Source organism: Euphorbia lathyris, chromosome 5, assembly GCF_963576675.1.
Source record: "Euphorbia lathyris chromosome 5, ddEupLath1.1, whole genome shotgun sequence".
Classification (NCBI taxonomy): Eukaryota; Viridiplantae; Streptophyta; class Magnoliopsida; order Malpighiales; family Euphorbiaceae; genus Euphorbia; species Euphorbia lathyris.
Window position 1 is genome coordinate 89,839,161 of NC_088914.1, and position 144,179 is coordinate 89,983,339.

Genomic DNA, 144,179 nt, shown 5'->3' on the forward strand with positions numbered 1-144,179 from the left:
TTTAATAAAATTACTAACATTAATTGTAAAAATTTTCCCACATTATAATATAGCAATATGCTCATCATTAATAGTTGTTTTTGCTTTTACTGTCAATAATAAATTTGCTTCCCTCTAATAATTTTGGATTCCTCTAAAACCAGACAAAATATTAAGAACAAAAAACCATCATGCCAAGAAAATAATGAGTTAGGGATCGATTTTAGGGACCGGATTAAAATCCGTGGATACTTAGCAACTGATACTCAGTCACTGATAATGAAAATAATAATTGTGGACGTGGCCGTAGTATCAGGACTCGAACTCTCGACCATTTGGTTCAAAAGGTTCTGGTACCATATCATGGAACCAATTGAACTAAAAGCTCGAGCTGATAGTTAAGGCTCAATCATATATCTTATATTAATCTCCGACAACACCAGAAGTGGAACAATAATGAGTAAAGAAAAAACTAAAGTCGACTATGATCACTCGTCAAACACTATAGAAAATCCATGTTATCAACGTGGCATGAAAGGTCATTGGTCCCGCACTTATCTTACAGTCAATAATAGATGAAAAACATTTTAAAAGAAAATAAAAAAATATAGAAATTTTTCCGTGGATACTTAGCAACTGATACTCAGTCGCTGATAGTGACTCGAACCCTTGACCGTTTGGTCCAAAAGGTTATGGTACTATATCATGGAACCAATTGAACTAAAAGCTCGAGCTATAATTAAGGCCTAATCATACATCTTATATTAATCTCTGATAACACCAGAAGTGGAACAATAATGGGTAAAGAAAAAACTAAAGTCGATCATAATCACTCTTCAAACACTATAGAAAATCCATGTTATCAATGTGGCATGAAAGGTTACTGGTCCCGCACTTATCTTACAGTCAATAATAGAAATGAAAAACATTTTAAAAGAAAATAAAAAAAATATAGAAATTTTTTAAACCTAGATGATGATGAGGTAAACCTGCTACATGATGATTTTAGAGACCTCGTAGATATTACCCACTTTTGATGTTTCATATTTCTTCCAAGAGCCGAGAAAAGAAAACTAAAGGCAAAAAGCATCCAGAGACCCCTGATCATTCATTATTTGGTGCATTAAGCCATCGATCTTTCATTTAGACACATTGAGTCTATGATCTTTCATTGTTTGGTACATTAAGTCCTCGATCTTTCATTTAGACACATTGAGCCCTTGATTTTTGATATATGGATGTATTAGGTCCTTCCATAAATCAATTCATATATGGGTGTATTGAGGGTCTGTTTGGTTAATTTTATATAACTGCAACGTTTAGCATTTTTTCTCGACATTGCAGTATTTTGGAGCTTTTCACGAAAAGCTCTGTTTTAGAGATTTTCATAGTCACTTGTTATTTACAAAATTATCCTTCTTATTTGCACAAAATGTGTTTTCTTTTTAACATTATTTTTATTTTTAGAACATACTTATCGAAAAACAAGGTTTTGTTGCCTTCAATAAATTTTTTATTTTTTATTTAAATTATTTTTATTAATTTGTATAATACATTTTTTATTTTATAATTTATTTGTAGATTAATTTAAAACATGTCCATATTAGACATTTTACATACTATCAGCAACAATTTAATATAATTTTACCAAACACTAATAATTACACAGCTAATAAGAAACAGCCAACAACAAACAGCTTACTACTACAGCAAACAACTAACATCAACATCAACCTCTATTAGCTAACAGTTGAATCAAACAAGCCGTTAATACACCTATATATGAATTGATTTACGGAATGACCTAATACATCCATATATGAAAGATCAATGGCTCAATGTGCCTAAATGAAAGTTTGATGGCTTAATGTACCAAACAATGAAAGACTAGGGACTAAATGTGTCTAAATGAAATATCGATTACTTAATGCACCAAATAATGAAAGATCAGGGGCTCGGGATGCTTTTTGCCAAAACTAAAATAAGAACGATAATCTCTTCCTAATTATTATCTTATTTCCTTGTTTTTACATATTATTTATATTTATTTATTATTTTTATTAGGTGTGTTATTTTTCTCAAATAAGTTATATGTATTTGCTAATAGTCTTTAAGTTGTGCCTTCATTTTATGATCAGGTAAAGTCAACTTTCTAACAAAGCATCTTCAACAGCCTCTTAAGTTTGCTCTTAAGTTAAAATTTGAGGAGGGTGAATGAAGATTCATCTCCAACAGTCTCTTAGTGGCTCCTCAAATCAGTACGAGTCTCTTCATCCTCTCTATTAATAGAGAGCCTCTCTCCACCTCTTAGTGCCTCCTAACTTCATTTTTTATTAATAATTTATTATTGATGTGTCTCTCTCCCCACACTATTGGTAATGTAACAATAAAGAATAATCTTAATAATAAAATAATAAATAAGGAGTGAATATAAGGAGCATTGTTGGAGATGATATATCTTAGCCACTAAGAATCAATTATTTATATTATTTTTAGAGAGTTCACTAAGAGTCTCTTGGAGATGCTCTTATTATTATTATTATTAATTATGTACACTAGTCTAAGTTTTATTTCTTACGTATAATAATATTCAATTACCATTATTATAAACCTATTATTGACAGGTTGAAGATAGGTTGTAATGTAAAAAGGACATGTTAGTGTTATATAGAGATTATTAAATTTTTGTTCAACCCCCAAGCCTATATTGAATCTATCAAGTGAGTGTGTATATATGGTAGGAAAAGCAGCGGTTGCAGTTGTGGGCGCAACCTTTGTTTGATCAGTGAAAAATTCACTCAGTTTTCCTCTGTTGGCAGGAAGAAATGGCAAAATCAGAATCCTCCCTTTTTGTTCAGATTGATAATATCCTTGATCAGTCAATATCCTTATTATCAATTCATTGTGTGGAGGGCATTGATAAGCTTGAGGATCAATTGTCCTCGTTGATGGCCGTGGTTGGAGATTCAGAGATTCAGAAACTGATACTTTCCGAGCCGGAGATGGCGATGGCGGAGACCGTGGCAACACTTTCAGAGTTAGCGACCCAGCTGGAATTGGGATATGTTAGCTTGGATCATTTATTCAACGCAAAAGAGGTACGCAACAATATATTTTCTCCTCGGAGTCAATTGGCTTTGCGTCTCAAAAAGCATCACTCAATTAGAGTCCTAGGTTGGATACTAGATAGAATTAGGAACCTTAATGGTTGGAGAGAATTAGAGTATTGTGTGCTGAAAAGTATCAAAAGAGTAGTTAATAATAGTCCAGAGGAAATGAACTCTGCAACTGAAACTGCCGACTGGAGGGAGACCGATAAGAAATCTTTAATAGAAATTTTATTGGGTAGTTCCAACAATACAGATTATATTCCAGTTCTCTCAATCTATGGACCAGGAGGGTTAGGGAAGTCGAAACTAGCTCGAACCATATTCTATGACACTTCAGTTGTAGATGAGTTTGATTCAAGGGTATGGGTCTATGTTGGGGAGGAATTTAATGTGCAAACCATAGTTGAGAAAATGATAGAATGTATAGTGGGAAATAGAACAAAAGATCTTTCAATGGAAACACTGAAAGATCTCCTAGAAAAACTGATTTTCGAAAAGAAATTCTTGCTGGTATTGGATGACTCTATGAATATAGATGATGAAAAATGGAATGAGCTAATGGAATGTTTAAAGGTAGGTGGAGATGAAAGTCGCGCAAGGAATCCATAGCAGATAAGATTGGAACCTTGAAAAGTTATGAGCTACGAGGTTTAAGTCTCAACGAGTCTTTGTCTCTGTGGGATCTAGATGTGCCAGAGGGGGTGGAACCACTTATGGTTGAACAAATTAAAGACAAGATTTTAAGGAAGTGTGGCAAAAAACCTCTTGAAATAGAGCTTATAGGAAATGTATTAAGATATAGACCTTCAGAAACTGAGTTACTTCCTTTCATGCAACAAGTTCTTAGACAACTACATGATCCTATTTTTCAATTAGGAACTGGAGATATGAAAATCTCACCTGCTCTTCCATTGAGTTACAGTTACCTCCCTCCGCAATTGCAGAAATGCTTTTTGTATTGTGGTTTGTTCCCCAAAAGTGAAAACATTAATGTACAAAAATTGATCCATCATTGGATTGCTCTAGAGTATATCATTAGGCCAAAGGGTGTAGAAGAGAGTGTGGAGGAAATTGGGTTGGAGTATTTTTATTATTTGGTGAGAAGATCGTTTCTGAAAGAGGGTGAAAGGGATGAATTAGGGAACATAAGAAGTTGCAACTTGGAGAATTCAATGCATGATCTTGCAGTTTCAGTGGCTGGTTTGGGTCATAGAATGTTTAGATCTTCGAAGATCGTACCTTTTGATGATATTAAAACCCGACATGTATCATTTCTCTGCCATTTCAATTCTAAATCGACTGAGAAATGCTCCTTCTATGCACACCGTTTGCGCACATTTCTTTTGCTTAGGCAAGAAATTTTGAGAAGCAACGAAGGGAAATTCAGAGACTCCTTCTCTCAAGACATGTTTGCCAAGTTCAAGCATTTGTATGTATGTGATCTGCATAGTTCAGGAATTACGAAGGTGCCATCTTCCATCGAGAATCTGAAATGTTTGAGGTATCTTGACATTTCAGAAAATGATGAAATCAAGACCCTTCCAAATTCCATCACCAAGCTACACTATTTGCAAGTACTCAATGTCTCCGGCTGTGGGATGCTAATGGAACTACCGAAAAAGATTCGTAAGCTGGTTAATCTTCGGCATCTCTATTGCCATAGATGCTGGAATTTGAAGTACATGCCTCGTGGTATTGGAGAATTGAGTCAGCTGCGTACCTTGAGTTGGTTTGTTGTAGCTGAATATAGTTCTTTGTTTCCCCATATTGGGGGATTGGAAGAACTGGGTGGTCTACAAAACTTGAGAGAAATAGAAATAAGAAATCTCAAGTATTTGAAAAGGGGCAAGTCAGAATGTGAGAAAGCTAAGCTGAACGAGAAGCAGCATCTTCAATCGCTGGCTCTGAGTTGGAATCATGATGAAGATGATGAGGGTGATGCTATTGACGATGATAATGGTTTCGATCTTGTCCTACAGTCGATTCCAAATCTGAAAAAGCTCAAGGTGAGGGATTACAAAGGTGCAAACTTTCCGGTTGGATTTTCTTTGCTCAAAAACTTAGTCCATATCTCCATAAAAAATTGTGAAAGATGCAAGCGTCTCCCAGCATTAGATCACATTGAAACCCTCCAATGTTTGAGCATTGGAAACTTACCCAGCTTGGTGTTCATTGATTACAAGGAGGATAATGCAGGCAGCAATGTTGCTTTGTTCAAATCTCTTAAAAAACTCCATCTCTCTGGTTGTCCTAACCTCAAGGGATGGTTAAAGGCAGAGAATGATACAAAAGTAATTGGTGTCGAAAGATAATTAATATGACATAAAGTGTAGGTGGCGGCCTTAAGGAAATATCATGGTTCTTAATTCCATGGGTAAATAATTTATTAGTTCTTATATTTTTATCTCACATTTAGTCTTGGTATTTTAATAATAACAGTTTAGTCATTAATTTTTATTCTGTTCAACCGTTTAATCTTAACTATTGAATAGAACAAAAGTTAAAGACTAAATAGTGTATTATTAAAATACAAGGACTAAACAATGCGTTAGGTAAACTATAGGTTCTAATAAATTATTTACCCTAATTCTGTAAGTATATCCACGGGTTAGCATATCTTACAGTTACAGCCTTTTTGGATAGTTATATATTTGAACCTAGAATGTCACATATATACATCACATTAGTTTTGTTTTTATATTCATATGTGTCTTTATGATTTGTGTAAAGGAAAAAAATTTGTGTAAGGTAATGTTATAACTTGCCAGATTGAAGGCTATTTCTGCAAATCCAAAAGAATTTGCAACCGTCAAAAACTATTGATGAGTTTGTTCTTCTCTTACTGTATTATGAATACCTTGCTACTATGGAACAACCATTTTGATAATAAAAGTGTGAATGCTCCTCGAAACAGTCCGATACTTGTTCATCTGAAATGCTGTGTTTCAGGAAACTAGCGGCTCAACTAGTTTATCCATGCCGTCCATGGGATTTCAAGCAGTCTCTGATGGAACTTGGTGCAGCCGTTTGCACTCCCACCAATCCACTTTACTCCAGACAATCTGGTGCAAGCTCAATTTCCAAGCAAGATTGTTCTACTGACTTCAAATTCCTGGTGCTGTCTGTAACTTTCTTCACATTCTCACAGAAATCTAAATAAAGACAACTTTCTACAGGTTCAACAATTTCTGGAAAACTTTCGAGTTTTGTGCATCGAGATAGTGTGAGAATTTCAAGAAGACTTGAGCTTACTGATGCTGCTTGGTAGACTTACAAGCTTATTGCAACTTACCATCTCCAAGATCTCAAGGCTTGTGAGAGATTGTATGGAGGGAACCTCTTTTATGGCAGTTTCAATTGGATATAATTCTCTTATGTTCATAGGCACATGTACAACAAACTTTCTGATATTTGAGCATTCTGTATATCAGCCATATAATTTCAGGTCTTTTGCTTGTGAATACACTGGGGAAGTTTTTTAATTCCATTCCGGCATAGATGGAATTCTTCACATTTCCTGGAAATTCTTATACTATTTCACTACAAGAAAAATACGATTTAGGGACTAAATGTCTTTGGAGTCATTAAATAAGTCATTCGCTCGGTTTGATACGAGAAATCGGTTTTATAATGACCAAATTTAACGACCCTAGTTGTGATACTCTCATTAAAAATGCTTTTCTACGAGAATAAAATCCTACTCTCATTAAAAATTACATTATTTTTTGTTTGGTAGAAAAGGAAAAGAAAAACGAATAACAACAAACTACCCAGGAATTAGCTTAGGGAAGCTAACCCCAATCCTATCTTCTAAGAGAAGATGAGAGATGAAACTAGGGGAAACAGGAAGGGTAGTAACGCCTAACGTCCCTTCATGGCCCGCCGCCGCCAAGCGATCAGCAACACGATTCTGCTCTCTAAAAATGTGTCTGAACTCTACGAACTCAAAGGAGGAGCAAAGCCTTATAATAGCTTTGATGATTAAAAATTACATTATACTTGCAGTTGTTATTAGTAAATATTACTTTCACTATTTATATATTATTTATTAACCATAAAAAATCCGATCGTTATTATTAAACCACCATCCCAATATTTTTTAGGGTAAATAATTATAAAGTTTTTATGTTTTTACATAATAAACTAGTAAGTCTATCATATTATTATAAGGTACTTAAGTTTTGTTTTAATTAACTCTTTACTCATTTCATTTGTTTTTTAGATGAAATTACAAAATTGTCCCTAATTATATACATAAAAAAACTGTTTTAGTTTCAAATTTAATTTAAATAGTTTTAATGATGTTTTTGAAATATATACACCAAGATTGATATACATTTGTGTATACTAACCATAAAAAAATATATATTCTTTTAAATTTTTATTTTTTAATATAATATTTTAATACTAACATTAATATTATTATAAATTTTCGATAACAAAAAAAATCAGATTCTATTTGTTGATTCATAAAATTTATTAGAGACAAATAAATATTACTTTTTATAATTTTGTGTTGTTTTACTTCTATTTTAATAATTTTTGAACTATTTATTTATTTATTTGGAAAAATTACAAAATTGGATCAAATGTGAGATCCATTTACATATTAACCCATTTACTCAACCTACTACATATCTAGATTGTTTTTGTATGACTTTCCCATAATACCTCTAACCTTTCCTCTTCCCCCTTACGCGAACGATCATGCCCCCCCCCTTCTCCTTGGTTACACGAACGATCACGCCCCCCTTCTCCTTGGTTCCACGAAACGGTTGGCAGCTCTTCAATTAATTATTCCCAAACTTTTAAACTTCCTATCTTCCTTCAAATTACACGAAATCTACACAATTTCTCCAAATCACTATGTATTTCTCTTCTTCCTCTCTTCATCTCTTGATTCTTCATCTTCATAATCCTAGAAAACGAAGCCATGGTTCTTCATCTTCCTGCTCGTTACTTGGTTTCTTTCTTCTTGTTACCATCAAAGAAATGGTTATTCTACGTTATTTCCATCGTTTTTTCCAGTTTATCATATCGTTATTGTCGCTTTTAAGGGTGAAAGGCGCGAAAAATGTAAGTATCTACTATTTTCTCTGCGTTTTCCACAAAATCACTTCACGTAGTCAATGATTTCGCGAAGATCTGCGATGATAAAGAGTCTGAAACGTGACGATCTACGTCGCGAATCGATTATTTCGCGAATTCTGCGAGTAGAAAAGTTCATGATTTGACTCACGGACTTCGCGAAAGCATCGATATGCGACATAGATCGTCACGTTTCAAACCTCGCAGACTTCGCGAAAATATCGATTCGTTGAGTAAAATCATCCTCTTTCTTGCACATTTACATTCGTATGCTTCGCTAATCCTCATTTCGCGAAGCCAAATTGTCCTTTTTCCCCTGCCTAACACAATTAATTTTTTCTGAAGGTGGTTGAATACATAACATCCCTTTCTGGAAGGCGACGTATTGGGGTGTAGAGGAGATGACTTTCCTTCCTGTATAGGGATTAACCTCCCTCAAGATTGGCACATTCACTTTAAAGTGATTTATTAGGAGAGATTGTGTCAATCTTGGTGTGCACCGTGGGAAACGTCCATCCCAAAAAGTTTGGACTTCCAGTTCAGAGAGAAATTTCCGTCCAAATTAGTCAGGTTCACTTTGAAGTGATTTGTTAGGAGTTTATTGTGGCAATCTTGTTGTAAATTTTGATAATGTTATGGTTTTAATATTATTATTGTGGCAATCTTGTTGTAAAATTTGATAATGTTATGATTTTAATATTAGAATCCGTTGTTGTTTGACATTTTTTGTTATATACCAGTTAGTGAATTTTGTTAAAAACACAACCAAACTTCGCATATGCTAATTAAAATCGTCAACTAAACCAAACATTTGCTTCGCATATGCTAATCAAAATATCGTTACTTATCAATGAGATAACGATTCCGTTAAGTATTCATAAAATTTGGGTGAAATTTCACCAAATGGGATAGGTCAATGGCTAAATGTGTTCAAATAATAGGTTAGGGGCCAAATAACACAATTTTGGATAGGTCAGGGGCCAAATAATGTTTTGTAAAAGGCTTTAACTTATAAAACTTTTGCCCTTACTATGCCTTAAGTTCTTTTAGATGACCGTTCAAAACCGTCATCCCGATGAAATATAAACTATCATGGAGTTCGCTGTCGTCTGATTAATTAGTAGGAAAGAACCTCATAATAGCTTATTTATTATTACAGTCACCTCTATGGCAATTTAATGACATCCTACTAATCAAAAGTGTCAAGAAATTTTTGGAAAATTGACGTATTGGTAACTATGATGACAGTTTGAATAGTAATTTATGTGGCTTAATACATCATTTGCCTCCTGAACTTGTCCAAAAAGATTGATTGGCTCCTTGAACATTCAAAGTGTCCTGATAGCCCATCAACTTGCATAAAATATCCAGTTAGTCCTTTGAACTTGCATCAAATGTGGTACGGGTTAGTCTGATTAATTATTTATATTAGGAATATATATATATATATTAACCCATATTTTTTGTAAAGTTATTAAAAAAACTCCTAAATTTTACCTAAATAACCTGAAATCTATCTCCCAAATATCCTCACGTATCCCTATAATTAAAAAAAAAAAGAAAAAATGTATACTTGTTTTGCCGTATCCATGCGTATCCCCATCATTAAAAGAAATAAGAAAAAAAGGAGATATTTGTTTTACCATATCTGCATATCCCAAGTGTATCATCGCGTATCCCTAGCGTATCTCTATCCCTAACGTGTTCTATAGGCGTATGTCAACCTCTTAGAAGTATCGGTGTTTCATAGTGAAAAACCAATTGCAACACTCTCTCCAACTTTAGTGATGCGGACATCCTAACTGGGTTCACTGATCACACGCGCTCTGGCGGATCCCCAGACATCAGACCCACGGAGGTTGTACCTAGGAGGGCGGATCCCCAAGAGAAGCAAGCAGGGCGAATCTAGGAGTACGCAAGGAGGCGCATCAACATCTACCCTGGGCGGATCTCTATGCTTATTGGTGGATCTCTAGGTTTACTTCCTCCCGAAGTATTTCACCAACAACCCAGACAATCCGTACCTGTAACAGTGTACTGATTGTCGGAACGTATCACCTATTTTACCCTTTTATAGATAGCCTTATTGTAACCCTAGTAGGGATAATCTTTGTCTTTTGTCATTATTAAAGGGGAGTATTTAAACCCTCATTTTGTAAGAATGACGGCAACTTTTATCAATCAAACGTTATTCTCTTTGAGAACCTAAGGTTTATACCTTGTTTATCGGGATTAACTCCTTCTAGTTCAGCTAGAGAAGAACATCTTTGTTGGTTTACGATTAAAACCTTCATTTATCGCTTTCAATCTGTATCAGTTGGTATCAGAGCCAATCGTTTCCTGACCCGAAACTTCTTTTGGCAATGGTTCAACCCCGACAACCGTAAGATTCCATGGAAACCAGTGACCGGAGGTATGAGGAGCTGAGGGAGCACCTCGCGGAGCAGATCCAAGCCAGCCATGAGCGGCAGAGGCAAACCGACCAACGGTTCCTGGAGCTAACCACCTCCTTCGAAAACTTCAAGCTGGAGGTTCTGGCGATAACCCGACCAACCGCGGGAGGATCGACCCAGAGGAATGAAGGAGTCCGTGAACAACCACTTCCACAAATGGGTCCTAGGGATCCTGAGGTAAGAAGACCCAACTTTGTCATTGTGCATAACGCTGATAGTGATAGTGATGACTTTGAGGGTATCGGGAATGATGACACTGTTAGAACTATGAGGGATGTTGGGCCTGTTGACAACCGACGTATGGAGGTTGCTAGGGGATACCCAGGTCTAGGGAACTTTGATAGAGATGATGCCTTTAAACTAAAAATAGACTTACCGTCTTTTGGAGGCGAACTGGATATAGAGGGGTTCTTAGACTGGTTATCGGAAGTCGAACGTTTCTTTGAATATGCTGGGATTCCTGATGAGAGGAAAGTAAGGCTGGTGGCGTATCGCCTGAAGGGTGGCGCATCAGTTTGGTGGGATCAGATGAGGGAAGAACAAAGAAGAGGGGGCAGAGATCCGATTAGATCTTGGCTACGGATGAAAGCGATGTTGAGGGAGCGGTTCTTACCACCGGATTATGAGCAATATATTTACAGCTCCTACAGGGGATGCTCTCAAGGGACCCGAAGTGTCCATGAGTATACCTCAGAGTTCTTGAGGCTGTCAGCCAGAGCCAACTTATCGGAGACTAAAAGCCAAAAGACCTCTAGGTATCTAGAAGGGTTGAGATACAACATCCAGGATCATATTGGCATACAAATGGTGGTTCGGGTACAAGATGCTAGGAATTTAGCCCTCAAGGCTGAATCCCAACTGACTAGGAGATCCAGGAGATCCGCCACTACTGAGTATACGCCTGGAGGAAGAGATAGCGTGAAATCCTATGATAAAGGTAAGCAGGTGGCGAGTGCTAGTGGGGCCAAGGTCAACAGTGTGGGAAGGGGATCTGTCGGAGATACTAGGCCGTACAGGGAAGCACCTATACCACCTAAGAGCAACAATCCGTATGCGAGGCCAGTGCCTTTTAAATGTTTTCGGTGCAATGAACCAGGCCATAGATCCAATGAGTGTCCTAGAAGGAAGAGCGCCAACATGTTGGAGAGGTATGAAGATGACTACGACGAAGGGGATGAAGTGTTTTGTGAACCCTTGGGAGAAGATGATGATGAGGCGGATGAAGGGAGATACACCATTCATGTGATACGGCGTTTGTTAGTCTCCAACCGGATAGAGGGAGATCAGAGGCACCGACTATTCAGGACCCGATGTCTTGTAAAGTGTGGGCGATGCAATGTGATAATAGATAGTGGGAGCCAAGAGAACATTGTGAGCAGCAGCGCCGTTCAGAAATTCAGATTATTGGCGGAGGCACATCCTGACCCATATCGAGTGGGCTGGATCAAGAACGTGGGCGAACTTAGGGTGACCCCGAGATGCAGGGCACCTATTGTGATTGGTGATTATAGTGATGAAGTCTGTTGTGATGTGGTTGATATGGATGCCTGCCATCTATTGTTGGGCCGACCCTGGCAGTTTGACAACAACGCCATCCACGCAGGGAGAGAGAACACTTACAGGTTTGTGAAGAATGGGGTGAAGTTCGTACTTACGTTAATGACGAGAGAGCCAAAGGCCGATGAGAAGTCTACCTTGGTAGTCTGCCCCACACACAAATCTTTTGTCAGTGAATGTGAAGAGAGCCAGATGGTGTATGTGGTAATGGTTAAGGCGAATCACGAACCCGCCCAAAGGGGCGAAAGGGAGATTCCGACTGAAGTGACCCGCCTACTTGGCGAATATCAAGATTTGTTCCCTGAAGGGTTGCCAAGTGGGTTACCACCTTTGAGAGATATCCAACATCATATCGATCTTGTGCCTGGGGCTATTTTACCAAGCCTCCCACATTATCGAATGAGCCCAAAGGAGAATGACATCATGAGAGAGAAAGTGGAGGAACTCATCGAGATGGGATACGTTAGGGAGAGTATGAGTCTTTGCGCCGTTCCAGCTTTACTTACACCAAAGAAGGATGGGTCTTGGCGGATGTGTGTTGACAGCAGGGCCATTAACAAGATCACCATTAAGTACAAATTCCCGATTCCAAGGTTGGATGATATGCTGGACCAACTTGGCGGATCTCGAGTCTTCTGCAAGATTGATCTCAGAAGAGGTTATCATCAGATACGAATCCGATCTGGGGATGAGTGGAAGACCGCCTTCAAGACCAGAGATGGATTGTATGAATGGTTAGTTATGCCATTCGGGATGACTAACGCCCCCAGTACTTTTATGAGGCTGATGAATCAGGTGCTTCACCTGGTGATTGGAAAATTTGTAGTTGTGTATTTTGATGACATTCTGATTCATAGCCAGACATTGGCGGAACATGTGGAACACTTGCGGACAGTATTTGACCTATTAAGGAAACACCAGCTATACGCCAACACTAAGAAATGTGATTTTGTCATGGAGAGCCTGGTTTTCCTTGGGTTCGTAGTTAGTGGCGATGGAGTCCAAGTTGATGGGGAGAAGGTAAGAGCTATTCGAGAGTGGCCCACTCCGAGGAATGTGGGGGATATCAGGAGTTTTCATGGGCTAGCAACATTTTATCGACGATTCATCAAGAATTTCATTTCCATAGTGGCCCCGTTGACAGAATGTTTGAAGAAAGGAAAGGGATTCGAGTGGGCGGATGCCCAAGAGAAGAGCTTCGCCCTGATCAAGGAGAAGTTGAGTACAGCGCCCGTGTTGGCGTATCCCAATTTTGATAAACTGTTCGAAGTTGAGTGTGATGCCAGTGGAGTTGGGATTGGCGGTGTCTTGATGCAAGAGAAGAGGCCCATCGCATACTTCAGTGAGAAGCTCTGTGAGGCACGGCAAAAGTGGGCAATGTATGATCAAGAGTTTTATGCTGTAGTGAGGGCGTTGAAAGTGTGGGAGCATTACTTGGTGGGGAAAGAATTCATCCTCTACACCGACCACCAAGCTCTCAAGTACCTGGGAAGTCAGAAGCAACTTCAAAGCTCCATGCATGCTCGATGGTCCGCCTTTATAGATAAGTTTCCCTATCAGCTTGTCCACAAGGCTGGAAAACAGAACAAGGTGGCGGACGCATTAAGTCGAAGGGTATCACTAATAAAGACAGTTAACCTCGAGACCGGTTGTTTTGAACACATCCGAGGAGAATACGTGGCGGATCCTGATTTTGGCAGTATCTGGGAAAAGTGTAAAAACCAGCATGGAGATGAGGCGTATCACCTGATGGATGAGTATCTCATGAGGAGCAACCAGCTTTGCTTACCTTGCACCTCGATTCGCGAGAAGGTTGTTCGGGATCTACATGGCGGATCCCTTGGAGGGCATTTCGGGCGAGACAAGACTTATGAAGCAGTGAGTTCCCGTTATTTCTGGCCTAAGATGAGGAGAGATGTTGCCTACTTAGTAGAACGATGCTATATCTGCCAGTCCGCCAAGGGACGCACTACAAATGCTGGCTTGCTGCTACCTTTGCCTGTGCCAGAAACCATCTGGGAGGATCTGTCCATGGACTTTGTCCTAGGGTTACCTAGAACTCAGAGGGGCATGGATTCCATCTTTGTCGTGGTTGATCGGTTTTCAAAGATGGCCCACTTCATACCATGTCGCAAGACTAATGATGCTTCGGCAACTGCGAAGTTATTCTTCAAAGAGGTTGTAAGGCTACATGGCGTACCTAAGAGCATTGTCTCGGATCGTGATACGAAGTTCCTCAGTCATTTCTGGCGGACGTTGTGGGCTTTGTTTGACACATCTCTGAAATTTAGCACCATCGCCCATCCTCAAACAGACAGAAGTGGTCAATAGAACTTTGGGAAACTTACTACGCAGCAAATGTAAGGATAAGCCCAGGATGTGGGATGTGGTTTTAGCCCAAGCTGAGTTCTCCTACAACGGCTCTGTACATTCGGGAACCGGGAGATCTCCATTTGAAGTGGTATACACAAAGACCCCGAATCATGTCCTGGATATAGCCCATCTTCCCAAAGGAAATGTGACCGCCAACCAGCTGGCCAGGGATTATGTACAGATGCACCAAGAGGTGAAAGAGACTCTTGAGGAGAGGAATCAGAAGTTAAAGGCTAAGGCGGATGAGCACCGCAGAGACCTACAATTTGAAGTCGGGGATGAGGTTATGGTATATCTGGGCAAAGAGAGACTCGCCAACGCCGCAAGTAGCAAGCTTCGGCCTAGGAAGTACGGGCCATATAAGATCACCAAGAGGGTCAATGCCAATGCCTATCATATAGCATTGCCGAACTGGCTTGGTAAAATCTCACCAGCGTTCAACATCCGTGACCTTAGCCCATGGAAGCCGGATGGTCCTTTGGAGTTCAAATAGGGCGAATCAGTGCCGAATTCTTTTAAAGAAAGAGAGAATGATGCGGACATCCTAACTGGGATCACTGATCACACGCGCTCTGGCGGATCCCTAGACATCAGACCCACGGAGGTTGTACCTAGGAGGGCGGATCCCCAAGACAAGCAAGCAGGGCGAATCTAGGAGTACGCAAGGAGGCGCATCAACATCTACCCTGGGCGGATCTCTATGCTTATTGGCGGATCTCTAGGTTTACTTCCTCCCGAAGTATTTCACCAACAACCCAGACAATCCATATCTGTACCAGTGTACTGATTGTCGGGGCGTATCACCTATTTTACCCTTTTATAGATAGCCTTATTGTAACCCTAGTAGGGGTAATATTTGTTTTTTGTCATTATTAAAGGGGAGTATTTAAACCCTCATTTTGTAAGAATGACGACAACTTTTATCAATCAAACGTTATTCTCTTTCAGAACCTAAGGTTTATACCTTGTTTATCGGGATTAACTCCTTCTAGTTCAGCTAGAGAAGAACATCTTTGTTGGTTTACGATTAAAACCTTCATTTATCGTTTTCAATCTGTATCATTTAGTGACTCCTTAAAAATGCCCATATTTTTCCTGTAAATATGGCCAATAGCCTCAAGACATAAATAAGGTGAGAGAAGGTGAATTGAGAGATTTGATGATGTGTTAAAGAGTGAAAATGTGAGGTTTATGAAAGAGAAAAAATTAAATAAATGGAAGACAAAAATGTCCCGTTAAATTTATTATAATTGCCATCTCATTATTGTTTTCTATATTATTTTCTATAGGTGTTAGTAATTTTGATTATTAGTGACACCTTAAATGGCTAAAACCATTTTCATCCCCCTATTATTGAACAACCTACTAATTTATTATTATTAGTTTCTATTTTCTTACCATTATTCAATATAACAATACATACTAATTTGAATTAGGTTTAATATATCATTTGCTCCCTGAATTTGTCCAAAAAACTTGATTGGGCCCCTGAACTTTCAAAGTGTTTCGATAGCTCCCTCAACTTGTATAAAATATTCAGTTAGCCCCCTGAACTTGCAAAATATAATCAATTCATCACTCGATTGCAAAAAAAAAAAGTAAATTAATCACAGGAGATATATTGCACTAGGTCTTAAAAAAAGTAAAACGACTGAAATCGAGGTATACGGTTCTTAGATTAGAGAAGACAAGTTGTATAGTTAAGCAAACAATAACTTCATTTTTAATCTATTTTTTAATTATGTAATAATATTCTAAGATACGTTGAATACATCTTTCTCATTTAATTTACTTTTTAGCGACTTAGTGATCAATTCATTACATTTTACGCAAGTTCAAGGTGCTAACTGATCATTTTATACAAGTTCATGGGGCTATCGGGACACTTTGAAAAATTTAGGGGGCCAGTCAAGCTTTTTGGACAAATTCAAGTGGCAAATGATGTATAACGCATTTTAATTATAAGTATGAAGAATATTGTTGGAGATCACATGCCGTCTTAAACTTTTTGGGGCCCTGTGCTAATTTTTTTATCAAACTCTTAATATTCAATAGAATTTTGTATTAAGAAAATATAAAAAGAAATGAATGAAGGATAAGGTTGTGAATTTTGAATGGTTGAATATGTAAATCACATATGCATTCAATAGAGAGAAAGAGTGTAAATAAATCTTATTACATTATATTATTATTTTTTTCAATTTAAACTAATATCTATATTTAACTAACCACGTTTTAAATTTTGGAGCCCTTCTAATTTTGAGGCCCTGTGCGGAAGGGATCATCGCACACCCTCATCTACCCCTCAAGACTAAGAATTTTTTTTTTTTAAAAGTTAGAAGATTTCGAATTTTGAGAATTCCACATTTTTATGTGCAGAGAAATGTAAAAGATAATAATAAAAATTATGTTTAAACATATATCAACTTAAGTTTTTTTTGGTAAAAAACGTAACCAAAACTGACCAAAAACAATTAATTAAAACATAAAATTTTCTTACACCTTGTCATTTAAGTAAACTCCAGTAACCAGTTAAAAAGTACTTTATGTATATAATTTCCCAATTTAGTAATTTTTTATTTTTAACAGTCTATCACATTATATTTATTTATTTGATGCGTGATGCTAATCATCAAAGAAGATCCAATATTGAATTATGGTTATGAAAGGCAATGTTATCTGAGATTTGCTTATATCATAGACAGCCTGTTTGCTGGAAGTCCACATTGTAATAAATATCAAAGAATTCTACTCATAGATCTAATTAACTATATACACATGCTTCTCACATTTATACTAGTTTATTTAACCTTCTCAAATTAATAAGTTTTGGAACCTGACTTGATAAATAAATGGCTTAAAATATCATTTGGACCTGAATTGTTCCAAAAATCTTGATAGATCTCTCTTGAACTTTTAAAGTTTTTAAATAGCCTATTCAAATTTATTAAATGTCCTCATAACTCCCTCTAATAACGGATCCAGAATTCATTAAGAGAGTATACTTACCATGATTTATGAGTATTGAATTGATATTTTTTTAGTGTATTAAATAAAAAAAACTTAAAGCCCAGTTTACTGTTTCCATAGACTTTTCGACATTTTCTCGAGGCTCGGTTGGTGTTCAAACCCCCCAAACCACCAACTGGATTGGTCCCTAGCTCCCCCAACTTGATTACACTAAGCAAAAAAAAAAAAATAAATAAATAAAGTAAGGTGCATATGGAAAATGTATTTCAGCAGCTTAGAATGTCATCACATAATTCACATAATAGGTTAAAACATATTCAAAAAGGGGTTCTTAGTAGTTCAACTATAAAATTTATCCTCACTAATATTAGAACTTCATACCCCGACCTTGGTCATTTTGCTTTTCCAGCACTTTTGCAACACTCTTTCCACATACAACTTACTTTTTTGAAATCGAATTATTAATTGATTACGTTTTAAACAAGTGTTATCAGAACATTTTAATAAAAAAAAGTAATCAGAACATTTTAAACAAGTTGAGGAGGTAATTATAATACTTTGTAAATTTAGTGGACCAATCAAACTTTTTAATCAAATTGAGTAAAAAAAGGTAATAAGCTTAGGGCAGTCAGACAATTTAGGGGCTCTAGGCAAAATAAGCAGTAGATATCTCTTTAATGTAAAACTTACAATTTCGGACCTCTGTAGGAAATATAGAAAATAATTACACTTTCTCCTACAAACATATTCTGTAAGAATCTCCTACAGAACGTAAAATGTTATAGCACATTTTTGGAGGGAAGATTTCCTCCATAACTCACCTATAAATAATTGTTTTTCATACGCATTTAAGTCTAAATAGATACAAAGTTGACTTAATAATATTTATCGTTGATAGAAAATGAAGAGGTGTGCAATTGGAAGACAATATCTTCATGATGTCATTTGTTGTTCGAACACACATCTACACTTCAACAATCATGAGTGGGCAACATTTTATGAGAGACTCTTCAAGTTAAATAATATTTTTTTTAGAAAAAATGATAATTATTTCATTTATAAATAATATTTTTTTATATAACTAACTAAAAATTTATAATTCACAAGTATATTAGAGAAGTTTGAATCTGTATTTTTAATCTGTTTTTAACAACGACGAGAAACATACTTCACATATAATTGATTTATAGTTTCTTTTCTTCTAGAATAACTTCATTATCTTAAAAAATGACTCAGATTTATATGAGGATAAACAATTGGGTAAATAATTATAAGATACCTGTATTTTTACTTAATACATTAGTCAATCCCTCTGTTTTCATTTTCGTCAACTCCTTAGTCCTTTTGATTGAGTCAATGGTCAAACTATACTAAAAAAATTTAAAATACCAAAATTACCCTTTAATATATGTTTTAATAATAAACATATTATATTTTTCCTATTTTATGTTTTTTCTATTTTTTCTATATAATTATAATCTCTCATATATTAAGTAATTAATTTATTAAGCTTTATATAATTATAGAATTTTAATTTAGTAACGTAAAATGTATTGACTAAAAAAATAAATGAAAAATATTTTAAAAATTAATAAAATAGAAGAAAAACTATACAAAATTATAAAAAGTAATCTTTATTTATCTCTAATAAATTTTATGAATCTACAAATAGAATCTGATTTTTTTCAGGTCATCGAAAATTCATAATAGTATTAATGTTAGTATTAAAATATTATATTAAAAAATAAAATTTTAAGAGAATAAATAATATATATATATATATATATATATATATATATATATATATATATATATATATATTATGATTAGTATACACAAATATATATCAATTTTGGTGTATATATTTCAAAAACACCATTAAAACTATTTAGATTAAATTTGAAATTAAAAGATAAGTTTTTTTAATGTATATAACTCGGGGTAATTTTGTACTTTCATCGATAAATACTACCTCTAACTCCAAGATATAACTTAAGCATTCCTTCCATAAAGAATATTCCATGTCTTTTCTCCTTAAAGACAACATAAAACTTGCCTTATTATTGCCTTTTGTTCATCTTCTCCATGTGTTTTTTCCTTCTATTGTGCTCAAAAGAAATAAGGGAGAAGTACAAAAATAAACGTTGTGGTTACATCTGTTTTCGATCAACATCTTGTGGTTTAAAAATTTACAAACTGATACATTGAGCTTCATATTCCAATGCCAAATTGATTAACAGTGTTAAAAGTCAAAGCGAAAATAATTAATTTTGTCCTTATATTTATTTATTTTATAAATTAATCATTTTATTATCTAATTATCACGAACAAATCCGAAAATAAAAATAAAAATTAATTAGCTTATCTTCTCTATCTCTCTCTAATTTCTTATTTTTTTTCTTCTTTCTCTCTTCTCTCTACATTCTAACTTCCCTTTCCCATTTCATTCTCAGATTTTCGTTTCTCGATGGATAAACCCTTTTACAGCAATCGGATTCGCTACAATTTTTCTATCACAAAGTCAATTTTTTGGACCTGCATTTTCCTTGGTTTTGTCGTACTCTTCTACTTCCACTCCACTGATTATCCTCACTCCTCTGATCCCGGCTGCTGTCGCTTTCTAGGTGGTGCCGATTGGGAGAATCGGGTAGTAAAATCTGGTTAGCCGAGGTCTCGAGCTGGTGGTATGCATGTTCTAGTTACCAGAGCGGCTGGATTTTTCGGCACACATGTCAGCGCCCCATTGCGCTGTCTCCACGGCGTTGTAGGACTTGACAACTTCAATTCCTTCTGCTCTGTTGAAACAGCTTTTTCAACATCTTCAAGCTCTGTCTATGGACTTAACACTAATTAGGATTTCTTTTAGTTTGTGGACTAGGATTCAATTTCCTTTTCAGTTTAGGTTTAGGTTTTTTTTTATTATCAAATCTTCATTATTTTCAATCAATTGAATATTAATATTTTTATGAATAAACATTCTTCTTTTTCCTTGGGAGTTATTTTGAATCCGGGATTGAATTTTTTATTGTGATCTTGAAAGACCAAGTCATCATTCTTTCAATGTTATCTTGACCGTGAACAAGTATTTTGGTAAGATACTTGTGAATTGACAAACGCTCAGGTTCCAATTTAATAATTGGAATGTATAAGATTAGATCTCCTTTCATTGTCTTTAATTCTTTTGGATTGGTTTGTTATTACCAATTTTTGTTTGTTTTTTGATTGTGTTAATTCCTTAAAATAGATCGTGAAAACTTGTTGATTTAGTTATTAATTCTCTTTCATAACCAATATCAAATCAGATTAGTTGGTCGAACCTCGTAGTGTCCGGAAGGGGCTTTAACACGTTATCATTCATACCCACTAGACCTTTAATCCTTGATGCCTGAGATGACGTCGAGTGAATGTTAGAACATGGTGGGATCACGAAACTGTTCAACTGAGTCATGGTGTAAAATTGTGTGTCGTAAATGTGTGCAGGAGTCCATGTGACACTCAATCAATGTGGAAGGTCTGTTGTCAACTAGAAACAATTGTAACGTTAGCACTTGTAATTTTGTGAATCGCGATGTTGGTCATGTATAGAAATATCTGTGAGATTAAGGAGTTCTTATATTAAGTACTGTGCCTTCTATGTCATCCAGAGGGCCCTAATTCACATTTGGACACGTGTATTGTAATCCAATATAATAATTAAAATAGTGGAGCCTCTTATAAAATGTGTGGGTCCATATTACATATGTCAAAATATGTATAGAAGGTCCTCCATTTACCATTAAAACCAGATGCTTCTAATAATTTGCCGAAATTAAGACCTAATTTGATAAGCACATAATGCTCCGATGGTTACAATCGAGAAGGGAGATATCCTATTGGTGAATTGGTATTTATTGTAAATTGTATGACATCATTGAGTTTAGGGTTTAAATTTTAATATTATATAAAAATATGGAGTAACTTGTCTTCACCCACAAGATATAGAGATCTCTTAATTATATAATATTGCTATATCTTTAGCTAATGGTATACACATTTCGTTTAAAATGACTTTACTGTTATTGTATCTCTATCATGAACCACGAGGCAGGCATATTTTAATCGCATAAACTCAACCACGATTCAGTTTATTTTTTTTTTTTTTAAAGAAGCAGAACTCATATTTATAAAAATAAGGGTTTGAAGTGCAAAAATACTCTAAACATTTCGGGTTAAGAGTAATTTTATCTTTAAGGTCTGAAATGTTGCAATTTTATCCTAATGTTGGTACCCACCTTACATTGATAATTTGGATCAATTTCAGACAATATCATAAAACACAGATATTTTTGTTCTTTATCATGCACCAATTTTTTTTTTTTTTTATGGAAGTGAGGAGGGAGCGAATGCTCCGACCCGATTTATTAAAAGGAAAGTCAAAAAATTACACAGCTAAACGGAATAAAGAATGATGACAAAAAATTAGTTGAACCTATAAGAGGCTCGACCATAGCTGTTGTCTGCCAGTAGAAATTTACAAAAATCTGGAGGGGCATCCCACCAACACTCTCCTGTACTGTTGCGGGCGTAGTTCGCTAGACGGTCGGCAACTTCTTTATCCTGCACCAATTGCATATCAATTCGTTCTAAAAAAAGAATTTCATGTTTTTTATAATTTCATAATAGAATTGGAGATTAAAATTTATCAATTCGGTGAATTTTTTTTGTCCAATTCGTACAAAAAAAAAACGACAGTAAATATTTTTTTTATATAAAATGACGCACATGTAAAGTGTAGATGATAAGATTCATGACCGAGAAGAGAGTTTGATGAATTATTTCTCAAATTGACCCAATTTATCAATGTTAGGGGTAAAATTGTTCTCGGCTTCCAACATGATGGGTAAAATTGTACAATTTTAGACGTTAGGGTAAAATTGCTCATGATCCAAAACGTTTGAGGTATTTTTACATCTTAACCCTAAAATTAAACAACTAATTTTCAAAAGATAGTATATGTAGTTTAAAAGTCTGTAAATAGTGATCTGTGTTTTTTTTCAGTTTATAAACTTATTCATTCCTTCAAAAAATTGTTATCGGGACTATTTACTCCAAAAACGAACAATTTAGAACAATTAAAAAAACTGTTTTTACAAATCATCCAAAATACAAGATCTAATTTTGTAAATTAACTAAACCAGAAGTATTATTTAACCTATAAATTGACTCTCATATTCTTTAACTAAAAAAAACTACAAAATTCACAAAAATACAAATCTCCATTTGTAAACTATGAAACCAACGTGGACTATTTTTATAAATCGGCAAAGCAATGTTTATTTTTGTATTTTCTCTATTTTTAATTTAAAACAGAGGAATAAAGAACAAATTTAACCTTAATGTTTAAAGGGAAATACAAATTTAGGCTTAACGTATGAAATTCTGTAAATTTAACCATAATGTTTTCAAGCAAAATGAACTTTAGCCATACTTTATCGAAGTTTAGAAAAACTGGTTTAACTAATATTTAATGTCAGTTCAGACATTCGAAACATCAATTATGTCTATGATATTTAGTGTTTACTAATAAAATTATAAAAAAAATCTTTTAAAATGATAAAAATTAAATATACTATATAATTATAAGTTAATCGCAAATTTTTTATGTTTAAAATATTTAGTGTGTTATTAATATTTTTAAAAAAACAACAAATAATATACGAAACTGTTTCAATTTATCGATCAACTTATTTACAAGGTCCAATATGACAATTAAATAAGAGTCAAATCAGTTTTTAAAAATTTACATTTACATAAAAATATACGTACATAGGTATAATTCAAAGATGAGCAGGTCTATATAATGGGTTAATACAAATCTGGACGTATTTGAAAGTTTATTTACATATTAGGACATTTGCCTTACTTTTTACCAATCCAGACACTTTCACTTTATTTGGACTAAAATACCCCCAACCTTTTTCATTCATCTCTCTTTCAAAAACCATTGCGATGTCCACAGAGATTTCATCTTCATCGTTCATCGTTTTCATCGTTTATGGTTCATCATTTCAACTTCATGGGCGATTTCATCTTCATCGTTTCATGAGGCTTCATCGTTCATATAGTACATTGATGTATAATTATATGATTTTACTGTAAAATTAGAAAATATGTGATGAAAACCTGTTTTAAGATGATTATATATCGAAATGGATGAATTTGTTTGCTTTTGTTGCGACAACAATAGCGTCTATAGAGTATATGTTGAAATCAATGCGACAAACACGACAGCTTATATTCATCGCGTCAGTTGTCATTGCTACAAACGCGACAACATTGAAAACACGTCACCATTGTTCCATTAGGTTGCAGTTCTCGAATTTATTACGAGATTTTGTAGGAGTTTCAATAGGTTGTAGGGTTTCGAATTGAATTTTTGGATCAACAAAGTTTTAACTCTAGAATTGAGTTTTTCTCTTGATTGTTGTCTAAATTATTTTGTAGAAAATGTAAAGTTATAGTTATGAAGAAAAGGAGGGTATTTTAATCCAAATCAAGTAAAAATGTCTCTATCCATAAGAAATAAGGCAATTAGTCCTAATATATAAACCAGCTTTCAAATAGGCAGGTTTATAATTAAACCTCTATATAATCAGGTAACCGAAGTAGAAAACATGTAAATAATTTCATTTCATACAAGAAGAGAATTCAGATGGAAATAAAGATTATCTCGAAACAATTTGTCAAGCCATCTTCGCCAACACCATATCACCTCCGACATCTCCAATTTTCCTTTCTTGATCAAGCCCATCCCCACATTTTCGTGCCTTATATTTATTTCTACCCTAGATCATCCAGCATTAACAACTCAGAAAGATGTAAGCTATTGAAGAAATCATTATCACAGGTTTTAACTATATTCTACCCAGTTGCAGGGCGTGTTAACAACTCCTACATAGACTGCAACGATGAAGGTGTGCTATTCGTGGAAGCCAAAGTTAATTGTCAACTCTCTGATGTTCTTCGATACCGGAACATTAATAACAACTACTGTTTCGTTCCTCCTAGGCTCGATGATCTGGCAGGTTATTGCCAGATCACCTTCTTCAATTGTGGTGGAATAGCCGTTTCAGTTTCATTGTCGCATAAAGTTTGCGACTATTTGTCATTTGTTACCTTCCTAAACTATTGGACTGCCGTTGCTAGACGAGACACGGACACGGACACGAGCGCTGATATGATTAACAATATTCCTCCTTTTGGGGCAGCTATGCTCTTTCCGCCTATGGAAGCATTTGGAGTTGATCACAACGTATTGAACGCCCAGGAAAAACTCGTGGCCAAGGCGTTCTTGTTCGATAATGCTGCAATTGCAGACCTGAAAGCTCAATATACGGCGATTAATGGCAGAAGGTTGTCGCGTGTGGAGGCGTTAACTGACTTTATCTGCAGTCGATTCATGGAGGCAACTCAGGAAAAGAATAAGAAGTACAGGGTGACACAAGGGGTGAACTTGCGGGCAAGGATGGATCCGCCATTGCCCATGCTTTCGTTCGGTAACTATTCGATTCCCCATGATTCAACAACAAGTGTAAACGCCGAGTTTATAAAGAAGCTTCAAAACAAGGATGAACAGATAAATTTCTTGAAGAGAACGTACGAAAATTTCAGTAATGAAGAGGTTGTTTCATTCAGTTGCACTAGTCCTGTAAACTTACCTTTCCATGAAATTGATTTTGGATGGGGAAAACCTTTATGGACAACAACAACTGCTATGTCTATTAAGAATGTTATCATTTTACTTCCAACAAAAGATGGGTTGGGTATAGAGGCATTGTTTACTACAAAAGAGGAAGACATGGCTAAATTTGAGCTCGATAATCAGCTTCTTCAATATGTTTCAACCCTCCCATTGAAACTAGATGGTCATTCAAGGTTGTGAATATTCAAATTATAGGTTTTCCTTATAGTGTTTTTGGTTTTGGTTGTCAACTATGTTGCACGGACACTTCCTTTAGTAGCGTTTTTGTATTTCGTGTCCATGTTCGTATTTGTTTCGTATTCATTTTGTTGTTGTTTTAAGGCTATTTGATGAAGGGTATATTTTAAAAATAATGTTTTACATGTCCATTCGTGTATTCATATCTGTGTATGTTTCCATATGCGTGGAACATAGGTTGTTAACAAAGTAAATAAATAAAATTGGCTTTCATGTGTTGGTACTATTATCATTAATTACAAAATCAAGAGTTGAGATCTTTTTGTTCGATAATTTGTTAAAAAGAAGTTATGTATTCAACCTTTTCATGTAGTAGTTGTTATTGTTAGAGATAATGTATTATCACTTAATTAGATTCTTATCCGGTTGGTATTATCTCTAACAGTTATCTCATGCATTACGCGGATTAAGTTACAAGGAAATGAATAAAAATATATATCTTTTGAATAAACTTTGGAAACAGAGGAAAGAAAGTCTGAATATTCCAATTAGATTGTCACCGCCAAAACTGCAACTCTTCTCTGACCAATACTCTAACCGAAAATAACATTTACTTCTGTCTAGTTAACATATTGACCCGAAATTGCACTAGTATAAAAATGAACTTTAACTACGGTTGTTTTCCAACCTACACCAATACGTACTAACGTCAAAGCTTGACATCGGTCGTCAACCGACGCTAAAAACAATACCTTTAGCGTCGGTTATGGTGATAACCGACCCAATGATCTCTATGGGATGGTTATGTTTAAGAAACCTGATCCCAAATTTTAGTTATTAGGGTCGATTGTTGAAAGTAATTGAACCTAATATCTAGTTATTAGGGTTGGTTATGGGAGCAACCGAGCCAAGTGATATCTAAGGGTATGGGGTTTAGGCCCCAACAGTTACATTAACTAATTTGTCACAATAAGTATTAAATTTTTGTCAAACTATCAAACATTTCGTGACTAATAGAAATGATTAGTAATTAAATAAAGTAGATATAACATATAATGTGATGTTGACAAATAAAATTTTGTTATAACATAATCCAAACAATAATTTCGTCATAATAAATTTATGGAAACGAGTTTATTAACGCAATTTGTGATAAATATTTAATCACTATATGTATATTGTGACAAATTTAGTATATTTTGTGACGAATATTTTTGCCACAACAAAATTTTTTTTTAGTGCAAAGGAAAAGACAATAGTCACAACATATAATGTGATATATTTCCGAGGCACAATTGGCTGCATTTTATGGTTTTAGGACTGAATATTTCGTCTGTAACAACATATAATGTGATGTTGACTAATAAAATTTTGTTATAATTGTTAGGTGTTTTAGGGTTTCTGCAGAAAAACACAAACAGATGGAGGAAAACGCTGTTTTATTGAAGAATAACGTTGGGCTTTATAAAGCCATACAAGCAACAGAAATAAAAAGATATCCCACTAAAATAGCTAACAATCCTATCTAAACAAATCAGCTAAAATAACTCTAATAGATAAACTATCGTATCTTTACCCAAAATATCTCAACAATCCCTCCCTTGAACTTATTACATAAGTAATTAGTTCAAATCTGTAGCTGCACACATACCCAGTTCCTTACGAAGCTTCTCAAAAACATCTAACTTGAGGGGTTAGTCATCAAATCTGCAAGTTGGTCTTGAGAGCTACAGAAAACTAACTCAACATCACCATCTTTAGTAAGATCTCTGAGGAAATGAAATCTTACTCGTATATGTTTGCAACGGCCAGGTAGAACTGGATTCTTTGACGGCTTGATAGTTGAAGTATTATCACAATTAAAGTGATACAATCAGCCTGCATATGACCAATTTCCTTCAAAACTCTTCTCATCCAAATGGATTGACATGCACACGCAGTTGCTGCAACAAATTCTGCCTCCGTGGTTGATAGAGTGACTATGGGTTGCTTCTTTGATGACCAGGCTATTGCTCCTCCACTGATGCAGCGGAATAAACAGACTTTCGTCCTAAACAACTGTTCGCGCACGAACAATGCTTAAAACCGTCAACGATCGTTGAATCGCGCACGACTAACGAAAATTGGTAGAAAGAGAATAAACTCTGAAATTTTATATATCGAAAACTGATTACATAAGGGGGGCGTCGAGCCTTTATATAGGCTGACAAATAAAACCTAATCCTAAACCTAATAGGAAAAGCAACAAAAAAAGGAAAATAACTGAAAGTGCGATAAAAACACAAAACGGACGTTTTGAGGCCCTAAACGACCTCGGATGGCTAAAAAACACGTCCACCATCGGTCTTTAGACCGATGGGTTTGATTCAGTGGGCCGAATCCAATTAAATTAGGGTCCGAAATCACTAAATTCCAACGACCCCGTTTTAACTTCAAAATTTCAGTTTTGCCACCGGGTCCGCTTTCTCCAAATAGTTCAAGGCCCGTTCCACTTCATCATACACTCATCATGAATACGTAACCTGAAGTGCTCTTGATGTCCTTCTCATCTCCAGCATAATCGTTATCAGTATAACCCAGCATTTCACATGCTCCTCTTTTGTAAAAGACACCATAATCCATGGTTCCTTTTAAATACCTCAAAACTCTTTTTACTGCTGCAAGATGTATTTCTGTGGGGTTAGCCATAAAACGACTAATAAAACTCACAATAAACATGAGATCATGCCGAGTAGCTGTAAGGTACATCAAGCTTCCCACTATTTGCTTGAAATGAGTTTCATTTACTTTGACTCCTTTATCCGCATCCAGTTTTTGGCCAGGAACAATTGGATTCCGAACAAAATTGCATTCTTCCATGCCAAAACGACTTAAAACTTCAGCTGCATATTTTCTTTGGCATATGAAAACACCATCAACCCTTTGTAATACCTCAATTCCAAGGAAGAATCTCATTTCCCCTAAATCTGTCATGTCAAACTGTTTCTTCATAGAATTTTTAAATTCACACAACAACACTTCATCATCACTAGTAAACAACAAATCATCTACATAAACACTTACAATTAAAATTTTACCTCCCTTCCTCTTTATGAAAAGAGTGTGCTCACTAGGACTCCTTTCAAATCCTTCTTTGATGAAATAGGACTCAATCCGACTAAACCAAGCTCTAGGTGCTTGTTTAATCCGTAAAGAGCCTTTTGCAATTTATAAACCATTTGCTCACTTCCCTTCTTTTCATATCCTCTTGGCTGCTCCACAAACACATCTCCCTTTAATTCCCCATGCAAGAAATCAAATTTGACATCTAATTGATATATATTCCACCCTCTTTGTGCAGCTAAAGCAATGATCATTCTCACTGTATCTAACCTTGCCACATGTGCATACACCTCTGTATAATCTATTCCATACTGATGGGAGTAGCCTTTTACTACCAATCTCGCTTTGTATTTGTCTACTTCACCAAGTTCATTTAGCTTAGTTTTGTAAACCCACTTTACTCCTATCTTCTTGACTCCAATGGGTAATTCTACTAATTTCCAGGTCTGATTTTTTTCAATGCATCTGATTTCCTCATCCATGGCCAGCCTCCATTTTGAGCTTTTAACTGCATCTTCAAAGCTTGTAGGATCAGATGACACTAGAAGTGTTATGCTTGTTATGTTTGCTTCGTTGTCTTTTGAGAGTTGTTCACCAGATGTGTAATCTGTCATCCATATTGGTGGATTTCGAATTCTGCCCTCCCTTGCTATCAAATTCTCTTCGACGATTGATGCATCTTTTACTGCTTCATCTTCTACTGTCTCTCCTTCATCTAAAATTGGCGCATCATTTACTACACCTTCTACTATCTCTCCTTCATCTACAGTTGGTGCATCATTTTCTCCCCATTCTAAATTCATCTGTTGCTCTTTTCCACGATCTGCATCCCAATTCCACACACGATTTTCATCAAAAACCACATCACGACTCACAATGATTTTCTTTGCAACTGGATCATACATTCTGTACCCTTTAGATTCTTCACTGATCCCGAGTAATACATGTCCCACACAACCAAACACTCGAAAATTCTCCATTGAAGGTTTTTGTTTGCTCCACGCTTCCTCTGGAGTCACATTCTTCATAGATAAAGTAGGAGATCGATTTAATACATAAATCGCCCACCTAGCAGCTTCTGCCCAAAATTCCTTTGGTACTTTTTTCTCTGATAACATGGCTCTCACCAAGTTCATCACAATGCGATTTTTGCGTTCATCTACTCCGTTTTGTTGTGGAGTGTAGGCTGTTGTCAGTTGTCTCTTCACACCTTGTTGCTTATAAAAATCATTGAATTCTGTTGAATTGAACTCTCCACCTCTATCTGTTCTCAAACATTTAATAGACATTCCAATCTCTGTTTCTACAAGAATCTTGGAACGCTTAAAGTGATAAAAGGTTTCTGATTTTTCTAAAAGAAAATAAACAAAAGCCTTCCCAGAAAAATCATCAATGAAACACAATAAATACCTCTTGTGGCTGTTATAGGCTGGTGTAATTGGACCACAGAGATCAGCATGAACTAGTTGTAATCTCTCTGTTGCTCTCCAATTACTCTTTTTGGGAATGGGAATTCGATGTTGCTTGCCTTTCATACATGCATCACATATAGCATTTGTATCTAAAATTTCTGGCAACCCAACCACCATTTGTTTAATTTGTAATGTACGCAGACCTTTATAGCTAAGGTGACCATAGCGATGATGCCAAAGCTTTGATTGTTCCGAGGTACGGATTTGCAGACATTTTCCTTCCTTTATCTTGATGGGTAAATTAGCTATCAATTTAAACATCCTTTTTGAACTCATGATGCAATCTGCCATTTTTCCCTTTTTTGGATGATAGATGCTGCACATTCCATCTTTGAATAGAACTCCCCAACCCTTTTCTTGTAGCTGGTCGACACTTAAGAGATTATTTTTTAGTTCTGGCACGCAATAAACATCACCAACAACATAACTAATGCCTTGTAAGACCAGCTTCACAATTCCCTTCCCAATCACCTTTAGTTTAGTATTGTTTCCAAGTTTGACAGTATGAGAGAAGTTTGAATCCAAACTTGAAAACATACCTTGATTTCCACACATGTGGTTTGAACATCCTGAATCTATAAACCATGCATCACATCCTTTATCTTCGTAATCATCATATGCCATTAATAACAACTCATCTTCATATTCTTCTTCTTCCACCTCTGCATAATTTGCCTCCTTCCATCTTGGACATTCATATTGAAAATGTCCTAAACCGTGACATTTATAACATTCAACAGTTGCCTTGTTGAATGATGTTCTTCCTCTGCCCCGTCCCCTGCCACTAGGAGACCATCTTCCTCTTTTCCTTGCTCCAGGCCATGAATCAACCTTCAGAACTTGGCCATCATGCTAACCTCGCACCCTTCGAAACTTCTGCTCGTGTACCACCAAGGAACTCTGCAATTCATCAATGGACATGTTGTCTGTATCCTTTGATTCTTCGATGGACACCACAACATATGTGAATTTCTCAGTTAGCGTTCGTAGAATTTTCTCTATGATCTTTGAATCCGCCATCTCTTCTCCATTGCTCCGCATCTTGTTAGAAACAGTCATCACTCTTGCAAAATACTCAGTAATGGTTTCATCACTTCTCATTGATAGAACTTCGAATTCCCTTCTTAGGGAATTAAGAAGGGATTTCTTCACCCTATCATTTCCCCCAAATTTCCTTTTTATGGAATCCCATACACTCTTGGCTGTACTTCGGTCTAAAAATTGTTTGAAGATGGCGCGATCGAGTGCCTAGAACAAATATTGTTTAACCTGGTGATCCTTTGTTTTGGCATCATCGAGCAATGTTTGTTGTGCCTCTGTCAACCTTGTTCCTACTATTGGCTTTTCGAAGACATTTTCCACCAAACTCCATAGACCTTTTGCCCTAAGCAAATTTTCCATCAATTCACTCCAATGATCGTAGTGACCATCAAAATGAGGAATCTTCGTATATTCTCACTTAAAGATTGCTTCTTCTCCCTCTTTGATCTCTACAACCCCAGTGGGGGCTCTGATACCAAATGTTAGGTGTTTTAGGGTTTCTGCAGAAAAACACAAACAGATGGAGGAAAACGCTGTTTTATTGAAGAATAACGTTGGGCTTTATAAAGCCATACAAGCAACAGAAATAAAAAGATATCCAACTAAAATAGCTAACAATCCTATCTAAACAAATCAGCTAAAATAACTCTAACAGATAAACTCACGTATCTTTACCCAAAATATCTCAACAATAACATAATCCAAATAATAATTTCGTCACAATAAATTTATGGAAACGAGTTTATTGACGCAATTTGTGATAAATATTTAATCACTATATGTATATTGTGACAAATTTAGTATATATTTTTGCCACAACAAAAAATTTTTAGTGCAAAGGAAAAGACAAACCCTTGGCCTGTGTCTAGTCCCATAAATACGAAGAAGTTATAGTTGAAGGACAATGATTACTTTTCGGATCGTTCCTTATATTAAAGCATAGAAAGTAACAGGAATGTTCACATGCACCTTAATGAGCAAGTGAATTTGCTCATTCACCGTTAGATATAGGCTTATTAAATCTAAGCCTTAGGATGCTTTGAATTTCCACCTTAGAATTCTAATAAGCCTAGATCTAATGGTGAATGAGCAAATTCTACATGCTCATTAAGGTGCATGTGATCAAGACTGTAGAAAGTAATTTGCAATACTTGAGGTTTACATGCTGGGATATCTCTTTTGTTCATATATCTCTTTTGTAGTTAATCACGTGTCTTAATTCATGCATACACCGACTGATGTGCATTGGAATGCGGTTAAGAGGATACAAGTTATCAATAGTCAAATGCCTGATTGGCCAGTTACACTAATTTCTGGTGGTGACTGTGGTGGTTGTCAGGATGATAGAAAGTTGACCCATGGGTGGGTATGCATAGTTTTGGGAAATTCTCTGTTACCCTGGTTCTCACAGAAACAGCACATTGTTTCATGTTCGTCCATAGAGTTGGAGTATCGTTCTATTGTATCCGCAACCTCAGGCATTAGTTAGATTTAGATGTTGATGAGTGAGATTTGTTTTTTGCTGATCATCCTCCCAATCTATGATGTGACATCTTTGTTAAATTTATCTTACTCCTAATTTGGTTCTCCACACCAAAACAAACATTAGGAGATTGATTTTTATTTCGTCCGAGATAGAGTAAGGCACTCGTTGTGCGTGATATCTCTAATTTTGATCAAAATGCGGATGTGTTTACTAAGCCATTAGCATGGATATGATTTATGTTATTGCGAGACAAGCCTACAATTTGCCGGCATGTACAGCTTGAGAGGAAATGATAAGGAAATGTTTTGTGGTATTAAAAGATATGCATAGTATTGGAAGTTTGATCAATATAAGAATCTTGTAACACATAGTAATGGAAAGTAGAGTTGGACTAGGATCATGATCAAAATATTAGTCATTAACTAATGATCAAAATTCGTCTTTGATAACATCGGGATATTATCCATAGGATCGAAGAGGATATTTGCCAAAACGGCCGCGTATTGAGGAGGTCCGAGAAGCAATGGCGTGTCAAGCAAGTCATCCAAGTGGCGGATCACCTAGGCTCCGCCACATATGATCCATAGTCAAACCTATGTGAGATCCGCCATCAAGCCTCGATCCGCCCATCAGACGGTTGAGTTGATTCCCGATAAAGGCAATTAATGGACCATTAATGAGCTAACGGCCACACTTAAAGAGAGATCCATAACCGCTATTAATGAGGCATTAATGGAGACTTTCTAGCTGCCGGGAGTTACAATCATATGACTATAAATAGCTTGCATGCCAAGCTATTGAGGTACACACTCACATTCTAAGCCCTATTCTTGTCAATACAGTTTATCTTTATTCTCATACTGACTTTGGCATCGGAGCTTCCCCCGTCGAACCCAACGACGCCTCCCACAGGGAAGAAATCCGATCAGAAGTTCTTCACCGGTTATCAGTCCTTAACCATTCTTTCGGTAGTTAACTCACTAAAAAATGATTTGCTACTGCACCGTGAAATTTATTGACACGATTTTCAAATTTAAAGTTCTGTTTTTTGCAAATTAAAATTATAAAATCAGAAAAAAGTACAGTTTAGGATCGCAAATACATCAATTCCATCTCTAAATAAAGGATTGGATATATTTCCGAAGCACAATTGGCTGCATTTTATGGTTTTATGACTGAATATTTCGTCTGTAACTTACAACTACTTTCCTACCACATAAAGTTGGTCCCAGAGTTTGGCAACTAAACAGAAAAATCGTCAGTAACACTTTATAGGCCAGTTAGTTACTGTATTCTGTTGTTAACTCATGAAATTTGATCGACACGATATTAAAACTGAAATTTCAGTCCCTAACTATCAATTTTTTTGTGTATATTTATCTCTATCCCCGCTCTTCACTGGCAAATTCCTTTGATTTTAACTGCTTCATTCTCTGAATGCCTAATAAAATAGCTTACTTGAATTGGATTTTATTCCTTCACAGCTATTTTTTATAATGAAATTGTTATATAGAAAATGGAAAAGAATCATTCTCTGGTGCTCTTGAAGGAGGTAAATTCTTTATTTCTTTTATTCTGGTCTCACTTCATTGCTGATCGATTTATTATAATGAAATTGTTGAATTTTTCTGTATCAGCTCTAATTTGAAACGACACTCAGTGGAGAAGGTTCTTATTGCCAAGTATTTTTTTTTTCTTTTTTTTTTACGGTGTTGGAGCTGCATTTAAGAAGCTTGATAGCACACAACAACAAGATATCCATTTTGCTGCACAAGTTCATGATCATTACTTATTACTCTTAATTTATAATGAATCTATTGGTAATTTGGTGTGTAGAAAAGAAATAATAAACCGAGACAGATAAAAGAATCTATTTTGCTGAATTTGAAGTGAATCTACTGGTAATTTGGTGTGGGACAAGAAAATAAAGATAGAAATGAGGAAGAACAAAATTTATGATAACATCTGCTACAGAGTTATTTGTTGGGCTCTTGAATAAAATTGGAGAATTGAGAGTTAAAAACCAACTGCAACGCACTCTTTCTAATGTTAGTGACTCCTCAAGAATTCCCCTATTTTTTCTATAAATAGGACAATAGGCTCGAGATAAAAAGGGTTAAGGTTCAAAAATACCCCTAACGTTATGGGTCAGGAGCAATTTTACCCTTAACGTTTAAAATGGTACAATTTTACCCCTAACGTTGGAAGCCAAAAGCAATTTTAACCATAATGTTGTTAAATTGGGTCAATTTCAGACACTATTATAAAACACAGATATTTTTGTTCATTCTTCTGCACCAATTGCCTAATAATTCGTTCTAAAAAAAGATTTCATGTTTTTTATAATTTAATAATAGAATTTGAGATTAATATTTATAAATTCAGTGGATTTTTTGCATTTTTTTGTCTAACCCGTACAAAAAGACAGTATATTTTTTTATTTTTTTATTTTTTTTCACATCCCAACTGATGTTTGTGATTTGTTACTGATAAAATGTCACACGTATGAAGTGTAGATAACAAGATTCATGACCGGAAAGACAGATTGATGAATTATTTTTCAAATTGATCCAATTTATTAACGTTAGGGGTAAAATTGCTCTTGGCTTCCAACGTCAGGGGTAAAATTACACCATTTTAGACGTTAGGAGTAAAATTACTCCTGATCCAAAACGTTATGGGTATTTTTGCACATTATCCCAGATAAAAATGAGGTGGGAGAAATAGATGAGCTGAGTGAAAGGGTGAGGGGTAGGAAATTTGACAAAAATTAAATAAATGAAAGAAAAAGTTGTTAAATACCCCCCCCCCCCCCCCCCCTCATCCCTTAAAAAAAAAAATTTAGTCCAAATAGAATGGTTAAAGTGACAAAAATACCTCTAACGTTTTGGATCAGAAGCAACTTTACTCCTAACGTCTAAAATGGTGCAATTTGATCTCTAATGTTGGAAGCCAAAAACAGTTTTACCCCTAACGTTGATAAATTGGGTCAATTTGAGAAATAATTCATCAAACTGTCTTCTCGGTCATGAATCTTGTCATCTACACTTCACACATGCGTTATTTTATCAATAACAAATCACAAACATATATTGGAATGTGAAAAAAATAAGAAAAAAATATTAAAAATATACTGTCTTTTGTACGAATTAGACAAAAAAAAAATCAAAAAATTCACCGAATTTGTAAATATTAATCTCCAATTTTATTATAAAATTACAAAAAACATTATATCATTTTTTTAGAACAAATTGATATACAATTGGTGCAAAATAAAGAAAAAAAATGACCGTATGTTATAATAGTGTCTGAAATTGCATCATTTTAGACGTTAGGGGTAAAATTGCTCCTGATCCAAAACGTTAGGGGTATTTTTGCTCTTGGCTACAAACATTAGTCTAAAAAAAATTTACATAGAGTTTTGACCCCCTCCCTGAAATTCTGGATCCGCCACTGGTTGTCATGTTATCGTTGTCATCATTTTCTAACGGTGTTAGTATTTTTGACTACTTTTACTAATGGAGTGGATGTCAAGAGAAATGTTTGCAAACTTTTAAACTAAGAAAATTGTTTTTACAAATAAGATCATGTTCTTTTTGACTTAAATTAAATTAAATTAACTAAACTGAAATTGAACTAAATGCTACTGAAATGAACTGAAATTAAATTAAATTAAATTAACTTAACTTAACTTAACTTAACAATAATGATATCATTAGACTTTAAAAATAATAATAACAATAATAATATTAAATAAAGAATATTGAATAAATATTATTATTATTAATAATAATATTGAATAAATAATGCTAAATTATATATATTTTTTATAGAAATTGGGACGAGACAGAACTTGGGCTGGGCACGGATCCTGGAGATACTGGACCGGACCGGATCGAATATCCGAGGAAAAAACTCCGGAAATGGACCAAATCGTTGACTTTTTTGGAGAACCGAACTGGATTGGACCATTGACTTTTCGTCAAAGAACTGGACCGAACTGGACCGAAATTTATCCAGCACCGGACCGATAACCAAATTGGATTCGATTGGACCGAACTGTACTGAAAGAACCGAAAAGTTTAGCAATAATAAATTTATATTTTAATAATGGATCCCTAAATAAAATTATTAATTTTTTTTTGTAAGTATTATTTTTATATAAAAGTATCAAAATAAATTAGTAGATGTAGAGGGGCTTTTATGAAAAATAAAAGAATATATATATAGGAGGGGTAATATTGAATGTTGTTTTAGCCTTGTTATCTAGTGTAACTTTTAATCAATGTTGTTTATTTCTTAAAAAATATATTATTTATTTCAAGTTAGGTAAGATAATAAAATTCTATATTTTATTATCTTGTAAATTAAATTTTTAATTCATTTTTTAGGACTTAAAATATTAGATATTTATCTGAATCACTGAAAAGTTATATTGGATTGGACGGGAACTGAATCTCCGAATCCCCGAACTGAACTGGACTGAAATTTTGGGACAATTCAATTCTGGAGAGTTATTCTTTCAATCCAATCCTGGAGATTTCATTTTATTAATCTCCGAATTTCAATCTAATACTGGAGATTCATGAATCAACGACTTGGACCGAACTATGCTCAACCCTAGTGAGCACCCATGCCCCAAGAACTGTCAAACCGCAATATATTAATTATAATAAAGAATGATAAATTTTATATAAATAATATTCAACTATAAAATTTATATAATTACACTAAATAACAATAAATTATATATTAATAATTATAATTATAATAAATAATGATAAATTACTGAACTGAATGTTATTGAATTAAACTGGACTTAATTATACTGAAATTAAGTAAAAAGGAACAAGGCCAAGTCAAACCAAAAGATTTATTTTGTACTTTTCTCCAATATTCTTGGATTTTATCTATGAGTTTAACCTTGTTGCTCAATAAATTTTATGACATTGTTAGTGATTATAATAAAAGTTATTATTGGTCCTTAACTATCATCTAACTTTTTCTTGTATAATAGAGAAACAAAAAATGAAGAAATTCAGAATTATCTCTTATTGAAAACGATTACAGATAAATGTATTTATAGTTTGTTGTTAAGTACTAACATAAGCACAATTACTAAAAAGCCATTAATCTTACAATATTAGAAACTTAATATTCTAAATTATACATATATTTATATAAGTCTTCGTATAATTCTTCGATATCTCTCTAGATATGCACAAAGTTTAGATTGATCATCAAGTTTAACACTATTGGGATTGGACTGTTAACAACATGTGCATCAATAAGATCGGCATCAACTATCATCTCATAAATGTATTTTTGTTGGGATATATCTTGCAAATTCTACACATAGGAAGTACCTTATTTGACCAAGATCTTTAATTGTGAAAGCCTTATCTAATGCAGTTTTGACTTCATAGATTAGTATTTCTGAAGAACCAGTAATTAAAACATCATCATGAATAACAATCACAAGAAAATCCTCATTTGTTGTCTTAGTGAAAAGGAAATAATCATAATAGGATTCGACAAAACCCAAATCAAGAAATTTGTTGGTAAATTCTTTGTACCATTGCCCATCTGCTTGCTTGAACCCATACAATAACTTGTTTAGTTTACATACCTGCCCTTTTTTCTACTTTTGTATAACATGCTGGTGGCTCTAAATAAATGTCCTCATCAACATAACCATGCAAATAAGTATTGTTTATGTCAACTTGATTAATAGTCCATCCTTTTGTAGCACCAATGACTAGAAACAAGCTTACCAAAGCTACTTTAGTGACAGGAAAGAAACTTTTAGTATAGTCAACCCCATATTTTTTATTGTAATATCTTGCTACAAGACGAGCCTTAAACCTATCCATTGAACCATCTGAGTTATATTTAACTCGAAAAACCCACCTAGTAGTAATGGTATTCTTTCCTAGAGGTAATGTAGTAAGGGTCCATGTATTATTAGTTTCTAGAGCTGAAAGTTCAACATCCATTGCCTTAACCCAAGCAGGATCTGATTTAGCTTTAAAATAGGTCCGAGGTTCTTTGCTTTTTAGATCTATGAGGCTGTCTAAGAATAGGTGTTGGTTCAATGGGAGATATGGAAAATGAGGTAGGGGAAGTGGGAAAAGAAGAATGAGAACAAGACGGTATAAAAGTACTGTTAGGAATAATTGAAATTACGATAAACGAAAAATAAGCAAAACACACAAGAATTGTTTACCCAGTTCGACACTCAATATGAATGACTATGTCTGGGGACACTACCAAGCCAGGATATTTACTATTATGAAAGAGATACGGATTACAAAGAAAGAGGTTACATTTATACTCCTCAAGAAACCCTAACCGTCTGAAACTCTAACCGTTCGAAACCCTAATTGCTTCAGTTGGGCCCATCGCTTCAGTTGGGCCTATCTATTAGTCTCCATAAAAGCCCAACAATCTCCCACTTGGAGACTAAATCCTTCATCTAATGGCAGTGCCATGCCTCCAACTTATTTACCAAGGCCAGCTGAAGCCATACAAAGCTTCAGCTTCTCTAAGGTTACAAAATAGTCAACATGTCTGCAGGATTCTCTGTGCCTAGAATCTTCATCAACTTCAATATCTTCTTGTCCAAGGGATGCCGTATATAGTGATACTTCAACTCTATGTGCTTTGTCCTTGAGTGAAAAGCGGGATTCTTCGCCAAATGAATGGCACTCTGACTGTCGCTGTACAGAATAGGATCCTTCTGCTCCTTTCCCAACTCACGCAAGAAATTCTGCAACCATACCATCTCTTTACTAGCTTTAGTCACTACAATGTACTCAGCTTCTACAGTAGACAAAGCCACCACCTTCTGTAGCTTTGAAGCCCAAGAGAATGCAGTACCACCCAATGTGAAGACATATCTGGTTGTACTTTTTCTCTTGTCAAGGTCACTGGATGCCAAATTTGCATCCACATATCCTGTCAATATAACTTCCTTGCCCTCAAAACATAAGGCTTGTTCACTGGTTCCCTTCAGGTATCTCAGAATCCACTTTACTGCTTCCCAGTGCTTCTTACCAGGGTCTCCCATGAAACGACTAACAACTCCCACAACATGTGCAATATCCGAGCTTGTGCACACCATTGCATACATCAAGCTGCCAATTGCTGAGGCATACAAAGTTCTCTCCATCTGGGCTCGTTCTTCTCTGCTCTTGGGTGAGTCATGTTTAGATAGCTTGAAATGGCTACCCAAAGGAATTGTAGCTGGCTTGGCATCTTGCATGCCGAATCTAATCAAGACCTTCTTGTGAGAGATACAACTTTCCAGCCTTCCTATCTCTTTCAATCCTCATGCCCAGAATTTGCTTAGCTTCCCCGAGATCTTTCATAGCAAACCGCTCAGATAACTGCTTCTTCAATTTTCTCACTTCTCGAGCACTCGACCCTGCAATCAGCATATTATCAACATATAACAGTAAAATTATGTAGCCTTCATCCAATTTCCTGAAGTAACAACAATGATCAGCTTCACTCCTTACGAACTCAATTTCATGCATGAATCCGTCAAATTTGTTGTACCACTGTCTTGGAGCTTGTTTCAGACCATACAAGCTCTTGTTCAACTTGCACACAAGCTCAGCGTTATCAAACTCATAGCCCTGAGGTTGCTTCATATAAATGTCTTCATCTAAGTCCCCATGAAGAAATGCCGTTTTTACATCCATTTTGCAGCTCCAAATCTTCTGCAGCTACCATACTCAACACTAAATGAATAGTAGTCAGCTTCACCACTGGAGTAAAAACGTCAGTATAATCCATATCGTACCTCTACTGAAAGCCTTTCACGACCAGCCTTGCCTTGTACCGCTTGCTACCATCAGCCTTTTCTTTGATTCTGAAAATCCACCTGTTTTGTAGAGCCTTCTTACCCTTTGGAAGCTCAACAAGTTCCCAGGTGCCATTGGTCATCAAGGAATCCATCTCATCATCTATTGCAAGCCTCCACTTGCTCGCATCCTCTCCATGAGATGCCTCCAAGTAGCTTTCTGGTTCACCACTATCTGTCAGCAGCATGTATAGTTGCTTGTAGGCGTGTACCTGTCAGGTGCTCTACGCTCTCTAGTGGATCTGCATAGTGTAACCGGTGGAGTTTTGAGTTCTTCTTCCTCCTCCATAACTACCTCCTTGCTCCCACCAGAATTCGTGATGTCTAGGTCCACGACCTCTGGCTCTGGATCAGCAGTATCAGATGCCCCCAGACTATCCTTGTACATCATCTGCTCGTTAAAAACAACATCCCGACAGTTAATAATCTTCTTGTTCTGACTATCCCAGAACCGATATCCGAAATCATCACCATCGTATCCAATAAACGTGCACATAATAGACTTCGCATCTAAGTTACTTCTCTCAAGAGGAGCAATATGAACATATGAATCACATCCAAATACTCGTAGAAAGGAAAAATTTACCTGCTTGCAACTCCAAGCCTCTTCAGTAATGCCACTCTACAAGGGACTCGATGGCCCTCTGTTGATCAAGAATGTCGCAGTGTTAACTGCTTCTACCCAGAACATCTTCGGAAGTCAACACTTCAGCCTCATGCTTTTAGCACGCTCATACAGAGTTATGTTCATTCATTCTGCAACTCCGTTCTCCTGAGGAGTTCCCTTCAGAGTCTTTTCCATGCGAATTCCATTCTCAGCACATAATTCCTTGAATTCCCTAAGCTCATACTCCCCACCATTGTCAAACCTCAAGCACTTTACCTTCAGACCTGTCTCATTCTCAACCAGGGCCTTCCATTTTCGAAAGGAATCAAAAGCATCAGATTTCTTTCTCAGAAAATAGATCCAGACTTTCCTAGTGGAGTCGTCAATGAGGGTCATGTAGTACAAAGCTCCACCAAGAGATTTCATAGGTGCATGACCCTATAGATCGTTATGAACTAACTCCAACTTCTCTTTCTTCAAAGTTCTGCCACCCTTAGAGAAACTGACCCTTTTCTGCTTCCCGAAGATACAATCCTCACACAGCCCAAGATCAGCAGATTTTAGACTCAGCAACAGACCCTTTGAATACAGCACTTTCATCCCCTTTTCATTCATGTGACCAAGACGACAGTTCCATAAATCTGCATTGACATTCTCCCTCACGACATCAATACTATTGAAAACGTTGTCTGTTAAGTACAACGATCCAATCTTCTCACCACGGGCAACCACCATGGCTCTTTTGGTCATTTTCCAAGCACCACCTGCAAAGATTACACAATACAGGAATTTTCACATGCTCCTTAATGAGCAAGTGAATTTGCTCATTCACCGTTAGATATAAGCTTATTAAATCTAAGCCTTGGGATGCTTTGAATCTCCACCTTAGGATTCTAATAAGCCTAGATCTAACGGTGAATGAGTAAATTTTACATGCTCATTAAGGTGCATGTGATCAGGACTGTTACACAATAACCTTCATCATCCATTTGCCCAATTGACAACATATTTCTCGTTAGGCCAAGAATATGCTTTACAGCAGACAGATTTATCACAGATCCATTCGGGGATTTGATCAAAACATGTCCCTTCCCCACAATCTCTAAAGGCTTATCATCAGCAAGATAAACCTTTCCAAACTTCCAAGGGGTATAGTTTTCCATCAAATCTGCACTACTACATGAGTGAAATGAAGCTCCTGAGTGTAACACCCAAGACTCCAGAGGGCTTCTTATGCTCAATACCAAGGCTTCTGCTGCTGTTTCTGCTGCTGAATTACTCAGAATCAGAGCATCACCAAAATCCTCACTAGCTGAGTTCACTGACTTCTCCTTCTGTGGTGCCTTGCATTCACTCCTGTGATGACCATTCTCATTACAATTCCAGCACTTGATGTGGCTCTTGTCCTTGACAGGTTTCCCTCTCCCTTTGGACTTAGACCTACCACGATTCTGTTTTGACCTGTGATCTGACCTGCCCCGATTCTCTGCATTCAAGGCTGATCCAAATGTGGAACCTGACTCTTTCCTGCGAATATCCTCGCTTATAATCAAGTCTCTGACATCATCAAACCTAAGTTTTTCTTTCCCTGCTAAAGCACTTAGGGCAGTAACCGTGCCACTCCAACTCTTTGGTAAAGAAGATAACAGAATTAGGGCTAATACCTCGTCGTCGAAATCAATATCTACAGAACTTAATTGAGTGATTGTCATATTAAAATCATTCAGGTGCGTCGCCACTGCTATATTCTCCGTCATCTGCAGATTAAATAGTCGCCGCATCAGATGAACTTTGTTTGCCACGGAAGGCTTCTCATACAACGAACTCAAGATTTCCAACATCTCCTTCGTGGTCTTTGCCTTCACCGTGTGATGCGCCATGTTTTTGGACAACGACAGGCGAATCATGCTCATCGCTTTTCTGTCCAACAACTTCCGCTCTTCATCGTACATATCATCCGGCTGGTCACCCATAGGCTGGTATAGATCTTTACCGTACAGGTAATCCACGATCTGCATCTTCCAGAAACCGAAATCCGAACCATCGAATTTCTCCATAGGGGTTTTTCCGTCTCCCATCGCAATTACCCTCGCTCTGATACCAATTGTTAGGAATAATTGAAATTACGATAAATGAAAAATAAGTAAAACACACAAGAATTGTTTACCCAATTCGCCACTCAATATGAATGACTACGTCTAGGGGCACTACCAAGCCAGGATATTTACTATTATGAAAGAGATACGGATTACAGAGAAAGAGGTTACATTTATACTCCTCAAGAAACCCTAACCGTCTGAAATTCTAACTGTCCGAAACCCTAATCATTGTAGTTAGGCCCATCACTTTAGTTGGGCCTATCTATTAGTCTCCATAAAAGCCCAACAAGTAGAAGATAAAACTATGTCTGCAGATGCAGAAGTAGAAAGAATAGAAGGAGAAGGAGGAGGAGGAGGAGAAGAAGAAGAAGAAGAAGAAGACGAAGAAGAAGAAGAAGAAAAAAAGGAAAAATGTTTTCATAAAATTCAACATCCCAGGAAACAAAAAATTTATGTGTATCCAGGTTATACACTTCGTATCCCTTTTGCTCTGATGCTAATCCCATGTAAATAGCTCTATAAGCTCACACCTCAAACTTGGTTTTTTGTGGTTTGGTGTTTGTAATGTAGCATAGACAGCCAAAGACCTTGAAAGAATCCAACTTAAGATATATACCAATGAGAATAAAAAGAGGACTCTTCCAATGTAATACCCTTGTAGGTAAAACATTAATAATTTGTACTACATGTAACATTGTTTCTCCCTAATACTTAGAAGATAGATAAGCCTGATGTAGCAAAGCCCTGGCTATCTCACGGAGATGTCTGTGCTTTTGTTCTACTACACCGTTTTGTTAAGGTGTGTAACACAAGTTTTCTCATGGATAATACCATGAGAATGAAAAACTTGTTGAGTTAATGTGTTAGTGAACTCAGTGCCATTGTCTGTCTTGACATGTTGCACCTTTGCGTTAAACTGATCAAGTAATTGAGGTACTTAAGATTTATAATGCAAAAAAAAAAACCCCAAGTAATCCTAGAGAAATCATCATATATCTTTCTCCATTTGTTGCAGGACTTCTATAAGGACCCCACAAATCTGCATGAATGAGAGAAAAACAACTAGAAGTTTTAATAGAACTAGAATAGAAGACCTTTTGAGTGTATTTGGACATGTGGCAGACATCATAAACTAATACATTTTTAGAAGCAACAGAACCAAACAATTTATGTAAAGTTTGATAAGAAACAAGACCTGGTATGAGATGACAAATGTTATGTACATTAGAATCTTTCAAATGATTATGTAGTAATTAACATTTAAGAGTTTGGAACCAACACAAACTTATATTGAACTTCAGGAAATTTATACAGCAATGCAAACATCATTTACAACTGACTTCCACTACTACATAACTTCTCCTAAACATAAGCAATAACTGAATAACTTCTCCTGAATTGAAATAATTAAATAAAACATTATCTGCTAATAAATAACTAAGACACGTTTCCAACAGATTAACAAGAAGTTAAGCAGCACCATCATATCTCACTAGGATGAAAATAAGCTTGAATGAGCATATAAATTCCATCATAGCAATAATCGACTATTAAAATTCTAATAGAGGCCTGGTCCTGTAGAATGCAATAAGAAACAAGAAATTGAATTAAAATCTTGCTATCAGCCAATAACTATCCCACTGAAAGCAGATTAAACTCAATTTTATGGCACATAAAGAACCCCTTGTAAAATTATATCCTGGCTCAGCATAATTGTACATGTGATAAGCACCTTCTGTGCTTATTCATCAGGTAAATAAATATTTCTAGAGTGAGACAAATATTCTTGAGAAGGAAAACTTTGCAAATTATTGCACATATGTGTCGAAGCTCTAGAATATATAATCCACACAGAAGAAACATAACTATTTGTGCTAGAAATTAGTGTAACAGAGAAAACATACATATCACTTCTAGCAAAAGCTGTGAAAGCCGACTTAGCCTTTGAAACTGACTTGCCTTTAAGTAGGCGTTGTAACTCCTTCTGTACTAACTGCATAACACATGTTTTCATGCCTTTGTTGCCACTGAAATATTCCTCAGTTCCATCATCATCACTAATATCATCGAGTGGTGAATCAAGTTCTGTATTCACAAAAGCAGCTACAGTCACTATGCCAAAAACCCCTTCAGATGACGGTTAAAAACCGTCATCCCGCAAGATATAAATCTGTCACAGGGCTCGCTGCCATCTGATGGTACTTCAGACGACAGTCACGCTCTGTCATCCGTAATAGCTTCACATGACAGCGACCTGTCATCTGACTACTAATTATATGGGTTTATCTAATAACAACTGTCATCAAATATATGTTCTCATGACACCATTTTTAAATAATCTGTCAAAATATCATGTTAAAATAAAACTATTATGTTAATGTTATGATATTTTTTATTTTCCTGACTGTCGTTGTAACGCAATTCACATGACATAATTTGTATTAAATCCTGTTGTTGGAATGTAATTAATATTACATTTTCTTATAAGAATGTTGTCATTGTTTTTTTTTACCTTTTTCATGAACTTGTATAAATAACCAAAGTTTCTTGTAAATAATGTGCAAATAACCTTTATATATAACAATAAACTTGTACATATGTGAATATCACAATCCTAACCAAAGGTTTGTCATTACAAAACAAACATTTAACTATATAAGAAGCCTAAAAACCTAAACCTTGAATCCCATGACTTGTTATGCCCATTCTTTGCAAGTTTTCTTCCATCCCTTTGCTCACTGCAATATAAAATACACAAGTTAATTGAATGTTGATCTTCAAAGTATAAATATAGAAAATGAAAAAAGAAAATGAGTACATGCATTTACTTATTCCCCTATTTCACTTTCAATATGATCCTCCAATTTACAGTGAGGTTTTCTGTTAATTTATAAATTACAGATGCCATAGGGTAAACATAATAACTATTAGGCCTTTCTCTACTCAACCACATTTAGCGGAAAGCACTTCCCGGATATCAACTAAGCACCTTACGAAGCTCATCGATCAATGATGCTCGGCTTGATGGCTCGACCTGCATTACATTTAAGCATTAGGGTGTCAAAATGAGTTGGTAATTTAAGTGATTTAGATCTTTCCTGTCAAGGTTAGATAAGTTATGTGAGGTAAACAAAACAAGATAAATGGAGGAAATGGTCTGCCTATGGAGAAGAGAGGCTAATTGTCCTCACTACAAATTATGCAGAAAAGCTTGACATGCTCTCATAAGAAGAGGCGGGATGGATAAGCATATTGAGCTTTCTTATTGCAGTTTTGAGGCATTCAAAGAGCTAGCTATGAATTACTTAAAAATCGATTCACATGCTATATTTGATACAATTGAAGGGCTACTGAAGGAGACTAACTAAGATCACACCTGCGGATGTTGCAGAAAACCTGATGCCAAAGTCTCCACTAGATAATGCAGACAAGTGTCTTTCCAACTTGATTCAGCCCCTTGAGGAAGCAAAAGATGCACAGGCTCTGAGGGAAGACAAAGAGAAATCTGATAAATTATAGCATCAAGCTGATAAATTATTCCAAATACATGGGTTAATTACACTCATTATCCTCCAAATACACTGTGCATGAGCTATCAACTTAAGTCAGAACATAACAAATACTAAAAAAAGACAGTCATACACGGTGAAAACACCACAAGTTTAATGGACTTGTAAGAATTAAGCTCCACAAAATGACATCCAACAAGAATAATAAGCTACTATAATTGTCATTACTTTATATTTAATAGCATTCTAGTTACACAAAAGATTATGTCCAAACTTCAATCAGTGAAAGGACGTTGTAAACTTTGCAAATACCTTCATGTTGACTTTTATTCTGCATCATTTTGTTTCAAGCAAACATTTCAAGTCAATTTGATTGAACAACATCAATTACAAACCCATATTCATCCATTATACACCCAATTGATCACATGTAAACCTAAGCAAAAGAGCTAAAGTAATGGTGTTAATCCCCATGCTATTATCTCCAATTAAGGAGGAGTAAAATCCGGTAATTGTCTCTTAAGTACCAATCCCATTGGATTGTGGAAATTTTCAAAGATTGGGAATTTATTAATTTGTGTTTTGTAAGATCATAATTGATGAACACTTCAACATCCACTAGTACTTGTGTATGGCTGTCAATAATAATAATAATAATATGGAATTGAGATACGAAATCTTTAATATCCACATCAAGCAATAATTTACTTGAACCATGGGTTATATAACTCAGTTTATAGTCAATGAGTTTGTCATGTTTATACGTGGAGATACTTCAACATCCACTAGCAATTACGTGTCTTGTTCCGTTATGGAGACCTAAATTGGTACATTTTTTAAATGTTAAGCCTATATCGATACTCGTGAGCAAAAATAGACATTGAAGCAAGCAAAAGCAAAAGAGAAGAGACTCGTGAGCAAAAATTGCTCTTCAGCAATGAACTGGATCCAATTGCTGGCTAAAAAATAAACAACCTGAAATCACTTGTTCAAAACTGAAAACCCTTGCCAGTTACTTTCCTCTTTAAAACATGTAGCACATCCATCAATCAATGATGATAATGGCAGTTGCCTTCATGTCAGTGGCTATTATTCATTCACATTTTTCTATGTATATTCCTAAGTGTTTAAGGAAAGAACCGTAAAATAATTGGTTCTTCAGACAATATCAACCAGAACATGAAAGCTCAAAAGTATTTTCTCATATGTAGTAGGAGAATAACTCACAGCTTCTTCCATAAAAACAGAAGATGCAGCTCCTTTCCACTTAGGATCAGAATCAGAGAAAATCTGAGCAATACCAGGAAGTCCTGATGCGCCCAATATTGAATCCACAACACAGTGCAACAACGCATCTCCTACAAACAAATTCAACTTCAAAATTAAATATGATGTTGAAAATAATTAAATAAGAATCCATCAGAGAGAGATAGGATTCTCTCTATTAATATCATCATTACCTTATTTATTTACTTCCCTACAAATTACGTTAACTCCTTCCCCTTGTCTACATACCATACTAGTAACACCCTAACACCTACTACTTAATGCTATCAGTTCTATTTATCTCAACTAATACTTATCCTTTCCTATTTATTTTAAATCACCACATAGTTTTACATTCATGTTCACCACTACCTCAGTTGTTAAATTAATGAAGTGTTTCAAAGTTAATATAAAGGCTAAACCTTTTGGAATCAAACCTTTTGGACACTCTGTTCTATCCCAACTTAGAAAACTTCAACACTATCTGAGATTCAATTTCTACAGGTTTTCAAAATATAAACGTCTAATACAGGAAAATCTCAACAATAGCTCAATCTAGCCCAATCAAAACTTCCCTATACATATTTATTAATCAAAATAATACAATGAAAAGGCATAGAACAAGTCTTTTAAAAATCAGAGAAAAAATAACAAAACTTAGCAGTTACACACGAGGATCATGCAGATCCAGTAGAGCATCATAGGTGGTCGAGCCTCGACTGCATATAAGATCATAAACCTTAACAAACATTTCTGATGTCCATGAAACAGGTGATAAAAAAGCTTAGTTTTACAAAGTGAAGAGAAAACCCTAAATAATCGAAAATTGGGGGAAACATACTTACAATGGAGACTCAACAGCAACATGATGTCTTCTTTGAGCTCAGGCGACTCCGATCTATATATATAATAGTTCAGGCAATTCCTGGTGTCAGCTGTCGATAGAGTTGGAATAACAATAGTTCTCAACAAGATTTGAGAGAGCGAGAGAAAGAGACAGAAAAGAGGAATTAGTAAGATAAAAAAGATCTCTATTATTCATAACCATAAAACATACCTAATCAAAATTATATATTCAATTCAAAGATCATGACCAAGTTTGAGCTCCAAATATAACTCATCATCTTCTCTTAATATCCAAATTATATATTCAATTCAAGGAATTACCTGCACTATGCGGTCGAAGTACAGAGTCAACTGCAACCCATCTTAAACCCAGAACTGGAAGAGTATCCACCTTAGGGTTTGGGAGGCCACAAGACCAATGGTTGAAATATGGAAAACCTTACCTCCATTAAAATCGATTCTCTAAGAGCTAAAGAAAAAGGAGGAACAAGGAACATAGAAAGCAGAGCAGAAAAAGGAGACCATGGCTGCTCTAAGTTCTGTTGCCATTAAAGCTTTGTTGAGAGGAGGGAAGAGAGAAACTATCTCGAGATCTTTAGTTTGAGGAAAAAACATGTAGAGATAAAAAAAAGGAGATGAAATTAGAAAAGAGAAAGGGGGGAATCGCAATTAGGTTTTGAGTTTTGGGCGCGCGTTAAAATGAAAGTAAGAGTTTTTGATCCCGAGCTTTTCCAATATTTGGTTGTCGCTTTTTTATTTTCGTATACCGATGACAGCCATTTATCTGCAGTGTCGTCTGATGGTTAAGTGACTTTTCTATCAAAATCGAGTTCTTTCGGGATGACAGAAGCCGGTAATCGTAACGTCATCTGATAATCAAGCGCATTTTTAATTACGCCATCAGATGACATAGAGTTAAAATACTGTCACGAAAACTATTCAGACGACACGAAAACAAATGTATGTCATCTACATTGTATCATGTGAAGGGAAAATGGCATAGTGAGTAGAACTAGAGCGAGAAACATGATTAGTAGTAGAAGTATTAGATTTTTTTCCTTTAGACTAGTTTGAAAAGCCATGTAACAGAAAACATTCCTCTTTCACATCCTTATATCGTTTACAATGAGTACAATATTTGTCACTCTTGTTCTCTTTGTCTTTAGAATAATTCTTTTTGTTAGAGGTTGTTTGGAAAACAGGTTTAGCTAAAGAAGTAGCCACAACATGGGCAAAATTAGCCTGACTATCTGCCACATATCCTCTTTAGCGCTTAACATGTTGAACCAAAGAATAAGAACTATTCAGGATTGCAAACATAAGCAAAATAGGATCCATAAGCAAAATTTGATTGCAAACATGCTCATATTCAGGATTTAGTTTAGAGAGAATTTGCATTACTTGACCTGTCTTCTAAAAAGTAGTTAAACATTACCTTATTACCCTCTTGCAATTAATGCTTAAATTTCTTTGCAAATTTCTTTCCTCTTATTATGTGAGGACAAAGTTGGAAAAAACACATTTAATGCTTATTGAAAAGTGTAAAACGTCAAATAATTTGAAACAAATTTTTTTTCTCAAAACGACAATTATTATGAAACGGAGGGAGTAGAAACTAAATATTCTGATATAATATCTAACATGATTAAAGTATCCCCAACAACTTTTTTAGTTTGACTATTAAGTTAAAATTTGAGAGAGTTAAGAACCAACTCGAACAATCTCTTAGTGACTTCTTAAATCATGAAGACCATCTTTATCCTCTCTATTATTGAAGAGTCTTTCCTCACTCTTTGTCACTCATTTTTTTATTAATAATTTATTATTGCTAAGTCCTCTCACTATTGGTAAATATAACAATACATTACTAAATTTAATGATAAAAAATAAACAATGAGTGCTTATGAAGAGTATTATTGAAGATGACATTTATTAGTCATTCCTCAAATCACTAACAGTCAATTTTTTATATTATTTATAGGACGTAAACTAAGAATTTGTTAGAGATGTTCTTAGTTTTTGAATATAGTATGAGAGCCACTTAGATAAGAAAGTTGAGGGTTTCGAATCCTGACAATTCCCACTGGAGTGGACATTTTTAGGTGCGAAAAATTTAAGAGATAACAATAAAAAATTAAGTTTGAACACTGGTCAACTTAAGTTTTTTAGTCAAATAAATTTTCGACAAAAACAAACGTAACTAAACTGACAAAAAAAAAATAGGGATAAGGTATTAAAATAGACTTAAGGTTTTTGAGAAAGTACCAATTTAGGCTTCACGTTCAAAATAGCACCAATATAGGATCAACGTTTCAATATAATATCAATTTAGGCTTAACGTTTACAACATAGCATCAATTTAGGAATTACTAACAGAACGTGACACATCATCCGTTAAGTCTGCCAACTCAGCGTCACGTCACATAAGGTACAAAAATAGGCATAAGGTTTATAGAAAGTATCAATTTAGACCTCGCGTACAAAATAACACAAATATAGACTTAACTTTTACAAAATAATATGAATTTAATCTTAACGTTTACAAAATATATCGAATTTAAGCTGTGTGAAAAACATAAGTTTATTTTTCTAGCATGGTACAAATTAAGGAACTGATATTAGACACTTTGGATTTTGTGTGGCTATATGGTAACATTTTGGATACATTTTGGATAAGTTGTTAGTTGACAATTAATATTTTGTGTGCCAATATGGTCATATATATATATATCAATATCATTTTAACTAGTGTTAATTTTGTGGATATTCAATTACTTTTAGTTTTCATTTATTACATAAGCTCATGGAATTTAGGAGTCATGGAATCATTGATGAAAAACAAAATAAGGTCTTAATAGACAAGAATAATAATTAATTGTATTTTAATAAATAAGAAAATAGAACTAAATAAACAACATAACATTTAACAAAAAATATAATATGATTAATTGTGACGTTTAGTTTAAATTGGATATATTTTTTAAATGTTAAGTTTAAATTCATATAATTTTGTAAACGTTATTGGTGCTATTTTGTACGTTAGACCTAAATTGATACTTTCTATAAACCTTTGGCTTATTTTGGTACCATGTGACTTAAAGGATGGTGTGTCACGTTCTGTTAGTAATTCCTAAATTGATGCTATGTTGTAAACGTTAAGCCTAAATTGATGTTATGATGTAAACGTTAAGCCTATATTGATGCTATTTTGAACATAGAGCCTAAATTACTACTTCTCCAAAAACATTAAGCCTATTTTAGTACTTTATCCCAAAAAATTAAAACAAAAAAAATAGTCTTAGACCTGATCATTTAAGTAAACTCCAATCAAGATCAAATCCAGTAATCAGTAGAAAATATTTAGTCGCCTCAATTACATAGGGAGTTATATAGCTTTTCAATATAGCAATGTATGATCTTTGACATACCCTTCATGACTAATTTATTTAATACGTCATGCTAATATCAACGGAAGTCCTAACATTAAATCATACTTTTAATACGAGGAAAGGTTTGAATTTTCAACTGAGTTTGATTGATTAACCACGAGAGTTTAGAGAGATGAGATTACAACAAAAAAAAAAATATTTGAAAGAATCAAATCAAATATAAATATAACATATAGTTAATTAAAGACCTGATTATTTTAACTACTGTTTGTTTTGTAGTTGCGTTTGTTGTTTTCTATTAGAAAACTGTTTTTGTTAAAAGCAAGATTTCATGTTTGTAAAATGTTACTTTATAAATAGGAACTAACCAACACGAAAATGAAAATGACTAACGGATAATTTACAATAAAAAGCTGTTTTCCTTTGACTTAATCTGTGCCGTAAATACTATCTGAGATCTGGAAGTCCACATTGTAATAAATATTAAGGAATTCTACTCATATATATTTAATTAACATGCTTCTCACATTAAAACTAGTTTATTTAAGCTTCTCGAATTAACAAGTTATGGAACCTGACTTAATAAATAAATGGCTTAGTATATCATTTTCACCTGAAATTGTGTAAAAAACTTTACTAGGGTCTTCAACTTTTAAAATGTTTTGATAGTCCTCTCAAATTACTTAAAATATCTTTATAGCTCTTTCCAATCTAGGATTCACTAAGAGAGGATGTTTATGGTGATTTATGAGTAATGAATTGATATTTTTCTACTGTTTTATATATAAAAAAAATTTAAAGCCTCATTCACAGTTTCAATATAATTTGAACGTTTTACGATGACCAGTTGGTGCCCAAACCCCCCAAAACTCCTACTGGATCTGTTCCTAACTCTTTCAACTTGCTTAAAGTGTAATCAATTAATAATTTGATTTCAAAAAGAAAATAATGTTGTATGCTGAATATGAATTGCACGCAGCTTAGAATGTCATCACATAATTTATAAAATATATTAAAACCTATTAAAAATGAAGTCCTCAGTAGCTCAACTGTAAAACTTGTATTCTCTAATATTAGAACTTCATACCCCGACCTTAGTCGATTTACTCATGCGCGTGCAACCCTCCTACTTATACAACTTATTTTTTTGAAACCGAGTGATAAATTGATTACGTTTTAAGCAAGTTAAGAGAGTTGTTGGAATATTTTAAATAAGTTAAGGGACTATTAGAATACTTTAAAATTTTAGGGTGTAAATTAAACTTTTTGAACAAATTGTGAAGAAAAAGAATGTATTAGATACAAAGTTGACTTAATAATATTTTACCATTGATAGAAAATAGAAAATGAAGTGTGTGCAATTGGAAGAGAATATCTTCATAATCGCTTTGTTGTTGGAAAACATTATCTACACTTTATGTGATCATGAGTGGGCAACATTATATCAGACACTCTTCAAGTTAAAAAATAATTTTTTTTGAAAAATGATAATTATTTTATTTAGGCTTAATACATCATTTGCTCTTTAAACTTGTTCAAAAAGCATCATTAGCCTCATAAACTTTTAAAGTGTTTAGATAGTCCTCTTAACTTGCATAAATTGTTCAATTAGACCTTTGAACTTGCGTAAAATATAAGCAATTGATCATTCGATTGCAAAAAAGTAAGTTAAATGCGGAAAATGTATTCCAAGCATCTTAGAATGTTATCACATAATTTAAAAATAGATTAAAAATGAAGTTATTACTTGTTCAACTATAAAACTTGTCTTCTTTAATATTAGAACTGCATACCCCAATCTTGGTCGTTTTGCATTTTTAAGATGCGTGCAATACATCTTCTGCATTTAACTTACTTTTTTGCAACCGAGTGATCAATTGATTATATTTTGCACAAGTTTAAGAGGCTAACTGAATATTGTATAGAGGCTATCGGGACATTTTAAAAGTTCAGTGGGACAGTCAAGCTTTTTCGACAAGTTCAGAGAGCAAATAATGCATTAAGCCTTCTATTTTAAATAATACTGTTTTATTATATAACTAATTACAAGTTTATAATTCAGAAGCATATCATAGAAGTCAATTATATGTTTAAACTGTTTTTAAGATAACAGTAAGAAATATATTAAATCTAAAATCGACTTCATAGTTTTTTTCTCTCCTCGAATGACTTCATGATCTTTAAAAATAAGTCAGAAGGATAACATAATAACACTCATATCGAGAAATAGATTACAACCACTTATATAATGATAAATAACAAAAAAAAAACTACCAAATCTACTGTAAATCAATAAAAAAATTATTTAATAAAGACAAAGTAAAACAATGTAAAGAAAGATATTATCTTTCCGCTAAAAGCTGGAAGAAATTCACTAGTGGAGAAAAAACCTATAGCTACGGTAGTTTACCGTCACTAGTCACGGTCGTACAACCTTAGCTAAAGCGAGCGACGCTAGTACTTGGCGTTGTTTGGTTAACTGACGCCAATATTAAACACTTTAGGGTTGGTTGTAACCGACACTAGAGGGGTCATTAGAGTCAACTGTTCTAACAACGGACTCCAATGACTCTAGTTATTAGCATCGGTTGTTATAAAAATACTGATATTAAAGGTGGTCAATGGTGTCAGTTGTTTGTAACAACCGACGCCAATGACAATAACATTAGGTTCGGGTTTTTCAGCAACTGACCCCAGTGTTATTCGGTTGATCAAATGACCTCTTATATATATATATATATATTCGAATTAAAAATTAATATAAATATAGAATTAATAAATATTCGTACAGAGGGTTCGAATTATTCGTACAGAGGGTTCGAATCCCTCTCTTTCCGATTCCAGCGATGACTTGAATTTTTTTTATCTTTTCTTTCAAATTTCGAAAATATTTTTGCTTTATTTCTTATTTCAATATTATATATTATTTTTTTCATTTTCTATTAAATTTCTATTTCAACTATTAGTATAAATTAATTAAATAAATTAATAATTTGAATATTTCTATTTAATATTCATTTATTATTTATTAATATTTATTTCTAGTTTTTCTTTTTATTTTTTATTTCTATATTAATATTTCTATTTCAAATTCGATTTTAAATATTAATTTAAAACGAAAATCTAGATTTATAGAGGTTATGCGGTGTAAAATATTTAATTAACTACGCTTTTCAAAACAAAAAAAAATTTTTGCAACATGAATTAATAAATAAATACAAAGTGGCTTAATAATATTTATCATTCATAAAAAAGAATTAGGATAAAAATAAAATTTAACCTTAAACGTATGAAATGGTGCAAATATAAATCTATCGTTTCCAAAGTAAGATCAATTTTAGTCTTACATTATAGAAAATTAGAAAAGATTGTTCGACTGGTATTTAACTATCACTTCAGACCTTCCAAATATCAACTATATGTACTAATAGAATTCCAAAAAAAAAAATCTATTAAAATGCTAAAAACTAATTCTGTCATATAAGTTAGGCACAATTTTTTTGGCAAATGGTCTAAAATATTTATTGTATTATTAATATAGTTACAAAAAAAATGTATGAAACTGATTATATTTATCGACAAACTTGTTTAGAAGGTCCGATGTGATGCTTAAATAGTAGTCAAGCCAGTTTTTTCAAATTTTCGATAGTGAATAGCTAAAATTGATCTTGCTTGAAAGCATTAACGTTAAATTTGCCTCGTTTCATACGTTACGGATAAATCTGCACTTCGCTTGTAACATTAGAGTTAAATTAAGCTATTAACCCTAATAAATAAAGTGCTTAATATATCATTTTCTTCTAAAGTTGTCTAAAAGGGTTGATTAGCCTCCTGAATTTTTAAGTCTTTTATTAGCCCCTCAAATTGCTTAAAATGTCCTGATAGCTCGATCAACTTGCTTAAAATGTAACTAATTATTTTCTCAGTTGCAAAGAAGAAAAAAAAAGCTATATGCCAAAGATGTATTACACACACCATAGAATGTTATTACATAATTCACAGAATAGATTAAAACATATTAAAAAGAAGTTCTTAGTAGCTCAACTATAAAACTTGTCATTTATAATATTAGAACTTCATATCCCGACCTTAGTCGTTTTACTTTTTCAAGGCGTGTACAACTGTCCTACCGTATACAACTTATTAATTGATTACACTTTCAAATTAAAAGAGTTGTTAGAATATTTTAAATAAGTTGAGAAACTATCATAATACTTTAAAATTTTAAAGGCCCGAAGAGCTTTTTCAACAAGTTGAGAGAGAAAATAAACTAATTAAACCTAAGTAGATACAAAGTTGACTTAATAATATTTATCATTCTCGAAAAAATGAAGCGTGTGCAATTGGAAGAGAATATCTTCATGATGTAATTTGTTGTTGGAACACATCTACACCTTTATGTGAATGAGTGGGCAACATTAAATCATAGACTTTTCAAGTTAAATAATAAATTTTTCTAGAAAAAAGGTTAATTTTTCATTTATAAATGATACTATATTTTATATAATTCATTAAAAATTTATAATTCAAAAGTATATTATAGAAGTTTGAATTTGTATTTTAATACTGTTTTTTTTTTTTTTTTTTTCTAGAAAATGTTTGTCATTTCATTAGATGAAAATAGAAGTACAACAAGCAAAATGTAAAAACCTTACACGATTACACGCTAAAACAAAAACAACATCCACAAAGGGATGAAAATGACTACAAAGAGCAAAAAGAAACCATAAAAGGCATAACAAATACAAAACAACAATATATTTCTTGTAAATCCAAATCTGTAGAGAGACATCTGCAATCCAAACTTTATCCTTTAGACCATTCCGAACATTCGGATCTGAGTCTTTTTTTTGTTGCAACCACGTAGATTTATTGCTCTACAGATAAGATAAATCATTTTTGCTCTTGCTAAATCCGAAAAAAGTATAAATGATAGAATAATATAGAGCAGATACAATCAAACGGATAAAGAGTTCCAATGAAATATATGAACACAGACTAAAAAAGCAATAAAAAGAAATATAGTAATCTAACCCGATGTGAGGAGGAAGAAGGAAGATCCTTCATCCTCCTCAAAGTAGATCAACAAAATAGAAAAAGAGAAGAGAAGAAAAGGGAAGAAGAAATATATCTAAAATAGATTTTGTAGTTTTTTTTTTCTTAGAAAATGACCTCACAATCTTTAAAAATGAACCAGAAGGAAAATATGATAACCCACAACCACCCATATAATGATAAAGAATAAAAAAAATATATAAATAAAGAAACAGCTGCCAAAACTATCGTAGAACAATCGAAAAAATTATTTAATAAAGACAAAGTAAATAAAAGATATTAATTTCCTGCTAAAAGGCGAAACAAATTCATTGGTACAGAAATAGCCTATATGATACAGATTGAAAGCGATAAATGAAGGTTTTAATCGTAAACCAACAAAGAGGTTCTTCTCTAGCTAAACTAGAAGGAGTGAATCCCAATAAACAAGGTATAAACCTTAGGTTTTCAAAGAGAATGATTTTGATTGATAAAAGTTGCCTCACCCTTACAAAATGAGGGTTTAAATACATCCCCCTAAAGATAAGAGAAAGGACAAGGACTACCCCTACTAGGGTTACAATACGGTTAACAACAAAAGGGTAAAATAGGTAATACGCCCTGACAATCAGTACAAAGGTACAGGTACGGAGTGTCAGGGTTGTTGGTGAATTCCTTCGGGAGGAAGTAAACCTAGAGATCCGCCCAGGATTAGATGTTGATACGCCTCCTTGTGTACTCCTAGATCCGCCCCACTCGTTTGTCCTGGGGATCCGCCCTCCTAGGTACAACCTTCGTGAGTCTGATGTCTGAGGATCCGCCAGAGCGCGCGTGATCAGTGATCCCAGTTAGGATGTCCGCATCACTATAGCCTGTCATTAGCTACGGTTGTACGACCGTGGCCAATGAGAGGCGACGTTAAGGCTTGACGTAGGTCATTTAACCGACACCAATGTTAAACTCTTTAGTGTCGTATGTGATCGATGCTAAATGGGGTTATTGGAGTCGGTTGTTCTAACAACCGACTCAGATAGCCCTTAGCGTCGGTTGTTACAAAAAAAAAAACCGATGCTAACGGTAGTCATTAGCATCGGTTGTTCGACGCCAATGACAATAGCATTGGGATCGATTTTTTGAACAATCAACTCCAATACTATTTAGTTGACCAAATGACCTCTTTTTATATATTTATAGGATTAATTACCTATAGATGTCCGTAAAATATTTAATTAAGTATAAACACATGCTTCTCACATTTAAACTAGTTAATTTAAGCTTCTCTAATTAATAAGTTTTGCAACATGACTTAATAAATAAATAAAATACAAAGTTGACTTATTAATATTTATCATTCATAAAACAAAATTAGGGTAAAAAAAAAATTTACCATAACGTTTTAAGGAATATGACATGGTGTAAATTTAAATATATCATTTCCAAGTATCAATTGTATCCTTACGTTAATGAAAATTAGAAAAAACATTTTGACTGGTATTTGACTGTTACTTTAAACCTTCCAAATATCAATTTGCTCCTAAAAAATTGATTAGCCCCTTAAACTTTTAAATTGTTTCAATACCCCCCTCAAATTGTTTAAAATATCCTCATGGCTCCCTCAACCTACTTAGTGTAACTAATTAATCACTCGGTTGCAAAACAAAAGTAAGCTGCATGCGGAAGAAGTGTTGCACATTCCTTGGAATGTTATTACATAATTCACAAAATAGATTAAAATATATTAAAAAGAAAGTTCTTACTTGCTCAACTACAAAACTTGTTATCTCTGATATTAGAACTTCATACCCCGACCTTGAGCGTTTTACTTTTCCAATGTGCGTACAACCCTTTATACAACTTAATTTTTTGAAACCGAGTGATTAATTAATTACATTTTAAACAAATTAAGGACTTGCAGGGACATTTTAAGAAAGGTGATGAAACTATCAGAATAATTTAAAAAGTTACACTAGGAAATTGATTAAATTTTAATGAGTTGAGAGAACTATTTGAAAATTTTATATAAATGGAGAAAGTAATCGAAACATGTAATAACTATTATAATCAGATGTTTAATGTGATAAAAAATAAAAGATTTGAGGTTTAATGTACCCAAATAAACATCAAAGATTAATGTAACAAATGGAAGATGAATGGCTCAATATACTGAGGTTAATTAGTTCGACTTTGCTTAATGTTTCTCTCTCATTTAAAGTTCGGTTAAGTAAACTCCAAATCTCTAATATAAAAGACTTATTGTATTACGAGTTAAACCAACCATAATTCATCCACCATTGACAATTATGTTTATATAAAGTGATCCAATATTGGACGAAATTAATCAACATAAAGAAAAATGGAGGTTAAAATTATTTCCAAGGAATGCATCAAACCTTGTTCACCAACACCATCTCACCTCAAAACATACAAGGTCTCTCTTTTGGATCAATTTATGCCTCCTGTCTATTTTTCCACTGTCTTTTTCTATCCCAACAACAATGATTTTATAGTCTCCCAAAGATCATCTGTGCTAAAAGATTCATTGTCAAAAACTCTATCCAATTTCTACCCTCTTGCTGGAAAGATCAAGGACTATGTTTCCATTGACTGTAATGACGAAGGAGCATATTACACAGAAGCCACAGCTAACATATCTATGTCTGAATATCTCACCCAACCTGATCCAAAATTTATCCCTAAACTAGTCCCAGATGTCTCCTCCTTGAGTCAAAATCCAATTGGAGCATTCATTGTTTTGATTCAAGTAACAACATTTGCTTGTGGTGGTTTAGTAATTGGTACTTCTGTTTCACATATGATCCTTGATGGAATTTCTTTCTCTTCCTTCGTTAAAGCTTGGGCTTTAGCAGCTTCTGGTAAACAAATTACACCCCCAGATTTTGATTCTCGATCTCTCTTTCCGTGCTATGACGGGAACATCCCAAAACAGGCACTCTTGCCAGCTTTGTGGATTCCGTTTTTGAGGAAACATAAGTTTGCTATGAGGAGGGTGATTTTTGATGCATCAGGCATTCATCAACTCAAGGCCAAAGCTGCTGCTGAGGTTGAAAACCCGTCTCGAGTTGAGGTTGTTTCTTCAATAATAACTAAAACTGTGAAGGCTGCTTTGAATGCAAAGTCACTTGTCATCACCCATCCTGTTAATCTGAGGCGAAAAGCAACCCCACGATTTCCAGATTCTTCATTGGGAAACTTTGTATGGCCTACACAAGCCATAGTCACAGAGAAGGAAAAACAATTGGTTTACAACTTAAGGAAGGCAATAAGGAAAGTAGACAGTGAGTTTGTGAAGGGGGCAATAGAAGAAGGATCTTCCAAGCTGTTCCAAGACATGAAAGAGATGGGGAATGCAGTCCCTGATAATCAGGATGAAATGGATCTTCTGGCATTTGGCAGTTGGTGTAATTTTGGTCTGTACAATAATTCTGATTTTGGATGGGGAAACCCCATTTGGACAGCTCCAAGCAATGACATAAGTGATTCTGAAGAAATAACATTTAATAATATGGTTTGTTTGAATGATACAAGAAGTGGAGATGGAGTTGAAGCTTGGTTGTATCTACCTCAGCATGTTATTGCTGTTGTAGAGAAAGATGATGAGCTTCTTCAATATGCTTCAATTGATTTATCCCCCTTAAACATTTGATTATCATTTTGTTATCCACAACTCAGGCTTCCTTTTCATTTATCTTATATTACAGTTGCTAATAAGAAATATTGTTCATGTACTTTTGAACATGAGTGTACTTTTCTGTATTTATAAACAAATAAATATGTGTGTGTTTTCATCAAAAAAATAATAATAATAATAAACATGTGTTTCCTTTTGTGATAATATACCTAGAAAGAATAAAATTGGCTAATTTCATGAGTTTTGGTCAAATTTTACTTTGATCTAAATGTCACTTTGAAAAAAGGTTTAGAGATTAATGTAAAAGTTGTTTTTAAGTCTGATAAGTAAGCTTAAGTTTTTAGTTTAAAAGAGTTTTTGATATGGTATAAGAGTTTTTTTTGCACTAATTTGAGGGTTTGAATCATAGCTTCTCTATTAATTAGTGAAATTAAAAACCGAGGATGGATTCACGTGCGGAGGTGTGTAAAGATTAATAAATATTGTTATCCACAACTCAGGTTTCCTTTTCATTTGTCTTAAATTACTGCTGGTGTAAGAAATATTGTTTATGTACTTCTGAACATGAGTGTACACTTTTCTGTATTTATGAATAAATAAATATGCGTTTCCTTTTGTGATAATATATCTAAACCTGACTTTGAAACAAAGTTTAGAGATTAATATAGAAGTTTTTTTTGGTGTTACAGATAAGCTTAAGTTTTTGATATGCTATGAGAGTCTTTTTAGACCAATTGAGGTTGAGGGTTTGAATCAAGGTTTCCCATTAATTAGTGATATTAAAAACTGTTGAAATTAATATTAGATCTATGATAGTTAGTGTGGGATGGTATACATGTTAGCTTTACTCTTTAGTTGACAGCTGTCTACATCTGTCCTTCTTTTTCCTTTATATAAAGAGTTCACCATTGTATTCTATATACACATCTTTTTGATACAATAATATAGAGAGATATTTGTCTCTCATTCCATTTCATGAATTCTAGATGGTATCAGAGCTTCAAGGCTGTTAACACACTTCTTTCATGGTGAAAGGAAGAAGAAGAAGCTACGCTGAAGTTGTTGAAACTAGTGGAACCAGTAACGATCAAGAAGATCGAGCATCGCTGGAGACTGAAGACTCATCGGAAACTGCAAACTCATCAGAATCACCAGAAATTGAGAACACTGAAAACTCACCGGAATCACCTAAAATTGAGAACGTACTGAAATCGGAGATGGAGCGCAGTCGCAATCAATCTGAATCGAGTTATCTTACAGATAATCCAGGTTTAATTTTAGTTCACTCTCCTTTAATTGGAAGCAATTACTTATCCTGGAAACGATCTATGCTTATTGCATTAGCTGTTAAGAAACGAACCAATTTCGTATTGAAAGATGATTTAGAACCTCATGATAGAGAATCTACTGAGTACGAGACGTGGCTTCAAGGTGATAATCTCGTTTTTGCATGGATATTGAACACTTTAGACAAGGATTTAGTAGAAACGTTTCTTTATGCACCTACTGCTAGAGCTTTGTGGAAAGAATTAGAAGCTAGGTATGGTGAAAGAGATGGACACTTGTATTTTCATCTAAAGAAAGAATTGAGTACAATAGTTCAGGGAAATTCCTCTGTTACTGTATTTTACAATAGATTGAAGAGATTGTGGGATGAGATAGCTACCTTAAAACCTATACCTAATTGCAAATGTAAAGAAGCAAGGGCGTTGATCCAAGATTTATATGATGAAGATAAGCTTATACAGTTTTTGTGTGGATTAAACATAGAATATGAACATGTTCGTAATCAAATCTTACTTACTGATCCTCCACCTGATTTGAATAAAGCATGCTCTATGTTTGTGAGAATTGAGAAGCAAAAGGAGGTCAGTGCAGGAAATGTTGCTGGCAATGGTGAGTTTGTGAATTTGTCTATGTCTTCAAAGAATACACAGGGTGCTTCAAGTAGCAAGAAAGGAGGGAATTCCAACAACAGGTTTAATAAGGATACGGAGGATAAGAGCAAGCTGTTTTGTGACATTTACAAGTGTGCTAGACATGATAAGACAACTTGTTTTCGAGTTCATGGATATCCAGACTGGTGGAAGGGGTCTAAACCTGGTGGATCATCTAATGGAGTTGCATCCAATAATCATAAAGCTATGCTTACTCAAGGCTCAAATACACCTTTTGATGATTATGCTGGTTCAGATGATGACGAGCATAATGCAAAGCAGATTTCTCAAGATATGCAGAAAGAAATGCAGAGGATAATGCAGGTGGAGATTCAGAAGTATCTCAAAGCTAAAGGCAAAGGAGTTCAAAACCAAAGCTCATCCAATTCATCAATGGATTTCAGTGCTTTTGCATCTACCTCAGGTACCCCTAACACACATATAGTGTTATCTGCTAATGATAACTATGAAGAAGCCTGGATTGTGGATTCTGGAGCCACTGCACATATGAGTTTTTGCATTCATATGTTTCATGATATTGAGGATTTATATCCTCCTAGGAAGGTTTTTCTTCCTGATGGATCATCGCAAATTGTCACCAAAGCAGGCTCAATAATATTCACATCTGATTTTAAAATCAGAAATGTGCTATATGTTGAAAATTTCAAGTACAACCTTCTATCTGTGCCACATTTGCTTAGAGATTCTTCTCTAAAGCTGATGTTTGTTGGTATGAAATGCTCTTTGCAGGACCTGAGCACTGATGCTGTTTTGGCTACAGGAACTTTATACCAAGGCTTGTATCTACTTGATTCAAGTGCTACTCGTAAGTCTAGTGGTGTTTTTAATATTGCTTTAAATAGTACTATTGTAGCAAATGTTCCTAAGTCTACAGATGCATGGGCGTGGCATTGTAGATTAGGTCATGTTTCTGCTCAGAAACAAAAGCATTTATCTGTCTTTTCTCTTAATGATGTAATTCAGAATTGTGATGTCTGTTATCAGTCCAAACAACATAGGTTACCATTTGTAAACAGTTCTATTCACACTAGTAGACCATTTGAAGTTGTTCATGTAGATTGTTGGGGCCCTTATAAGCAAAAGTCTATGACTGCTGATAGATTTATGCTTACTTTGGTTGATGATTACACTAGAACTACTTGGACAGTGCTGTTCAAAACTAAGGATCAGGTGCCACGGTTACTTACTAGTTTTATAAGAATGGTTAAGACTTAGTTTGAGCTTGCAGTGAAATGTGTGCGAACTGACAATGGGATGTAGTTTGTAGGTCAATCTTGTTAGCATGTTTTTCAGTTGTTTGGTATTGTTCACCAAAGGACTTGTGTATATACCCCTCAATAAAACGGGGTTGCTGAAAGAAAGCATAGACATCTCACAGAAGTAGCAAGATCACTTCTGTTTCATGCTGGAATGTCTAGTTGTTTTTGGGGAGAGGCCATCTTGCATGCCACTACCCTCATTAATATCATCCCTACAAGAGTTTTAGAATGGAAATCTCCATACTTAAAGCTGTATGGCAAGGAACCGATGTATGACAGGTTCAAAGTTTTTGGCAGTGAGTGTCATATAGCCAATACTAATCCTCATAAGGATAAATTTGAAGTTAGAGCATATAAGTCTGTGTATGTGGGTAACTCGTTTGGCCAAAAGGGTTATAAGGTATATAATCTTGAAACTAAGAAAATTGTGTATCTAGGGATATTGAGTTTCATGAGGACAAATTCCCTTTTAAACATGCTGTTTCAAGTTCAGAACAGAGGGATTCTTTTGCAGTGTCTTTACAACCCTTGTTTGGTGGTGAATCTTCTATTGTTTCCCCACATCACACTAACTACATAGAACTTAATGAGCCTAATACTATCCAATCAGACTCTCTCGTTCCCAATAGCCCCACTTCTAACTCTCAAATTCCTATTGTTATGTCTCCAAATACCACCACAACAGATGTCATAGTACCGACCACAAATACTTTAGTGATTCATGCAAACATACCAATTAGACACTCAACCAGACCTCATAAAAAACCTGCAAAGTTTAGTGATTTTGTTTTACAAGCCAACACTTACAGTCAGACCTGTTTTGCTTATTCACCTGATTACAAAGCCTTTTTAGCCAACCTTACCAAAATTCATGAACCTAAAAACTATGCAGAGGATTGTGGTGATCCTAATTGAAAAGAGGCCATGAATAAAGAGCTTTAAGCTCTTGAATCCAATGAAACATGGATTTTAACGGAGTTACCTGAAGGGAAGAAACCTATTACATCTCGATGGTTGTATCGAACTAAGTACAATTCAGATGGGTCAGTTGAAAGGTATAAAGCTAGGCTTGTGGCAAGGGGGTTCACTCAAACCTATGGGTAAGATTATATAGATTGTTTTTCTCCAGTTACCAAAGTGACAACTGTGAGATTATTCATTGCTGTTGCTGCTGCTAAGGGTTGGAACATACACCAGGCAGATATAAACAATGCATACCTACACGGTCATATTGATGAGGATTTGTACTTAAAGCCACCTGAAGGTTATCATGAAGCTAAGCCTGGTCAATATTGTAAGTTAGTCAAGTCGTTATACGGTTTGAAACAAGTAGGGAGGCAGTGGAATTTGGAGTTTACAAACAAACTATTGGACATGGGGTTTCAAAAGTCCATTCATGATTATTGCTTATTTACTAAGCATACTGGTACTGATTTTTTGGTATTAATTGTGTACGTGGATGACATTTTGATAACAGGGACATCTGATTTGTTGATTGAAGAAGTTAAGAAGGAATTAGACAGGGCTTTTACTATAAAAGACATGGGGTTTGCCAAGTTTTTCTTAGGTATTGAACTTGCTAGGTCTTCTGCTCGTATACTTTTGTCTCAACAGAAGTACATCAGAGATATGGTGAATGATGCAGGTCTTCAGGAGGCAAAGGCCGTCTCTAGTCCTGTTGCTAGCAATTTGCAATTGACTGATGACTCCCCTGTTCACAGTCAGCCTGATCAGTATAGAAGGTTAGTGGGGAAACTTCTTTATTTAGGGTTTACCAGACCTGATATAGGATTCATAACCCAACAGCTTAGTCAATTTATGACTAACCCTCTTGAAATTCATATGCAAATGGCAATGCATGTTTTAAAATATCTTAAAGGCACATGCACCTTAGGATTATTTTATCCCAGCAATATTGATTTCAAACTTAATGCTTATTGTGACTCTGATTGGGGGAGATGTAAGACTACTCGAAGGTCTGTAACAGGATATTCCATACTTCTTGGAAACTCTCTTATTTCTTGGAAATGCAAGAAGCAGTGCAGTGTTACTAAATCTTCTGCAGAGGCCGAGTATAGGGCTATGGCTTCTACTGTTTGTGAAATCAAGTGGTTAGCCTATTTGCTCAAGGAATTTAACATTGATTTGCTTCTGCCAGTTCCTTTACATTGTGATAATCAGTCTGCAATCTACATTGCATCTAATCCAGTGTTCCATGAGCAAACAAAGCACATTGCTATCGATTGCCACATTGTGAGAGAATTTCTAATGGCTGGTTTCATTTCTGCTGCTTATGTCACCAGTAATTCTCAACTTGCTGATGTTCTGACTAAACCATTGAGTTCTACTCAGATGCTGCCCAGTTTAATCAAGTTGGGACTAGTTAATCTACCATCCTCAACTTGAGAGGGGGGGTGTTGAAATTAATATTAGATCTATGATAGTTAGTGTGGGATGGTATACATGTTAGCTTTACTCTTTAGTTGACAGCTACCCACAGTTGTCCTTCTTTTTCCTTTATATAAAGAGTTCACCATTGTATTCTATATACACATCTTTTTCATACAATAATATAGAGAGATATTTGTCTCTCATTCCATTTCATGAATTCTAGAAAAACACATGGTAATATGGGGCTTCTGTTGTACACAGTTCAAACCTAGGATGGATTCGCGTGCCGAGGTGTGTAGAGATTAACATAAATGCGGTTGTGAGCGGCTGAAACCTGTGATAAGTTCCAAAACCATTTGGGTGATCATGATCATTAGACATTCACAATCATATAAATATATTTGTTTACTTGTTTGGAAGAGTCTTGTGAATGCGACACAAGACTTGTAGGAATGGTACTGCGTACAAATGTGGAAAAATGGTCATTTGCATCGGCCTATTTGCTTCGGCCCTTTATAAAGGACCGATGCAAAAGAGTCATTTGAATCGGCCCTTTATAAAGGACCGATGCAAAAGAGTCATTTGCATCGGCCCTTTATAAAGGGCCGATGCAAATGTCATGATATTTAGTATTTGCATCGGCCCTTAATAAGGACCGATGCAAATAACTACATTATTCACATCGGCCCTTTCAAAAGGGCCGATGCAAATATTAATTGAATTATTTGCATCGGTCCCTTAACAGGGACCGATGCAAATAACTGTAGTAATTGCATCGACCATTTTAAATGGGCCGATGCAAATATCAATCGAATTATTTGCATCGGTCCTTTATAAGAGACCGATGCAAATATTGTTAATATAAATTTAAAAATTAATAAAACATGAAGGGGTATTTTGTAATTAATTGGGTCAATTTATAAATATAAAAAGTTAAACATAAATTTGGTTTTTGGGGTTAACTTTCTTATTTGCAAGCCGCCTCCCCATCTCTCTCGTCTCCTTCTCACATCGATCGAGTAAAGGATTTTCTGCGTGATGTCCTCCTCTGTCTCCCACACCGCAAGGCGAGGGAGGAAGCTAGCCTCGTTGTATCTGTGAACCACGGTAATTTCAGGTGAGACTTTCCAAACCTCAGTATAACTCCGATCCTGACCCAAAACACCAGTCGATGAAGTTAAATCAAAGAGCAGGAAAGCAGAAGGCGATTTGATGAGGTTTGTTACATAACTATCTTTCGCTTTATCTAATTCGAATTCCATAGTCGCTGCTGCTTTCTCTAATTTTCAAATTCCATTCGTGGTTGCTGATTTGATATAGTGAAATTCTTATGTGTTTGTGATACTGCTAGTTAGAGAGATTTTAGGGATATAGTGAAATTCCATTCGATTGTGTGTCATTGTTTGTTAAATTTACAGTAATAACTTTGTCTTGCCCATGAAAATACCTGAAATAGGATGAAAATTAATTATTGCTTATAACATTTAGTATAATTTTTTTTATGAGAAAATTAGAACTTAAGATGACTACTGAATCCGTCAAAACTCATGATCTTGCTGTTTTATGGTTGGCATGTATGCCTGGTCTGACTGTCTATGCTAGTTTTCATGAGTTTGCTCTCCTACAAAAGGATAATATATGTTCTGATGCATATGCATTCAAATCATTTGCAGGAGAGATCTACAAATGCTCTGGTGCTTATACCAGACCATGTTAGATGGGTGATTGGTCCTTCCGGAACAATTGTAACATTCCCTAACGAGATGGGCTTGCCGAGTATATTTGACCCTAAGCCATCCAGGTATAAAGCTGTTCCATTTATTCCTAATGAAGGTTGGCCTTGGCTCTATTTTTTAGGTATTGGCTTCCTGTGGCTTGAAGGGTTCAAAAAGAGTAATGTGGTGGCATTTTCTGGTATACGAGAGTATTCTTTCAAGTATGTGTTTATTAAAGACAGCTGTCAAATAGGAATCAAAACAGAATCAAAAAGGAATAAAAATAGAATAAAAAGGAGTAGGTAAAAGTTTGTTACTGCTATTTGTTATTATCTAGTGATCTAGAACATTCCAATTGTACTTTTCTATATAAACTAGACTTGTGTCTATTATTCAATAGGATGAATTCAAGATTCAGTTTCTTTTTCTCTCTTTGGTGTTGTTAATATGGTATCAGAGCATTCATGGAGATCCATCGATGCAAGAGATTCTGAATCGATTCCAGCCCAGAGATGAAAAAAAGCTTGAAATCATATGCACAAGTTGTAAGCGATCAAGGTGCAAGCGAAGAAGAAGAAGAACAAGTAGAAAGTTCCGATCCAAATTCTGCAGAAAGTACAGATCAAGGATCAAGCGAGGATCTGAGCATGTTCGAAAATCAAATTTCAGAGAATCGACCTAATTTTCCAGAAGCAGGTATGGAGTCCAGTAATATGAATAATCACAATAATCACAATGATAATCCAGGATTAGTGTTAGTAAGGTCTGTATTGAATGGAAGTAACTACATATCTTGGAAACGATCGATGATGTTAGCGTTAAATGCTAAGAAGAAAACTGATTTCATACTGAAAAACGATGAACCTCAGGATAAAGACTCAGAAGCATATCTAAAATGGAAACAAATTGATGATTTAGTGTTTTCATGGATATTAAATGCTTTATCTAAGGATTTAGCTGAAGTTTTTCTACATGCTACTTCTTCAAGAAAATTGTGGAATGAAATAGCATTACGATATGAGAAGAGTAATGGTCCTTTGATTTTTAGATTGAGGAGAGAAATTGCTGGTATATCACAGGGAACTATGAGTCTGGTTGAATTTTTTAACAAGATTAAAAGAATGTGGGATGAATATGATGTTATTAAGCCAATTAAGACCTGTAAGTGTGAAGAATCTAGAAAATTGGCTCTAGAACAAAAGGAAGAAGAGCAATTGATGCAGTTTTTATCAGGGCTCAATGCTGAATTTAACCATGTGAGAAACCAAATTCTCATCATGGATCCTCTTCCATCTGTTGGCAAAGCATTCTCAATGCTTCTAACAATCGAAGATCAAAGAAGCAATGATACTGAGACTGTCACAGACTTTGTAAATATGTCTTTTGGGGGAAACAATAGAAATTTTGGAAATAGAGGCAATAATGCTAACAATTTCAAAAGGCAAGGATATGCTGGAAATATAGGAGGAGGAAATACAAGTAATTCAAGCAATTCTGGTGGTTCAAGCAATTCTGGTGGTTCAGGAGGTAATGCAGGGGGATCTAAAAATTCTACATCAGGCAAGTCTAAGGAGGAGAAATGGTGCTCATATTGTAGAAAAGGGGGTCATGAAAGAAATGAGTGCTTCAGAATTAAGGGGTATCCAGACTGGTTCAAAAGAAAAAGAATTGAAGGACCAGCCAAACACCAAGCAAATATGATGAATGAGCAGCAAAATCCAATTGAAGAGGACTCAGACTTGGAAATTGAAGGGTACAAAACTGATGCAGTGAAGCTGGTGATACAACAAGAAGTTCAAAGGATCATGCGAGGCAAAGCTCCACAAGATAATTCTCATCAAGAATTTTCTGCTTTTGCTGGTGCATGCTCAGGTATGAGTCTATCCCACACTCATGATGATCTTAATGTTAACAATGCATGGATAATTGACTCCGGAGCCACTACACATATGACATATGATTTGAGATTACTGAAGAATGTAACAAAGTTGCAGATTCCGAAAAGAGTATTCTTGCCAACTGGAGAAGCACAATTGGTAGCATATCAAGGCACTGTGTCATTTAAAGAGGGTCTTAATTTGATGAATGTGCTTTATATCCCTAATTTCAAGTACCATTTATTATCTGTGAGCAAACTGCTTCAAGATCAACAAATGTCAGTGAAATTTTGGTCTAAGTACTGCATTTTGCAGGACCAGACATGTTCTAAGGCTTTAGCTGTGGGCAGGATGCATGAAGGACTATACTATCTCAGTCAAGGTTCTTTTGATAAAAATGTAATAGAAGAGGCTATTGTTAATAATGTAGTGTGTGTTGTAACTGAGAAAGACAGTAAGAGTATAGAATTGTGGCACAAGAGATTAGGCCATATTTCTAAGGAGAAGTTTAAACATTTGTTTCAATTACCAAATATGTACTCTGAGATTTTCAATGAATGTGATGTTTGTATTCGAGCTAAATACAACAGGAAACCATTTCAACATAGTGAAATTAAAACAAAGCAAGCCTTTGAATTAGTTCACATGGATTGTTGGGGGTCATATAGACAGTGCTCCATGACAGGGGATAGATATATGCTCACAATTGTAGATGATTTCACTCGAGTTATCTGGATTGTACTGTTTAAACATAAGCATCAAGTGACACAGCTGCTGCAGGATTTTATCAGACTTGTACAGACACAATTTCAAGCGACCATAAAATCTGTAAGAACAGATCATGGTTCGGAATTTCTAAGTCACAGTACTCAGCAAGTGCTCAAAAATTTTAGCATATTGCATCAAAGATCTTGTGTTTATACCCCTCAGCAGAATGGGGTTGTGGAGAGAAGACATAGGAGTCTTGTTAATGTTGCTAGAGCTCTTCTAAAATAAGGAAACCTTCCTACTAAATTCTGCGGAGAAGCCATGCTACATGCAGCAATGTTGCTCAACATCTATCCCACTAAGGTCCTAAAATGGAAATCACCTTATGAAAAACTATATAACAGACAACCTGCATACGGAGATCTTAGAACATTTGGCTGCCAAAGCTATGTTATGAACACTGATCCACAAAAGAGGAAATTTGCTGATAGAGCAATAAGAAGCGTTTATCTGGGAGGATCAGCAGGTCAGAAAGGTTGGAAGGTGTACAGACTAGATACATATAAACTGTGTGTATCAAGAGATGTACAATTCCAAGAGCACATTTTTCCTTATGCTCATAACATTTTAACTAGTTCTTGTGATGCAGGAAATTCTCAAAAAGGTGTAATACCACTACCAAGTGAGGAGCTACCTGATCAAATTGAAGATTTATCTCTCTAATATACATCTCAATCTCAGAATACACTGCAGACTCCACTATCAATGTCTACACCATCAATTGCAGATATTGAAAGTCAAGAACATGTGTCTCACTCACCTGAACCAAGAACCTCTGAAATTTTAACAACACATGTCCCAATTGATTCAGAACAATTTGATATCACAGTGACCAGGGGTGATAGAACACCTACTAGACATGTTAAGAAGCCTGGTTGGATGGAGGATTTCATAGTCAACCAAGCCTTAGTAAATGAGGCAGTTTTTAAATATACACCTGCTCACACAGCATTTCTCACTAAGTTAGATGAGCAAAAGGAACCTAGAAGCTACAAAGAAGCCAAAGGGGTCCTAGAATGGGAAGAAGCCATGCAACAGGAGATTACAGCTTTGGAGACAAACCAAACTTGGGATTTGGTACCTCTGCCTCCTAGCAAGAAGTCAATCACTTCAAAGTGGCTATTTAAAATTAAAAGAGCTGTAGATGGCAGTGTAACTAGGTACAAGGCACGCCTGGTAGCAAGAGGATATGACCAAGAGTATGGAGTAGATTATCATGATAGTTTTTCACCTGTAACTAAGGTTACTACTGTTAGAATTTTTTTAGCAATTGCTATCACTAATCAATGGCCAATTCAGCAAATAGACATCAACAATGCATATTTGCATGGCACCATTGAAGAAGAACTCTACATGAATCCACCTGCAGGATAAAAGGAGTAGGTAAAAGTTTGTTACTGCTGTTTGTTATTATCTAGTGATCTAGAACATTCCAATTGTACTTTTCTATATAAACTAGACTTGTGTCTATTATTCAATAAGATGAATTCAAGATTCAGTTTCTTTTTCTCTCTTTGGTGTTGTTAATAGTTTTCCTTGAAACCGTCCTGCCTATTGGCATTGCTATTTATCTTTGTTAAGTTATAATGTATAAGATTGTTTTCATGCAGGGATTTGCAAAAAGCGACCTGTAATTTTACAACGCTGATAGGGCAAGGTGCTTTTGGTCCTGTTTATAAAGCTCAGATGTCAAGTGGTGAAATTGTTGCTGTGAAGGTGCTTGCAACTGATTCTAAGCAGGGGAGAAAGAGTTTCAGACCGAGGTATTAACCAGGCACCACTGACATGTGTCTTGTTCATGTTCATATTAAATCTGGTGTCTGAATCATTGTCTTTTATTAAATGTTCAGGCCTTGACTGAGTTTTGCACCGTTTCTGATCATGTCTGTGGTTTTTAATTTTTTATCGTTTTCAGGTCATGCTATTGGGAATGTTGCATCATAGGAACCTGGTGAATTTGGTTGGATATTGTGCAGAAAAAGGGCAGCACATGCTTATATGTCTATATGAGTAAAGGTAGTTTAACTTCTCATTTGTACAGTAAGTGAGCATCCAACTTTCTGTATCATAACAATTTTATTTTATTCAGTAATCAAAGAACCTTATTCTTGTAGAGTTAGAGGTCGCAACGAATATGAAACTTTTGTTATGTTCATTCACGCACTGTCTCATTTTATGGAGTTTTTTTAGCTTCAATTTATATGTTGATATTGTCATTGATGCATGTGTTTAGACCACGGTTTGAAAATTCAAACTCTGAATAAACATATCTAACTTTTTCTTAGAAGGGTGTCGGTGACTCATTTGGCCCCCTTGTGTTTTGGTTCTTGAAAAGTGACATTATTTTTCTAGTTCTTGCAGGTAATGAAGATAATCCAATAAGCTGGGATTTGAGAGTTCATGTTGCATTAGATGTAGCAAAGGGGTTTGGAGTATCTTCATTATGGGTATAATTTCGTTTTAGATATACACAATTGCAAAATGTGTTTCTGCGCAGTTCTATTACCTACTAACGATCGATTCACTGAATTTGCTAATGCTTTTTGGCTCAGGAAGTTCCTCCTATTATTCATAGGGATATCAAGTCATCTAACATTTTGTTAGATCAGTCTATGAAAGTTAGGGTATGTCTTGTAAAATGTCAAATTATTGCCGATATTCATAGGGATATCAAATCATGTAACATTTTGTTAGATCACTCTATTTGGTATATTTTCAAGCTACCCAATTATACATATGTATATGAAAATTCTCCGTTTAATATATATGAATCAAAGCTATTTGCTATATTATAGAGCTCCATTCAATCCAAATTAATTTTTTTTATTTTTTTTAAATGACATTTGCATCGGCCGTTTAAAAGGGCCGATGCAAATGAGACTGCATTTGCATTGGCCCTTTAAAAATGCGATGCAAATGCTACATCATTTGCATCGGCCCTTTTAAAAATGCGATGCAAATACTACATCATTTGCATCGGCCCTTTTAAAGGGCCGACGCAAATGCTACAACCATTTGCATCGGCCAACGGCTGATGCAAATGTGATGCAAACACATTTGCATCGAGGGCTTTTATATCGGCCTATGGCCGATGCAAATGGCCCTAAACGGCCGATGCAAATGACCATTTTTCCACTTTAAATTTAAACACTTGGTTTCTAAAATACAATCGTGGTTTTAACCAATCACAAAGATTCGGTAACGCGGATTGCATGCAATTACTCTTTCTTCGAGAGACTAATAGATAAACACTTACTTGGCTCATTATTAAACCATTTAAATTTTAATAAATGGGTTTTCTTATAATTTTTATATTTATAAACATTTATATATTTTTATAGGATAAAGCAATGCAATTTATATATATAATATAAAATACTAACGATAGAACTGAGTCGTCACTTTTTTCTTTTTTACTGATAAAAAGTAAAGTATAATATATAATATTTTAATTTTAATTATATTATTATATTTATCTAAAAAAAGATGATTTTATTCGTATTATATCCGAGAGTTCGAATTTTTTTAAATTAATCCTTAAATTTTCTCTAATTCTCTACATATCTATACGTAATATAAAACAATAACCATGGAGGTGTCCCTTCTTCATCTTTTACTAATAAAAATATATAATATATAATATAATATATTAATTTTAGATATATTATTATATTTATCTATAAAAAGATTATTTTATTTGTATTATATCTAAGAGTTCCATAGAATTTAGATTAATCCCTAAATTCTCTCCTAAATTCTCTTTATAATATGAACAGAAACTAAGTTGAGGTGTCATTTTCTCCTCTTTTAGTGATAAAAAATATAATATAATATATAATATATTAATTTTAATTATATTATTTTATTTATCTATAAAAAGTTTATTTTATTCGTATTATATCTAAGAGTTCTATAAAATTTAGATTAATCTCTAAATTCTCTCATAAAATCTCTCGAATTCTCTGCGCATCTATACTATATATACTATAAAATAGTAACGATGGGGTTGAGTTGTCACTTACTCCTTTTTTACTGATAAAAAATATAATATATAATATTTTAATTTTAAAAATATACCTAAAATATCATGCATAAATACGACAATTTGATTTTAATTTTTTTTTTGTATTTTATTTCGAATCTTGATTTATTGTCACGTTCGTGTCTAAATTTCTAGAATTTATACCTTGATGTTAGTAATATATATTATAATTCTTGGGTGTGTGATTTTTATTTGGTGCTATAGGAAAAGTTTGGAGTTAATTTGATGGTTTTATGTATAAATTAAAAGTTTAGGGTAATTTTTAAAAAATTATAGAAAGATAGATGATCAAGCGTGATATTTGTCAAATTGGGGATATAAATCCCAAATGTCCCAAAATATCGATCTTTTCTTTTCTTTTCTTTTTCTTTTTGTTTTCTCTTCGTCGTTCTTCGATTGTTTCTCCACTGTTTCTTTGATTTATGGAGATTCGAACGTCTGAATCACTCGAAATTTAAACTATAGCATCCTTATGCATAGTTCTAAGTCCTAACCGAAGAGTATTTGAGTTTCGAAAGTGTTTGGAGGGGAAACGTCTTAGACATAATTTAGAGGAGAATTGAACGGGTGTGTTTTCTTCAATTAGTAGTCAAGGTAAGTAATTATCAACTATCTTTTGAGTTTTATGTATATAGATATATATATATAATCAAAGAATTTTCATAAATTGATATCTTAGGGTTATACAAGAATTTTGTATAATTAGGGTTTTTCACGATCTTGTTTTTTATTGTGCAATTATAGTTCAAATTAAGCTATTGACTATACTAATATGTGAATTTCAGATTTTACTTGGTTATGTTGATTTGAGGTTTCGTTTGATTGACTAACTTTGGAATTTTATTTGATAAGGATTGATATTTTGAAGACTTGAAAAATTGTGTTCTTGATTATGATCAAGTGAAGTATATACATATATACATATATGTTTTTGGTTTCAATTTATATATATATATATATATATATATATATATATATATATATATATGGAATAAAATGTTTGGTATCCATTAAGAGTAGTCCGGTTGGGTGGTTTCGAATCTAAAGACCATATTTAGTGAGAAATATGGTCTGTGTACACATTCTGAAGACTTATTGGGTGTGGTAGTGAAGTGTTAGGTAAGACCATATGGGATAGGCAATGTTCAAGAGACGTCTCGTATATGTTGTGAATGGTGATTGATTTATAAGGGGATGAACTCAAGAATGGATACAGTATTTTAAGTTTTTGGTTTAGTACTTTGACTATATTATGAACTTACATTTTGAGTATGTTTTATAAGGTTCTGATTAAATCCTTTATAAATGTATATATGTAGCTATGTTAAGTAAAGTTGGTTTTTATAGCTCGTAGTTTCTTATTGAGATTTTTGTCTCATTTTATCTAAAAGTTTTTAATGTTTTGTTTTAGGCGAAGAAGTGCAAGGTACTGAGAGGGGTACTCGATCCTAGGACGAGGTTCGGTTATAGCTACGAGGTTCAAGTCATCTCTAGGGTATTGCATCCATTTTGTTCACGTATATATATGTGGATAGTATATGTTTAAGGACACTTGTATAACTTGTTTTTGGTAGTGTCCTTTTGTTTGGTATGTATTATGTACATGTATATATATAATTAACTGAAGTTAAGAACTTGTGGAGTAGTGTGATATGGGTTATGAGTAAGTCATAACTTTGAGTTTGAGATATTCGAGAATTGTCTATATAGGTGATGTGGAAAAATTAGATTCATATACGAACCTTGTGATGCCTTTTCTTATCAAATATAGGCCGAATCGGTCATGGAGTCTTAAATCGCCTTAATCGAACTCCGTATGAAGAAGTTAGGCTGGAAACGACATATGTTGGTCATTTTAGCTTTAAACCAGAATTTGGTTTTTGTTTTGACTTTTTTCCTTATTTGAGGGACACTGCTACTGGTTTATATAATAAGTTAGTGGTAATGTCCCACCGTCTTATCTGATCTTATTTTAGGTCGGGTTTGACATTTATAGATACTTATACTTATATTATATATTATATATACTTACATAATTTTTCAATTTTTATTTTGAAGGTAGTTTCAGTTCGTGCGCGTAATTTCTGTTCATGCGCAGTGCTAGAAGTTCGGGCATTCAACCGGAATCACTAGATCCTGAAATTGAGAAAACGCTAAAGAAAAAGAAGAAAATTAAAAAGAAAAAGAATAAAGAGACACAAAATCAAGAGCCACAAGTAGTAGAAATGGCTGGAAAACGCCCTAGACTTATGGATTATGCTACACCAGGAGTTAACGGAGTTACAAATAGTGTAGTAAGACCCTAAATTAATGTCAATCGATTTGAGATAAAACAAGCATTATTGAATATGCTACAAAATAGTGTTACTTTCTATGGATTACCTAACAAAAATCCAAACGCCCATTTGACTAACTTTCTTGAAATTTGTGACACCTTTAAGATAACAGACGTTTCTGCCGAGAAGTCAAACTTCGTCTTTTTCCTTTCACATTAAAGGACAGGGCTAAGGTTTGGTTGAATTCTATGCCGGCCGGAACATCCAAACTTGGAACCAATTAGGTCAAGCATTTTTATCCAAATATTTTTCCCTAGCCAAAAGAAACCTAAGCTTGTATGAAGCATGGGAACGCTTCAAAGAACTTCAACGTTTATGCTCACACCATAACTTACCCAATGAACTTTTAATGCATACCTTTTACAATGGTATTAATCCTACCACAAGGGGTTCACTTGATTCTATGTCGGGAGGTTTATTTATGAAGAAGACATCTGCTGAAGCAAATGAACTTTTAGAGGAAATGGCTATAAATAGTAGCATGTGGCCCCCAGAGCGTGCACAAACACCGGTTACTCCAAAACCATCGTCCTCAACTTCGTCATCTGTTAAAGGTATAATTAATCTTGATCCTATAGCGATGATACAAGCACAATTTTCTGCACTATTGCATAAAATAGATAAGCGTGTGACACCGTGTCATGTTAACGGAAACCCCATCCAAAATGAAATTGATTATAGTGGTGCGGATGAGGTTAAACAAGTAAATTTTGTCCAATAACATAATCGAATCAATAACCCATATTCGAACACCTAGTGGAAAAAAGGTCATTTGCATCGGCCATTTAGGGCTATTTCGGTCATTGGCCGATATAAAAGCCCTCGACGCAAATGTATTTGCATCGGCCATTGGCCGATGCAATTGGTTGAAGCATTTGCATCGGCCCTTTCAAAGGGCCGATGCAGATGAGTCTTTTTCTGACGAATTTGTCGTCGATAAAGGAGTTATTTGCATCACACTTTTCAAAGGGCCGATGCAAATGATGATTTTGCATTTAAAAAACACAATTTGGATTGAATGGAGCTCTATAGGATACCAATAATATAACATATCATGGTGAAGAAAACAATTAAAAAGAATATTTATAATATTCATTTTACATGAAAATACAAATAAGATACACCTGAAGTTTTGGAGCTATATAGTTGACAAATATCTGAAAAACCAGGAGTCTTAAACTCACCTGGTTCACTACCAAGTCTTTCCATATGGGTCGAAATGCAAGGACCTGAACCAATTCTTTTAACCTGTTCCTTCACTCGGTAATAGCTCCTGCATTTCATTTTAATGAATTCATTTCAAATGATGTGATACTTGCATTATTAGATTCTGAATTAGAGGGTCATATCTCTAAAAGATTATTAGAGATTATATTGTTTTACTTACATTATATCTTATCTATACAGTTAGCTAGTATTCGTCATTCACTACAACAAGGATTTTACTCTGTATATATACTGAATTATACATCAATAATAATATTCAGTGATTCAAACTGTTACATAGTATTAGAGACCAAACCCTAACCTATCTCTCTCTCCCAAACCCTAACCTATCTTCCTCTTCCTATCTCACTGAAAATCTTCCCTCCCAGCGCCGCCCCCTTCCTCCACCACAATGACCAACACCACCACGGCGTCTAACACCGGCACACCCAACACCGGCCACTCAAACACCAATCCAAACAATACCGATAACTCCCCCACCACCCATCCGTCCCTCACCATTTCCAACATTTCAACCTTTATCAAAATTACCCTAGATATTGAAAAAGGGCATTACCCAACCTGGGCTGCCCTGTTCAAACTTCATGCTAAAGCCTTCCAGGTTCTCGACCATATTCTTCCTCCTCAAATACTTTTGCTACCTCTTTACAAAACACAAACCCTGAACTTTGGCCTGGTATTGACGATGTTGTCCTCCAATGGATTTACAACACCATTTCCCTTGATTTAATTCACACAATTATTGAAGCAGATTCGTTTGTAGCAAAGGCCTGGAGCCATTATTTTTTTCGGACAATAAGCACTCTCATGCTATCTTTCTTCAACAAGAGTTCTCAAAAATTAAACTCGATGATTTCTCTGACATATCATCTTACTTTCAGCATCTCAAAAAATGAAATTGAATTGAATAGATATTGATACTCATACTGGACTATTAAATAAAAGAAAAAAATAAAAATACAAAAAGAAAAAAAAAAGACCAGTAGATTGTGATGTAAGCAACACTTATCTCCCTTCTCTCTATCTTTTTTTTGTTTTCCGCAAACAATGACAGTTATTTATAACTAATGTCATCTGATGATTAAGTAAATTTTGACTTAAACGTGCGCTTTTTATAGATGACAGCGTTGTATCATCGGAAGGCCACATTTGAATTGAGCTGATTTAAACTTACGCTTTCAGATGACAAAATTGTAATATACTGTCACGAAAAATAATCAGACGACACGAAAACAAATCTCTATCATGTATCTTGTGTCATGTGAGAGGAAAAATGGCATAGTGTACCCTCATAAAATTCTAGGTTTCCAATCACCCACCAAAATTTTATACCAACGTGACCCTAGCTTTTCCCATTTACACATTTTTGGTTGTTTGTGCTTTCCCCTTATCCCCTCTACACCCCGAACTAAATTGCAAACCCAATCTTCTCCATGTGTTTTCTTAGGATACCCGTCAAACCATTAGGATATATGTATTTGTATGCATTTGTGTATGTTAGTTAGAATCTGTATATGTTAACTTGTGTGGTTTAAACTCGTTTTCTGATCGTTTTTTTTTTTGGCAAATATGGCCAAACTAGCATGTATGTTAATTTTGAATGATCTTTTATGGCTAAATGATCCACCAAAAGTCGTACCAAACAGAGTGTTTACTCAAAACAAGCGATTGGTGGGTCAATTTAGCCTCAGAACTAATGTCATTTGGAGTTTACGTGCGTGTGCATGTCAAAACAGGTACGAGTTCGGGCAAAAATCGCATCTCGGGGACATCCGTCAGTCACGCGGGGCATTTGGGCATGTTTTACTCGTCAAAACTGGCCTTTTTAGGCCAGCTAGGTCGAGCTGGCTCGCCCAGCTCGACGAGCTGACATGCGGGAATCAGTCTTTTGACTGATTCCTGACCCCACGACGCCACGATCGGTCCCCACTCTTCCCACCTGCAAAAAGAAATGAATTAGGTCAGATATGGGGCCCGAACCACAACTATAAATAGGACTTCTATCTTGTAAATTAGATATCTTTCATTATTTGTAAACCCTAGCCTTCCGCTTTGAAGAATCCTCTCCACCTCCTCCATCTCCTTCAACCTCCATTAAAGATCATCTGAAGCTCCGTTCACTGAGGATTATTCAAGGTTCATCCTTAAGTCCTATGAAGACGCCTGCATTGGTAGACGTGTTCCCTGAAAGAGATTTTCTTTCTCTTTTATATTCTGTTTGCCTCTGATCCATGTTATGAATCCTAAGCTTATTATATCTTCGTGACAATACTTTTCATCTTTAAAAATATTATAGTTTTGTTTTGTTCAATTGGTTTATTGATTTCATCTTTGTCTTATGTTTTGTTTGATTGGTTTAACTCATTCATAAATCCAAAAATTAAGTTGGCACATATTGCAAACTGAATCTGACTTAGTTAGAGCCTATAAGATTGACGACCTTATAGATGATTAAGCCCAAATTGCTGAGCCTTAGAGCTAGTTTCGGCCGTACAATGGAATCACGAAGTAGGAATCACAGAAGGATAAGTAGGGTTAATCGCCTCGAACACAAGTGATTTAGATTAGGTTTCTAATCAGTTGTCTAAACAAGCTATCTTAATTATTATCGTATCATTCTATGTTCCTTCGGGTGATTACATTACTGAAAGATCACATAGGAGTAGAATAACTTAGCTAGGAGTAGAGTAATTAAATTAGGAGTAGTTTAACTTAACCAAAATCAATCTCATACCCCCTAAAGCCTAAATAACACTAGAAATCGAGTAGCTCGATACTTGGAGGAATAAATCACGTGGATTCGATACTTGGACTTGTCCAGATTTTATTACTTGATAACGACGGGGTACACTTATCCGTTAGTGAGCCTCAACTGGAGGCGCATCAACAGGCTTTCCTGGCACTCCAATTGGAGGTCCAGATCCTCTTTTACCGAAATCTCCCGATCGGGCAACTCTAAAGACCACCCGAAATTAGACACCTGACGCTTAAAATCTGAAAGTTGATCCTCTGCCCGACGAATATTAAATTCCACTCTCCCGAAGACCGTCATGTTCCATTCCCTCAAGACCGGCCTCAAATTATGGAGCTTATGACAAAGCAACTGACCCGGCAAAAAAGAAACAGAGCAAGCATCCTAGTGAGATTTAATAACTCCCTTAAAGGAGGTGTGTGATAACCACATGCTATAAAATCGAAATCTCGAAACATGAGGGGCACCAAAATTGCAAACCACAAGAATAGGGTTGTGATCAAAACAGTAACGAGCAAGAGCACAGCAGGAGATAGAGCCACATAAGTCCAGGAATTCCAAATTTCCCATAGCCCGGTCCAAGTGACAGTCCACATGAGAGTCACCCCGACGGCAATTAGACCACGTGAGCAAATTCCCTATGGTGTTGATATCAATTAGGTTGTTGTTGTCAATGAAGCTCTGAAATTCCATGCAAGAGCGCGGGGATGGTGGGCTGCCCGTTTTCTCAAGGCTACCAATGACCGCGTTAAAATCCCTGATGACTAGGCACATTTCAGAGGAACTATTACTAGTAAGATTATTCCAAAGAAAATGACGGTGATCATAAAGGTGCTACCATAAACCACATCCATTCTAACAACAGAGTTATGCAAGCAATATATAACAGAGACATGTTGATCCTGACACTCAAAAATAGACACAACCGAAGGGTTTCGAGATAAAATCCAGAGAGACGACAAAGAGCTTATCGAAACCAGGGACATCCCAATAGAGTTCCAGAAATGAGTAGCAGTTAAATCAAGGGAGACCATAGGCTCCATAAGGCAAAGAAAATCGGGACGGTGAGTCTGACATAAAACTTTCAAAGCCCTTTGTGAACGCGGGTTCCTAATACCCCGACAATTCCAGTACAAGGCGGTCATTGATATCGCAGAGGTGGGCGGCTGCGCCACTTACTTCGAACTTCCGAGGACTGGAGACGAACCCCTTTTTTCTTGCAAGTAGTGGACCAATTCTGTTCTAGAATCTCAACACCCTTTTCGACCTATGTTATCAACAGCGTCAGATTGTTTACTGGTACCAGATTGGAGAGGTTACCGGTACTACATGCAGCTTCTGAACCTTTCAAACTCCCATCATCCTGACTGAGAATCTAAACCAACGACTTGTTGATGTTCCCCGAAAGATGAGGAGCCAAATTACCAAAGTCAGCTATAGAGAAATTCGAAAGAGAGAACTTCAGTTCCTTGTCCGCAAATTCCTTCGCGTTCAAGGTTCTGTCGGCCTCTGAAAAATCTGAATAGCCTGATCCCCAAACATGTTTCCATCATTTCCATTGTCTGATTCCACCTTTGACATAGAGTAATCCGCCCATCTGACTGAATTAATAGGTTTCTGACCTACCGATGCCGCGCTGCCTGAAGGCTTTGAGGGAAGAACATATCTGGTCCTCCTACCAGGCTTTAGAGAATGCACATGATGTTTGCCCTCCTCTTGCCGGAATTCCTTCAAATTGTCGTCTTTAGCCAGGTTTTTCCTACAGTTTAGAGCCGAGTGTGCAATTACCTTGCAAATAGTACAAATACCCGGCAAGTTTTCATACTCCAAATTTACCCAGTGCATAGAAGATTCTGTGTCTACTCTAACCTTGTACTCTAGCTTCTTGTTCAGATCAACATCAATAAGTATCCGGGCATAGTGGCCCAATAGTATTACGGTCAAACCTCAAAGGCACCCCCGCTGCTCGGGCAATGCTCGCCATAATACGCTTATCCTAAAACTCCCAATGTAGATTATAAATTCTTACCTAAACCTACGTAGAGGAAGATTTATGAGAGTTAAGGTCGAAACCCAACGACCAGGGTGTTAATCGCATGATGTCAGGGCGGAGAACAATGGCCCCCTGCCCCTAAACCAGTCGTAACGACTCCTTCGAATGCATAATAATATGGTAGAAACCGCGCCCCAACGAAATAAGCTTCCAATCCACAGTTAAACCCCAAATTTTCTGAAGTTTTAGTTTTAGGTCTTGTTGTTTCCACGGAGTTTCCCCTTTTGCTAGAGTAATTCGCCCAATGATCGAGAATTGGCAAAGTCCTTCACAGCTTTAAACCCTCATTCATTTAAGATCAAGGGTTTATCCAAATCTAAAGGGGAAGATGCGACAATTCCTGCAACAGCAGCGGTGAAGGACTTTTTCCGATTGTCCGAAGCCGAGAAATAGGGAGGAATCGCCATCGCATAGGCATGAGCGTCCCTGTTGAAAGAACGAGAAATACAATCGGGCGAAGAGACGGGAGTAGCTGATATCTGATTATGAGATGTGAAAGCTTAGCGAGAAAAAAGATGAGCGATCGCAAAGTCCGGGAAGGCCATAGCGGCGGCCGGGGCTATCGATCAACCAGATGAACCAAGGCGGCATGGTGGATTAGGGTTTTCTCATCGGCGCCACTCTTGCTCAATCTTTGGGGAACACTCAAAAATCCAATCAATCTCTGATTTGATCAAAATCCAAAGATGATACCAATAGTATCTAATAAATTTGAGTGAGCTATCAAAACACTTTTAAAAGTTTAAGAGATCAATGATGATTTTTGGAAAAATCCATATGCAAATGGTATTTTAAACCATTTATTTATTAAGTCATGTTCCAAAACTTATTAATTGAGAAGGTTAAATAAACTAGTTTAAATATGAGAAGCATATGAAAAGCATGTGTATATAAACTAGTTTGAAATACTTTTCTGTTGTAATCTTATCTCTTTAAAGCTTCCATCTTAATCAATCAAACTCAATTAAAAACTTAAACCTTTTATAACCATGATTCAATGGTGGGTCCTTCTTTAATATTAGCATCACGTATCAAATAAATGGGATATAACAATTCTGTTAAAAATCATAAATTACTTTTTAACTGGTTATTAGATTTGACCAAGAGATGTGGATTGGAGTTTACTTACTGGTAAGTGTAAGAGTATTTTAAGTTTTTTTTTTTTGTTCTTTATGGTAAGTGTAAGAGTATTTTAAGTTTTTTTTTTTGTTCTTTTTCCTTTTGTCAGTTTTGGTTAGGTTTTTCACGAAAAAACTTTGTTGATATATTTAAATATAATTTTTATTATTATCTTTTACATTTACCTGCCAATAGAAATGTTCACTCTAGTGGAAATTGTCCAGATTCCAAACCCTCGACTTTTATATAAGCCGCTCTACAGAATCTCTTAAAAAACCTCTTTAGTCCACTACCAATAAAATAGTATAAAAAATTAACGATGATTTGAGAAGTGACTAATTCATATAATTTCCAATAATACTCATCATACTTATTATTAAAATTAGTATGTATTGTTATATTAACCAATAGTAAGAGAAATAAAAATCTTTAATAATAAATTAGTGAGCTGCTCAATAATAGAGATGATGAAAATGGTCTTAACGATTTAAGGTGTCACTAATAAATAAAATTACTAACATTTTTAGAAAATAATCAGGCGGCAATAATAATAAATTTAACGAGGCATTTTTTACTTTCATTTATTTAATTTTTTCTGATACAGATTGAAAACGATAAATGGAGGTTTTAATCGTAAACCAACAAAGATCTTCTTCTCTAGCTAGACTAGAAGGAGTGAATCCCGATAAACAAAGGTATAAACCTTAATCTCAATGAGAAATGATATTTGATTGATAAAAGTTGTCATATCCTTACAAAATGAGGGTTTAAATACAACCTCTAAAAGATAAGCAAAGGACAGGGACTACCCCTACTAGGGTTACAATACAGTTAATAATAAGAGGGTAAGATAGGTAATGCGCCCAGACAACAGGTACAGAGGTGCAGGTACGGAGCGTCAGAGGTTGTTGGTGAATTCCTTCGGCAGGAAGTAAACTTGAGATCCGCCCAGTGTAGTTGTTGGTACGCCTCATGGCGTACGCCTAGATCCGCCCCGCTCGCGTGTCCAGGGGATCCGCCCTCTTAGATACAACCTCTGTGGGAACGCCGAGAGGAGATCCGCCAAGGCGCATGTTATTATTGATCCCAGTTAGGATGTCTGCATCATTCTCTCCTTCTTTAAAAGAATTTGGCACTGGCTGGTCTGTGTTGTTCTCCAAAGGGTCATCTGACTTCCACGGGCTAAGGTCACGAACATTGAACGCCGGTGAGACTTTACCAAGCCAATTGGGCAAAGCTATGTGATAGGCATTGGCATTGACCTTCTTGGTGATCTTATATGGCCCGTACTTTCTCGGTCGAAGCTTGCTGCTTGTGGCGTTGGCGAGTCTCTCTTTTCCCAAGTGAACCATAACCTCATCTCCCACTTCGAACTGTAGGTCCCTGCGGTGCTCATCCGCCTTAGCTTTTAATTTCCGGTTTCTCTCCTCAAGAGTCTCCTTCACCTCATGGTGCATCTGGACATAATCTTTGGCTAGCTGGTTTGCAGTCACGTTTCCTTTGGGAAGATGGGCTATATCAAGGACGTGATTCGGGGTCTTAGTGTATACCACCTCAAAGGGTGACTTCCCAGTTCCCGAGTGTACAGATCCATTATAGGCGAACTCAGCTTGTGCCAAAACCACGTCCCACATCCTGGGCTTATCCTTACATTTGCTGTGCAGTAAGTTTCCCAGAGTCCGATTGACCACTTCTGTCTGTCCGTTTATCTGAGGGTGGGCGGTGGTACTAAACTTCAGAGAAGTATCAAAAAGAGCCCACAAGGTCCGCCAGAAGTGACTCAGGAACTTTGTGTCACGGTCTGAGACAATGCTCTTTAGTACACCATGTAGTCTGACAACCTCTTTGAAGAATAGCTTGGCAGTCGCTGAGGCGTCGTTAGTCTTACGGCATGGTATGAAGTGTGCCATTTTCGAAAACCGGTCAACAACCACGAAGATGGAATCCATGCCTCTCTGAGTTATCGGTAACCCTAGGACAAAATCCATGGACAGATCCTCCCATATGGTTTCTGGTACAGGCAAGGGTAGTTGTAAGCCAGCATTTGTAGCGTGTCCCTTGGCGGTCTGGCAGATATAGCATCGTTCTACCAGGTACGCCACATCTCTTCTCATTTTGGGCCATAAATAATGGGAACTCACTGCTGCATATGTCTTGTCTCGCCCAAAATGTCCCCCCAGGGATCCGCCATGTAGATCTCTGACCACTTTCTCGCGGATAGAAGTGTAGGGTAAACAAAGTTGGTTGCCCCTCATTAGATACTCATCCATCAAGTGATACGCCCCATCCCCAGGTTGGCGCTGGCACTTCTCCCAGATACTTCCAAAGTCAGGATCCGCCAGGTACTCTCCTCTGATGTGTTCGAAACAGTCGGTCTCCAGGTTGACTGTTTTTATTAGTGCAACCCTCCGACTCAAGGCGTCCGCCACTATGTTCTGTTTTCCCGCCTTATGGATAAGCTTATAGGGGAACTTATCTATAAGGCGGACCACCGGGCATGCATGGTGCTTCGAAGTTGCTTCTGACTTCCCAGGTATTTGAGAGCTTGATGGTCAGTGTAGAGGATGAACTCTTTTCCCACCAAGTAATGTTCCCATACTTTCAACGCCCTCACTACAGCATAAAACTCTTGATCATACGTTGCCCACCTTTGCCGTGCCTCACAGAGCTTCTCACTGAAGTATGCAATGGGCCTCTTTTCTTGCATCAAGACACCACCAATCCCAATTCCACTGGCATCACACTCAACTTCAAACAGTTTGTCAAAATCGGGATACGCCAGCACTGGCGCTGTACTCAGCTTTTCCTTGATCAAGGCGAAGCTCTCTTCTTGGGCGTCCGCCCACTCGAACCCCTTTCCCTTCTTCAAACATTCCGTCAACGGGGCCACTATGGAACTGAAGTTCTTAATGAATCGGCGATAAAACGTTGCTAGCCCATGAAAACTCCTGATATCCCCCACGTTCCTCGGAGTAGGCCATTCTCGGATGGCTCTTACTTTCTCCCCATCAACTTGGATTCCACTCCCGCTGACCACGAATCCAAGGAAAACTAAGCTCTCCATGACAAAGTCACACTTCTTGGTGTTGGCGTATAGTTGGTGTTTCCTTAACAGGTCAAACACTGTCTGCAAGTGCTCTTCATGTTCCGCCAAGGTCTGGCTATGCATCAAAATGTCATCAAAATACACAACTACGAACTTCCCAATCACTGGGCGAAGCACCTGATTCATCAGTCTCATAAAAGTACTAGGGGCGTTGGTCATCCCAAAGGGCATAACTAACCATTCATACAATCCATCTCTTGTCTTGAAAGCAGTCTTACACTCATCCCCAGATCGGATTCGTATCTGATGATACCCACTCCTGAGATCAATCTTGGAGAAGACTCGAGATCCGCCAAGTTGGTCCAACATGTCATCCAACCTTGGAATCGGGAACTTATACTTGATGGTGATCTTGTTAATATCCCTACTGTCAACACACATCCGCCAAGACCCATCCTTCTTCGATGTAAGTAACGCTGGAACAGCGCAAGGACTCATACTCTCCCTAACGTATCCCATCTCGATGAGTTCCTCCACTTTTTGTCTCATGACATCATTCTCCTTTGGGCTCATTCGATAATGTGGGAGGCTTGGCAAACTAGCCCCAGGCACCAGATCGATATGATGTTGGATATCTCTCAAAGGTGGTAACTCACTCAGCAGTTCGTCGGGGAACAGATCTTGATACTCGCCAAGTAGGCGGGTCACTCCATTCGGCATCTCTCTTTCAACCCTTCGGGCGGCCTCGTGATTCGCCTTAACCATCACCACATACACCATATGGCTCTCCTCACATTCGCTGACGAACGATTTGTGTGTAGGACAGACTACCAAGGTAGACTTCTCGTCGGCCTTTGGCTCCCTCACCATTGGTGTAAGGACAAACTTCACCCCATTCTTCACAAATCTGTAAGTGTTCTCTCTTCCGGCGTGGGTGGCGTTGTTATCAAACTGCCAGGGTCGGCCCAATAATAGGTGGCATGCGTCCATGTCGACCACATCACAACAGACTTCATCATGATAATTACCAATCTCAATCGGTACCTTGCATCTCTAGGTCACCCTCAACTCGCCCACGTTCTTGATCCATCCCACCCTGCAGGGATCAGGGTGCGCCTCTACCAACAATCCGAACTTCTGAACGACGCTGCTACTCATAATGTTCTCTTGGCTCCCACTATCTATGATCACATTACATCGCCCGCCCTTCACAAGACAGCGGGTCCTGAATAGTCGGTGCCTCTGATCGCCCTCTATCCGGTTGGAGACTAACAAACGCCGTACCACATGAATGGCGTACCTCTCTTCACCCGCCACCTCATCATCTTCTCCCAAGGGTTCACAAAATACTTCCTCCTCTTCGTCATAGTCATCTTCATACCTCTCCACCATGTTGGCGCTCTTCCTTCTAGGACACTCGTTGGATCTATGTCCCGGCTCATTGCACCGAAAACATTTGAAAGGTGCTGCCTTGCATACGGATTGTTGCTCTTGGGTGGTATAGGTGCTTCTTTATATGGTCTAGTATCTCCAACGGGTCCCCTTCCCACACTGTTAACCTTGGCCCCACTAGCACTCGCCACCTGCTTGCCTTTGTCGTAAGACTTCACGTTATCTCTTCCTCTAGGCGTATACTCAGTAGTGGCGGATCTCCTGGATCTCCTGGATCTCCCGGTCAGTTGGGACTCAGCCTTGAGGGCTAAATTCCTAGCATCTTGTACTCTAACCACCATCTGTGTGCTAATACAATCCTGGATATTGTACCTCAACCCTTCTAGATACCTAGAGGTCTTTTGGCTTTCAGTTTCAGACAGGTTGGCTCTCGCCGAAAGCCTTAAGAACTCAGAAGTATACTCATGGACACTTCGGGTCCCTTGTGAGCATCCTCTGTAGGAGCTGTAGATATACTGTTCGTAGTCCGGCGGTAAGAACCGCTCCCTCAGCATCGCCTTCATCCGTAGCGAAGATCTAATCGGATCTTTGCCCCCTCTTCTCCTCTCTTCCCTCATCTGATCCCACCAAACTGATGCGCCACCCTTCAGGCGATACGCCACCAGTCTAACTTTCCTCTCATCAGGAATACCGGCATACTCAAAGAAACGTTCAACTTCCGATAACCAATTTAAGAACCCCTCTATATCCAATTCGCCTCCAAAAGACGGTAAGTCTATTTTTAGCTTAAAGGCATCATCTCTATCAAAGTTCCCTAGATCTGGTTCTGCCCTAGCAATACCCACACGTCTGTCGTCAATCGGACCACCATTCCTCACAGTTCTAAAGGCACCATTATCCCCAATATCCTCAAAATCATCACTATCACTATCAGCGTTATGTACAAGGACAAAGTTGGGTCTTCTTACCTCAGGATCCCTAGGACCCATTCGTGGAAGTTGGACATTTGCCAATGGTAGTCGAGGTGGCGTGGGTTGCCTTTGGGGTCGTGGTTCAAGGACTCCTTCCCTCCTCTGGTCGGACTCCCCGGCGGTTAGTCTGACCACTGCACGGATCTCCAATCTGAGGTTTTCCAAGGAAGCGGTTAGCTCTTGGAACCGTTGGTCGTTTTGTTTCTGCCGCTCAAGGCTGGCCTGGATTTGTTCCGCGAGGTGCTCTCTCAGCTCCTCATATCTCCGGTCACTGGTTTCCATGGAATCTTGCGGTTGTCGGGGTTGAACCATTGCCAAAAGAAGTTTCGGGTCAGGAAACGATTGACTCTGATACCAACTGATACAGATTGAAATCGATAAATGGAGGTTTTAATCGTAAACCAACAAAGATCTTCTTCTCTAGCTAGACTAGAAGGAGTGAATCCCGATAAACAAAGGTATAAACCTTAATCTCAATGAGAAATGATATTTGATTGATAAAAGTTGCCATATCCTTACAAAATGAGGGTTTAAATACAACCTCTAAAAGATAAGCAAAGGACATGGACTACCCCTACTAGGGTTACAATACAGTTAATAATAAGAGGGTAAGATAGGTAATGCGCCCAGACAACAGGTACAGAGGTGCAGGTACGGAGCGTCAGAGGTTGTTGGTGAATTCTTTCGGCAGGAAGTAAACTTGAGATCCGCCCAGTGTAGTTGTTGGTACGCCTCATGGCGTACGCCTAGATCCGCCCCGCTCGCGTGTCCAGGGGATCCGCCCTCTTAGATACAACCTCTGTGGGAACGCCGAGAGGAGATCCGTCAAGGCGCGTGTTATTATTGATCCTAGTTAGGATGTCCGCATCATTTTCTCTTTCCTACCCTTGACATTTTCACTCGTTGAGACATCATCAAATCTCTCAATTCACCCTCTCACACCTCACCTATTTCTCTCACCTCATTTATGTCTCTACCATATTGGCCATATTTACACAAAAAATATGTATGGGCATTCTTGAGGAATCACTAAGGTTGGAGAGAGTCTGTTGAAATTGGTTTTAACTATAAAGCAACGATACTTCTAAGAGTTTGATGTACGTGTATTAGGGACTTCGGGGATAGAGATATGCTAGGGATACATGATGATAAGTGCGGATACGACAACTGGCCAATCAGGCATTTAACTTTTGATAACTCGTATACTATTAACTGCACTCCAATGCACATCAGTCCGCGTATGCATGAATTAGGACACATGATTAACTACAAAAGAGATATCTCAACATGTAAACGTCAAATATTGCAAATTAGTTACTATGCTTTAACATAAGGATTCGTAAAGCTATCATCATCCTTCAACTATAATTTTTCATTCGTATTTATGGGACTTGACACAAGCCAAGGGTTTGTATTTTTCTTTGCACTAAAAAAAGAATTTGTTATGGCGAAAAATATTCATCACAAAATATACTTAAATTGTATTTCAATAAGCTCGTCTCAATAAATTCACTGCGACGAAATTATTATTTGTCCCATATTTAAGATTATTTTATGACAAAATTTTATCAGTCACCATCACATTTATATGTTGTGATTATTGTTTTTGAGAATATATCTACTTTATTTAGCTACTAATAGTTTTTATTAGTCACAAAATTTCAAATAAAACACATGTGGTTTCATTAATTTTCAGATAAATGGTTGTGGTTTACTTTTTGTCAAAACGATGACTGTTGTTTTCAACTTTAGCAAAATAAGGACTTTTTCGATTGATACTATTAAAATCATCTTTGACGACTTCAAAAATGATATATTTTAAGAACTACTAATATTGTAAACAACTTTAATTCTTCAACTTTTTTATTTCGAGATTATTTAGATGATGTTTGTTAAAGAGAGAGAAAGTTCCAAAAAAGATGATTTTCTAAAATGGAAAATGTAGTTCCATAAAAAATATGACATTAAACAACTTTAATTCTTGAAAATTTTCATTTTCAAGTCGTTAAAGATAGTTTTAATAGCATTATTAAAAGTGCGAAACCTCAATCATCGTTTTGACAAAAAGTAAACCACAATCCTTTATCTGAAAATTAGTGAAATCACATGGGGTTTATTTCAACTTTACCCTTTTAATTATTTATGGGTCAATTTGACTAGAACTTGACTCTTTTATGTTGTTCATCTTTTTCAATCATTTGATGTAATGTCTCTCATTGTGCTCAAGATGTAGTTGAACTTAACTCATATTTATGAAAAATGAAATTGGATTGCAAATGGTCTAGCAGGTAATTTCTTTGGATTTTGCCTAGTGGAGCTTCACACTCAGTTTTGTACTACTTTTATTAACGATGGTATGTGTGGATTAATTCAGTTTTCGGTTTTGTTAGTTTTTGCAAATTTTGGGTTTTTTAGTTCAATATTAGGCATTTTCTCATGTTTTTAATAATATTGTGTATTTGAAATGTTTTGAGGGTGACAATCTAATTGGAATATCTAGAATCCTCTTTCTTCAGCTTCCAAAGTTTATTCAAAAAATATATAATTTTATTTCCTTGTAACTTAATTTGCGCAATGCATAGATAACTATTAGAGATAATACTAATTAGACACGAATCTAATTAAGTGATAATACATTAACAATAAGAGAAAGTTCCATTCCATAAATTATCGAACAAACAGATCTCAACTGTTGATTTTATAATTAATGATAATAATAAGAACGTATGAAAGGAAATTTTATTTATTTATTTTGTTGACAACCTATGTTCAAGGCATATGAAACCGACACTGATACCTCTTTTTCTTTAGCAATATCATTCTTATTGAATTTTTATCTTTTTTACTACTTATTTCTATGTAAATGTGATTTTTCTGCAGGACTAAAATTGCATCCGGAGCATTTTGGGTTTGGGAACCTGAAGCAGCAACATAATAGTGCAGCAGTCTTATATAAGTAAGCCACCAAAACCACTCCAGTCTCCCCTCTAGATGTAGCACCTTTATCCCCAACCTTACAGGCGAGTTACTTTTACATCATTTCTCCTTCACGTGTGATACTTCATCTTATTTTCTTGAAACCTTAGTAGTATCAGATTTATGCTACAATATGCTTATTCTTTTGTCCCTATTAGAATAATTTTCTTACTTCAGGGAACAAAATGCATTTTTCTACCCTAATACAGATTCGCTCTTTTACATGCTAGGTTATCTGATAATAAAAGTTTGCATATCTGTTATAATTTTGTATTCAATATTATTGTTAAGTACTCTGTTGATATAGAATATATTGTTGACAAAGTGATTGCATTTATACGATGCTATGCAGATCACTACTATTTAAACAACTTACTTTTTGACAGATAATTGAATATTGGTAGTCCAACTGATTTCAACCCTTCGTATGGTTCAAACATCAGTTTCTTGTCTCACGCAAGTTTGTTGTTCATAATGGTTGACACAATACTGAGTTACATGCTATTTCTATCTATGTATTGCGAGCCATACGTTTTTTGGACTTCAGATTCTATTTACTAGGAAAATTCAACAATCTGATCTTACTTTATACTGGCTATCAAATCTATGTATGATTGTCATAGCTTGAGTTAAGTTCCTTTACTTCTATTTAATAAAATTTGTCATTTCTCATTAGGATGCAAAAATCTGAAATGCTTTGCTGCACTACTAGAAATCTGTGATCCATAGATGTTAAACACCTTGTCATTTTTCTGTCAATACTATGACCCTCATTGGTGGCTAAGGTGTTTGTCGTGTTTGTTAGGTTGGTGGCTATGGCAGAGCAGTCCATGCAAGGCGAGTTTGAGAACCTTGTGTGAATGCTGCATTTTGGGTTTATAAAATAGGCTGGTTCCAGTTTAGGCCTCATTGTCACTTCCACCATTGATAAGAAAGCTCTAAACGATTTTGGCCTCTTCCTTCCCAATCTGTTAATATTTTTGGTAACATCTCCTCTTCTCTTGTCTTATGTCATAACATATAATGTGGCCCTTGACAATTTTTCTTAATCTCATTTATTCTCTTGTACTTGATAAAATCTATATATTTCAGTGTTCATATTGTTCTCTTTTTGCAACATTGAACCTTATGATCTTGAAATTTGGTGGACAATTAATAGGAAGACCATTTATGAGTGGGACAATTTATGGACTTGATGTTGTGCATGCGAGAATTTCAAGCATTCACTCGATATGATGCTATGCAGATCACTAATAGTACAATTTTGAAGGGAGATATGATCTGGTGAGATTAATAAAGTTAGAACAGAAAGCAAGCCTTTATGCCCATCTTTGAGTTGGACCTTATATTTGTGTAGAATAGAATTTTGGGCACTAACCATTTACTCTTTCTCTAGATCTACGATGACTCTGTTTTTCCCTTTTGAAATTTGGTTAATCTTATGGATGCTAAATTTATTCCTATTTGCAGAGGATTTCCAGTTTGGTCAAAATATGTCCGAGGCATCCGATTTCGAACACACAATGAGCCTTTTAAGGTTTTCTTTTTCTTCATTCGCTGCTTTTATAAGATTAATTAGAAATTATATGAGCCTTTCAAGGTTTTCTTTTTCTTCCTTCATTGCACTTATAAGATCAATTAGAAATTAGTTGAAATTCTTGGGGTTTTCACTCTATAGCATAATTCTAAGAAGAGCTTAACATGTTGTTGCAGAGAGAAATGCAAAGGTTCACTGAAAAATTGTTAATCTGATGAACAGTGAGCATCTGTTTTAGTTCCAAGGAGGCCCTTTTATACTCTCTCAGGTATATATTTGTTTGAATCATATTTTCTGCTTGTTATGTTGCTATTTTGTTAGATGAAATGTCTTAATGAGCTGAAAAGTTAGTAATGTATTAACATGGGATAAGGTACTAAAATAGGTCTATGATTTTTAGAAAAGTATCAATTTAGGCTCCACGTACAAAATAGCACCAATATAGGCTTAATGTTTAAAAAGGTATCAATTTAGGCCTCGAGAACGGATTGTACACGTCATTCCTATTACTCCAATAAGTTCTGATTTCTCCCTCCACGCACAATTGACAGAACTTAACAGAGTAATATCAATGACGTGTCTCGTTCTGTTATCGACGCCTAAATTGATACCATTTTTTAAACATTAAGCCTATATTGATGCTATTTTGTATGTGGAGCCTAAATTGATACTTCCCCAAAAACCATAGGCCTATTTTAGTACCTTATCCCTATTAACATCAATGGATTTTGTTTCTTTTCTTTGTCTAGTATCTCAATTTCTTCGTTGTGAAATGCAGATCAATGCCACATATTAGTTGAAAGTCTTAGTGAGTTACTCATCTTCTTTAACCATTATTTGATGCTAGCTTTGGTTTACTTTTTATATTTACTTTTTCTTTATTTTATTTACTATTAGACTTCATTCTCTTAACAGGTGCCATAAGTTGATGCATAAGTTGCTTCTGCCCATATATTTCTTGCCCTGGTTACTCTTGGTTCTGATCAAAATTTGGATGTAAAGTATGCCATAATGTGTGCATTTGGAGTTGTTGGGCAACAATTTAAATGGCATGGTATAAGTATGTTTACCCTTAAGCTGCATTTACAATTTTGAAGGAGCAGTTTATATGCTTAACTTATCAAATTGTGGAATTTCAGATTTTTGATAAAATTTGTGTTCAAATGGAAGCTTTGCTTGAAGATAGACCCCATGGAGCTACTATTGATGTTGTCCATGCACTACTGGTTGCAGTACCTCACACAACAGATAGACTTAGAGACTATATAACTAAGCTTGACAGAATCAATTTCTGGATCGTGTTAAATATTATTTTCTATTGAGATAGTGGGCAAAAGTTGTTTATTATGTACCCTTATTAAGTCAAATCTCATAGAGATGTTATTCAATAAAATTGTTGTAACATTCATTCGAGACGCTTATTTATGAAAATGTTGTTATATCAATGATATTTCAGCTGCAAAATATCATTGAATTTGAGACGCAATGAATTTTTACGTGGTTAAAAGTAGATGTTTTTTCAATTAAATGTTGTCAATTTGGATCCATAAAAAAAACGTTGTCAATTTGGAGACACTTTTAAATTAAAGTCGTGGTATTAAAGACATTAATATTTTCTGAAGCGTAATAACGACATAACAAATATCATGTGTCGTTTATTTTGTGACGCTTTATTAAAACGTAGTGGGAGTTTGTATGAGGTATGTCGTCGGATTGAATTTACCTACACAATGTCTTTTGCGTCGTTAAATTTAACGACACGCGATTTAGTGACGCTTATGATGACGCTTTGAAAAGCGTGGGTAAACATTTAGAGACACCGAAAAGCGTCGTAAACCTTAAATTTTAGCGTCGTAATAGACCATTTTTTTTTTGTAGTGTACGAACACAGAAACGGATTATTTTTAAAAGGCTTAATACATCATTTGCTCTCTGAACTTGTCCAAAAAGCTTGATTGGCCCCCTGAACTTTTAAAGTGTTCCAATAGCCCCCTGAACTTACAAAAAATGTTCAGTTAGCCCCCTGAACTTGCGTAAAACGTAATCAATTGATCACTCGGTCGTAAAAAGTAAACTAAATGCGGAAGACGTATTCCACGTATCTTAGAATGTTATTGCATAATTAAAAAATAGATTAAAAAGGAAGTTATTGCTTGCTCAACTATACAACTTGTCTTCTCTAATATTAGAATCGTATATTCCGATTTTGGTCGTTTTACTTTTTACAAGAATCGTGGAATACATCTTCTGCATTTAACTTGCTTTTTTACGACCGAGTGATCAATTGATTGCGTTTTACACAAGTTCAGGGGGCTAACTGAATATTTTTTACAAGTTCAGGGGACTATCGGAACACTTTGAAAGTTAAGGGGCCAATCAAGCTTTTTGGACAAGTTCAGGGGCAAAATGATGTATTAAGCCTTTTTAAAATATACCTTTCATCAAATAACCTTGAAACAACAACCCAATGAATACCAAACAAATACGAACATGATACGAAATACAAAAACACTACTAAATGAACATAGTTGACAACCAAAATGAAAAACACTATAAGAAAAACACTATAATTTCAATATTCACAACCTTGAATGAGCATCTAGTTTCAACGGTGGAGTTGAAACATGTTGAAGAAGCTGATTATCGAGCTCAAACTTACCCATATCTTCCTCCTTTAAAGTAACCAATGCCTCCATACCGAGCCCATCTTTTGTTGGAAGTATAAGGATAACATTCATGGTAGACATAGGAGTTACTGTTGTCCATAAAGGTTTTCCCCATCCAAAATCAATTTCATGTAATGGTATGTTTATAGGACAAGTGAAACTCAATGAAACAACCTCTTCATTACTGAAACTTTCGAACGTTCTCTTCAAGAAATTTATCTGTTCATCCTTGTTTTGAAGCTTCTTTATAAACTCGGGGTTTACACTTGTTGTTGAATCATGGGGAATTTATATAGTTCCCAAAGGAAAGCATAGGCAATGGTGGATCCATCCTTGTCCGCAAGTTCACTGCTTGTGTCACCCTATACTTCTTATTCTTGTCCTGAGTTGCCTCCATGAATCGACTGCAGATAAACTCAGTTACCGCCTCCACACGCGACAACCTTCTGCCATTAATCGCGGTATATTGAGCTTTTAGGTCTGTAATTGCAGCATTGTCGAACATGAACGCCTTGGCCACGAGTTTTTCCTTGGCTTTCAATACATTGTGATCAACCCCAAATGCATCCATAGGCGGAAAGAGCCTAGCTGCGCCAAAAGGAGGAATATTGTTAATCATATCAGCACTCGTGTCTGCGTCCGTGTCCGTGTCCATGTCTCGTCTAGCAGTGGCTGTCCAACAGTTTAGGAACGTAATGAATGACAAAAAGTCGCAAACCTTATGCGAAAATGACAATGAAAGGGCTATTCCACCACAATTGAAGAAGGTGATGTGGCTAAAACCTGTTGGATCAAATAAATAAACTTTCAAAGGTACAGAGGAAAAGTATAATTGTTGGAAGAAAATTCTCTTATCTTACTAGTTGTATTGATTCTAGTAAACAATATTAACTCTCTATACACTGAACCAAATTAAAAACTATTAATTATAAGTTTATTATTTCAACAAAACCTGCCAGGTCATCAAGCCGAGGAGGAACAAAACAGTTGTTGTTACTAAGGAAGAACATCGGAGAGTTCACAATTAACTTTGGCTTCGATGAATAGGAGACCTTCATCGTTGCAGTTTATGTAGGAGTTTTTAACACGCCCTGCAACTGGGTAGAATATAGTTAAAACCTTTGATAATGATTTCTTCAATAGCTTACTTCTTTCTGAGTTTGTTAATGATTTTTTAGGGTAGAAATAAATAAAAGGCACGAAACTGTGGGGAAGGAGTTGATCAAGAAAGGAAAAATGGAGATGGCGGAGGTGATATGGTGTTGGAGAAGATGGCTTGATAAATTCTTTGGAGATGATCTTTGTTTCCATCTTCATTCTGTTCTTGTTTAGAATTAAATTATTTACATGTTTTCTACTTTATGTTACCCTCTTATATAGACCTATTAATCTTTGAATTATAACCATATTTAGTTCTAACCCCTAAGTTTAATGGTATCCTTTCACTAAATATTATTTAAGTGTGTCACATCAGAAGTATTTTTATCGAAAAAAAAATGTGTCACATCAGACTTAGATTGAAACAGTTTTTTACATTATTTGTTAGTTGACAAATAAAATTGAGATTAACTTATATATATAAATTTTATCAAAAAAAAAAAAAGACTCATATATATAAATATTTAATTTTTAGCATTTCAATATAATTTTTGTAATTTTTATTAGTAATAAACTAAATGTTTTATAAATAATTGATGTTTGGGATACACATAATATCTTAGGGATAATAGAATAAACCATGAATTTATACTATATTTAATAGCGGAAGCAGAGAGAATTTATAAGAAGTGTTTTAGAGGCTTTTCGATTTAGTTGGCATCGTAGGAGCAAAAAAAATGAGTTTATTTTTTTTAAAAGAATAAATGAGTTAATGAGCTTTTATATTGAATTTGATTGAAAAAATATCACCACAAAGTGTTTTAAATATTTTGAAATTGCAAGATTATATAAAAAAAGTATTATACAAGAACGAAAAGGAAGGACCCGTGCAAACATTTAAATATGGCTAATAGATTATGAATTCAACAACTTCCAAAAACTATTATCAACCAATTATAAAGACATGTTTGTTAATTTATTTACAGTTTGTTAATGTAAATTATTTTAAAAATAAATATTAATATCACTATATGTAAATGATATAATATTTAAAAATAGTAAAATGTTAAATTTATATATAAAAAATTATTTATCCGCGCTCAATACTAGTTTTGGATAATTTGCAAAGGCAGTTTTCTTAATTGCTCTAAATGGCTCCATTTATTTAAAAAATTATCCATCCGTACAACGCGCGGACACAATACAAGTTTTGAATAATTTGCAAAGACAGTTTTCTTAATTGTTCTAAATGGCTCCATTTTAAAGTAAATAATTACGATAGCAATTTTTGAAAATGAATTTTTAAATTTTTACTGTCTTTAAAAATCGATCAAATATAAAGTTTATTTTTATATTTTTGTTAAAAATACGAGTTGTAGTTCTTAAAAAAATTAAGAAATTTATGAGTGGTGGTTAACTTTATACTATTAAACATTTCAAAAAAAAAAAACTTTATACTATTAAAATATGCCTGCCTCGTGGTTCATGATACATATACAATAATAGGAAAGTCATTTTAAACTAAATGTGTATATGGCAAACCATATTAGTTAGGAATATCCAATATTATATAATTAAGAGATTTCCTATTGTATATTTAAATCGAATATATCTTGTGGACAAAGACAAAGACAAATGTTTTCTTATTGTTTATGATATTAAAGGTTAAACCCACTCAATCATGTCACATAATTTAATATATACAGACATGTTGACCAATTAACACATTTCTTCTAAAACGAGGACTTATTCCTATTACAGTAAAACCTCTATATAGGAATACTCTATATAAAAATAACCTCCAATTTGTTATAAAAAAATTCGGTCCCAACTTGGGCCGGTTATAAATAAGAATAACCTCCCAAATGTGAATTGTTATACATAATCCAAGTCCCACCTTTAGAAACTATACCTCTATATAGGAATAATTATGTAAATAATGTATATATGTATTAAGGATTTAAACAAAATTTATTAAAAAATTTAAAAATTATTGAGATTAAATATGAGTTGGCACACAAATTCCAACTTTAACTATAAATTCTTACCATTTTCCCATAAAACTCTTTTCTTTATGTATTGGAAACTAAACTCAAAACTCTTCCAATTCTTTAGGTATTGGAAATAAAACTCGTAGACTTGATATGCTAAACATTAATTTGTTTTATTAATCTATTCTATTGTACATTGTGTATATAAACCAATTTCAAGCGACCCCATTTCAATATGAATAAGTGTTGATTTTTTTTTTTTTTTGGTACCAAACTCTATATAAGAATAACCTCCCAATTGTTATACAAATTGTCCGGTCCCAAACGTATTCCTATATAGAGTTTTTACTGTAATATCTAATATACAGATGATACCATTGCAATCGTTTCTGTTTGACATCAGACTTTCGCAATTAATTAACTGTCATGTGAATTTTTGCTCACATTTAGTGTAGACAAGTTGATTTCTTTATAGAGTACAATGTATATAATAGTCTTTCACACATTTATAGGCATCAGCGTAGGGTCACCAGTTCTCGATCTAGCTTGGGCTATATTTTATTGTCTTATCTCAATCATTCAAAAGGTTCCTCAAACTCAGTTCAAATTACGCCACATCAAATTGGTGCAGTGAGTGTGGATCTGAAAAGTTTTCACCATGGATCAGTTGAACAGTTTCGTTTCGTGATGCCACCATCTTATGATATTCCTTTGATATCATCTCAGCCATAGAGAAACGGAGCCTTGGTGGATACAAATGAAACGCGCTAGAACATCTTATAGTCACTCTTGAGTTAGACTAATAAACGTAGACATGTTTAGGTTCTCTAGATCTAGAGCAACGAAAGTTCATGAATGAAAAGAGTAAGCAAGTCATCTATAATCTAGGTTTGTTCAAAGAGTCCATGAACATAGTTAGAGTCGAACATGCTACGAAAATGGAGGTTGTTCGGGCAGAGTCGATGGATGTAAGAGAAGAAAGAAAGCACCCTGATAGGAAAGACTCAATTTCCATTTCTACCAGACACCATATTATCCATACTTACTCGAGAAAGAGAGATCCATCCTCAAACTCTCACCAAAATGCAACATGCTGTAGATCATGTGCAACACATTTTGTAGCACAACAACTTCTAAATTAATTTCTACACGCCTCCCAACCCTTAAACTTGAATCATGTACAACACATTTCCCATATTATCATGTGTTTTTAATTTCACCAATTAATAGGAAAACCATGATTCTAACCGCGAACACAATTGATCCAAGAGACTCTCATGCAATATAAAAAAAAAAACCCATTTAAATCAAAAAATTTGACCTTATATAAGACCTAAAAACAACTTTTATATTACTCTGCAAACCTTTTTTCAAAGTCACATTTATATCAAAGTAAAATTTGACCAAAACTCAAAACATAAGCATCACTTCATTAAAAAAAACACTTTAAATGAAAATCAGAAGTGCCAATTTTATTCTATTGGGTATATTATCACAAAAGGAAACACATTTATTTCCTCATAAATAAAGAAAAGTACACTCATTTTCAAAAGTACATGAACAAGATTTCTTATCAGCAGCAGTAATTTCAGAAAAAATGAAAAGGAAACATGAGTTGTGGATAACAAATTGATTATCAAATGTTTAAGGGGGATAAATCAATTGAAGCATATTGAAGAAGTTCACCATCTTTCTCTACAACAGCAATAACATGCTGTGGTAGATACAACCAAGCTTCAACTCCATCTTCACTTCTTGTATCAACCAAACAAACCATATTATTAAATGTTATTTCTTCAGAATCATTTATGTCATTGCTTGGAGATATCCAAATAGGATTTCCCCATCCAAAATCAGAACTATGGTACAAACCAAAATTACACCAACTGCCAAACACTAGAAGTTCAATTTTATCCTGATTATCAGACACTGCATTCCCCATCTCTTTCATATCTTGGAAGAGCTTGGAAGATCCATCTTCTATTGCATTCTTCACAAACTCACTGTCTACTTTCCTTATTGCATTCCTTAAATTGTAAACTAATTGTGTTTCCTTCTCTGTGATTATGGCTTGTGTAGGCCTTACAAAGTTCCCCAATGAAGAATCTGGAAATGGTGGAGTTGCTTTTCTCCTCATATTAACAGCATGGTTGATGACAAGTGACTTTGTATTCAAAGCAGACTTCACAGTTTTAGCTACGATTGAAGAAACAACCTCAACTCGAGACGGGTTTTCAACCTCAGCAGCAGCTTTGGCCTTGAGTTTATCAATGCCTGATGCATCAAAAATCAGCCTCCTCATAGCAAACTTATGTTTCTGCAAAAACGGAATCCACAAAGCTGGAAAGAGTGCCTGTTTTGGGATGTTCCCGTCGTAGCAAGGAAAGAGAGATCGAGAATCAAAATCTGGGGGTGTAATTTGTTTACCAGAAGCTGCTAAAGCCCAGGCTTTAATGGAGGAAGAGAAAGAAATTCCATCAAGGACCATATGTGAAACAGAAAGACCAATTACTAAACCACCACAAGCAAAAGTTGTTACTTGAATCAAGACAACGAATGCTCCAATTGGATTTTGACTCAAGGAGGAGACATCTGGGACTAGTTTAGGGATAAATTTTGGATCAGGTTGGGTGAGATATTCAGTCATAGATATGTTAGCTGTGGCTTCTGTGTAATATGCTCCTTCGTCATTACAATCAATGGAAACATAGTCTTTGATCTTCCCAGCAAGAGGGTAGAAATTGGATAGAGTTTGTGATAATGAATCTTTTAGAGCAGATGATCTTTGGGAGACTTTGGAATCATGATTGTTGGGATAGAAAAAGGCAGTGGAAAAATAGACTGGGGGGCATAAATTGATCCAAAAGAGAGACCTTGTATGTTTTAAGGTGAGATGGTGTTGGTGAACAAGGTTTGATGCATTCCTTGGTGTTGGAAATAATTTTAACCTCCATTTCTCTTTCTGTTGATTAATTTCCTCCAATATTGGATCACTTTATATAAACATAATTGTCAATGGATCAATTAAGGTTGGTTTTACTTGTAAAAAGGCGGCGCGGTGCATTATGCGATCCCATTAAGCGAGGGTCCGGAGAGGGGTCTCATTCCACCATAAGGGTGTACTATGGGCAAGCCTTCTCTTGCTAATTTTTTGATAAGAGGCCGCTCCTAAGACTCGAACTTGTGACCTCTCAGTCACACGACAAGCGTTGCGCCAAGGCTCGCTTAGAGATTTTGAGTTCGAATCATATTAGAGATTTCGAGTTCAAATTAAGTAATAGATTTTAAGTGAGAGAAACTAATAAAAGTTGTTGACAACCTCAAATCAATTAATGAAATATTACGTCATTGGTCTTTCATTTTTAGTTTATTAATATGTATAATGTGTCTATATGAAAGATGTATAAACCTTATGTCTAATTGTAAAAAATATAATTTAAAATATAGATGAAATGAATAATGTTTTTTTTAACAGCCAACCAATTTGACAAGAAATGACTTAAGTTTATAAAAAATGAATGATGAGAATCTTAATGTATGTAAACAAAAATATCAATGGCTTAATGCATCAACAAATTAAAGATCAAGGTCTTAGATACTTTTCGCCATGCGGCGATTCTTCCTTCGCAGCAAACCCTAGGTTCCTTGATGTCCATGGCACCGCTGAAACCGCCGGAGAAAGATGGCGGGGATGGACCATCATTCATGGATACGGGGGATATCCCGTCTTACAAGGATTCCTTGATTGGAAAACAAAATTCTAAAGCACCGTTTATCCCAAAGGATCTCTTGGCGGAAGGTTTACTTTCTGTCTCTTTAGTGAATCCATTGAAACCCAGTTTTGTAGTGTCACCACAGCTCCTTGATTCGTGGGCCACTCCTTGGAGCACTATGTTAATTATTAAAGTCCTTGGCCCAAATATTGGATATATTGCGCTCCAAAAACGAGCTATGGAACTGTGGAAACCAAAGGGGGACGTTGAGATTATGGACATGGGCTACAGATTTCATATTGTGCAATTTAAATATTTATAAAAAAGAAAGCGTGTTATCAGAGATGGTCCTTGGGTGGTCCAAGGTCACTATCTCTCTGTACGAACTTGGTCTCCTGAGTTTCAAGCTTCTATGGCTACCATTGCTTCCACTTTGGTATGGGTACGCTTTCCGAACCTCAGTGCAAATGTATGATGCGGATTTTCTCTTGGCAATAGCCAATTCCTTTGGTAAGGCGGTAAAAGTGGATAAGAATACCCTAAAAGCTTCAAGAGCGAGGTTCGGTCGTATATGTGTGGAAGTTGGTCTGCAGAAACTATTGATAGTTGAGTTCGAAGTTAATAACATAACATATCAGATCGAATACGAGGGTCTCTGTTGGTCCCTTATAACGTAACAAGTTAGTTCCAAGGAGGGGTTAGGAACTATTTTAAAATTTTATTACGTTAAGGCTGACTTCTTTTTCTTTGAAAAAGGATAACACAGCGCGCTGAGTAAATTAAGACACTAGCTTAGTCAACTGGTGACTAAGTCAGCTTCTTTCTTTGAGTCAGGAAATAGCACTTGAGTCTATTCCTGAACTCAGATACTCAATGCAACACAACTCAGCGTGACCTCTTTACTTGGTCAGTTTTGTTTAAGCAAGCAATATATATATTAAGGAGTTTAAGGTTAGAAAGATGTTACTCAGCAGATTTATCCAGGTTCGGCCTCTAAGCCTACATCCTGTCCCCGGAACACGTTCCAAGCTTTCGAATTCTCTACTAAGCTCTTTAACGGTAGAGCATCAAACCTTTTACAACTTAAAAGATAAGTATAACAAGAGTACCTTCCTCTATACCTCTACTCACTCCTAATCTCTCGCTGAGTACTATAACCGAGTACTCAGCCTCTCCTTTCTAATCTCTACAAATGATAAAGATTTGTCCTAAACAACAATTGCTAAGACACCTTAGATGATTGAATAATCACTCTAGACTTTTACACGAAAGATATAGAATTTGGAGTAGGTATTTGCTTTGTTTTTTCTCACAGAACTTTGAGTAGAATTTTGGTCAGCATAATGGCTTGATAATGTTCTGTATATTTGAAGCAACTGAAGGGCTCTATTTATAGAGACATCTGAGGCATCAGTCATTTCGAATTTCGAAATAACCGTTGGAGGGAAACGGCTTCCTGTCGTTGTCACTCAGTCTTGCTCAGAGCTCTCGGCCAATCAGTATCTTCTGTCCTCGGTCAGCTTTTAGTCAGTTCGGCAGAATGTCTCTCCATTTATGGTAAGGTCAACTAGACAGCGTCCTGTGTCTTCTGAACTTTACCCAAAGTAGAAACACTTTGTCTGGAAGTTGTTCTTGCTCAGCTGACGTCTTGTACTCTTTGTCGATTCAATTCAGCAGCTTCATTCCGAAGTTGTTCAACGAAGGTCTTCTAGATCCTTCTTCCGCTGAGCTGCGTTTTGTACATAACGACGGCGTTTTGCACACGCAGGCCGAGTTGTCTTGATCTGTTTGACTTGGGCTTTGACTTCCGTATTTGGGCTTTAAGCCTTTTAGCTTTTATGTCTTATAAACAATTTAACTCAACATTGAACAAACACATTAGTTAAATAAATCAAAGCATTTAAACTTAGTGTTTTTAGAATATATTTAGTTTTACTTAAATAATTTTGTCAAATCAAAATCATGTGGAAAGGTGTTTCAACAAACTCCCTCATTTGATGTTGGCAAAACTATTCAGCTAGGAACTCAGTGTTGAGCTCCCCCATGATAGTTGACCTATTATTACTTAGCAAACTCCCCCGTCAGGGTTGAGCTACTGACTTAGTTTTACTCTAAATATTTTAAGGTTTAATTTAGTGAGTCTAAGGTCACTTTTCAGATGTAGGTCACCTCATGGAACATATTCGGTTTTACTCAGTATTAAGTGGAAGGTTTAACATTCAGAGAGCATAGAGTAATCATTTTGTTCAATGGGTCTTATGAGACAGTGTTTTATGAATATACAAGACAATGTCAAACATTTAACATTTAATCAGCATAAGATACAATCAACAAGTATTATAAGCCTTAAACATGGTTGATGTATTTGAAGATACATAATAACATAATACTCAGCATCGTATGAAATAACTCAAGTTAGGACAAAAGATGCAAGTATTGTATTGAAGTAAAGTAGTCAGCATACATAGCAAAAGATGAGCATAAAAGAACATAGAGACTACAGACTAAGTTCAAAACTAAGCTAGCTAGCCCATTTCTACTTCTTTTTCTTTTGCTTAAACTGACTGCTTCTAGGAGCCTCCTACTGAGTCCTAGCTTGTTCTTTCTCCCCCATTTTGTCAGCATCGGGAGGAGCAGGAATTCTAAAGGAGTCGGTTAAGACTGCGGCGGTCAGTACGACGGTCAGCTCCTTAAGTTTGCCGGCACTTTCATTAATGCCGTCAAAGACAATAACGCCTTCATCCAAGACATCTTTAGGTATACCTAGTTCAGCAGCGCTGAGTAAGCTCAGGATGTAGGCTTGAGACTTACCTACCCAAGTAATTGTATCTGACAATGCAGTAAAAACATAATGAAAGGTCTTCAGCAGGGCTGAGTCATAGTATTGGCGCTGGATATTGTTATGACGCACATGTGTGAAGGTCTTTTGGGTAGTGACCAGAATTTCATTCTGCTTCATCTGGTCAGTGTCCATCTCTTGTTTATTTAAGTTCAGCAGATGAACTGCTTCGTTAAGTTGCTCCACCGAGCATTGAGAGTAGGAAGCCAGCTGATGGTTGGTCTTGGTTTGCTCAGTGTGAAGCTGGGCAAAGAGCATCTTAACTTCATCAGAAGTTGCATACTGAGTATTCGCAGCTGACAAGGTCTGGAATTGGCCTTAAAGAGTGTTCAGATGTTGAACCGTTGTCAGTTGGAGCTCAGCCAGCTTCGTTATTGAGTCCTGCTTAGGCTGATGTGATTGAATTGAGATCATATCACTTAGCAAATCTTTCAGTCCTTTAACCTCATTTAAGAGCTGAGTGACTTAGGACAGCTGAGTTGAGGCATTGTTAGTAGACCCAGCAGTAGGTTCAGCAGTTTGATGAATATCCTTGATTAATGACTGCACCGAGTTGATGAGTTTTCTACCAGACTCGGTGGCATGCAGATAGCTAAGTGAATCTTCATCATGGTGCCTATTTTCCTCAGTATGACTAGTTTGTGGAGGAGTCAAAGTTATGACGTGGTCAGTGACTGGAAATGAGTTTTCAGTCTGCACTTGGTGTTCTGGAAGAGATGGTTGATCGTCAGGAATTATGGTGGGTGAAGTAGTAACCCTAATGGATTCAGTGCTGAGGGGGGCAGGAATGTTCTGAGTCAGCACAGTGCTTGGAGCAGCAATATTGACGAGAACTTGCTCGATTTGGCTTGTAGAGTTAGCGGGAGCATTTAAGTCGGCTTGTTCCTTTTGTGAAGAAACAGAGGCTTGCTTTTCAAGAAAAGTTTGTTGAGAAGAAGGGGTTTGCTTACTGAAAAACTTTAGCTTAAGAGAAGAAGGATCTTTAGTCGGCTTTTGAACAGGGAGGTCAATGACCTTTTTCTGAGTTGCCTTTACTAATCTTCTTCTGCGAGGAGGAGTGGGATCAGCTTGGATAGATTCTCCTGAGTGAGAAGGAGAAGTCTCTTCTGGATCAGCATTGGGCTGATTAGCTTGTACTTGTACTTCATCTGAGCCAACTCAGTGTTAGTTAAGTCAGCAGCTTCCTCTTCACTCGCTGTTTCCTCACCGTCATCCTGATTAGTTTCCTCTTCTTCTTCTTCTGCTTCCTCATCATCCTGATCTTCGTCATCTAATTCTTCTTCCACCTGAGTGATGAAGTGATCGTCCAGTTCCACATCATCTTCTAGATGCTCAGCTTCAATTCCTTGACACTGTGTGAAGTGAGAATCACCAGGAACAATGATGTCAGTGGGGATAGCATCGATAGGGGTCAGCCCTAAAGACTTCATCTTCTTCAGAGGTTGCTCAGCAGCATCCACTCTTTCTTCAGTATCAGGCTCATCTTGCCTGCTTCTCTTATGAGCTGACATAGGTCTCTCCTGAACTTTTTGAGCAGCTGACTTCAGCTTCTTTGCCGGCGACTCAGCATCTTTCGAAGGAGTCCCAACAGCTTTTCTTTTTCGGGCAGCTGGAGCCTTTGTTCTTTTGTCCTTCTTTGGGACAGTCTCCTCAGCAGGCTGATCACCACCTTTGGCTTTCTTAACTGGTTGGTTAAACTTCAAGGCACGCAGCGCAGCAGCTGTTATCTCAGAGCCTTGGGCCTTAGTTTCCTTGAGTCGATCAATTTGATGGTCTTTGAGGATTCTGGTTATGAGTGAGCCTAGCCTAAGAGTTCATGTGCTCCTCTAGAACGCATCAATTAAGAAGACTGGCATAATGATGGGCTTGTAGGTCAGCATATGCCATATGAAGCATTGCGCGAAGTTTGTCGCTGAGCTGGTGCAATTAATCTTGGGGTAGATGTAATTTGTCAGCTGGTAGTGTGCCATCTTTTGATGCTGACCCATTGAAGAACTTGAGATTTCTCCAGAATGGCCAGGGGGTTTGCAGAAGGTGGCTTCGTACCCAGTTCCTTCATGATCATCAGTTCTCCTCAGCTTTGTTCCCTCATTCTTCAATTTCAGCAAATTGGCAAGGTAAGTAGGGTTGACAAAAATGGTTTTCTCTTTTACCACGATCACAAGGTAGTCCTGGTTATCGTCAGCAACCCGCAGATTATGGTAAAATTCCCTTACTAGGTCAGGGTAAGTTGGGTATCTAATAGAGAACAACTCCGTCCATCCATTCTTCGATATCCATTCACAGAATGGTTGCTCGGTTGTTACAAACGCCTCAGAGAACCATCTTGAGAAGTCTATCTTCCACTCTCTAACATTTTCGAAGACTTTAGTGTAGGTTCTGACTTTGGTCGGCTTTCCTTTAGAGGAGGTAGCTTGGCCAGCTTTGCCTTTGCTTGGTGTAGTGGCCTTAGTCGTTTCAGGCAGAGCTGTATGTGTAGAAGGTTCATCGGAACTGGTCTTAGGGTGACCGGCACCGGAGATTGTTGGTCCCTTTTAACGTAACAAGTTAGTTCCAAGGGGGGGGGATAGGAACTATTTAAAATTTTAGTACGTTAAGGCTGACTTCTTTTTCTTTGAAAAAGGATTACACAGCGCGCTGAGTAAATTAAGACACTAGCTTAGTCAACTGGTGACTAAGTCAGCTTCCTTCTTTGAGTCAGGAGATAGCACTCAAGTCTATTCCTGAACTCAGATACTCAATACACCCAACTCAGCGTGACCTCTTTACTTGGTCAGTTTTGTTTAAGCAAGCAATATATATATATTAAGGAGTTTAAGGTTAGAAAGATGTTACTCAGTAGATTTATCCAGGTTCGGCCTCCAAGCCTACGTCTTGTCCCCGGAACACATTCCGAGATTTCGAATTCTCTACTTAGCTCTTTAACGGTAGAGCATCAAACCTTTTACAATTCAGAAGCTGAGTATAACAAGAGTACCTTCCTCTATACCTCTACTCACTTCTAATCTCTCGCTGAGTACTATAACCGAGTACTCAGCCTCTCCTTTCTAATCTCTAGAAATGATAAAGATTTGTCCTAAACAACAATTGCTAAGACACCTTAGATGATTGAATAATCACTCTAGACTTTTACACGAAAGATATAGAATTTGGTGTAAGCATTTGCTTTGCTTTTTCTTACAGAACTTTGAGTAGAATTTTGGTCAGTGTAATGGCTTGATAATGTTCTGTGTATGTTTGAAGCAACTGAATGGCTCTATTTATAGAGACGTCTGAGGCATCAGTCATTTCGAATTTCGAAATAACCGTTGGAGGGAAACGGCTTCCTGTCGTTGTCACTCAGTCTTGCTCAGAGCTCTCGGCCAATCAGATTTGAGTATCTTCTGTCCTCGGTCAGCTTTTAGTCAGTTCAGCAGAATGTCTTTCCATTTATGGTAAGGTCAACTAGACAGCGTCCTGTGTCTTCTGAACTTTACCCAAAGTGGAAACACTTTGTCTGGAAGTTGTTCTTGCTCAGCTGTTGTCTTGTACTCTTTGTCGATTCAATTCAGCAGCTTCATTCCGAAGTTGTTCAACGAAGGTCTTCTAGATCCTTCTTCCGCTGAGCTGCGTTTTGTACATAACGACAGCGTTTTGCACACGCAGGCCAAGTTGTCTTGATCTGTTTGACTTGGGCTTTGACTTCCGTATTTGGGCTTTAAGCCTTTTAGTTTTTATGTCTTATAAACAATTTAACTCAACATTGAACAAACACATTAGTTAAATAAATCAAAGCATTTAAACTTAGTGTTTTTAGAATATATTTAGTTTTACTTAAATAATTTTGTCAAATCAAAATCATGTGGAAAGGTGTTTCAACAAACTCCCTCATTTTGATCTTGGCAAAACTATTCAGCTAGGAACTCAGTGTTGAGCTCCCCCATGATAGTTGACCTATTATTACTTAGCAAACTCCCCCGTCAGGGTTGAGCTACTGACTTAGTTTTACTCTAAACATTTTAAGGTTTAATTTAGTGAGTCTAAGGTCAGTTTTCAGATATAGGTCAGCTCATGGAACATATTCTGTTTTACTCAGTATTAAGTGGAAGGTTTAACATTCAGAGAGCATTGAGTAATCATTTTGTTCAATGGGTCTTATGAGACAGTGTTTTATGAATATACAAGACAATGTCAAACATTTAACATTTAATCAGCATAAGATACAATCAACAAGTATTATAAGCCTTAAACGTGGTTGATGTATTTGAAGATACATAATAACATAATACTCAGCATCGTATGAAATAACTCAAGTTAGGACAAAAGATGCAAGTATTGTATTGAAGTAAAGTAGTCAGCATACATAGCAAAAGATGAGCATAAAAGAACATAGAGACTACAGACTAAGTTCAAAACTAAGCTAGCTAGCCCATTTCTACTTCTTTTTCTTTTGCTTAGACTGACTGCTTCTAGGAGCCTCCTACTGAGTCCTAGCTTGTTCTTTCTCCCCCGTTTTGTCAGCATCGGGAGGAGCAGGAATTCTAATGGAGTCGGTTAAGACTGCGGCGGTCAGTACGGCGGCCAGCTCCTTAAGTTTGTCGGCACTTTCATTAATGCCGTCAAAGACAATAACGCCTTCATCCAAGACATCTTTAGGTATACCTAGTTCAGCAGCGCTGAGTAAGCTCAGGATGTAGGCTTGAGACTTACCTACCCAAGTAATTGTATCTGACACTGCAGCAAAAACATGATGAAAGGTCTTCAGCAGGGCTGAGTCATAGTATTGGCGCTGGATATTGTTATGACGCACATGTGTGAAGGGCTTTTGGGTAGTGACCAGAATTTCATTCTGCTTCATCTGGTCAGTGTCCATCTCTTGTTTATTTAAGTTCAGCAGATGAACTGCTTCGTTAAGTTGCTCCACCGAGCATTGAGAGTAGGAAGCCAGCTGATGGTTGGTCTTGGTTTGCTCAGTGTGAAGCTGGGCAAAGAGCATCTTAACTTCATCAGAAGTTGCATACTGAGTATTCGCAGCTGACAAGGTCTGGAATTGGCCTTGAAGAGTGTTCATATGTTGAACCGTTGTCAGTTGGAGCTCAGCCAGCTTCGTTATTGAGTCCTGCTTAGGCTTATGTGATTGAATTGAGATCATATCACTTAGCAAATCTTTCAGTCCTTTAACCTCATTTAAGAGCTGAGTGACTTAGGACAGCTGAGTTGAGGCATTGTTAGTAGACCCAGCAGTAGGTTCAGCAGTTTGATGAATATCCTTGATTAATGACTGCACCGAGTTGATGAGTTTTCTACCAGACTCGGTGGCATGCAGATAGCTAAGTGAATCTTCATCATGGTGCCTATTTTCCTCAGTATGACTAGTTTGTGGAGGAGTCAAAGTTATGACGTGGTCAGTGACTGGAAATGAGTTTTCAGTCTGCATTTGGTGTTCTGGAAGAGATGGTTGATCGGCAGGAATTATGGTGGGTGAAGTAGTAACCCTAATGGATTCAGTGCTGAGGGGGGCAGGAATGTTCTGAGTCAGCACAGTGCTTGGAGCAGCAATATTGACGAGAACTTGCTCGATTTGGCTTGTAGAGTTAGCGGGAGCATTTAAGTCGGCTTGTTCCTTTTGTGAAGAAACAGAGGCTTGCTTTTCAAGAAAAGTTTGTTGAGAAGAAGGGGTTTGCTTACTGAAAAACTTTAGCTTAAGAGAAGAAGGATCTTTAGTCGGCTTTTGAACAGGGAGGTCAATGACCTTTTTCTGAGTTGCCTTTACTAATCTTCTTCTGCGAGGAGGAGTGGGATCAGCTTGGATAGATTCTCCTCAGTGAGAAGGAGAAGTCTCTTCTGGATCAGCATTGGGCTGATTAGCTTGTACTTGTACTTCATCTGAGCCAACTCAGTGTTAGTTAAGTCAGCAGCTTCCTCTTCACTCGCTGTTTCCTCACCGTCATCCTGATTAGTTTCCTCTTCTTCTTCTTCTGCTTCCTCATCATCCTGATCTTCGTCATCTAATTCTTCTTCCACCTGAGTGATGAAGTGATCGTCCAGTTCCACATCATCTTCTAGATGCTCAGCTTCAATTCCTTGACACTGTGTGAAGTGAGAATCACCAGGAACAATGATGTCAGTGGGGATAGCATCGATAGGGGTCAGCCCTAAAGACTTCATCTTCTTTAGAGGTTGCTCAGCAGCATCCACTCTTTCTTCAGTATCAGGCTCATCTTGCCTGCTTCTCTTATGAGCTGACATAGGTCTCTCCTGAACTTTTTGAGCAGCTGACTTCAGCTTCTTTACCGGCGACTCAGCATCTTTCGAAGGAGTCCCAACAGCTTTTCTTTTTCGGGCAGCTGGAGCCTTTGTTCTTTTGTCCTTCTTTGGGACAGTCTCCTCAGCAGGCTAATCACCACCTTTGGCTTTCTTAACTGGTTGGTTAAACTTCAAGGCACGCAACGCAACAGCTGTTATCTCAGAGCCTTGGGCCTTAGTTTCCTTGAGTCGATCAATTTGATGGTCTTTGAGGATTCTGGTTATGAGTGAGCCTAGCCTAAGAGTTCATGTGCTCCTCTGGAACGCATCAATTAAGAAGACTGGCATATTGATGGGCTTGTAGGTCAGCATATGCCATATGAAGCATTGCTCGAAGTTTGTCGCTGAGCTGGTGCAATTAATCTTGGGGTAGATGTAATTTGTCAGCTGGTAGTGTGCCATCTTTTGATGCTGACCCATTGAAGAACTTGAGATTTCTCCAGAATGGCCAGGGGGTTTGCAGAAGGTGGCTTCGTACCCAGTTCCTTCATGATCATCAGTTCTCCTCAGCTTTGTTCCCTCATTCTTCAATTTCAGCAAATTGGCAAGGTAAGTAGGGTTGACAAAAATGGTTTTCTCTTTTACCACGATCACAAGGTAGTCCTGGTTATCGTCAGCAACCCGCAGATTATGGTAAAATTCCCTTACTAGGTTAGGGTAAGTTGGGTATCTAATAGAGAACAACTCCGTCCATCCATTCTTCGATATCCATTCACAGAATGGTTGCTCGGTTGTTACAAACGCCTCAGAGAACCATCTTGAGAAGTCTATCTTCCACTCTCTAACATTTTTGAAGACTTTAGTGTAGGTTCTGACTTTGGTCGGCTTTCCTTTAGAGGAGGTAGCTTGGCCAGCTTTGCCTTTGCTTGGTGTAGTGGCCTTAGTCGTTTCAGGCAGAGCTGTATGTGTAGAAGGTTCATCGGAACTGGTCTTAGGGTGACCGGCACCGGAGATTGTTGGTCCCTTTTAACGTAACAAGTTAGTTCCAAGGGGGGGGGGATAGGAACTATTTAAAATTTTAGTACGTTAAGGCTGACTTCTTTTTCTATGAAAAAGGATTACACAGCGCGCTGAGTAAATTAAGACACTAGCTTAGTCAACTGGTGACTAAGTCAGCTTCTTTCTTTGAGTCAGGAGATAGCACTCAAGTCTATTCCTGAACTCAGATACTCAATACACCCAACTCAGCGTGACCTCTTTACTTGGTCAGTTTTGTTTAAGCAAGCAATATATATATATATATATTAAGGAGTTTAAGGTTAGAAAGATGTTACTCAGTAGATTTATCCAGGTTCGGCCTCCAAGCCTACGTCTTGTCCCCGGAACACGTTCCGAGATTTCGAATTCTCTACTGAGCTCTTTAACGGTAGAGCATCAAACCTTTTACAATTCAGAAGCTGAGTATAACAAGAGTACCTTCCTCTATACCTCTACTCACTTCTAATCTCTCGCTGAGTACTATAACCGAGTACTCAGCCTCTCCTTTCTAATCTCTAGAAATGATAAAGATTTGTCCTAAACAACAATTGCTAAGACACCTTAGATGATTGAATAATCACTCTAGACTTTTACACGAAAGATATAGAATTTGGTGTAAGCATTTGCTTTGCTTTTTCTTACAGAACTTTGAGTAGAATTTTGGTCAGTGTAATGGCTTGATAATGTTCTGTGTATGTTTGAAGCAACTGAATGGCTCTATTTATAGAGACGTCTGAGGCATCAGTCATTTCGAATTTCGAAATAACCGTTGGAGGGAAACGGCTTCCTGTCGTTGTCACTCAGTCTTGCTCAGAGCTCTCGGCCAATCAGATTTGAGTATCTTCTGTCCTCGGTCAGCTTTTAGTCAGTTCAGCAGAATGTCTTTCCATTTATGGTAAGGTCAACTAGACAGCGTCCTGTGTCTTCTGAACTTTACCCAAAGTGGAAACACTTTGTCTGGAAGTTGTTCTTGCTCAGCTGTTGTCTTGTACTCTTTGTCGATTCAATTCAGCAGCTTCATTCCGAAGTTGTTCAACGAAGGTCTTCTAGATCCTTCTTCCGCTGAGCTGCGTTTTGTACATAACGACAGCGTTTTGCACACGCAGGCCAAGTTGTCTTGATCTGTTTGACTTGGGCTTTGACTTCCGTATTTGGGCTTTAAGCCTTTTAGTTTTTATGTCTTATAAACAATTTAACTCAACATTGAACAAACACATTAGTTAAATAAATCAAAGCATTTAAACTTAGTGTTTTTAGAATATATTTAGTTTTACTTAAATAATTTTGTCAAATCAAAATCATGTGGAAAGGTGTTTCAACAAACTCCCTCATTTTGATCTTGGCAAAACTATTCAGCTAGGAACTCAGTGTTGAGCTCCCCCATGATAGTTGACCTATTATTACTTAGCAAACTCCCCCGTCAGGGTTGAGCTACTGACTTAGTTTTACTCTAAACATTTTAAGGTTTAATTTAGTGAGTCTAAGGTCAGTTTTCAGATATAGGTCAGCTCATGGAACATATTCTGTTTTACTCAGTATTAAGTGGAAGGTTTAACATTCAGAGAGCATTGAGTAATCATTTTGTTCAATGGGTCTTATGAGACAGTGTTTTATGAATATACAAGACAATGTCAAACATTTAACATTTAATCAGCATAAGATACAATCAACAAGTATTATAAGCCTTAAACGTGGTTGATGTATTTGAAGATACATAATAACATAATACTCAGCATCGTATGAAATAACTCAAGTTAGGACAAAAGATGCAAGTATTGTATTGAAGTAAAGTAGTCAGCATACATAGCAAAAGATGAGCATAAAAGAACATAGAGACTACAGACTAAGTTCAAAACTAAGCTAGCTAGCCCATTTCTACTTCTTTTTCTTTTGCTTAGACTGACTGCTTCTAGGAGTTTCCTACTGAGTCCTAGCTTGTTCTTTCTCCCCCGTTTTGTCAGCATCGGGAGGAGCAGGAATTCTAAAGGAGTCGGTTAAGACTGCGGTGGTCAGTACGGAAGTCAGCTCCTTAAGTTTGTCGGCACTTTCATTAATGTCGTCAAAGACAATAACGCCTTCATCCAAGACATCTTTAGGTATACCTAGTTCAGCAGCGCTGAGTAAGCTCAGGATGTAGGCTTGAGACTTACCTACCCAAGTAATTGTATCTGACACTGCAGCAAAAATATGATGAAAGGTCTTCAGTAGGGCTGAGTCATAGTATTGGCGCTGGATATTGTTATGACGCACATGTGTGAAGGTCTTTTGGGTAGTGACCAGAATTTCATTCTGCTTCATCTGGTCAGTGTCCATCTCTTGTTTATTTAAGTTCAGCAGATGAACTGCTTCGTTAAGTTGCTCCACCGAGCATTGAGAGTAGGAAGCCAGCTGATGGTTGGTCTTGGTTTGCTCAGTGTGAAGCTGGGCAAAGAGCATCTTAACTTCATCAGAAGTTGCATACTGAGTATTCGCAGCTGACAAGGTCTGGAATTGGCCTTGAAGAGTGTTCAGATGTTGAAGCGTTGTCAGTTGGAGCTCAGCCAGCTTCGGTATTGAGTCCTGCTTGGGCTGATGTGATTGAATTGAGATCATATCACTTAGCAAATCTTTCAGTCCTTTAACCTCATTTAAGAGCTGAGTGACTTGGGACAGCTGAGTTGAGGCATTGTTAGTAGACCCAGCAGTAGGTTCAGCAGTTTGATGAATATCCTTGATTAATGACTGCACCGAGTTGATGAGTTTTCTACCAGACTCGGTGGCATGCAGATAGCTAAGTGAATCTTCATCATGGTGCCTATTTTCCTCAGTATGACTAGTTTGTGGAGGAGTCAGAGTTATGACGTGGTCAGTGACTGGAAATGAGTTTTCAGTCTGCACTTGGTGTTCTGGAAGAGATGGTTGATCGGCAGGAATTATGGTGGGTGAAGTAGTAACCCTAATGGATTCAGTGCTGAGGGGGGCAGGAATGTTCTGAGTCAGCACAGTGCTTGGAGCAGCAATATTGACGAGAACTTGCTCGATTTGGCTTGTAGAGTTAGCGGGAGCATTTAAGTCGGCTTGTTCCTTTTGTGAAGAAACAGAGGCTTGCTTTTCAAGAAAAGTTTGTTGAGAAGAAGGGGTTTGCTTACTGAAAAACTTCAGCTTAAGAGAAGAAGGATCTTTAGTCGGCTTTTGAACAGGGAGGTCAATGACCTTTTTCTGAGTTGCCTTTACTAATCTTCTTCTGCGAGGAGGAGTGGGATCAGCTTGGATAGATTCTCCTGAGTCAGAAGGAGAAGTCTCTTCTGGATCAGCATTGGGCTGATTAGCTTGTACTTGTACTTCATCTACAGCCAACTCAGTGTTAGTTGGGTCAGCAGCTTCCTCTTCACTCGCTGTTTCCTCAGCGTCATCCTGATCAGTTTCCTCTTCTTCTTCTTCTGCTTCCTTATCATCCTGATCTTCGTCATCTAATTCTTCTTCCACCTGAGTGATGAAGTGATCGTCCAGTTCCACATCATCTTCTTGATTCTCAGCTTCAGTTCCTTGACACTGTGTGAAATGAGAATCACCAGGAACAATGATGTCAGTGGGGATAGCATCAATAGGGGTCAGCCCAGAATACTTCGTCTTCTTCAGAGGTTGCTCTGCAGCATCCACTCTTTCTTCAGTATCAGGCTCATCTTGCCTGCTTCTCTTATGAGCTGACATAGGTCTCTCCTGACCTTTTTGAGCAGCTGACTTCAGCTTCTTTGCCGGCGACTCAGCATCTTTCGAAGGAGTCCCAACAGCTTTTCTTTTTCGGGCAGCTGGAGCCTTTTTTCTTTTGTCCTTCTTTGGGACAGTCTCCTCAGCAGGCTGATCACCACCTTTGGCTTTCTTAACTGGTTGGTTAAACTTCAAGGCACGCAGCGCAGCAGCTGTTATCTCAGAGCCTTGGGCCTCAGTTTCCTTGAGTCGATCAATTTGATGGTCTTTGAGGATTCTGGTTATGAGTGAGCCTAGCCTAAGAGTTCCTGTGCTCCTTTGGAACGCAGCAATTAAGAAGACTGGCATATTGATGGGCTTGTAGGTCAGCATATGCCATATGAAGCATTGCTCGAAGTTTGTCGCTGAGCTGGTGCAATTAATCTTGGGGTAGATGTAATTTGTCAGCTGGTAGTGTGCCATCTTTTGATGCTGACCCATTGAAGAACTTGAGATTTCTCCAGAATGGCCAGGGGGTTTGCGGAAGGTGGCTTCGTACCCAGTTCCTTCATGATCACCAGTTCTCCTCAGCTTTGTTCCCTCATTCTTCAATTTCAGCAAATTGGCAAGGTAAGTAGGGTTGACAAAAATGGTTTTCTCTTTTACCACGGTCATAAGGTAGTCCTGGTTATCGTCAGCAACCCGCAGATTATGGTAAAATTCCCTTACTAGGTCAGGGTAAGTTGGGTCTCTAATAGAGAACAACTCCGTCCATCCATTCTTCGATATCCATTCACAGAATGGTTGCTCGGTTGTTACAAACGCCTCAGAGAACCATCTTGAGAAGTCTATCTTCCACTCTCTAACGTTTTCGAAGACTTTAGTGTAGGTTCTGACTTTGGTCGGCTTTCCTTTAGAGGAGGTAGCTTAGCCAGCTTTGCCTTTGCTTGGTGTAGTGGCCTTAGTCGTTTCAGGCAGAGCTGTATGTGTAGAAGGTTCATCGGAACTGGTCTTAGGGTGACCGGCACTGGAGATTGTTGGTCCCTTTTAACGTAACAAGTTAGTTCCAAGGGGGGGATAGGAACTATTTAAAATTTTAGTACGTTAAGGCTGACTTCTTTTTCTTTGAAAAAGGATTACACAGCGCGCTGAGTAAATTAAGACACTAGCTTAGTCAACTGGTGACTAAGTCAGCTTCTTTCTTTGAGTCAGGAGATAGCACTCAAGTCTATTCCTGAACTTAGATACTCAATACACCCAACTCAGCGTGACCTCTTTACTTGGTCAGTTTTGTTTAAGCAAGCAATATATATATATATTAAGGAGTTTAAGGTTAGAAAGATGTTACTTAGCAGATTTATCCAGGTTCGGCCTCCAAGCCTACGTCTTGTCCCCGGAACACGTTCCGAGATTTCGAATTCTCTACTGAGCTCTTTAACGGTAGAGCATCAAACCTTTTACAATTCAGAAGCTGAGTATAACAAGAGTACCTTCCTCTATACCTCTACTCACTTCTAATCTCTCGCTGAGTACTATAACCGAGTACTCAGCCTCTCCTTTCTAATCTCTAGAAATGATAAAGATTTGTCCTAAACAACAATTGCTAGAACACCTTAGATGATTGAAAAATCACTCTAGACTTTTACACGAAAGATATAGAATTTGGTGTAAGCATTTGCTTTGCTTTTTCTTACAGAACTTTGAGTAGAATTTTGGTCAGTGTAATGGCTTGATAATGTTCTGTGTATGTTTGAAGCAACTGAAGGGCTCTATTTATAGAGACGTCTGAGGCATCAGTCATTTCGAATTTCGAAATAACAGTTGGAGGGAAACGGCTTCCTGTCGTTGTCACTCAGTCTTGCTCAGAGCTCTCGGCCAATCAGATTTGAGTATCTTCTGTCCTCGGTCAGCTTTTAGTCAGTTCAGCAGAAGGTCTCTCCATTTATGGTAAGGTCAACTAGACAGCGTCCTGTGTCTTCTGAACTTTACCCAAAGTGGAAACACTTTGTCTGGAAGTTGTTCTTGCTCAGCTGCTGTCTTGTACTCTTTGTCGATTCAATTCAGCAGCTTCATTCCGAAGTTGTACAACGAAGGTCTTCTAGATCCTTCTTCCGCTGAGCTGCGTTTTGTACATAACGACAGCGTTTTGGACACGCGAGCCGAGTTGTCTTGATCTATTTGACTTGGGCTTTGACTTCCGTATTTGGGCTTTAAGCCTTTTAGTTTTTATGTCTTATAAACAATTTAATTCAACATTGAACAAACACATTAGTTAAATAAATCAAAGCATTTAAACTTAGTGTTTTTAGAATATATTTAGTTTTACTTAAATAATTTTGTCAAATCAAAATCATGTGGAAAGGTGTTTCAACAAACTCCCCCATTTTGATGTTGGCAAAACTATTCAGCTAGGAACTCAGTGTTGAGCTCCCCCATGATAGTTGACCTATTATTACTTAGCAAACTCCCCCGTCAGGGTTGAGCTACTGACTTAGTTTTACTCTAAACATTTTAAGATTTAATTTAGTGAGCTAAGGTCAGTTTTCAGATATAGGTCAGCTCATGGAACATATTCTGTTTTACTCAGTATTAAGTGGAAGGTTTAACATTCAGAGAGCACTGAGTAATCATTTTGTTGAATGGGACTTATGAGACAGTGTTTTATGAATACACAAGACAATGTCAAACATGTAACGTTTAATCAGCATAAGATACAATCAACAAGTATTATAAGCCTTAAACGTGGTTGATGTATTTGAAGATACATAATAACATAATACTCAGCATCGTATGAAATAACTCAAGTTAGGATAAAAGATGCCAGTATTGTATTGGAAGTAAAGTAGTCAGCATACATAGCAAAAGATGAGCATAAAAGAACATAGAGACTACAGACTAAGTTCAAAACTAAGCTAGCTAGCCCATTTCTACTTCTTTTTCTTTTGCTTAGACTGACTGCTTCTAGGAGCCTCCTGCTGAGTCCTAGCTTGTTCTTTTTCCCCCGTTTTGCCAGCATCGGGAGGAGTAGGAATTCTAAAGGAGTCGGTTAAGCCTGCGGCGGTTAGTACGGCGGACAGCTCCTTAAGTTTGTCGGCACTTTCATTTATGCCGTCAAAGACAATAACGCCTTCATCCAAGACATCTTTAGGTATACCTAGTTCAGCAGCGCTGAGTAAGCTCAGGATGTAGACTTGAGACTTACCTACCCAAGTAATTGTATCTGACAGCGCAGCAAAAACTTGATGAAAGGTCTTCAGCAGGGCTGAGTCATAGTATTGGCGCTGGATATTGTTATGACGCACATATGTGAAGGTCTTTTGGGTAGTGACCAGAATTTCATTCTGCTTCATCTGGCCAGTGTCCATCTCTTGTTTATTTAAGTTCAGCAGACGAACTGCTTCGTTAAGTTGCTCCACCGAGCATTGAGAGTAGGAAGCCAGCTGATGGTTGGTCTTGGTTTGCTCAGTGTGAAGCTGAGCAAAGAGTATCTTAACTTCATCAGAAGTTGCATACTGAGTATTCGCAGCTGACAAGGTCTGGAATTGGCCTTGAAGAGTGTTCAGATGTTGAACCTCAGCCAGCTTCGTTATTGAGTCCTGCTTGGCCTGATGTGATTGAATTGAGATCATATCACTTAGCAAATCTTTCAGTCCTTTAACCTCATTTAAGAGCTGAGTGACTTGGGACAGCTGAGTTGAGGCATTGTTAGTAGACCCAGCAGTAGGTTCAGCAGTTTGATGAATATCCTTGATTAATGACAGCACCGAGTTGATGAGTTTTCTACCAGACTCGGTGGCATGCAGATAGCTAAGTGAATCTTCATCATGTTCCCTATTTTCCTCAGTATGACCAGTTTGTGGAGGAGTCAGAGTTATGACGTGGTCAGTGACTGGAAATGAGTTTTCAGTCTGCACTTGGTGTTCTGGAAGAGATGGTTGATCGGCAGGAATTATGGTGGGTGAAGTAGTAACCCTAATGGATTCAGTGCTGAGGGGGGCAGGAATGTTCTGAGTCAGCACAGTGCTTAGAGCAGCAATATTGACGAGAACTTGCTCGATTTGGCTTGTAGAGTTAGCGGAAGCATTTATGTCACCTTGTTCCTTTTGTGAAGAAACAGAGGCTTGCTTTTCAAGAGAAATTTGTTGAGAAGAAGGGGTTTGCTTACTGAAAAACTTCAGCTTGAGAGAAGAAGGATCTTTAGTCGGCTTTTGAACAGGGAGGTCAATGACCTTTTTCTGAGTTGCCTTTACTAATCTTCTTCTACAAGGAGGAGTGGGATCAGCTTGGATAGATTCTCCTGAGTGAGAAGGAGAAGTCTCTTCTTGATCAGCATTGGGCTGATTAGCTTGTACTTGTACTTCATCTGCAGCCAACTCAGTGTTACCTGGGTCAGCAGCTTCCTCCTCACTCGCTGTTTCCTCAGCGTCATCCTGATCAGTTTCCTCTTCTTCTTCTTCTGCTTCCTCATCATCCTGATCTTCGTTATCTAATTCTTCTTCCACCTGAGTGATGAAGTGATCGTCCAGTTCCACATCATCTTCTTGATTCTCAACTTCAGTTCCTTGACACTGTGTGAAGTGAGAATCACCAGGAACAATGATGTCAGTGGGGATAACATCAATAGGGGTCAGCCCAGAAGACTTCGTCTTCTTCAGAGGTTGCTCTGCAGCATCCACTCTTTCTTCAGTATCAGGCTCATCTTGCCTGCTTCTCTTATGAGCTGACATAGGTCTCTCCTGACCTTTTTGAGCAGCTGACTTCAGCTTCTTTGCCGGCGACTCAGCATCTTTCGAAGGAGTCCCAACAGCTTTTCTCTTTCGGGCAGCTGGAGCCTTTGTTCTTTTGTCCTTCTTTGGGACAGTCTCCTCAGTAGGCTGATCACCACCTTTGGCTTTCTTAACTGGTTGGTTAAACTTCAAGGCACGCAGCGCAGCAACTGTTATCTCGGAGCCTTGGGCCTCAGTTTCCTTGAGTAGATCAATTTGATGGTCTTTGAGGATTCTGGTTATGAGTGAGCCTAGCCTAAGAGTTCCTGTGCTCCTCTGGAACGCAGCAATTAAGAAGACTGGCATATTGATGGGCTTGTAGGTCAGCATATGCCATATGAAGCATTGCTCGAAGTGTGTCGCTGAGCTGGTGCAATTAATCTTGGGGTAGATGTAATTTGTCAGCTGGTAGTGTGCCATCTTTTGATGCTGACCCATTGAAGAACTTGAGATTTCTCCAGAACGACCAAGGGGTTTGCAGAAGGTGGCTTCGTACCCAGTTCCTTCATGATCACCAGTTCTCCTCAGCTTTGTTCCCTCATTCTTCAATTTCGGCAAATTGGCAAGGTAAGTAGGGTTGACAAAGATGGTTTTCTCTTTTACCACGGTCACAAGGTAGTCCTGGTTATCGTCAGCAACCCGCAGATTATGGTAAAATTCCCTTACTAGGTCAGGGTAAGTTGGGTCTCTAATAGAGAACAACTCCGTCCATCCATTCTTCGATATCCATTCACAGAATGGTTGCTCGGTTGTTACAAACGCCTCAGAGAACCATCTTGAGAAGTCTATCTTCCACTCTCTAACGTTTTCGAAGACTTTAGTGTAGGTTCTGACTTTGGTCGGCTTTCCTTTAGAGGAGGTAGCTTGGCCAGCTTTGCCTTTGCTTGGTGTAGTGGCCTTAGTCGTTTCAGGCAGAGCTGTATGTGTAGAAGGTTCATCGGAACTGGCCTTAGGGTGACCGGCACCGGAGATTGTTGGTCCCTTTTAACGTAACAAGTTAGTTCCAAGGGGGGGATAGGAACTATTTAAAATTTTAGTACGTTAAGGCTGACTTCTTTTTCTTTGAAAAAGGATTACACAGCGCGCTGAGTAAATTAAGACACTAGCTTAGTCAACTGGTGACTAAGTCAGCTTCTTTCTTTCAGTCAGGAGATAGCACTCAAGTCTATTCCTGAACTCAGATACTCAATACACCCAACTCAGCGTGACCTCTTTACTTGGTCAGTTTTGTTTAAGCAAGCAATATATATATATATTAAGGAGTTTAAGGTTAGAAAGATGTTACTTAGCAGATTTATCCAGGTTCGGCCTCCAAGCCTACGTCTTGTCCCCGGAACACGTTCCGAGATTTCGAATTCTCTACTGAGCTCTTTAACGGTAGAGCATCAAACCTTTTACAATTCAGAAGCTGAGTATAACAAGAGTACCTTCCTCTATACCTCTACTCACTTCTAATCTCTCGCTGAGTACTATAACCGAGTACTCAGCCTCTCCTTTCTAATCTCTAGAAATGATAAAGATTTGTCCTAAACAACAATTGCTAGAACACCTTAGATGATTGAAAAATCACTCTAGACTTTTACACGAAAGATATAGAATTTGGTGTAAGCATTTGCTTTGCTTTTTCTTACAGAACTTTGAGTAGAATTTTGGTCAGCGTAATGGCTTGATAATGTTCTGTGTATGTTTGAAGCAACTGAAGGGCTCTATTTATCGAGACGTCTGAGGCATCAGTCATTTCGAATTTCGAAATAACCGTTGGAGGGAAACGGCTTCCTGTCGTTGTCACTCAGTCTTGCTCAGAGCTCTCGGCCAATCAGATTTGAGTATCATCTGTCCTCGGTCAGCTTTTAGTCAGTTCGGCAGAATGTCTCTCCATTTATGGTAAGGTCAACTAGACAGCGTCCTGTGTCTTCTGAACTTTACCCAAAGTGGAAACACTTTGTCTGGAAGTTGTTCTTGCTCAGCTGCTGTCTTGTACTCTTTGTCGATTCAATTCAGCAGCTTCATTCCGAAGTTGTACAACGAAGGTCTTCTAGATCCTTCTTCCGCAGAGCTGCGTTTTGTACATAACGACAGCGTTTTGCACACGCGGGCCGAGTTGTCTTGATCTGTTTGACTTGGGCTTTGACTTCCGTATTTGGGCTTTAAGCCTTTTAGTTTTTATGTCTTATAAACAATTTAACTCAACATTGAACAAACACATTAGTTAAATAAATCAAAGCATTTAAACTTAGTGTTTTTAGAATATATTTAGTTTTACTTAAATAATTTTGTCAAATCAAAATCATGTGGAAAGGTGTTTCAACAAACTCCCCCATTTTGATGTTGGCAAAACTATTCAGCTAGGAACTCAGTGTTGAGCTCCCCCATGATAGTTGACCTATTATTACTTAGCAAACTCCCCCGTCAGGGTTGAGCTACTGACTTAGTTTTACTCTAAACATTTTAAGGTTTAATTTAGTGAGTCTAAGGTTAGTTTTTAGATATAGGTCAGCTCATTGAACATATTCTGTTTTACTCAGTATTAAGTGGAAGGTTTAACATTCAGAGAGCACTGCGTAATCATTTTGTTCAATGGGTCTTATGAGACAGTGTTTTATGAATATACAAGACAATGTCAAACATTTAACATTTAATCAGCATAAGATACAATCAATAAGTATTATAAGCCTTAAACGTGGTTGATGTATTTGAAGATACATAATAACATAATACTCAGCATCGTATGAAATAACTCAAGTTAGGATAAAAGATGCAAGTATTGTATTGAAGTAAAGTAGTCAGCATACATAGCAAAAGATGAGCATAAAAGAACATAGAGACTACAGACTAAGTTCAAAACTAAGCTAGCTAGCCCATTTCTACTTCTTTTTCTTTTGCTTAGACTGACTGCTTCTAGGAGCCTCCTGCTGAGTCCTAGCTTGTTCTTTTTCCCCCGTTTTGTCAACATTGGGAGGAGCAGGAATTCTAAAGGAGTCGGTTAAGACTACGGCGGTTAGTACGGCGGACACCTCCTTAAGTTTGTCGGCACTTTCATTAATGCCGTCAAAGACAATAATGCCTTCATCCAAGACATCTTTAGGTATACCTAGTTCAGCAGCGCTGAGTAAGCTCAGGATCTAGGCTTGAGACTTACCTACCCAAGTAATTGTATCTGACAGCGCAGCAAAAACTTGATGAAAGGTCTTCAGCAGGGCTGAGTATAGTATTGGCGCTGGATATTGTTATGACGCACATGTGTGAAGGTCTTTTGGGTAGTGACCAGAATTTCATTCTGCTTCATCTGGTCAGTGTCCATCTCTTGTTTATTTAAGTTCAGCAGACGAACTGCTTCGTTAAGTTGCTCCACCGAGCATTGAGAGTAGGAAGCCAGGTGATGGTTGGTCTTGGTTTGATCAGTGTGAAGCTGGGCAAAGAGCATCTTAACTTCATCAGAAGTTGCATACTGAGTATTCGCAGCTGACATGGTCTGGAATTGGCCTTGAAGAGTGTTCAGATGTTGAACCGTTGTCAGTTGGAGCTCAGCCAGCTTCGTTATTGAGTCCTGCTTGGGCTTATGTGATTGAATTGAGATCATATCACTTAGCAAATCTTTCAGTCCTTTAACCTCATTTAAGAGCTGAGTGACTTGGGACAGCTGAGTTGAGGCATTGTTAGTAGACCCAGCAGTAGGTTCAGCAGTTTGATGAATATCCTTGATTAATGACAGCACCGAGTTGATGAGTTTTCTACCAGACTCGGTGGCATGCAGATAGGTAAGTGAATCTTCATCATGTTCCCTATTTTCCTCAGTATGACCAGTTTATGGAGGAGTCAGAGTTATGACGTGGTTAGTGACTGGAAATGAGTTTTCAGTCTGCACTTGGTGTTCTAGAAGAGATGGTTGATCGACAGGAATTATGGTGGGTGAAGTAGTAACCCTAATGGATTCAGTGCTGACGGGGGCAGGAATGTTCTGAGTCAGCATAGTGCTTGGAGCAGCAATATTGACGAGAACTTGCTCGATTTGGCTTGTAGAGTTAGCGGAAGCATTTAAGTCGCCTTGTTCCTTTTGTGAAGAAACAGAGGCTTGCTTTTCAAGAGAAGTTTGTTGAGAAGAAGGGGTTTGCTTACTGAAAAACTTCAGCTTGAGAGAAGAAGGATCTTTAGTCGGCTTTTGAACAGGGAGGTCAATGACCTTTTTCTGAGTTGCCTTTACTAATCTTCTTCTACAAGGAGGAGTGGGATCAGCTTTGATAGATTCTCCTGAGTGAGAAGGAGAAGTCTCTTCTAGATCATCATTAGGCTGATTAACTTGTACTTGTACTTCATCTGCAGCCAACTCAGTGTTAGTTGGGTCAGCAGCTTCCTCTGCATTCGCTGTTTCCTCAGCGTCATCCTGATCAGTTTCCTCTTCTTCTTCTTCTTCTGCTTCCTTATCATCCTGATCATCGTTATCTAATTCTTCTTCCACTTGAGTGATGAAGTGATCGTCCAGTTCCACATCATCTTCTTGATTCTCAGCTTCAGTTCCTTGACACTGTGTGAAGTGAGAATCACCAAGAACAATGATGTCAGTGGGGATAGCATCAATAGGGGTCAGCCCAGAAGACTTCGTCTTCTTCAGAGGTTGCTCTGCAGCATCCACTCTTTCTTCAGTATCAGGCTCATCTTGCCTGCTTCTCTTATGAGCTGACATAGGTCTCTCCTGACCTTTTTGAGCAGCTGACTTCAGCTTCTTTGCCGGTGACTCAGCATCTTTCGAAGGAGTCCTAACAGCTTTTCTTTTTCGGGCAGATGGAGTCTTTTTTCTTTTGTCCTTCTTTGGGACAGTCTCCTCAGCAGGCTGATCACCACCTTTGGCTTTCTTAACTGGTTGGTTAAACTTCAAGGCACGCAGCGCAGCAGCTGTTATCTCGGAGCCTTGGGCCTCAGTTTCCTCGAGTAGATCAATTTGATGGTCTTTGAGCATTCTGGTTATGAGTGAGCCTAGCCTAAGAGTTCTTGTGCTCCTCTGGAAGCCAGCGATTAAGAAGACTGGCATAATGATGGGCTTGTAGGTCAGCATATGCCATATGAAGCATTGCTCGAAGTTTGTCGCTAAGCTGGTGCAATTAATCTTGGGGTAGATGTAATTGGTCAGCAGGTAGTGTGCCATCTTTTGATGCTGACCCATTGAAGAACTTGAGATTTCTCCAGAATGGCCAGGGGTTTGCAGAAGGTGGCTTCGTACCCAGTTCCTTCATGATCACCAGTTCTCCTCAGCTTTGTTCCCTCATTCTTCAATTTCAGCAAATTGGCAAGGTAAGTAGGGTTGACAAAGATGGTTTTCTCTTTTACCACGGTCACAAGGTAGTCCTGGTTATCGTCAGCAACCCGCAGATTATGGTAAAATTCCCTTACTAGGTCAGGCTAAGTTGGGTCTCTAATGGAGAACAGCTCCGTCCATCCATTCTTCGATATCCATTCACAGAATGGTTGCTCGGTTGTTACAAACGCCTCAGAGAACCATCTTGAGAAGTCTATCTTCCACTCTCTAACGTTTTCGAAGACTTTAGTGTAGGTTCTGACTTGGGTCGGCTTTCCTTTAGAGGAGGTAGCTTGGCCAGCTTTGTCTTTGCTTGGTGTAGTGGCCTTAGTTGTTTCAGGCAGAGTAGTATGTTTAGAAGGTTCATCGGAACTGGTCTTAGGGTGAACGGCACCGGAGATGTTCAATGAAATCTTAGTCATAGTTTCAGAGAAGGGTTTGGAAGTCTTGAGAGTTTTTAGAGAGAGAATGCTTATGCCTGAGAATTTGGTCCCTTTTAACGTAACAAGTTAGTTCCAAGGGGGGGATAGGAACTATTTAAAATTTTAGTACGTTAAGGCTGACTTCTTTTTCTTTGAAAAAGGATTACACAGCGCGCTGAGTAAATTAAGACACTAACTTAGTCAACTGGTGACTAAGTCAGCTTCTCTCTTTGAGTCAGGAGATAGCACTCAAGTCTATTCCTGAACTCAGATACTCAATACACCCAACTCAGCGTGACCTCTTTACTTGGTCAGTTTTGTTTATCAAGCAATATATATATATATTAAGGAGCTTAAGGTTAGAAAGATGTTACTCAGCAGATTTATCCAGGTTCGGCCTCCAAGCCTACGTCCTGTCCTCGGAACACGTTCCGAGATTTCGAATTCTCTACTGAGCTCTTTAACGATAGAGCATCAAACCTTTTACAATTCAGAAGCTGAGTATAACAAGAGTACCTTCCTCTATACCTCTACTCACTTCTAATCTCTCGCTGAGTACTATAACCGAGTACTCAGCCTCTCCTTTCTAATCTCTAGAAATGATAAAGATTTGTCCTAAACAACAATTGCTAAGACACCTTAGATGATTGAATAATCACTCTAGACTTTTACACGAAAGATATAGAATTTGGTGTAAGTATTTGCTTTGCTTTTTCTTACAGAACTTTGAGTAGAATTTTGGTCAGCGTAATGGCTTGATAATGTTCTGTGTATGTTTGAAGCGACTGAAGGGCTCTATTTATAGAGACGTCTGAGGCATCAGTCATTTTGAATTTTGAAATAACCATTGGAGGGAAACGGCTTCCTGTCGTTGTCACTCAGTCTTGCTCAGAGCTCTCGGCCAATCAGATTTGAGTATCTTCTGTCCTCGGTCAGCTTTTAGTCAGTTCGGCAGAATGTCTCTCCATTTATGGTAAGGTCAACTAGACAGCGTCCTGTGTCTTCTGAACTTTACCCAAAGTGGAAACACTTTGTCTGGAAGTTGTTCTTGCTCAGCTGCTGTCTTGTACTCTTTGTCAATTCAATTCAGCAGCTTCATTCCGAAGTTGTTCAACGAAGGTCTTCTAGATCCTTCTTCCGCTGAGCTGCGTTTTGTACATAACGACAACGTTTTGCACACGCGGGCCGAGTTGTCTTGATCTGTTTGACTTGGGCTTGGACTTCTGTATTTGGGCTTTAAGCCTTTTAGTTTTTATGTCTTATAAACAATTTAACTCAACATTGAACAAACACATTAGTTAAATAAATCAAAGCATTTAAACTTAGTGTTTTTAGAATATATTTAGTTTTACTTAAATAATTTTGTCAAATCAAAATCATGTGGAAAGGTGTTTCAACAGAGATGTTCACTGACATCTTAGTCATAGTTTCAGAGAAGGGTTTGGAAGTCTTGAGAGTTTTTAGAGAGAGAATGCTTATGCCTGAGAATTCGGCAAGTCTAAAAAGATAAAAATGGGGATTTACCCATTATTTATAGCGGTGAAAGGTGGATCTTATCGAATCCATATGTCAGTTTTGCCTTGGGATTGTCAACCGACAATGATCCTGGCATTTATGACACATTCGACGCATACGTCATCCTCGGTGGCTATTCGCGTGCTCTAGCATTAAATGCAACAGATCTTATACTCAGCGTTTAGAATACTAAGCGTTTTATATTCTGAGTGGTCAGTTTTATACAAATGGATGATTTCTCAGTTTGAGATAGCTACTCGGTGCCAATGTTTGCTCAGTATGTGATATTCATTCATTTAACATTAATCACTCAGCATACATCTATTTACTCAGCAAATAATAGATCATTCAGCATGAATCTATATTAAGAGCTGGAATTTACTGAAGAGGATTAAACATACCAATAGCTTCTCTCAGTATGCTGAACTGTTCACGAGCCAGTGGCTTTGTGAAGATATCCGCAAGCTGCTCGTCCGTGGGGACATAGGTCAGCTTTATCTCACCCTTGAGTACATGGTCTCTAATGAAGTGATGTCTGATGCTGACATGCTTCATCCTGCTGTGCTGAATTGGGTTCTTTGATAGATCAATTGCACTTTTGTTGTCACATTTGACCTCAATTGTCTTTGTTTGAACACCATAGTCTTCAAGTTGTTGCTTGATCCATAGGACTTGCGCAACACAATGTCCAGCAGCAATGTACTCAGCTTCAGTGGTAGACAAGGCTACTGACGCCTGCTTCTTGCTGAACCAGGATACAAGGCAGCTTCCTAAGAAGTGACATCCTCCAGAGGTGCTTTTTCGTTCAAGCTTGTCTCGTCCATAGTCAGCGTCAGTGTATCCAATGAGTGTGAAACAATGAGTGTTGGGATACCAAAAACCTGCGTTCACTGAGCTTTGCAAATATCTAAGGATTCTTTTTATAGCTATGTAATGAGATTCCTCAGGGTTAGATTGATATCTAGCACAGTAGCATACTGAGAACTGAATGTCCAGTCTACTTGTTGTTAAGTAAAGTAGAGAGCCTATCATACCTCGATACAATTTGCTGTCTACCGACTTACCATTCTCGTCAGCGCAGAGAACGTTGTCAATGCCCATAGGAGTAGATATTGGCTTGCAATTTTCAAGATCATATTTCTTCAATATCTCCTTGGCATATTAGGCTTGACTGATGAAGATGCCATTTTTCCCTTGTTTGATTTAAAGTCCAAGGAAGAAGTTGAGTTCTCCCATCATTGACATTTCAAACTCAGTCTGCATTTGCTTGCTAAATTCCTTGCACATTGACTCATTTGTAGCACCGAAAATAATATCATCCACATATATTTGAGCCAGCAGGGTATCTTTACCCTTTCTCTTAATGAATAAGGTTGTATCAGCTTTGCCTCTGATATAGTTTCTAGTCAGCAGGAAACTGGTCAGCCTCTCATACCAAGCACGTGGTGCTTGCTTGAGACCGTACAGAGCCTTTTTGAGTTTATAAACGTGGTTTGGGAATTTAGGATCCTCAAACCCTGGAGGTTGATTAATATAGACTTCCTCGTTTATAACTCCATTAAGGAATGCACTCTTAACATCCATTTGAAACAGTTTAAAGTTCATATAACTTGCATAAGCGCACAAAATTCTAATAGCCTCTAGCCTTGCCACTGGGGCAAAGGTCTCACCGTAGTCAATACCTTCTTGCTGACTGTAGCCCTGAGCTACAAGCCTTGCTTTGTTCCTGACTATATTTCCTTGTTCATCCAGCTTGTTGCGGAAGACCCATCTTGTTCTAATGGTCTTCTGACTCCTTGGATGTGGCACTAACTCCCATACATCGTTTCTTCTGAATTGGTCAAGTTCCTCTTGCATTGCGCTCATCCAGAATTCATCTTCCTCAGCATCAGCGAAGTTCTTTGGTTCCTGAACTGAGACGAAGGCTACGTTGCTGAGGTATCTCCTGAGTTGATTTCTTGTCATCAGGGTATTCTCAGCGGCATCAAGAATGGCACTCTCTGAGTGTCCTCTTGGTATCCTTATCTCCTTTGGTAGATTGATGTCTTGTGCTGTCTGTGTTTCAACAATCTCTGCAGGTATAGATTGGTCAGTGAAAACAATTTGAGGTTCACTTTTACCTTTGGTCAGCCCTTGAGGGAATGACTTAGCGACTGTATCTTGATCAGCGGGTACTGAGTGTGGATCATCCTCGGTCAGCGGCAGATATCTTCCTGCAGGGTTAGGTTCGTCGAACTCAACATGTACTGACTCTTCTAAAACTTGAGTTTGTTTATTGAAAACTCTGTATGCTTTGCTGTTTGTTGAGTAGCCTAAAAAAATAGCTTCATCAGCTTTTGAGTCAAACTTAGCTAGGCTATCTTTGGTGTTTAAAATAAAACATTTACAGCCAAAGGCACGAAAGTATCCAATGTTGGGCTTTCGTCCTTTCCAAAGTTCGTAGGGGGTTTTCTTTAGTATAGGTCTAACAAGAGCCCTATTAAGAATATAGCACGCTGTGTTAACAGCTTCTCCCCAAAAGTACTTTGGAAGCTTATGCTCACTTAGCATTGTCCTGGCTATTTCAACCAAGGTTCTGTTCTTCTTTTCAACAACCCCATTTTGTTGAGGCGTCCTAGGAGCAGAGAAATTATGGTCAATGTCGCTGGCTTCACAGAATTCAACAAACTGTTGGTTTTTGAATTCTCCACCATTATCACTTCGGATGTGAGCCAATTTTAGGTCTTTATCATTTTCAAGTTTTCTAACCAAATTTGAAAATGTCTCAAAGGTCTCATCCTTGCTACTCAGCAAGATGACCCAAGTGTACCGAGAGAAGTCATCTACAATGACCAAGGAAAATCTTCTTCCACCCAGACTCAGCGGCTGGACTGGACCGAAGAGATCCAAGTGTAGTAACTCTAACGGACGCTTAGTAGAGACAATGTTTTTACTATGAAAAGATTGTTTGGTTTGTTTTCCAGCTTGGCAAGCGTGGCATAGTTGATCTTTTTCAAATTTAAGTTCTGGCAGTCCCTCGACCAATTGCTTTCTTGCTAATTTGGCCAGGAGGTCCATGCTTACATGACCAAGTCTCCTGTGCCATAGCCAGGAATTTTCTTCCTTTGAAACTAAGCATACAGTTTTTGAAAACTTTTTCTCCAAGTTCAGCATGAAGACATTATCAATGCGAGGGACAGTTAAAATTAACTCATTAGTTTTACCCTCGTATATTTTACATCCAGTGTCATCAAATATAACTTTTCTCCTATTATCACATAGCTGAGCTACGCTGAGTAAGTTATATTTGAGTCCGCTGACTAGGGAGACTGACTCAATAGTAGGATTACCTCCAACGGTTCCTGACCCTACTATCTTACCCTTTTTGTTGTTTCCAAAACTTACGCTTCCTCCTCGTTTACGCTCAAATGTGACGAACTGAGTTTCATCACCAGTCATATGCCTCGAGCATGCGCTGTCAATATACCACATCTTTGACTTCTTAGCACATCTCAGGCTTACCTGCAATGTAACTAGTTACTCTTAGGTGCCCAATTCTTTTTGGGTCCTTGCTTGTTAGGTTCAACAGGTAAAGCATCATATTTTATTTTATGGCGACATACTTGAACAGTATGGCCATTCTTTCCACAGAAGTCACAGCTGACCTTCCGTTTAGGATTTCTCACTGACTGGTCAGCACCCCAGTGCTGAGCGTGCCAGCACACCTTTGTGGTGTGTCCTTTTTTCCCACAGAAGTCACACTGGACTTTCCGCTGAGGATTCCATCTCTGCTGACCAGTACCTCAGTACTGAGTATTCAGAGGAATATTTCTTTTGTTTGGAACCTTTAGTTGGTTCTGGATAGTTGTGACGTCCTTTCTCAGTTTCTTAGAATCTGATTGGACTTCAGAGACAGACTTATGTATGATCTCCATGTTATCATGCAAAGTTGAGTTGTCTTGAAGAAGGAATCTGAGGTCACTCAGCTTGACCTCTTCAACCTCGTCACAACGCCTGCTGAGTGCTCTAACTTTCTTATTACACTTTTTGACAAGTGTGTAGAGATCACTCAGGGCATTAACCATTTCATTTCTAAGCTGGGGTAGTGATATTACCTCATTTGATTGCTCCTCGTCATCAGATGCGATGGAGGGGTCAGCATGCTCAGAGATGCACGGCTCAGCAAGTTCGTCAGCCATAAAATAGATCTTTGCTGACTCAGTGGCATCAGTTTCTGATGATGAAGACTCATCACTGTCGCTCCATGTTGCCACCATTGCCTTTTTGCCGTTCTTCCTTTCTTTCCTCAACGTGGGGCAGCTTGACTTGATATGGCCAGTTTGATGACATTCAAAGCATGTAATGGGCTTTGAGTTGTCCTTCTTGTATTTGCCGTCGCTGGACTCAGCTTTATACTTATCAAACTTTCTGTAAGGCTTCTTAGAATATTTGTCATTCTTTCTGAACAGCCTTTTCATCTTCCTGGTGAACATAGCCATCTCCTCATCATCAATTGAGCTCCCATCAGTGGAGTCAGCTTTCATAACAAGAGATTTTTGCTTCTTGTCTTCAGACTTTTCCTTCACCTCGAAATTCTTCATTGAGATCTCATGGGTCAGTAGTGAGCCGATGAGTTCATCATATTTGTAGGTGGTTAAGTCTTGAGCTTCCTAAACAGCAGTCTTCTTTGCTTGCCAGTTTTTAGGAAGACTCCTAAGAATCTTCTTGACTTGTTCTTCCTCAGTGAAGATCTTCCCAAGTCTCTTGAGCTCGTTGATGATGTTTGTAAACCTTGCATTCATGTCAGAGATTCCCTCATCATCGTTCATCTCGAACAGCTCGTATAGTCTCATCTGCTGGTTCACCTTGGACTCCTTTACTTTGTTGGTTCCTTCGTAGGTGACCTCCAGCTTCTTCCAGATCTCTCGCGCTGACTCACAACCTGATATCTTATTATATTCTGCAGCATCAAGCGCACAGTGAAGCATGTTTATAGCCGAAGCATGATTTAGTAGCTTCTTGAGATCATCTTCTGTCCATTTGGACTCAGCTTTAACAACCGTTTGGCCATCAACAGTTTCAACAGGAACAAACGGGCCTTGGACTATAGATAGCCATGCACTCATGTTTGTAGCCTGAATGAAATTTTTCATCCTATTCTTCCAAAATGTATAGTTAGACTCGAAGAATAAGGGAGGCCGAGTTATGGACAGACCCTCAGGTAGAATCTGAGTTGTCAGATTTCCTGGGAGAAACCGAGTGTTGTTTTCAGCCATAGTGGGGATCAGCTCAAGGTAGTTAAACCTTGTACAGTGAGCTTTTAGGCTCTGATACCACTTGTTGGTCCCTTATAACGTAACTGAAGGAAATTAAGGCTAAGGTATAGCAGCGGAAATATAAAAATTTTAGCCTACTTCCTTTTAACCATAGGATCCGTTAATCGTTATTTCATATAAAGAGGGATAAGAAGAAATACCTTTCGATGATCAATCTACCGTTGCAAACGAAGTGCCCACAACTTCAAAGGAGATGTAAACTGTTTACCAATCTTCCCCTATCCGAAACAGACCTTCCAGACCTCCGAACGACAATCCCTTCGGTGGAAACGTGGAATAATATGTCTAGAAGCTACTTTCCAAAAATCGCGACGATCCGACGGTTCAATCTCCAGGAATCCTCGAAATAGTGAACTGACCTGATGTAGGCGAAGAAAAACGAATTTCTCCCTTTTGATTGTTTTTCCTTCTTTCATGAACACGGTGAGATTAAGTTAGAATCAACCCTTATGAGATGCAACCAAAATAGATTGCCTCTAATAAACCAACATAAGATCAAAGAGAAAGAGGGATGAATAAGATTAATCAATCGATGGAATGCCTTATGAATTCTTGTTCACGAACTTGGGAATAGAATTCTTTTCTCTCTCTCTTAAGCAATTTCGAAAATCACAAGTGGGGAGGGATATAGGCTTAGTTGAAATTCATTAAGGGAATGGGTATATATATTAGCTTGTATCTAAACCCTAGTTAGATAGGAATAGGTTACTTAATAGGAATTCCATTCGGAATAGGATTCCTAATTATTATCTTATAATATATCAAATACATTTAGGATAATAATAAATAACCTAATTGGATAATAATAGGAGTATATTAATCTAATTAAAACTCCTAACTTAATTATCTCTTAATTAATTTAATTCATAATCCTAATCTAATTAGGATTAATGGAATAAAATTAATTCCTTACTAATACATATAAATTTCGGCCCCCTCCTTGTATTTGGGCCTTACTGGGCTCAATTGGGCCTCCATCTATTAATCATATCCATCTCTCTTTTGGTTCCAAGTCTTATGTGTGATCCATTAGGTCCTTACTACTTCTGGCCGTATGCAACCTATTAAATTAATTTCTTCAAGAATTATATTTAATCCCTTGCATAACGGAATGATGTACAAAGTATGTTATTGGCAAGTCCGTAATCATTCCCCCAGAGTCCGTTAAGAAGACAGGTTGATTCTGTCGTTAACCCTTCCGTATTAGTTACGGTATAATACGATCCTTTATCAACTACATCCTTGAACTGAATCTTATGACTATGGGTAATGTCAAGTCACATATAGCGAGACGTTCGTTTTACTTGTTATTGGCCGAGTCAACTCAAAAAGATAGGTTAAGTGAAATCCGAATTTCTACTCTTAAGGTATCACCTTGCAAGGGTTTAGAGTCGAGTCTTCCACAAGCGATCCTTGGATGTATCTCCCATTAATTGGGAGTGATAAATGCTCAATCCAATGTATAACTACCCTGAAATTACTTCCTGTGACACCCAACCTTTGCAGTTCACACCCCAGAGTCATCTCTGTTAAGGATCGTAGGACCACAGGATCAAAGTCTCACATTCAGTAATTCAGGATGACCAATTAACATTCATTTGAGTCTGAGGATTAGTTATACCTATTAATACCAATGAGATGAACAGTTGACAAGGATGAATCTACACATCCTGTTATCTCAAGTCGGATCCCCAATCCTAATGAACAACGTTTCATCGGATCTATGTAACTGTCCAGATATCTATATATGTGAAGCTTGTGAGATCAGCTTTCTGTCGGACAGAAGACATTGTTACATACAAGTCTCAACTGTGATATATCAATCCTAAATATATCACTTGACTTGGGGTGGTTTTAAGTTTATTAGTTTATTATAAAGTTTTGTCTCACTCCATGCTTGTATGAATACTTTATAATCACTTTAAACAAACTTACGGATTTCCTTTTATTAGACTTTATTTAGTGCTTAAAAGGGATTACCTTTATATAGTTATAAAACATATATCTCATTAAAACAAATGATATAAAGAACAATTCATTTACAATAAGTTTGTATCCTGCAACAATTGACTATAGGACACAAACCCCAACATACTCCCACTTGGACTAAAGCCAATTGTTTCTAAAACTTATCCCAGTAGAAGTTAAATGACGATCATGTACTTTCTGGGTTAAAGGCTTTGTCAACGGATCTGCAACGTTGTCCTCTGTAGGTACTCTTTCTATTCTCACATCTCCTCTAGCCACAATCTCTTTAATGATGTGGTATCGCTTTAGGTAGTGCTTGGATGCATTATGAGACCGTGGTTCCTTTGCTTGCGCAATGGCTCCATTGTTATCATAGTACAGAGTAATGGGATTGACAATGTCAGGCACCACACCTAGTTCTGTAATGAACTTTCTAATCCAAACTGCTTCCTTTGCTGCTTCCGCAGCAGCGATGTACTCTGACTTGGTCGTAGAGAAAGCTACGGTTCCCTGCTTGGAACTTTTCCAACTGACCGCGCCCCCATTTAGGATAAACAGGTATCCTGATTGGGATTTAAAATCATTCTCATCTGTGAGATGACTAGCGTCTGAAAATCCTTGTATTTTCAGATCTCCTTCTCCGTACACTAGAAACATATCTTTAGTTCTTCTCAAGTACTTAAGAATGTTCTTGACGGCAATCCAGTGCTCGTCTCCCGGATTCCCTTGGTAACGACTCGTTACAGATAACGCGAACGCTACGTCGGGTCTAGTGCATAGCATAGCATAGCATACATAATCGAACCGATCGCGCTGGCGTATGGGACTACAGCCATGCGTCGTTTGTCATCATCAGTTTTAGGACATTGATGATTGTTTAACTTTACTCCATGTACCATGGGTAAGTTACCTCGTTTCGATTCAAGCATGCTAAACCGATTTAGCACCTTTTCAATGTATGTAGCTTGTGAAAGACCAAGCAGTCTACGTGATCTATCCCTATAGATCTTTATACCAAGTATATAGGCTGCTTCACCGAGGTCTTTCATTGAGAAGTTACCGGATAACCATATTTTCACTGACTGTAAAAGAGCAATGTCATTTCCCATTAACAGTATATCGTCCACATATAGTATGAGAAATGCTATAGAGCTCCCACTTGCTTTCTTGTAAATGCAAGCTTCTTCGCAATTTTGTTCGAAACCAAATTGTTTTATGGTTTCGTCAAAACGCTTGTTCCAGCTTCTAGATGCTTGCTTGAGTCCATAAATGGATCTCTGAAGTTTGCAAACTTTATTTGCATCCTTTGATATGAAACCTTCAGGTTGCATCATGTATACATCCTCAAGCAGGTTTCCGTTTAGGAAAGCTGTTTTCACATCCATTTGCCAAATCTCATAATCAAAATGAGCGGCAATTGAAAGCATGATTCTGATTGATTTGGACATAGCAACGGGAGAGAAGGTTTCGTCATAATCAACACCTTGTTTTTGACGATATCCTTTCGCTACCAACCTAGCCTTGTAGGTGCTAACCTTTCCATCCATGTCAGTCTTCTTTTTGAAGATCCATCTGCACCCTATGGGTTTTATCCCTTCGGGTGGATCAACCAAAGTCCAAACTTGGTTAGTATACATGGAATCCATTTCAGAATCCATGGCCTCAAGCCATGCTTTAGAATCTGGACTAGTAAGAGCCTCTTCGTAGTTTTTGGGTTCGTCGTCTAACACGGGAACCTCGTCATCATCTCCCACTAGAAAACCATATCTAACTGGGAGTTCACGAACTCTTTGTGATCTATGAATAGGTGCCACTGGAGTCTCATCTAATGGGACTTCTTCGGGTACCTCAACCGCTTCTGTTGTTTCAGTCGTTGTTTCTTCCTCTTGAACTTCGTCGAGTTCAATCACGCTTCCCTTTTGTGTTTCTTCGAGAAACTCTTTCTCTAAGAAGGTTGCGTGTTTGGATACTATTACTTTCTGATCATCTGGATGATAGAAGTAATACCCTATGGTTTCCCTGGGATATCCAATGAAGAAACATTTATCAGATTTAGAATCTAATTTATCGGACGCAACGCGTTTGACATATGCTGAACAACCCCATACTCTCATGAACGAGAACACGGGTTTCTTACCAACGAACAATTCATATGGTGTGGAAACAGCGGATTTGGTTGGTACTCGGTTCAGGGTGAAGAGGGCAGTTTCTAAGGCATAGCCCCAAAACGTCTTTGGAAGTAAGGCCATGCTCATCATGGATCGTACCATATCTAATAGGGTACGGTTTTTCCTCTCGGATACACCATTGTGTTGTGGTGTATAGGGAGGTGTCCATTGTGAGCATATCCCACATTCAGTTAGATAATTCAGAAAATCATCAGAAAGATATTCGCCACCTCGATCAGATCGAAGTGTCTTTATTTTCTTTCCTAATTGATTTTCCACTTCATTCTTGAAGCATTTGAACTTGTCAAAGGCTTCTGATTTGTGCCTCATCAAGTAGATATAACCATAGCGAGTATGGTCATCTATGAAGCTAATGAAGTATCTGAATCCTCCTCTTGCTTGGACTGACATAGGACCACATACATCTGAATGAATGAGTCCTAGAGTGTCTGATACATGCTCACCTTTATTGCTAAAGGGTGTCTTTGTCATTTTACCTTTTAAACATGATTCGCATGTTTCCAATGATTCGGAATCGATTGGATCTATAAGCCCATCTGAATGTAGCTGTAGCATGCGTCTCTTGTTTATATGGCCTAAACGACAATGCCACAAGTAAGTTGAATTATCTAGCTTATGTCTTTTGGTATCAATTGCAAAAACAGGAGTTTTATCATCTAACACATAAATCCCATTTTGTGATATTCCTAAGAAATAAAAGATCGAATCTTTATAAAAATTGCAACTATTGTTCTTTATTGAAATATGAAAACCGTCGTCAACGAGACGGCTAATAGAAATAATGTTACGAGACATCTCAGGAACGTATAAACAATTCCTTAATTCTATTACAAGCCCAGAGGGCAAAAGTAAAACATAATCTCCAATTGCGAGGGCGGCAACTCTTGCTCCATTTCCCACTCGCAAGTTTATGCTTCCTTTCTTTAGTTCCTTAGTCTATTTTAGCTCCTGCATATTTGTACAAATATGAGATCCACATCCGATATCAAGTACCCAAGATTCAGACAAAGAAACCGTATTTATTTCAATATAGAACATACCAGATGCTGAAGCACCGTCATTTGCCTTCTTGTGGAAGGTTAGGTACTCCAGACAGTTTCTCCTCCAATGCCCGAAATCACCACAATAGTGACACTTTCCTTTGGGCTTCTTTGGTTCCTTTCCCTTTGTTTCGGTGAGCACAGCCCCCATGCATTTATCAGGATGGTTTGGATCGGGAGTGACCCCTTTCCTTTTTCTCGATCCTTCAATAGCAAGGGCCAACATTTCCTCGTTTTCTTTTATACTGGGCTCGACTGACTCGAGCATATGTGCAAGCTCTACAAGAGAGGTTTGCAAGCCACTCATATGATAGTTCATGATGAACTGTGAGTAGCTCTCAGGGAGGGACTGTAGAAGTAAGTTTTCACTTAGTTCATGGTCCATCGCATCTCCAATACTAGAAAACTTGGTTATGAGGTTGATCATCTTGGCACAATGTACCATCACAGATGTGCCCTCCTGCATCTTGCTTTTATATAACTCTTTGGTTATTTCGAAGCGCTCGCACCGAGTTTCTATCACAAATAGCTCTTTAAGGTGCTTGACCATGGAAGAGGCATTCATATCTGAATGTAGTTGCCTTTTAACTTCCGGTGTCAATGATGCAAGTATGATGTTCCCCACTTGATCATCATCACCTTTATGCTTCAAGTAAGCATAAACCTCTTGGTAGGGAGCATCATCCATTGGGTAAGGGGGTATCGGTGTATCAAGTACATACCCTTTCCTTTCGAACTTCAAAACAATTTTGAGGTTACGAAACTAGTCGGTGAAGTTTGAACCATTCAATTTGTTATCGGTAAGGATGTAACGCAGATCGGTGTTAGTCATGATTTTAAGAGTGTGTGTTTAAACAAAACCTGAGAGTGAGAAAGAGTAAACGCATGTCATCCAAAATTATAGGCCTTTTAATTTATTTCAGATTGCTCCCACTATTTTGCCAAATTAATAACTCTCCATATTAATTCGAAGAATTTCACAAATCCTTTAGTGAGCTAGGATCCTAACTCCTGAGATTTCGCCTTGAGTTTGCTCAACAAGCTAGTCCCATTTGTTAGGTAGATTCATGTAATCAATCACATCTTGAATGTGACTCCTAGGTTATTGGGTTACTAACCACATTAGTAACTAATATGTTACTCATATTAATCCCAACCATATTGCCCATTAGTTTATGACAACATGAGTTTGCTCATCCAATTATCATAATCTAATTTAAGTATTACCCCATATTTATGAAAGAATAACTTTCGATAATTCAGGTGTTACCATAAGACCCCGAGCTTGAGTTTGCTCAACAACCCAAAGGCCCCCAGTACTGCCGGCTGAATTATAATATTAGGGAGGGGCAACCGATTTTAATAACTTGCTTATTTACTTAACTTTTTAACGAAGGATTTTATTCAAGTCTCATAATCTAACTTAGTCTTGATTTGCTTTAGCATACATCAGACATACATACATTCACATACATTAGCGTTATGGACATATCATCTAAATTATTCCGTCGAGCCAGAGACGGAATAAAAGGCCAAACCTAAGGAAATACTAACTATTACATATTTCTCTTTAGGTCCTTCGTCTTCTCATTGGCGCCTTGAAATTACATATTAATTTCTATACTACTATAAGAAAACTTCAATTGAATTGAAGGGAATCAGATGAGAGGAGAAATTACAATAGATAGTAGAAAGGCAGGACGCGCATGCCCTATTTCAAAAATACCAAAAGACTAAAAGAGGGTCCAAATATGTCCATAACTCCAAACATGCATAGACTCAATTAAATAAATTTAATTGGTTGATTACATAACCGGCTTATGTAATATTTAGGTTAATCACATTAACTCGTCAAATTAACTTTCATCCAATTTTACTTCTAATCGTTTTGTATCTTTATATTAATCCTTAGATTAATATAACCATATAAAACGTTGATTATGCTCGTCCCATTTATTTTGATTTTAATTCATTTAACACTTTGATTTACATATTGGTAAAAACAAACATTTAAACGAATTATTCATTCGATAATCAAAACAGAAAACTATTAATTTTTGAAAACATTCTAAAACAATTTTAAAACGGTTTTCAGAAATAGGATAATCTACAATAGACTTCCGTTTTATCATTTAGAATTAATAAAACTAATTTTATCAACCTAATTATAAAACTAATAGATTTTGTTATAATGATTATCAACCGAAATAATTAGGAACATAAGCATAATCAGTTTTAATTAACAATTAATCAAAACTTTATTTATCTTTAGAATTAATCAATCAATACTATTTGTCAATTAATCCTAACCATAAATATTTATTCAATCCTATTGAAAACTTCTATATTTTCATATATGAAATAACGGATTTAACGATGGCTCTGATACCACTGAAGGAAATTAAGGCTAAGGTATAGCAGCGGAAATATAAAAATTTTAGCCTACTTCCTTTTAACCATAGGATCCGTTAATCGTTATTTTATATAAAGAGGGATAAAAAGAAATACCTTTCGATGATCAATCTACCATTGCAAACGAAGTGCCCACAACTTCAAAGGAGATGTAAACTGTTTATCAATCTGCCCCTATCCGAAACAGACCTTCCAGACCTCCGAACGACAATCCCTTCGGTGGAAACGTGGAAGAATATGACTAGAAGCTACTGTCCAACAATCGCGACGATCCGACGGTTCAATCTCCGGGAATCCTCGAAATAGTGAACTGACCTGATGTAGGCGAAGAAAAACGAATTTCTCCCTTTTGATTGTTTTTCCTTCTTTCATGAACACGGTGAGATTAAGTTAGAATCAACCCTTATGAGATGCAACCAAAATAGATTGTCTCTAATAAACCAACACAAGATCAAAGAGAAAGAGGGATGAATAAGATTAATCAATCGATGGAATGCCGTATGAATTCTTGTTCACGAACTTGGGAATAGAATTCTTTTCTCTCTCTCTTAAGCAATTTCGAAAATCACAAGTGGGGAGGGATATAGGCTTAGTCGAAATTCATTAAGGGAAGGGGTATATATATTAGCTTGTATCTAAACCCTAGTTAGATAGGAATAAGTTACTTAATAGGAATTCCATTCAGAATAGGATTCCTAATTATTATCTTATAATATATCAAATACATTTAGGATAATAATAAATAACCTAATTGGATAATAATAGGAGTATATTAATCTAATTAAAACTCCTAACTTAATTATCTCTTAATTAATTTAATTCATAATCCTAATCTAATTAGGATTAATGGAATAAAATTAATTCCTTACTAATACATATAAATTTCGGCCCCCTCCTTGTATTTGGGCCTTACTGGGCTCAATTGGGCCTCCATCTATTAATCATATCCATCTCTCTTTTGGTTCCAAGTCTTATGTGTGATCCATTAGGTGCTTACTACTTCTGGCCGTATGCAACCTATTAAATTAATTTCTTCAAGAATTATATTTAATCCCTTGCATAACGGAATGATGTACAAAGTATGTTATTGGCAAGTCCGTAATCATTCCCCCAGAGTCCGTTAAGAAGACAGGTTGATTCTGTCGTTAACCCTTCCGTATTAGTTACGGTATAATACGATCTTTTATCAACTACATCCTTGAACTGAATCTTATGACTATGGGTAATGTCAAGTCACATATAGCGAGACGTTCGTTTTACTTGTTATTGGCCGAGTCAACTCAAAAAGATAGGTTAAGTGAAATCCAAATTTCTACTCTTAAGGTATCACCTTGCAAGGGTTTAGAGTCGAGTCTTCCACAAGCGATCCTTGGATGTATCTCCCATTAATTGGGAGTGATAAATGCTCAATCCAATGTATAACTATCCTGAAATTACTTCCTGTGACACCCAACCTTTACAGTTCACACCTCAGAGTCATCTCTGTTAAGGATCGTGGGACCACAGGATCAAAGTCTCACATTCAGTAATTCAGGATGACCAATTAACATTCCTTTGAGTCTGAGGATTAGTTATACCTATTAATACCAATGAGATGAACAGTTGACAAGGATGAATCTACCCATCCTGTTATCTCAAGTCGGATCCTCAATCCTAATGAACAACGTTTCATCGGATCTATGTAACTGTCCAGATATCTATATATGTGGAGCTTGTGAGATCAGCTTTCTGTCGGACAGAAGACATTGTTACATACAAGTCTCAACTGTGATATATCAATCCTAAATATATC